This window comes from Nomascus leucogenys, chromosome 9, assembly GCF_006542625.1.
Source record: "Nomascus leucogenys isolate Asia chromosome 9, Asia_NLE_v1, whole genome shotgun sequence".
Classification (NCBI taxonomy): domain Eukaryota; kingdom Metazoa; phylum Chordata; class Mammalia; order Primates; family Hylobatidae; genus Nomascus; species Nomascus leucogenys.
In genome coordinates this window covers 70,835,836-70,980,014 of record NC_044389.1, presented here as the reverse complement: position 1 = coordinate 70,980,014, position 144,179 = coordinate 70,835,836, and the positions used below count along the sequence as shown (strand labels likewise).

The 144,179-nt window shown below is 40.9% G+C and overlaps 1 protein-coding gene and 3 non-coding genes across 7 annotated transcripts; 2 read left to right on the top strand and 2 right to left on the bottom strand.

Moving 5' to 3' along the window:
• Positions 1-14,493: 14,493 nt before the first annotated feature.
• On the bottom strand, positions 14,494-14,597 carry LOC115836768. The gene has a single exon (XR_004031790.1). It is a non-coding gene; the product is annotated as a U6 spliceosomal RNA (small nuclear RNA).
• A 15,611-nt stretch (positions 14,598-30,208) lies between these two features.
• On the top strand, positions 30,209-30,334 carry LOC115836827. The gene has a single exon (XR_004031835.1). It is a non-coding gene; the product is annotated as a U6atac minor spliceosomal RNA (small nuclear RNA).
• Positions 30,335-34,893: 4,559 nt separating this feature from the next.
• Positions 34,894-35,001, bottom strand: LOC115836881. Its single transcript, XR_004031873.1, has one exon. It is a non-coding gene; the product is annotated as a U6 spliceosomal RNA (small nuclear RNA).
• Positions 35,002-50,375: 15,374 nt separating this feature from the next.
• ABCG2 (ATP binding cassette subfamily G member 2 (Junior blood group)) lies at positions 50,376-143,821 on the top strand. Of its 4 annotated transcripts, none has more exons than XM_030819114.1 (16): positions 50,376-50,406; positions 94,911-95,132; positions 102,319-102,378; positions 103,035-103,149; positions 103,734-103,886; positions 113,171-113,328; positions 116,738-116,889; positions 119,638-119,739; positions 121,140-121,390; positions 127,460-127,542; positions 133,436-133,525; positions 135,305-135,429; positions 137,188-137,342; positions 139,183-139,272; positions 140,139-140,221; positions 142,399-143,821. In XM_030819114.1, exons 2-16 carry the CDS (start codon positions 94,930-94,932, stop codon positions 142,544-142,546), a joined length of 1,968 nt encoding a protein of 655 aa, XP_030674974.1. In that variant the 5' UTR covers positions 50,376-50,406; positions 94,911-94,929; the 3' UTR covers positions 142,547-143,821. The 4 variants fall into 4 exon arrangements, with proteins under 4 accessions (XP_030674974.1, XP_012355063.1, XP_003265936.1 ...); XM_012499609.2 differs by lacking the exon at positions 50,376-50,406 and adding an exon at positions 72,215-72,327; XM_003265888.3 differs by lacking the exon at positions 50,376-50,406 and adding an exon at positions 72,624-73,125.
• Positions 143,822-144,179: the final 358 nt, after the last annotated feature.

The following is a 144,179-nucleotide window of genomic DNA, read 5'->3' as shown; positions in this document are numbered from 1 at the left end:
CTTTGAGAAGCTGAGGTGGAAAGATTGCTTGAGCCCAGGAGTTTGGGACCAGCCTGGCCAACATGAGACCCCATCTGTACAAAAAATGTCAAACATTTAAAAAACTAGCCAGGCATGGTGGTGCAAGCCTGTGGTCCCTGCTACTTGGGAGGCTGAGGTGTGCTTGAGCTCAGGAGGTTGAGGCTGCAGCGAGCTGTGATAATGCCACAGCACTTTAGCATGGGCAACAGAGTGAAACCCCATTTTTTAAAAAACAGAAAAAATCGAGAGAGAGGGCAGAGCAATATGGGTGAATAGAAGGCTCCACTGATTGTCCCCAGAGAGGAACACCAAATTTAATACCTACACATAAAAAGCATCTTCCTTCAGGCAAGGCAGTCATGTAAGAAATAATATAAAATAAAGCACCTTCCTAAGAATCAAAAATCAGGTGAGCACTCACAGTGCCTGGTTTTTACTTCCTATTGCTGACAGAGGCACTGAAGAGGGTAAGAAAGACAGTCTTGAATTGCTGATGACACCCCACCCCCTATCCTCTGGCAATGGCTGCAGGTGCAGAGAGAGAATCTGTGCACTTGAGAGAGAGACAGTGCAGTGATTGTGAGATGCATTGAACTCAAAGCTGCCCTGTCACAACAGAAAGCAAAACTGGGCTGAACTCACATGATGCCTGCCCATTGAGGGAGCACTGAGACTAGCCCTAGCCAGAGGGGAATGGCCGATCCCAACAGTCAGAACTTGAGTTCCAGCAAGTCTCATCATTATGGCCTAAAATGCTCTGGGGCCCTAAATAAACTTGAAAGGCAGTTTAGGCAATAAGGACTGCAACTCCTACACAAGTCTTAATGCTGAGCTGGGCGTGTAGCCAGTGGACATGAGGGACATGTGACCTACTGAGACACCAGCCAGGGCAACTACAGGAGTGCTTGCACTACCCCTCCCACAACACCAGGCAGCACAGCCCTCAGCTGCAAAGGAGCTTGAGGAGAGGAGAGGAAAGAGTAAAGAGGAATTTGTCTTGCAACTTGGATACCAACTCAGCCGCAGAAGGATAGGGCACTAGTCAGGGTCATTAGGCCCCCATTACAGGCCCTAGTTCCCAGACAATATTTCTAGACATACCTTAGGCCAGAAGGGAATCCACTGCCTTGAAAAGAAGGACCTATCCTGGGAGGAATCATCACTTGCTGATTAAAGAGACCTTGGGCCCTGAATAATCAGCAGCAGCACCCAGGCAGTACTTGCCATGGCCTTGGGTAAGACTCAGAGATATGCTGGCTTTAGATGTGACCCAGCACAGTCCCAGCTATGGTGGCTATGGTGAGAGACTCCTTTTGCTTGAAAAAAGCTGAGGGAAAAGTAAAGAGGACTTGATCTTTCACCTTAGGTACCAGCTCAGCAACAGTGGGGTAGAGTAACAGTGGGCTCTTGGGGCCCCTAATTAGAGGCCTTGGCCCTTGGATGGAATTTCTGGACCTTCCCTGGGCCAGAAGGTAGACCATTTCCCCAAAGAGTGAGTCCCAGACCTGGCAGCATTCAGCATAAGCTGACTGAAGAGCCCTTGGGCCTTAGTGAACCTCAGTGGTAGCCCGGCAGCACTCCCCTTGGGCCTGTGGAGGTGATGGCCATGGGTGAGGTTCCTCTGCCTGTGGAAAGGTGAGGAAAGAGTAGAAATAACTGTGTCACATAATTTGTTTGCTAGCTCAGCTGCGGTAGAATAGAGCACCAGGTAGATTACTAAGATCTTTGACTCTAGTCCCTGGTTCATGGATGGCATCTCTGGAAAAGAATGGGGTCTAGGGGAACTTGCCGCCCTGAAGAGAAGGACACCAATATGGCTGGCTTTACCACCTGCTGATTGCAGAGCCCTAGGGCTTTGAGTGAACATAAGCAGTAGCCAGGTACTGGTTACAGCTGGCCTTGGGTGAGACTCAGTGCTGTGCCAGCTTCAGGTCTGTCCCAACACAGTCCCAGTGGTGGTGGCCACAGGGGTGCTTGTGTCACCCCACCCCCAGCTCCAGACAGCTCATCACAGAGAGACAGACTCCATTTGCTTGGAAGAAAGTAAGGAAAGAAACAAGAATCTGCCTGGTAATCCGAAGAATTATTCCAAATATTATCCAAGATTATGAAGGCAGTACCTCTATGAGTCTGGAAGAACCATAGTGTTCCTGGGCTTGAGATGCCCCCTAACGTAGATATGTCTTAGATCTCAACACCCAAGTCCTTTTAAATGCCCGGAAAGAGTGCAGAGACTACCATAGATATCTGACTCTTCAATGCCCAAACGCCAACGAACATCCACAAGCATCAAGACCTTCCAGGGAAACATGACCTCACCAAATGAACTAAATAAGGGAACAGGGAACAATCCTGGAGAAGCAGAGATATATGACCTTTCAGACAGATAATTCAAAATAGCTGTTTGGGGGAATGCAAGGAAATTCAAGATAACACAGAAAAGGAATTTAGAATTCTGTCAGATAAGTTTAACAAAGAAATTGAAATAATTAAAAAGAATCTAGCAGAAATTCTGGAGTTCAAAAATGGAATTGACATGGTGAAGAATGCATCAGTCTTTCACCACCAGAATAAATGAAAACAGAAGAAAGCATTAGTGAGCTTGAAGACAGGCTACTTGAAAATATACAGTCAGAGAAGACAAAAGAATAAAAAAATATAAAGTATGCCTAGAAGATCTAAAAATTAGCCTCAAAGGGACAAATCTAAGAGTTATTTGCCTTAAAAAGGAGCTAGAGAAAGAGATAGGGATAGAAAGTTTATCCAAAGGAATAACACAGAACTTCCAAAACCCACAGAAAGTTATTGATAACCAAATATAAGATTATATAACACCAATCAGATTTAACCCAAAGAAGAACATCTCAAGGCATTTAATAATCAAACTCCCAAAGATCAAAAATGAAGGAAAGACTCAAAAAGCAGCAAGAGAAAAGAAACAAGTATCATACAACGGAGTGCCAATAAGTCTGGCAGCAGACTTTTCGGTGGAAACTGTACAGGCCAGGAGAGAGTGGCATAACACATTTGAAGTGCTTATGTAAAAAAACTCTTACTCTAGAATAGTATATCTGGCAAAAATGTCCTTCAAGTATGAAAGAGAAATACTTTTCCAGACAAACAAAAGCTGAGGGATTTCATTAACATTAGACCTGTGCTACAAGAAATGCTAAAGAGAGTACTTCAATCAGAAAGGAAAGAACAGTAATGAGCAAGAAGAAATCATCTGAAGGTACAAAACTTACTGGTAATATTATAGTAACACCACAGAAAAACACAGAATATTGTAACACTGTTAAGTGTAGACTTAACTACTCCAATCTTAAGTAGAAATACTAAAAAGATGAACCAATAAAAAAAAACTACAACAAGCTTTCATGACATAGATGGTACAATGAGATATAAACAGAGACAACAAAAAGTTTAAAAGTTGGCAGATGAAATTAAGGAGTAGACTATTGGTCTTTATTATTCTCTTTGCTTGTTTGTTTAAACAAACAGTGTTGTTATCTGCTTAAAATCGTGGGTTATAAGATAGTATTTGCAAGCTGCACAGTAACCTCAAATCAAAAAACACACAACAGATACATAAAAAATAAAAAGCAACAAATTAAATCATACCACCAGAGAAAATTATCTTGGTTGAAAGGAAGACAGGCAGGAAGGAAAGGAGGAAAAAGCAACCAGAAAGCAAATGACAAAATGGTGGTAGTTAGTCCTTACTCATCAATAATAACACTGAATATACATGAACTAAACCCTCTAATAAAAAAACATGGAGTGGCAGAATGGATGAAAACACAAGATCTCATGATCTGTTGCTTTACAAGAAACACACTTCACTTAAAAAGACACACATAGAATGAAAAGAAAGGGATGGAAAAAGATATTCCATGCCAATGGAAACCAAAAAAGAGTAGACAAAATAGATTTCAAGACAAAAACTCTAAGAAGAGACAAAGAAGTCATTATATAATGATATAGGGGTCAATTCAGCAAGAGTATATAACAATTGAAATATATCTGCACCAACATTAGAGCACCCAGATATATAAAGCAAATATTATTAGAACTAAAGAGATAGAATCCAATACAATAAGAGCTGGAGACTTCAACCCCCCACTTTCATCATTGAATGGATATTCCAGACGGAAAATCAACAAAGAAAGATCAGACTTAATCTCCACTATAGACCAAATGAACCTAATAGATATTTACAGAACATTTCATCCAATGGCCGCAGAATACACATTCTTCTCCTCAACACATGGATCGTTCTCAAGGATAGATTATGTTAGGCCACAAAACAAGTCTTAAAACATTCAAAAAAATGAAATAACATGGACCATCTTCTCTGACCACAATACAATAAAACTAGAAATCAGTAACAAGAGGAATTTTTAGAAACCATACAAAAAACAAGAAAATTTAAAAATATGCTCCTGAGTCAATGAAGAAATTAAAAGAAAATTTAAAACTTCCTTGAAACAAATGATAATGGAAACACAACATACCAAAACCTATGGGATACAGCTAAAGCAGTACTAAAAGGAAAGTTTACAGCAATAAGTGCCTACATCAAAAAAGAAGAAAAACTTCAAATAAACAACCTAAGGATTCATCTTAAAGAATTAGAAAAGCAAGAACAAACCAAACCCAAAATTAGTAGAAGAAAAGAAATAATAAAGATCAGAGCAGAAATAAATGAAATAAAGAAAACAATACAAAAGATCAAAATAAAAAGCCAATTTTTTGAAAATATAAACAAAATTGACAAACCTTTAGCCACATAAATGAAAAAAAAAGAGAGAAGACCCAAATAAACAAAATCAGAGATGAAAAAGGAGACATTTCAGCCAATCCTGCAGAAATTCAAAGGATCATTAATGGTTACTATGAACAGCTATATGCCAATAAATTGGAAAATCTAGAAGAAACGAAAAAATTCCTAGACACATATAACCTACCAAGAATGAACCGTGAAGAAATCCAAAACCTGAACAGACCAATAGCAAGTAATGAAATTAAAGCTGTAATGAAAAATCTCCCACCAAAAAAAACCCTGGGATTCAATGGCTATATTGCTAAATTCTACCAAATACTTGGTAGAAAAACAAATACTATCCTACTCAAACTATTCTGAAAAGGAAAGGAAAAGGAATTATTTCCAAACTCATTCTACAAGGCCAGCATTACATTGATACCAAAATATGTCAAAACATATCAAAAACACAAAGATACCAGCCTGGGAAACATGGTGAAACCCCATCTTTACAAAAAATACAAAAATAAGCCAAGCATGATGGTTCACGCCTATAGTCCCAGCTACTCAGGAGGCTGAGGTGGGAGTATCACTTGAGCCTGGGAAGTCAAGGCTGCAATGAGCTGTGATCATGCAACCACCCTCCAGCCTGGGCATCAAAGTGAGACCCTGTCTCAAAACAAAACAAAACAAAACAACACCAAAAAACAAAAAAACCCCACAAAGACAAGGACATATTTTTTTAAAAAGGGACAGGCTATTATCAGTGATGAATATTGATGCAAAAATCCTCACCAAAATACTAACAAATTGAATACAAAAACAAATTAAAATATCATTCATTATGACCAAGTGAGATTTATCCCAAGGATGCAAGAATGGTTCAACATATGCAAATTAATTAATGTGATAAGTCATATCAACAGAATGAAGGGCAAAAAACATACGATCATTTCAACTGATGCTGAAAGAGCATTTGATAAATGCTCTTAACATTCCTTCATGATAAACTCCCTCAAAAAAATGGGTATAGAAGAAACATATCTCAACATAATAAAGCCATATATGACAGACCCAGAGCTAGCATCATACTGAATGGGAAAAATACTGAAAGCTTTTCCTCTAAGATCTGAAACATGACAAGAGTGTTCAATTTCACCACTGTTATTCAATGAAGTACTGGAAGTCCTAGCTGGAACAATCAGAGAGAAAGAAAGAAAGGGCATCCATATTGGAAAGGAAGGAGTTAAATTATCCTTGTTTGCAGATGATATGATCTTACATTTGGAAAAACTAAAAACTCCAGCAAAAAACTATTAGAACTGATAAACAAATTCAGTAATGTTGCAGGATACAAAATCAACATACAAAAATCATTAGCATGTCTATATGCCAACAGCAAACAACCTAAAAATGAAATTTAAAAAGTATTCCCATTCACAGTAGCTACAGATACAATAAAATATCTAGGAATTAACCAAAGAAATGAAAGATCTCTACAATGAAAACCATAAAATATTGATGCAAGAAATTGAAAAGGATACAAAAAAGGGAAAGATATTCCATGTTCATGGATTCAAAGAATCAGTATTGTTAAAATGTCCAAACTACCCAAAGCAATCTACAGATTCAATGCAATCCCTATCAAAATACCAAGACATTCTTCATAGAAATAGAAAAAAAATGAATCCTAAAATTTATATAGACCCACAAAAGACCCAGAATAGCCAAAGCTATCTTATGCAAAAAGAACAAAACTGGAGGAATCACACTGACTTCAAATTATACTACAGAGCTATAGTAACCAAAACATCATGGTACTGGCATAAACACAGAAAAACAGACACACAGACCAGTGGAACAGAATAGAGAACCCAGAAACAAATCCATACACCTATGGTGTACTCATTTTTGATAAAGGTTCCAAGAAGATACAGAGGGTAAAGGACAGTCTCTTCAATAAATGGTGCGGGGAAAACTGGATATCTGTACGCAGAAGAAGGAAACTAGACCCCTATCTCTTACCATATACAAAAATCAAATCAAAATGGATTAAATACCTCAAACTATGAATCTATCAAAAGAAAACTTTGAGGAAACTCTCCAGGACATTGGACTGGGCAAAGATTTCTTGAATAATACCCCAGAAGCACAGGCAACCAAAGCAAAATGAGATCATATCAAATTTAAAAGCTTCTGTACAGCAAAGGAAACAATCCACAAAGTGAAGAGATAACCCACAGAATGGGCGAAAATATTTGTAAACTATCCATTTGGCATGGAATAAATAACCAGAATATACAAGGAGCTCAAATAACTCTATAGGAAAAAAATCTAATAGCCTAAGTATAAAATGGGTGAAAGATTTGAATAGACATTTCTCAAAAGAAGACATGCAAATGGCAAACAGGTATATGAAAAGGTGCTCAATATAACTGATCATCAGAGAAATGCAAATCAAAACTACAATGAGATATCATCTCACTCCAGTTAAACTGGCTTTTATCTAAAAGACAGTCAATAATAAATGCTGGTGAGGATGTGGAGAAAAGAAAGCCCTCATACACTGTTGGTGGGAACATAAATTAGTACATCCACTATGGACAACAGTTTGGAGGTTCCTCAAAAAACTAAAAGTAGAGATACCATATGATCTAGCAATCCCACTCCTAGGTATAAATCTAAAAGAAAAGAAATCCGTATATTGAAGTGATATCTGCATTGCTATGTTTGTTGCAGCTGTATTCACAATAGCCAATATTTGGAAGCAATCCGAGTATCCATCAATAGACAAATGGATAAAGAAAATGTGGTACATATACACAGTGGAATGCTATTCAGCCATGAAAAAGAATGGGATCTGGCCAGACGCAGTGGCTCATGCCTGTAATTCCAGCGCTTTGGGGGCCAAGGCGGGCGGATCACGAATTCAGGAGATTGAGACCATCCTGGCTAACAGAGTGAAACCCAGTATCTACTAAAAATACCCACGTGGTGGCGGGTGCCTGTAGTCCCAGCTACGTGGGAGGCTGAGGCAGGAGAATGGCATCAACCCGGAAGGCGGAGTTTGCAGTGAGCTGAGCTTGCACCACTGCACTCCAGCCTGGGTGACAGAGCGAGGCTGTCTCAAAAAAAAAAAAAAAAGAAGAAGAAGAAGAATGAGATCCTATCATTTGCAATAATACAGATGGAACTGAAGGTAATTATGTTAAGTGAAACAAGCCAAGCGCAGAGACACAAACGTAACATGTTCTTACTTATTTGTGGGAGCTAAAAATTAAAACAATTGAACTCACAGAGATAAGAGAGTGGAAGAATGGTTACCAGAGGCTGGGAAAAGTATTGGGGAGGTGGGGGGAAGTGGGATGGTTCATGGGTACAAAAAATAATTAGAAAAAATAACTAAGACCTAGTATTTTCTAGCACAACAATGTGACTATAGTCAAAAATAATTTAATTGTCCTTTTAAAAATAACAAAAACACAGTTACACGTGGTGGCACACACCTGTAATCCCAGCTACTTGGGAGGCTGAGGCAGGAAGATTGCTTGAATCCTGGAGGCAGAGGTTACAGTGAGCTGAGATCATACTGCTGCACTCCAGCCTGGGCATTAGAGTGAGATCTCATCTCAAAAAATAAAAATAAAAATAAAATGAAAAAAGTATAATTGGATTGTTTATAATCCAAAGGATAAATGTTTGAGGTGGTGGATACCCCATTTACCCTGATGAGATTACTACACATTGTATGCCTGTATGAAAATATCTCATGTACCCCATAAAATATACACCTACTATGTACCTACAAGAAATAAAAATTTAAAATTAAACAGAAAAAAAAAATCCCTGATGGAGTTATTGCTTAATGATTACAGAGTATCTGTTTGGGGTGACAAAAAAGTCTTGGAAATAGTGACGGAGACACAACATTGTGAATGTAATTAATGCTACTGACTTGAACTCTTAAAATGTTTCAAATGGCTAATTTTATGTTATACATATTTTACCTTATTAAAATAAATTTATAAAAATAGATAAATGGAATTTCTTAACAACTTCAAGATTTTTTAAACGTTCATTTCATTTCAATAAATATTTACAAAATGCCTAATTTGTCCTAGGTACTGCACAACACAGTGAATAATCAGGATAGTGACTTAAATATAAACAGAACTTAACAGCAAGGCAAATTCAGTAATTGGTATTTTGCGAATCTCATGAAGTTTATCATGACAACTCTGTAAGGAAGGTATTATTGTTACCACTATTTTATTGTTGGGGAAGGCTTGGATTAAGAAGCTTTTCAAGGCCAGTAAACAGTGGAATTAGAAGCACTTAGTAAATGTCATATTTTTTCTTTTGACATCTATCATGTTTTCAGAATATGAAATGCCTATTTAACTCCAGCCTGGGTGACAAAGTGAGATCCTGCCTCAGAAAAAAAAAAGCCAGGTTTGGTGGCTCATGCCTGTGATTCTAACACTTTGTGAGGCTGAGGTGGGAAGATTGCTGGAGGCCAGGAGTTTGAGACCACCCTGTCCAACATAACAAGACCCTGTCTCTATTTAAAATACACACACACACACACACACACACACACACACACACACACACACACAGAGAGAGAGAGAGAGAGAGAGAGAGAAATGCCTATTTAGCACAGTCTTGACTTCCTATTTTACTTTTGGTTTAGGAAAGAATAACATGAAAAGTATAGCATGTTCCAAGTATACAGCTTCTCCGTCCTCTTTAGCTCTCTGGTGGGCCTTTGCATTGAAACCTAACTCTGTTTTGGTTTAATTCGCTTCCTTTTCAAATTATGTCATAGTCCTGCTTGGTTGTTTTTTTGTGTGTGCTAGAAGGCAGGGCCTGTGAGAGGAGACCCTCAGTTACATCAGGGTTAAAAAGCACAGGAAGTTTACGTACAGAGGAAAGCCATTTGCTAGAATTGGTTTTTATCCTTCCGTTTCGAAAATAAAGTTGCTGTTTGTGTTGGAGATGCTGTCATCAGAATTCCGCGGCACAAAGAGAAAGATATAAAAATATCTCTCTGACATGTAACTTTCCCCCTTCTTCTAGCCCCTTGCTAGGAATGCCAGAAGAGGATCCCACGCTGACTGGAACCATTAGATCTTTTGTTTGAATCGCAGTGATCGAGAAAGAAATGTGGTTCATAATCAGCTAGTAGTGGAGAAAAAAGGAACCCAAGGAGATAGAGCTGTTAATTTCACTCGGGACGTTTCCTCGAGGCTACTTTACTCGGAAAGCCTCAATGTTCCCTGGTAGCTGCAGGATCTACTTTGGGGGCTGCCAAGTTTCCCCTCTCATTCTTTCTCCTGCCCCAAGAGCAGGCAGGAAGGAAAGTTCCTGGACTAATACTCGTCTGTTTGGTAGGCGTGGGTCCTGGTTGAAGTCTCTCTAGGAAAACTTGCAAGTGTAGAAATCTTCTCCGTATTACCACTGTCTCTGCACTGAGATTTGGGCTGCTTTGCTTCCAACGTCACACATCAAAATTGAGGTGAGTTGTTTGTTTTTGTTTCTTCCAATCTTCATACTTCATAGAAAATCTTGATTCTTTTTTAATATGTGCTTTAACAAATGTGTCACTTAAATCGGTACTTCTCATACATTAACGTGCATATGTATCGCCTGGAGATCTTGCTGAAACGCAGGCTCTGCGGAACTCAGGGGGCCTGGGGTGGGCCTCTGATTCTGCACATCTCAGCTGACCTCTATGGACCACACTTTGAGTAAAAAGGGCTCAAACTCTGTCGGTTTTTTGCATTTTTGGAAGGGGTTGGGCATTGTAGGCAGGATAAGGGTATTTGGCTGAACACATGATTTATGTTGAGCACCTGAGAAGACAATCAGACAACATCCCTTTCCTGGTTGTACCTACTTTGATGGCTACCTCTGTGCTTTGGGGTTTCTGTTAAGCAGATCCTAGGTATGGTAAGCCAGATTACCCCTAAGTGAGAGAGGATGTTGGGCTTCTCCTTAGATTATATAGGCCACTTGGAGCAGAGTCAGAAATCCTTTTGTAATTTTTGTATTAACTGCCTATATCATGCCTCATTTGGTGTGGCTAGTGGTCACTTTGAACATTTCAGCTTAAATTAAAAATACAGCCGGGTGCGGTGACAGTGCGAGACTCCGTCTCAAAAAAAAAAAAAAAAAAAAAAAAAAAAAATATATATATATATATATATATCCAGGTGTGGTGTAATCATGCCTGTAATCCCAGCATTTTGGGAGACTGAGGCGAGTGGATCATCTCAGGTCAGGAGTTCAAGACAAGCCTGGCTAACATGGTGACACCCTGTCTCTACTAAAAATACAACAATTAGCTGGGCGTGGTGTCACAGGCCTGTAATCCCAGCTACTTGGAAGGCTGAGGCAGGAGAATCACTTGAACCCAGGAGGCAGCATTTGCAGTGAGCCAAGACCGTGCCATTGTACTCCAGCCTGGGTGACAAGAGCGAAACTCTGTCTCTAATAATAATAATAATAATAATGCATGCTAGAAAAAATAGCTGATTTCTTTCTCCTATCATTTGGAATTGAAGACTATAAGGCATATGAATCTATTACATTGTTGAAAATCAGTTTGCGTAGAGAATAGAATGTATTTTATCCTCCTGTAACAGGCCTGGTAGTGTTCTTTAAATTCAGTATGTTCCCTGTCCTAAAGAATTTACAGTTATGTGAAAGTTGCCTTTAACCCAAAAGAAACAAGCCAAGAGGAAAAAAGAGAATGGAGAGGAAATATACCTATTGTTGAAGGGAGAAAAAAGCAATGGGAAAAAAGTGGGGAGAAAAGGAGAATGGTGGCCAGGAGTTGACAGGAGACACACCTTCACAAAATGAATAAAAGAAACCCTAGCCTGGAAATAGAATCTTTCCCACACATGCACGGGAGTTCTCCTAGAGTAGAAGCTTGTATCTTTCTTAGTTAGAAAAATGTGACGGAGACAGAGTAGGTAAGTTGTAAATTTTGTTGTTCTATTTTTTTATAGAAACGGGACCTCACTATGTTGCCCAGGCTGGTCTTGAATTTCTGGGCTCGTGCGATCCTCCCATCTCGGCCTCCTAAAGTGCTGGGATTACAGGTGTGAGCCACCATGTCCAGCCAATTTTGTTGTTCTAGTGAAGATGCTGAAGCCATTTGTCATAAATCAAGGAAGGGCTATACAAGTGACAGTCAGAGGAGTATGCAGCTCTGGTGATGCCTGGTATGAATCCATAGAACTATGTCCGGAGTTGGTTCCTTCCGGTGGGTTCTTGGTCTCGCTGACTTCAAGAATGAAGCTGTGAACCTTTGCAGCGAGTGTTATGGCTCATAAAGGTAGTGCAGACCCAAAGAGTGAGCAGCAGCAAGATTTATTATGAAGAGAGAAAGAACAAAGCTTCCACGGTGTGGAAGGGGACCCAAGCCGTTGCCACTGCTGGCTCGGGTGGCCAGCTTTTATTCTCTTATTTGGCCCCCCCATGTCCTGCTGATTGGTCCCTTTTACAGAGTGTTGATTGGTCCATTTTTACAGAATGCTGATTGGTGCGTTTACAATCCCTTAGCTAGACAGAGTGCTGAGTGGTGCAGTTTTACAGAGTGCTGATTTGTGCATTTACAATCCTTTAGCTAGAACAGAGCGCTGATTGGTGCATTTACAATCCTTTAGCTAGACACAGAGTGCTGATTGGTGTGTTTTTACAGAGTGCTGATTGGTGCATTTACAATCCTTTAGCTAGACACAGAGTGCTGATTGGTGTGTTTTTACAGAGTGCTGATTGGTGCATTTACAATCCTTTGGCTAGACACAGAGTGCTGATTGGTGCGTTTACAATCCTCTAGCTAGACAGAAAAGTTCTCCAAGTCCCCACTCGACCCAGTAAGTCCAGCTGGCTTCACCTCTCAGAACCATTTCCAGACAGATGGGAGTCGCTTCTGTTTGAACTAAGTTTCAAATAACATTCCCTTCTATTATGGTCTATAATCAGAGGTTATGAAAAACCGTAACCCTTGTAGCATAAGCACTGACTGATCAGAATACAAGATAGTTGTAATCAGCCCACCCAACAGCAGATGGCGGGTAGGCAGTAAGCATATGTGGGGCTGAGTATCAGCCTAAGCTATCCCAGGTCTGAATTAGACTTTTTGGGGGTAGATTGTAAGGCTGCAGATGACTTTAGAGACATACATTCTGGTTTCGACCATCATCTGCCAACTCTCTGGACCCATTTTCTTGGATGAGGCCATTTCCCTCTCTCTCAAGCCTGGAGTAATCCCTCAGTCCAGCTGTCTACTCCTGCAGCTGATACTGTAGAAAATAGAGTTCCCCTAGGGAACTACAAGACTGATAATCCCATCTGCTTCCTGAACAGGAGAAGGGAAAGTGCATATATTGTTTTGTGAAGTGTTACAGCAGAAAATGAAACCTGATTACCACATTATCCAACTGTACAAAGCACTGTCCCATACATTATCCCCTTGATTTTTCACAACCTTCCTGGAGTATATGGGTCAAGGAGATTGTTATTTCAACCTCTGAATGGAGAAACGAAGGTCCCAGTGAAGCAATTTGCCAAAGGCACACAGCTGGTCTGTGGGTATGCTGGGATTCAAACTCAACGCTGGTTTGCTCCGAGTTCAGGTGCATCCTGTGCTTTTCTGGCCTCGGCATCTTCTCAAGACCTCTGATGACCTCTTGGTTTGTACAAGGGTTTGTTATCCTTTATGTCATAATTTGCAATATTTGCATTAAAAATAATCCTATTTCTACTTTGTTTTGGTCAAAATTACTCATGTGTTTGTCTTAAGCTTTGTCTCCATTAAGGTCTTTACTCCCTAGGAAAAAAATGTTTGAGAGTAATACTTCTCAAACTTTCTCAGGCTTAGATGTCACCTGGGGAGCTTGCTGAAACTCGAATCCTTGGGCTCCAACTCCAGAGATTCTGCTTCCCTAGGTCAGGCCCCAGGCATGGGAACTGGCATTCTAATAAGCTCCCAGGTGATTTTAGTGCCACCACTCAGAGATCACACCTTCAAACAAAAGTCACAGCCCCAGTCAATATTTTAAAAGAATACATTTATGGTTTAGTGAGGGGGGATTAGTGTACTTTTGTATATGTATATTATTTATTTATTTTATTTATTTATTTTGAGACAAGAGTTTCGCTCTTGTTGGCCAGCTGGAGTACAATGGCTCACTGCAGCCTCCATCTGCTGGGTTCAAGCAATTCTCCTGCCTTAGCCTCCCGAGTAGCTGGAATTACAGGTGCCTGCCACGAGGCCTGGCTTATTTTTGTATTTTTAGTAGAGACAGGGTTTCACCATGTTGGCCAGGCTGGTCTCGAACTGCTGACCTCAGGTGATCCACCCGCCTCAGCCTCCCAAAATGCTTGGATTACAGGAGTGATATTTATTTATTTTTTTTAATTTTTTTTAGACAGGGTATTGCTGTGTCACCCAGGCTGGAGTGCAGTGGCATGAACAAGGCTCACTACAGCCTCTACCTCAAGGCTTCCATATCAACCTCCTGAGTAGCTGGGACCACAGGCACGCGCCACCACACACAGCGAATTTTTAAATTTTTTGTGGAGGCTGGGTCTTGGTATGTTGCCCAAGCTGGTCTCAAACTCCTGGGCTCAAATGATTCTCCCACCTCAGTCTCCCAGAGTGCTGGGATTACAGGCTTGAGCCATGGCTTTTCTTTTTAAATATAAAATACTTCAGGAATTTGTGTGTCATCCTTGCCCAGGGGCCAAGGTAATCTACTTTGTATCATTCCAATTTTAGTATATTCGCTGCTAAAAGGAACATGTTAGGGTGCTTAATAATAGATTATCATGTCAGAATTCCTGCGTTTGAATATTAATGCTATCACATGTGCAAGCTATGAGATCCTGGGAAAGTTAGTCTTCTTATGCCTCAGTTGCCTAATCTATAAAATGAGAATAATAATACTACCTACCTCATAGGGTAGTTGTGAGGATTAAATGAGTTAGCAGGGCAGGACACAAAGTATCTCTGTGAGTTTGCTATGATTATCACTAAGTCGTGCTCAATAATTATACTTTACAATAGAAACACCAACGACAAGGTTCACACCAATAGCAAATGTTCTTCTTGGTTGTAGGTGTTGCCCCAGGTTTAATCATGGTCAAACGTGTTCTTATGTGTGTGAATGTGAGGGACTAATTGTCCTGGGCTGTCAGCTAGCCTGGTTATGTAAGGCTTTCCACATCATTCTGACAGATTAGACTTGACTCTGACAGTGATGAAAAGCCATCAACACAGCTTCAGGTTGGGAAGTGCAATCAGAATTGCATTTTAGAAATGTCTCTTGCTGTAGCACAGATGCCAGGTAGGAAGAAGGTGAGGCTGGAGGCAGAAACCTGTTTGAATAGACTGTTGCAATAGTCCCAGAGAGAAATAATAAGACTTAAACTAAGTGATATGGTTTGGCTGTGCCCCCACCCAGATCTCTTCTTGAATTGTAGCTCCCATAATCCCATGTGTTGTGGGAGGGACCCGGTGGGAGATAATTGAATCACAGGGGCAGTTTCCCCCATACTGTTCTCCTGGTAGTGAATAAGTCTCACAAGATCTGATGGTTTTATAAGGGGAAACCCCTTTCACTTGGCTGTCATTTTCTCTCTTCCCTGTCACCATGTAAGATGTGCCTTTTGCCCTCAACCATCATTGTGAAAGGCATGTGGATTCCCTAGCCATGTGGAACTGTGAGTCCATTAAACCTCTTTTTCTTGATATATTACCCAGTCTTGGGTATGTCTTTATCAGCAGTGTGAGAACGGACTAATACACTAAGGCCAGGCACGGTGGCTCAAGCCTGTAATCCCAGCACTTTGGGAGGCCGAGGCAGGCGAATCAAGAGGTCAGGAGATCGAGACCATCCTGGCTAACACGGTGAAACCCCATCTGTACTAAAAACACACAAAAAAACAGGCGCGGTGGTGGGCGCCTGTAGTCCCAGCTGCTGGGGAGGCTGAGACAGGAGAATGGTGTGAACCCGGGAGGCGGAACTTGCAGTGAGTGGAAATCGCCCTCCAGCCTGGGTGACAGAGCAAGACTAGGTCTCAGAAAAAAAAAAAAAGATTTGAATGGTACATTTTTATATTATGAATATTTTACCACAGTAGAAGAAAATAAAACAACTCTACCCTCAGGTATTTGCATGTCTGCCTCCTACTTATTCTTCAGTTTTCTGCTTAAATAGCATGTCCTCAGGGAAGCCTCTCCTATTGCTCTATGTAATTTCCTCGTAGAACATATCACTATCTGAAATTACCTTTTTTATACATGCTATCATCTGTCTTCTCCATTAGAATATAAGCTTTTCGAGCATAAGATCTTCGCGTGATTCAAAGCTGTATCCTAACACTGCGTTTTTGTCACATAGCGGCTCTTCAGTGAATACTTGCGGAATAATGTACGGAGAAAAAAGAAAGGGCTCCACCTGGAGGTTGTATTAGTAAATGTACTCTGTGGGAATTTTAAATGTACAATACTTAAAAGTAAAAATCAAACTGAACATTTAACTTCAAAACAGTATTAGCTGTGATAGTGGAGTGAGAAGGCATGAAGAAAAGTGTGCAAGCATATCTGTGTAAAATATTTCCCTTCGTGCACTTTTCACATCAACTCCCTGCTCAGGTTCCCAATTCTCAGGACCTCAGCAATTCCCTTATTTGCTTTCTATGTATCGCCTGTTCATTTACCTACTGTCAATGACTGCTTTGGTGCTACAATGCCAATGTGGAGTGATTGGAAAAAGACTGCATGGCCCACAAGCCTAAAATATTCACTATCTGGCCTTTTACAGAAAAAGTTTACCAACCAACCCACGACATAGGTAAACATAATAGACTAGAAATATTGTCTACTCTTCTCTGAGAACTTTCATGATAGTCATTCAAGTCAATCAAGAAATGTTTATTGGGATTAGAGACTATTATTCTAAGTAACTCAGGAATGGAAAACCAAACATTGCATGTTCGTACGTTCTCACTCATAAGTAGGGGCTAAGCTGTCAGGATGCAAAGGCATAAGAAAGACAGTGGACTTTGGGGACTTGGGGGAAAGGGTGGGAAGGGGGCGAGGGATAAAAGACTGCAAATTGGGTTCAGTGTGTACTGCTCCGGTGATGGGTACACCAAAACTTCACAAATCACCACCAAAGAACTTACTCATGTAACCAAATACCACTGTTCCCCAAATCTTAGGGAAATAAAAAAATTAATTAAAAAACAAAAGAAATGTTTACTGAGTTCCTACTATGTTTCCAGAACTGCATTAGTCACTGGGGATAGAACAGTGAATGAAATAGAAATCCCTGCTGTTATGCAGCTCACTTTCTAGAGGGAGGAGGACAAATAATAAACAATAAACAAATAAATAATGTATGTTAGACGGGGAGAAGGGTTACAGACAGATGCACAGGAAGAAGTAATCAGGAAGGCAAAGAAAGGTTTTGCAATTTTAAACAGAGTGGTTGGGGTAGGCCTTGTTAAGAGGTTGACATTTGAGCAAATCTTTGAAGAAAGACTGAGAGGGAACGAAGAGACCATCTGGGAGGAAAGTATTTCAGGTAGAGGGAACAGAGGCAGGAACACGTCTAGAGTGCTAGAGAAACACCTGGGAGACCAGTGAGGATAGCAGAAACATTCTACCGGGGTTCTCACACTCATGTGTTCCTTTTTTTTTTTTTTTTTTAATTTTTAGAAACATAGTCTTACTCTGTCAGCCAGTCTGGAGTGCGGTGGCGTGATCATACCTCACTGCAGCCTCAAATACCTGGGCTCAAGCAATCCTTCCACTTCAGTCTCCTAAGTAGTTGGGACTACAGGAACATGCTACTGTGCATTGCTAATATTTTATTTTTAGAGTCTGGGTCTATGTTGCCCAGGGTGGCCTTGAACTCCTGGCTTCAAGAGACCCCACTGCTTCAGCTTCCCAGAGTGCTGGGATTACAGGCGTGAGCCACCATGCTTAGTCCCATGCATCCATGCATTCTTTTTTTTTTTTTTTTAAGGCAGGGTCTCACTCTGTTGCCCAGGCTGGAGTGCTGTGGCGTGATCTTGGCTCACTGCAACCTCCACCTACCGGGTTCAAGCAATTTTCCCACCTGAGCCTCCCGAGTAGCTGGGACTATAGGCATGCACCACCACACTTGGGTAATTTTTGTAATTTTTAGTAGAGACAGGGTTTCACCATGTTGGCCAGGCTGGTCTTGAACACCTGACCTCAAGTGATCTGCTCGCCTCGGCCTCACAAAGTACTGAGATTATAGACATGAGCCACCGTGCCTGGCCTCCATGCATTCTTGTTATGTGCAAATATTGACTGCTGGTTTAAGGTATCTTCCCCTTCCTGTAGGACAACATCCCAACCTTGCAGGGTATCCCCGCTCACACTATAATTAAGCCTTAGGCAGGCCAAGTCACTGTTCTATCAAGCCAGCTGCTCTGTAAGATCTAGGTATATACTGAATTTTGAGAATATGAGACCTCTTTTACCATAATATATGCCCATGATCACAGACGATATTATATGGAATACTAAGGCAACAGATAAGGCATTCTGTAACTTCATAATAGTGGTATTGGTAGAAGCATTGCAGGCAGGGAATAAAATGTAAACAAAAATTTTTTTTTTTTTTTTTTGAGACGGAGTCTTGTTCTGTCACCCAGGCTAGAGTGCAGTGGCATGATCTTGGCTCACTGCAACCTCCACCTCCCGGGTTCAAGTGATTCTCCTGCCTCAGCCGCCCGAGTAGCTGGGATTACAGGTGCGCACCGCCATGCCCAGCTAATTTTTGTATTTTTAGTAGAGAGGGGGGTTTTGTCATGTTGGTCAGGCTGGTCTTGAACTCCTGACCTCAGGTGATCTGCCCTCCTCGGCCTCCCAAAGTGCTGGAATTACAGGCGTGAACCACTGTGCTTGGCCACAGTGCAAAATTTTATCCAGAATATGTAGCTATTCCTGAGAAGATAAAAGGCTGTTCCTTTTATGTTGGGAAGAGTTCACACAATCAGCTACTATTAGGTGGCCATCTGGTCACCCCAGACAATAGTGCCTTATCAGCGGCTTAGTGATGACTTTGGCTGTTGGTCAATGAAAGGGACATTCAGCAGTAGGTATAGTCAGAGCAGCTTTGGTGAGGGAAAACCATGTTATTAGCTCACACGTAGCTTCCTTCCATGCTGGCGCCGTTTGCACACGGAGCCACTGAACAAGCACTGGGATACCTGGAGAAACAGGCTTACTGACATTCACAAAATAGATCATCTTGATCATCTGATTTTTGAGAACCTCCACCATAGTGATACAATCTACTGGATATACACGCGCCACAAAAATATTCCCACCCTCTGTGTCCATTCCAAAAGGTCCATGCATAGTCCATCTAATCACCAATTTTTCAATTAGTTTTTTTCAAGTCTCCAACCAGCCAGCCAATCCAGTAGCCACGGCTCCTAAGTCATTAGAGATCTTTGTGCCTTAAGCCACGAAGTAAATAGCCAGATATATCACTCAAGGTTCTGTCCACTGGGAGGATTTCCCTTCAGCACAATCTTGAACAGACACGCCTAAGTGGGTTTAACAGTCTCGCCTAAGTGTAGGCGTCCCCTTCTTGTCAGTGTCAGCATCATTTTCAGATCCATAATGTGCAAGCTAGCCCCCATAACAAAGAAATACCCTGCCCAAAATGTCAGTGGGGCCAAGGTTGAGAGAAACACTGGTTTGAAGGAAGATTCATGGTATTCATCGGTGGATGGAAGAGCTTTCAGTCTCCGAACTGACATGGGTCTGGGAATCAGGTACAACGCACAATTTGGCAACTTGAGTTAGGTTTCTGCCTAACGGACCTAGATTTTTTTCTGCCTAGATGTCAAGCAGCATCTTAGGAAGCAGTGAATTAATGATTTTTCAGGACCCCATCATCCATTAGCCCTTGCCAGGGGGCACAGCAGATCAAAGCAGTTTGATTACTATTCCATCTCTGCAGTTTACTGTGGTAGTTGCACCATGTTGTCCCTAACAGTGAAGCTACTACTACCTGGCCTTTGACATGCCAGGACCCCGTTATTCCCACTGAAATGAAAGCACACATTTTCACAGGGGCCTCGTCCAGCAATACCTCTGACCTACATGCTTCTTGAGGATGCTAGTCCCTGACTCATTAGTGAATTTCCTCGTGTCTTAGTGAAAGGAGAGTTTTTTTAACCTTCCCAGAAGAGTCAAGTTAGTAAATGGCTGAGAAGATTCAACATAATGGACCGAGTCCTATCTCCTTGAATTTTGTAACTCTTTGTCTATAATAGGGAATTTCTGGCATTTCAACCCCATTAACTCCAGACTATCATTGAGTCCAGGATTTCATTGGCTAACCTTTTCAGACTGTTAGGACCATCCCCAGTACTTCAGCCAACATACTATATTCTAAATTCTGGGGGAGTACACTCAGGTCAATTAATTTGGCTTGAATATTATACTTTATCCGCATTAGTCTAACACCTTATAATTTACACTCTCAGCTCTTCCCCAGTCCTCTTCTGATATCTGGCAAAGTCATGCAACTCTTTCTCTTTTTTTTTTTTTTCCAAATTTTTTTTAAGACTATTTCACTCTGTCACCCAGGCTGGAGTGCAGTGACATAATTATGGCTCACTGAAACCTCAATGTCCTGGGCTCAAGTGATCCTTCTGCCTCAGCCTCCCACATAGCTGGGAATACAGGTGTGCACCACCGTGCATGGCTAATAATTTTTTTAATTTTTGTAGGCCAGACATTGTGGCTCTCACCTGTAATTCCAACACTTTGGGAGGCCAAGGCAGGAGAATCACTTGAGCCCAAGGAGTTGAGACCAGCCTAGGCAACATAGCAAGACTTAATCTCTACAAAAACAAACAAACAAACAAACAAAAACAGATTTGAGTGCGGCGGGATGTACCTCTGGTCCCAGCTACTTGGGAGGCTGAGATGGGAGAATCGTTACAAAAAAACATTTTTTTGTAGAGATGGGATCTTTGTTGCCCAAGCTGGTCTTGAACTCCTGTGCTCAAGTGATCCTCCTGCTTCAGCCTCCCAAAGTGCTGGGATTACAGGCATGAGCCACCACACCTGGCCGAACTCTCTTAGTATATAGAATCTCTCTCCTCCTAGAGAAGACCTGTACTGCTGTCTCTGGCACATTGTTCCAGTTATCTGTCCCTACCTAACAAACCACTGTAAAACTGAAAGGCTTAAAACAATTTGTCATATGTCTCATCGTTCTGATTGGAGTGGATTTGAGAGAGAATGGGGGAAGGATTGGGGAAGTGAGTATCTTTTGAAGAGTTTTGTTGTAAAAGAGAACAAAACGATAGAGCAGTAGTTGGAAGAAGATGTGGAATCAAGAGGAATATTTTTGAGGATGGGGGAAATAGATAACAGTGGGCCAGTGGTGGTAATCCCAGCACTTTGGGAAGCTGAGGTGGGTAGATGGCTTGAGCCCAAGAGTTTGAGACCAGCCTGGGCAGCATAGCAAGACCTCGTCTCTACAAAAAATACAGAAATTAGCCAGGCATGGTGGTGTGCGCCTGTAGTCCCAGTTACTTAGGAGGCTGAGGTGGGAGGACCACTTGAGCCCAGGAGTTCAAGGCTTCAGTAAGCTATGATTGCACCACTGCACTCTAACCTAGGTGACAGAATGAGACTCTGTCTCAAAGAAAAAAAAAAAAAAAAGGAGGCCAGGTGTGGTGGCTCATGGCTGTAATCCCAGCACTTTGGGAGGCTGAGGTGGGCACAGATCACAAGGTCAGAAGATCAAGACCATCTTTGCCAACATGGTGAAACCCTTCTCTACTAAAATACAAAAAATTAGCCAGGCATGGTGGCATGCGCCTATAGTCCCGGCTACTCAGGAGGCTGAGGCAGGGGAATCGCTTGAACCCAGTAGGCAGAGGTTGTAGTGAGCCAAGATCGCACCACTGCACTCCAGCCTGGCGACAGAGCAAGACTCTGTCTCAATAACAAACAAACAAAAAAAAATATAGCATGTTTATACTGTGGGGAAACAAATCAGTGGAGAGGAATATATATATATATATATATATATATATATATATATATGCAACAATATAGAAGAGAAAGGGGAAAAGTGCTGTTATTGAGCTAGGAAAAAGGGGATGAGACTTCATGCAAAATAGAGACATTGCCTTAGGCCTTAATAACATGGACAGTTCCCCTAGGATAGGGTAATAGGAGAGAAGGCAGAGGATGCAGGTGGGTGGGCAGATACGGTGAACAGAATCTGAAGTTCTCTTTTGCTTACTTCAGTTTTCTCAGTCAAGTAGGACATAAGGTTATCATCTGAGAATGACTATGGGAGGGGAAAGATGAAAATGTTTCGGTGTTGAAATGGGAAACAGAAGAGTGAATGGGCTAGGGAAGTACAGTATGAGTTGTCAGGCATTATTGAGGGTCCTGGCATTGAGATTCTTGATCATGAATTTAAAATCAGATAATTACAGGTCTTGGTGGCTCAGGCCAGTAATCCCAACAGTTTGAAAGGCTAAAGCGGGAAGATTGCTTGAGCCCAGGAGTTTGAGACCAGCCTGGGCAATACAGTGAGTCCCCGTCCCTACAAAGAATTTTTAAAAATTAGCTGGGTGCAGTGGCATTCATCAGTAGTCCCAGCTACTCAGGAGGCTGAGGTGGGAAGATCATTTGGGCCCCAGAGTTCAAAGGCTGAAGTGGGCTAAGATCTCGCCACTGCGTTCTCCAGCCTGGGTAACAGGGCAAAACCCTGTCTCAAAAAAATTAAAAATTCAAACACAAAATCAAATAATTTATTATTACTATGTGTTTTTCTCCACCCACGTTCAGCTGCAGGGGTACAGGCACAGAGCAGGGGAGACAGGAATTTAACTAGGGTTTGTGGTTTTACCAAGTGAGTGACAAAGCAAAAGGGGAGCAGAGGAGCTGAGGGCGTTTGCAAGGATGTAATTATAATGATCATGGAATTTCGGCAGGTATGGTGACTAAAGAAAGCAGTGAGGGGTGAGGCACAGTGAAATACTGGCGTAATTAATGGACTGTAGGCCCTGGTGGAGCAAGGTCAAAGGTTTGCCGGAGTTGGGTTACTAGAGGGGTTTAGGTGGAAAGATAGACTATGCTTACAAATTCTATGGCATGACCTGCAAGTACATAGCTAACGCAGGGTGGAGAACAAGATCACTGGAGGAGAGAAGTTCAAGGTAGTCAGAGGCCAGAGTGCTGGGGAGATCGTTTTCGGAGATACTGAATTCACCAAGAATTAAGACAGAAGTAGTGTCACAGAGAATGACAGTACCAGGAGCTACAATTACTGATACATGCGGGAGATGGTTCTGAAATCTGAAGATGGCAGCAACCATGCAAGGGTAGTCAGTTTTAAAGTGTAATGACATGAAATTCAAAGCTGAGATCTTCTGGGGAAAGTTATTAGATGATCCACTTTGGGATGTTCATATTTTTTGGTAGTTTCTCATCTCAGAATAAGCAATATCAGAATGTGAAATTTTAATCCCAAGAGGGCGCCAGAGTCCAGCAAATGATTACTTTTGGTTTTCACCTAAAGCTAGGGCAATCATACTTTTGAGAGAGGAAGAGGCCACTACTAATAATTATTTGGGGGCGATATGTGTAAATTGGGACATCGGCTCACACCTTCTCCTACACTATATAAGCATGGGCAATTTAAGAATGAACTAGCTATGAACCAAAAGCTCTAATTCCCATAAATCACTTGAAATGCTTTTGACTTGCAATTAGCTAAGAGAAAAATGGCCAAATTTGATTTTATCTGGAAGAGAGGATTGAGAAAGACTTTCCCCTCTGGCCCACATCTCTTGTTATATTTATTGCTTATCCCATTTTCCTCTTTAGTGCAGTACCAGTTTGACTGTATCTTCAGGTTAAGAGGATTGCTGTATTCCCCAAAGTATCTTGGTCGTTTGAAAGTAAAGAGTTTTCGGCCGGGAACAGTGGCTTACGCCTGTAATCCCAGCACTATAGGAGGCAAAGGCGGGCGGATCACGTGGTCAGGAGAGCGAGCCCATCCTGGCTAACACAGTGAAACCCCGTCTCTACTTAAAATACAAAAAAATTACCCAGGCGTGGTGGTGTACTCCTGTAGTCCCAGTTACTCGGGTGTCTGAGGCAGAAGAATCGCTTGAACCTAGGAGGCGGAGGTTGCAGTGAGCCGAGATCGCGCCATTGCACTCCAGCCTGGACAACAGAGGGAGACTCCATTTCAAAAAGAAAATTAAAACGAAAACATGATGACGGTCATAAAGGTGGCAATAACAGACACTGGGGTCTCCAAAAGTGGGTGGGGGGCAGGTTGAACAATTACCTATCAGGTACAATGTTCACTATTTGGACATTGGGTACACTAGAAGTTCAATCCCCACCAGTATGTAATCTACTCATGTGACAAACAAGCACATGCAACCCCGAATCTAAAATAAAATAATTTTAAAAATACACAGTGAAAATGGCTTTTGTTAAGTCCCCTGTTTAGCACATTCTCTCCTTAATTAGCCAAACTACTCTCTCTTCTTCTTCTTTTATAATTTTTTTTTTTTTTTTTTTTTTTTTTAGGGACCAGGTCTCTCTGTGTTGCCCAGGCTAGAGTGCAGTAGAGTGCAGTAGCCAATCCCTGGTGCAGTCACAGGGCACTGCAGCTTCGAGCTCCTGGCCCCGAGAAATCCTTTCACCTCATTCTCCTGAGTAGCTGGGAATACAGGGGCAGAACATGGCATCTGCACCTCTTCTTAACAAATGCAAATAAAATCAACTCTGGCTTCTGTTATTCCTTGAAAAAAATGTATGTATGGGTCGGGTGTGGTGGCTTATGCCTGTCATTCCAGCATTTTGGGAAGAAGCTAGGAGTTTGAGACCAGTGTGGGCAACAAAGAAAGACTGTGTCTATAAAATATTAGCCAGTTAATGGTGGCAAGTGCCTATATTCCCAGGTACTCAGGGGCTGAGGTGGGAGAATTCCTTGCACCTAGGTGTTGGAGGCTGCAGTGAGCTATGATTGTACCACTACACTCCAGCCTGGGCAACAGAGCAAGATCCCATCTCTAAAAAAAAAAAAAAAAGAAAGAAAGAAAGAAAGAAAAAAGAAAAAGTATGTATTTATAGCTACCAGCACACTTTTAACCATATGGGGCTTATTTCTACCATTCTTTTTGCTTTAGAACAACATCCTTCATACTCACTGAATGGGATTAATGTAAATAGCACCTCAAGAAAATAAGGGGAAGGTAAGGCTGCTAGGGAGAGCATTTCAAAATAAACTACAAATAGATTTTACAATTTATTTTGCTCCCCTTCAACAAACACAAAAATCTTGCATTACTAGCCAGGCACAGTGGTGCCTGCCTGCAGTCCCAGCCACTGGAGGCTGAGGCAGGAAGGTTGCTTGAGCTCAGGAGTTCCAGTCCAGCTTAGGCAACATAGACAGGCACTGTTTTAAACATATATATGTATACGTGTGTGTTTGTGTGTGTGTGTGTAGGATTACTTACATTACTTACACCTTTAACCGAATTATATCTAATTCAATCAAAACATACTTTATTACCAACTTATATGTGCATTAGCATTCTACACCTGTAGGAATACCCACAAGGTAATAGTCTTATACAGGATGCTTAGGGTGTTTTGTTTTGTTTTATAAGACGCATCTTTAAGGTGCATTCAAAGAGTGATCTACCACTAGGGTACAAAAGCAAAAAACATATTCAGTCAAAAATAACTGACAACTGGGGAAAATGGTGAATAGCAGAGAGGATTCTGTTTATTAGTTTTATCTTTAGGTTATCTTTGGCAAAGGAAAAGCACAGTATATCGCTACTACCATGTAGCTTGAATCTAAAATTTATCATTACTTATTATTTTATATAACATCGCCACCACCAACACAACCCCTGCTAATCAAACTGAAAAAAAATTTTCTTTCGCTTAAAATTTTTATTTTTTACTTATAGAAAGAGGTATGAACTTTGTTTTTTGTTTTTGTTTTGTTTTTTGTTTTTTTTGAGACGGAGTCTTGCTCTCACCCAGCCAGGCTGGAGTGCAGTGGCATGACATCAGCTCACTACAACCTCCGGCTCCCAGATTCAAGCGATTCTTCTGCCTCCTGAGTAGCTGGGATTACAGGCGCTCACCACCATGCCCGGATAATTTTTGTATTTTAGTAGAGACGGGATTTCACCATGTTGGCCAGGCTGGTCTCAAACTCCTGACCTCAGGTGATCCACCTGCCTCAGCCTCTGAAAGTGCTGGGATTACAGGCGTGAGTCACTGCACCCAGCCTGAATTTTGTTTTTATTTTTTTTTTTTTTGTCTTTTTTTTTTGTGTTTTTTGTTTTTTTTTTGGGGTTTTTTTTTGAGATGGAGGCTCGCTCTGTTGCCCAGGCTGGAGCGCAGTGGTGCAATCTCTGCTCACTGCAACCTCTGCCTCCCAGGTTCAAGTGATTCTTGTGCCTCAGTCACCCGAGTAGCTAGAATTGTAGGTGTGTGCCACCACACTCGGATAATTTTTGTATTTTTAGTAAAGACAGGGTTTCCCCATGTCGGCCAGGCTGGTACTGAACTGACCTCAAGTGATCCAACTGCCTCAGCCTCCCAAAGTGCTGAGATTATAGGCTTAAACCACTGCACCCGGCCAAGGTATGAACTGTTTTGTTTTGTTTTTTTGAGACAGTCTCGCTCTGTCACCCAGGCTGGAGTGCAGTGGTGTGATCTCGCCTCACTGTAACCTCCGCCTCCCAGGTTAATTGGTTAAGACCAATTTTGTCAGTCCAATTTCAAATGTCATAATTAAATAAGTAATTTAGGCTTTTGATTTAAAGTTGCAATACTACAAGTTTGGAAAAAATAGTGGGACACTTGAAATAAGTAAGGTTGGCCATATTTATGGTTTCGATTTATTTGCTTTGTCTGGGTTGCTTGAGCACTTGGGAAAGTTCCGTTTTTTAAAGTAAAAAATGGAAGTACCTTGGTATGCAGAAAAAAGTTAACAGAGCAGATCTGTTTGAGGCTGCTATCCTTAGAAAGGCCTATTTTTGAGCTTGATTCTTAGGGAGCATCTGGAAGTTGCTTCACAGTGTCCCCAGTTATCAGTTAACTGATAAGGGTGGGTCACACACTTGCTTTCTTTCCTTCTGAGACTCTGTAATTTTGGTTTCAGAGTGTATCTACCTGACCAGCCCTCCTAAAAACCTTGGGCCCTAAGTCTCTAGTAGAGTTGCCTGGGCCAAAGTATTGCACACACGTTGCATTTTCATTGCTGGGGGAAGTGTGTGCTCTGTGTGACCCTTCATGGGAAGGCGAGAGCTTGAGGAAGCTTGCCCATGGATTTCTCCAGACTCTCCCTATAGCTTTCCCTTATCATCTAGCTATGTATCCTTGCAACATTGTTGTAATAGTAATAAATCTTAGCTATTAGTAGAATGATTATATATACTGAATTATGTAAATTGTTTCAGTGAATCTCCGAACATGGAGGTGGTCTAGGGCAATCCCAATGACACTCTAAGGAACTGGATGTTTTAAACTTCCAAGTACAGTTTAAAGTATTTGGAAATGTTTAATGAACTAAGATTATAAATTAGACCAAACCATTATTGAGAGATTCCTTGGAAGTGAATACTGAAATTTGCTATACCTACTGATAGAGCAACAGTATTTGTAAACTGAATTTACAGCCCTAAGAAAAAGTAGAGTCTTAAATTTACAACTTTAGTTATCGAATATTGATTTCTAAAATTCGCATGAACATTTGAATAGACTTTTCAGCCAACAAAAATATCCTTCATTGTGCCCTGACAGGGATATTGAAAAAAACAAAATGAGGTTGGGTGCAGTGGCTATGCCTGTAATTCCAGCACTTTGGGAGGCTCGGGTGGGAGGACTGTTTGAGCTCAGGAGTTCAAGACTAGCCTGCATAACATACTGAGACCTCATCTCTACTAAAAATAAAAAATTAGCAAGGTATTCTGGGGCATGCCTATAGTCTCACCTACTAGGGAGGCTGAGGCAGGAGGACTGCTTGAACCCAGGAGTTCGAGGCTGCAGTGAGCTGAGATTATGCCACTGCACTCCAGCTCTGGGTGACACAGCAAGACTCTGTCTCAAGAGAAGAAAAAGAAAAATATCCCTCGAGGAGATCAAAAAAGCTCAAATTTAATATATCTCATCACCCAATAGCAGATTTGTCCTCGAACAGAAAGACTTTTTTTCCAGTTGTCCACAGTTTCATATCACTAAGATTTCAGTTAAAAAGAAGGAGACTAGGATGTAGACTTGTTTATGCCACGTCACAGGAAACCATATTATACCACTTTACAGAGTCTGCCTCTGATGATAATGTTAAAATGTGATTTAAAAAAAATCAGCAAGTAGGAAGTCCAATTGAACTCATGTAATAGCTGGTAACTCTGTAGTGTTAAAAGCCCAGAAAAAGTTAATAAAGCTCGTCTTTCTAGTTTTTTAATATTCTTTAATGTTCTAGAGATTTCTCCATTGGATTATGAAGAGTGTGGCAGGGGTCTCAAGTAAAGCAGTAAATACTTGTTATGCATAAAAATGCACTGCTTTGAGACTGGGCGCAGTGGCTCACGCTTGTAATCCTAGCACTTTGGGAGGCCGAGGCGGGTGGATCACCTGAGGTCAGGAGTTGGAAAGCAGCCTGGCCAACATGGCAAAACCCATCTCTACTGAAAATATACAAATTACCTGGGCTGTGGTGGTGAGAGATGAAGCTGGCTGGGCTTCTGGGTCCGGTGGGGACTTGGGGAACTTTTCTGTTAGCTAAAGGATTGTAAACGCACCAATCAGCGCTCTGTGTCTAGCTAAAGGTTTGTAAATGCACCAATCAGCACCCTGTAAAAACGGACCAATCAGCACTCTGTAAAATGGACCAATCAGCAGAATGTGGGTGGGGCCAAAGAAGGGACTAAAGCTGGCCACCCAAGCCAGCAGCGGCAACCCGTTGGGGTCCCCTTACACAGTGTGGAATCTTTGTTTTTTGGCTCTTTGCAATAAATCTTGCTGCTGCTCACTCTTTGGGTCCGCACTACCTTTAAGAGCTATAAAACTCACTGCAAAGGTCTGCGTGGCTTCACTCCTGAAGTCAAGCGAGACCACGAACCCACCAGAAGGAATAAACTCTGGACACATCTGAACATTGGAAGGAACAAACTCCGGGCACACCATCTTTAAGAACTGTAACACTCACCATGAGGGTCCGCAGCTTCATTCTTGAAGTCAGCGAGACCAAGAACCCACTGGAAGGAACCAATTCTGGACACAGTGGTGCATGCCTGTAGTTCCAGCTATTTGGGAGGCTGAGGCAGGAGAATCACTTGAGCCCAGGAGGCAGAGGTTGCAGTGAGCTGGAATCATGCCACTGCACTCCAGCCTGGGTGACAGAGTGTGACTCTATCTCAAACAACAACAACAAAACACTGCTTTGCAAACTGCAGTTTAATGAGAAAACAAGGACTTTCTCCTATACGTACCATTGTACCTGGCACTCAGTAAATCCAGTGTATATTTGTTCAACGAATGAAAGAGATCATGATGTATAATGAGAGAATAAGATGTAAACATTTCTAAAATGAAATGGTTTCGGAGATAGGAAAGAGTCATTAAATGATAAGCTGCTAAATGAATAGAAGTGAGAATGTTACCGAAACACCAGGGGTTTGGTCTAGGTCCTGCTGCTCACCACACAGAAAGCCAATCACTGAGACAAGTATTGCAAAGGAAGAAGGCTTTAATTGGGTGCTGCAGCTGAGGAGATACAAGCTCAGTCTCAAATCCTTCTCCCTAACCAACTAAAATTAGGGGTTTATATAGTAGGGAAGAAATGCAACAATGTGTAGGAAAATAGGAACTGGGGAGGCCTAAGGAAGCAGTCCTGATGAATAAGGGGCCTGGTGTCTCATTGTCTGGATGTGATGATCTGGTGAGTTTCAATTCTTTGATACTTTTTGAGAGGCCTGGGAGTTCTTTTCTGAGGAAGAAACTCAGATAAAACAAATGTAAGTCTTAAACTTTAAGACCAGAAGGGTCAATTTCTATGTTTATGCAAAAAAACCTATCTATGGGACTATTGGGTTTGTTGTTTCAAGAATAAATGTTAAGAGCTCAAAGGAAGATGAGACCACTGTGGGCTAGAGTGGTAGTGAAGAAAGACTTCATGGAGAAGGTGGGCCTGGATCTAGGTATTAAAATTAATACATTGGATTTAAAAATATGACAACGGGAACGGTATGAGTAGCAAGAATGTGAACGAAGGATGGAAGTGAGAAAATAAGAGGCATGATTATGAGATGCCTAGCTGTCGTAGAAAAGAAGAGTGGGGAGTGTTGTATGAAAGGAGAGAAGGTTAACACTTCTCTTGACAAGGATGGAAGAGGCCTTCGGACCTGACAACAAGCATACAGTTAAGGCATTGCCACCTACTTCTTGGCATCCAGCTATCATTTTTATTTTATGTTTTTCAATGAAACAATTACAAAAAAATTAAAAAAAGAAGAAGAAGAAGAGTGGAAAAAGGCTGTGTAGTATCAGGATGTGGTGGCCGTGCTTCCAAGGGTCAGGAGTTTGGACTTGATTCATTTATTTTTTTAAGACAGGGTCTTTCTGTATTGCCCAGGCTGGTGTTGAACTCCTGGCTTCAAGCAAAGCTCCTACCTTGGCCTCCCAAAATGCTGGGATTACAGGACACCGCGCCTGACCAGGACTTGATTCTTTCAATTGGGAGAAGAACTAGCAGATTTTCAGCAGGCAACAATATGAAGAAAGAGTTTGATAGTTCTAGAATAAAGATTATACTGGAGACAGGGTACAGGACAGTTTAGATTGGATTAGAGAACGAAGTATTGTTGGTAGAGACTAGCTTGGAAGACAGCCCAGATATAAAATGATAAACTGTGGCTGGGCGTGGTGGCTCACGCCTGTAATTCCAGCACTTTGGGAGGCCGAGGCAGGCGGGTCATGAGGTCAAGAGATCGAGACCATCCTGGCCAACATGGGGAAACCTCATCTCTACTAAAAATACAAAAATTAGCCGGGCATGGTGGCGTGCACCTGTAGTCCCAGCTACTCTGGGGGCTGACGCAGGAGAATTGCTTGAGCCCGGGAGGCAGAGGTTGCAGTGAGCCAAGATCGCGCCACTGCACTCCAGCCTCGGCGACAGAGCAAGACTCCGTCTCAAAAAAAAAAACTAAATAAAAGATAAAATGATAAAGCGCTAAGATAAAGTAAGGTTAGAGGTTATTGAGAGAGACAGATTCCTCAAACATTGTAAAGGAAGAACTGATGGGACTGGCGACCACATGCAAAGGATGAGAGTAACTTTATGAAAGTGGAACAGAATGGTAAGTTTTCAGAATAAAGTGTACATCTATGGGTCATTTATATTATAGTTTTTATTGTTAATGCCAAGATAGTTGGAGTCTGTGTGTATATAGAAAGGTAGTGTGAAAAGAAAAGTTTAGATCCCTACTTTTTCAGAGAAAACAACTTTGAAAACATAATTCAAAACATAATTGGAACACATATTTTAGGGGTTTAATGCTGTGCATTTTAAGATTAAGATTAAGATTGTCCTGAGACTTGGAAGAGCAATCTGCTGGTATGTTTGGAAGACTTTTCAATGATTTTGTGGGGAAAAGCCCAAGTACTAACATCTTTAGTGATTTCACCACACTGTGAAGTTCTCTGCCAGTGGAAGTTGAAGGAAATAAAACTACAGGAATTCATTAGACATTTCCTAGTGTGCCCCTGTTGGTAGACGTGCTTCAGGAAAAGGTGAACAGCTCCTAGCCAAAGAGGAAGCAGCTTTCAGAAAACAAAGCCAAGAATAAGAATTGGCAGTACTCTCAAGACACTGAGCAACATTGTTCAAGATAGTCTGGTCTTCCTGTTTTGTGGGATTTGCAAACATATTTTGCACTTAAATGGCAAATCTTTTGACAGCATAGGACTTTAGTTTCAAGTATATTTTTATACAGCACCCACCTACTCTAATAATGAAATTCAAATATTCCCATCCTAATCCCCACTGCCTCCAAAACAATACAATTAATCCTTCTCTGATGGAGAGAATGACAAATTCCCTTCTGCCAAAAGCAACCAGTCTTCTTATTCCTTTAAAACACTGTCAACTATCCCCCTTTATTTTAAGGCAAAAGAACAAATAAAATAAAATGAAGCTTTCTTGCACTACCAAGTAAGGCTAACTGATATAGGATCTAAAATATACTGAAGATGTGCAAAACTTGTGCATATACTTGGAATTATTGGCAACTGTGAGTGAGTATTTTATGCCTATGCTCTTGGTTATATTGAATGTCTATAGCAAAGTTATTCTCCATGTCCAAATGGGACCCTAAACATATATCATCAATATTATATGTTCTGCAGCAGACAACTGCCTGGCTTGAATTCTTTTTTTTGCTTGTTTGAGATGGAGTCTTGCTCTGTCACCAGGCTGGAGTGCAGTGGCACGATCTCGGCTTACTGCAACCTGCACCTCCCAGGTTCAAGCGACTCTCCTGCCTCAGCCTCCCGAGTAGCTGGGACTACAGGCACCTGTCACCACGCCCGGCTAATTTTTTGTATTTTTAGTAGAGACGGGGTTTCACCATGTTGGTCGGTATATTCTCGATCTCTTGACCCCGTGATCCGCCCGCCTCGGCTTCCCAAAGAGCTGGGATTACAGGCATGAGCCACTAACCCCGGCCGGCTTGAATTCTTTACAGCTGAGGTGTGTTAGGTCTTTGCGAAGCAAACAAAATCATTTCCTACTTGAAGAAAAGAAAACTAGAGAAACGGAAGAGGAAAGAGAAAATTTGCAAAGTGATTAAAAAGGAATAATTCTATTTAAAGAGTTACTTTTTCTTTTAAAGTTTGGAGCTGGCATACCTTTGGTCCAGCTGTGGCTTTAAGATTTTCTGGTACAAAAGTAGAGAGTAAGTATTTCAGGGTAATCTATGAAAAAAAAAAATCTTGTGCCACTGGAATAATTTTATTCCGATAATATCAGAAAAATTTAGTTGCCCTTTTGCCTTCTCATGTTTAAGGAAAGTCTTAAACATGAGTTTAAGTTTTTTTTGTTTTTTTTTTTAAACTGAGTTTTGCTCTTGTCACCCAGGCTGGAGTGCAATGGGACGATCTCAGCTCACTGCAACCTCTGCCTCCTGGGTTCAAGCGATTCTCCTGCCTCAGCCTCCCAAGTAGCTGGGATTAGAGGCACCCGCCACCACGCCCAGCTAATTTTTATATTTTTAGTACAGACAGGATTTCACCATGTTGGCCAGGCTAGTCTTGAACTCGTGGCCTCAGGTGACCCAAAGTGCGGGGATTACAGGCATGAGCCACCGCGCCTGGCCTGAGTTTAAGTTTCTTAGGCAAAGCTCTCAAGTTATATTTAAGCTCCAATATTCGAACATTCTAATTAAACCTCTTTGAAGAAATAGTTCTACATGTTGTTAACTATGGAAACCAGCCATGACAGTCAGTTTGCTGGGGCCCTGGATCATTGAATTCAGCTACTAGAATCCACTTGTCATTAACAGTTTACAAAACCAAAGAGAACAGGGGAGTATTCCTTTCTCTGGTCTTTCCCTCAGTTCTTTCATCTTTTGGCCTCATCCTCAATTCCATCTCCCACTCTCTTCTCACCTCTCCAGTTCTTAGTAATTTGCAATACAATGTTTTGAATTACCCTCAATGTTTTATTGGTTTTACGTTGGAACCCCATTAAACTGGCATTGTGCTGAACACTAGTCTCATTAAATTAAAGTATAATTTGTGGCTTAATAGCAGGCTAATAAAACATTTTTAATTAATTTACATCTATTTAAATGGAAACCTACCCGGTTAGTGTAAAGAATTCGGGTGGAAGGGAAAGAGAAAAGGTAAAGTACAGAAAATTCTGTGCTACTAAACTATTGAAACAAATATTTCTAAAAATATAATCTCTCAAATTTATTTTATTATTTATTTACTATTTTTAGAGACAGGGTCCCTGTTGACCCGGCTGGAGTGCAGTGGTACGATCAAGGCTCACTGTAATCTCCAACTCCTGGGTTCTAGTGATCCTCCTGCTTTAGCCTCCTGAGTAGCTAGGATTACAGGTGTGTACTACTGAGACAGCCAAGTATAAAGGGGTCCCTGGAGAACCTCTGACCAGCCTGTACACTGGGAGAATGGGGTGGAGCCATGGGAAGTTTGAGCCCTTTGCAGTGGGGAGGAGCCTGGACGCTCCTGTTTCAGGGTGGTAACCTGTGATTCAATCTGTGAGGCGAGAGACCAGCTAGCAGAACTCTCACTTTACTTAGAGTCCCTGTTTCCCCCTTCTCCTTTTCACCCAACAAATTCCGTTTTTCTCACCCTTCAAAGTGTCTGCAAGCCTAATCTTTTCTGGTTGTGTGACAAGGACCCTAAGGAGAAAGTCCTACAACACTACCATGCCCAACTAATTAAAATATATATATATATAATTGTAGAGATGGGGTCCTTCTATGTTGCACTGGTTGGTCTTGAGCTCCTGGCCTCAAGCAGTCCCCCTGCCTTGACCTCCCAAGGTGATGGGATTACAGATGTGAGTCATCACATAACTCCTAGACTCTCAAATTTCTTGGCCGAAAGTTGACATGGGGCATTATGGGACTTTATCCATTAGTAGCAGGTTGGATGGCAGCCCATGGAATAGTGCCATTGACAAGGCCCTTTGAGGTAAGCAAAATGATACTTCACCGATACTCATTCTGTGATCTTGGCTTCTAAGACCTCTCTTTAGATATTGCTGAATTTTAAATTGCCTGGGGAGCTTTTAAAAATCCCAAAGCCCTGCCACACTCATACCAATTAAATCAGAATTTCTTCCAGGAGACTCCAGTATGCAGATAGGTTGGGGAGCAGTGCTTCTTAACACATAATGTACATATGAATGACTTGTGGATCTTGATGAACTTGCAGGTTTTGAGTGTAGGCCTATGCTGAGGCACAAGATTCTGCATTTTTAAAAAATGTGTTTTTATTAAATATGGAACACTTCACAAATTTGTGTATTATCTTTGTGTAGGGGGCCATGCTAATCTTCTCTGAATTGTTCCAATTTTAGTATATGTGCTTTCAAAGCAAGCACAGATACTGCATTTCTAACCAGCTCCCAGGTGAAGCCCAGAATAGTCCTCCCTGGTCCTTAAGTAGCTAGGGAGTTAGGAAGTATTCCCTCTATTTCTGTCTCCTAAAAGAGATTATAAAGAACTGTACAGCTGCTTCTTTCAATGTTTGATATAATTTGCTAGTGAATCTATCTGGGGCCAGGGACTTTCTGTTTTGGAAGTTTATTAATTATTGATTCAATTTTTAAAATAATCCTGGGTCTTTACAGATTGTCTAATTTGTGTGTGTGAATTTTGGCAGATTGCATCTTTCAAGGAATTGGTCCATTTCATCTAAGTTATCAAATTTGTGAGAATAGTTTTGTTATTATCCTTTTAATGTCTGTGGGGTCTTTAAGTGATGTCCACTCTTTTTTTAAAAAAACTTTTACTGACAGGGCCAACCAGGTAATGTCTACTTTTTTATTTCTGATATTAGTAATTATGTCCTCTCTTTTTTTTTTTTTTTGCAGTTAGTGTAACTGGAGACTTATAAATTTTATTGATCTTTTCAAATAACCGGCTTTTGGTTTTTTGTTAATTTTCTCTGTTGATTTTCAGTTTCATTTTTTTTCTGATTTTTATTATTTCTTTTCTTCTGCTTGATTTGTCTTTAATTTGCTCTTCTATTTCTAGTTTTCCAAGGTGGTAGTAGAGATTATTGATTTTGGATTTGTCTTTTTTTTCTAATATATGTTTCCAATGACATAAATTTCCCTTTTATTGCAATTGCTGCATCCCACAAATTTTGTTAATTATATTTTCATTTTTATTTAGTTTAAAATTTCTACGTATACAATTGAGTATATTGTTGCTATTATTATTTTAACCAGTTATCTGTTAGATCAATTAAGAATAAGAAAAATAGGCTGGGCACAGTGGCTCACACCTGTAATCCTAGCACTTTTGGAGGCTGAGGTGGGCGGATCACCAGGTCAGGAGATTGAGACCATCCTGGCTAACATGGTGAAACCCCGTCTACTAAAAACACAAAAAATTAGCCAGGCGTGGTGACAGGCGCCTGTAGTCCCAGCTACTTGGGAGGCTGAGGCACAGGAATGGCATGAACCCAGAAGGCGGACCTTGCAGTGAGCTGAGATCCCGCCACTGCACACTAATGTTCTCCTTTCTTTATGTAGATTTCATTTTCTGACCTTTATTGATTTTCTGACCTTTATCAATCTTCTCTTTGAAGAACATCTTTTGGCCACACATGGTGGCCAATGCCTGTAATCCAAGCACCTTGGGAGGCTGAGGTGGGAGGATCACTTGAGGCCAGCAGTTCCAAACCAGGCTGGCCAACATAGTGAGACCCTGTCTCCAGTGTTTTTTGTTTGTTTGTTTTTGTTTTTGAGACAGGGCCTCAGTCCGTTGCCCAGGCTGGAGTGCACAGGCATGATCAGGGCTCACTGCAGACTTGACCTCCCAGGCTCAAGTGATCCTCCCATCTCAGTCCCCCAGGTAGCTGGGACTACCAGTGTGTGCGTCACCACACCTGGCTAATTTTTTGTATTTTTAGTAGAGATGGGGTTTTGCCATGTTACCCAGGCTGGTTTTGAACTCCTGAGCTCAAGTGATCCGCGCACTTCAGCCTCCCAAATTGCTGGGATTACAGGCATGAGCCACCATGCCAGGCCTTCTATTTAAAAAATAAAATAAAGTGAAATAACTTTTTTTTTTTTTTTTGAGACGGAGTCTCGCTCTGTCGCCCAGGCTGGAGTGCAGTGGCACCATCTCGGCTCACTGCAAGCTGCACCTCCCGGGTTCACGCCATTCTCCCGCCTCAGCCTTCCCGGAGTAGTTGGGACCACAGGCGCCCACCACCACACCTGGCTAATCTTTTTTGTATTTTTAGTAGAGATGGGGTTTCACCATGTTAGCTAGGATAGTCTCGATTTCCTGACCTTGTGATCCGCCTGCCTCAGCCTCCCAAATTGCTGGGACCACAGGCGTAAGCCACTGTGCCTGGCCTAAATAAAGCAAAATAACTTTTAAAAAACACTTCTGCAAGACAGGTGTACTGACAACAAATTCCTCTGATGTTTATTTGTCTGAGAAAGTCTATTTCTTCTTTAAATCTGAAGGGAAATTTCACAGTATACAGAATTCTAAGTTGGTGGTATTTTTCTACCAACATGTTAAATATACAGCATTCTCTTCCTGCTTGCATGGTTTCTAATAAGTCAGATACAATTCTTATCTTTGTTTCTCTATAGTTAAGAATATTTTTCCCCTCTGACTTCATTGAAGATTTTTTCTTTATCTTTGATATTCTGTAGTTTGAATATGATATACCTATGTGTAATTTACTTAGGATTTATTCTTCCTGGTATTCTTTGAGTTTCCTGAATCTGTAGTTTAGTATCTAACATTAATTTGGGAGAAACTGTCAGTTCATAATTGCTTCAAATATTGTTTTTGGCCAGGCGTAGTGGCTCATGCCTGTAATTCCAGCACTTTGGGAGGCCGAGGTGGGTGGATCACCTGAGGTCGGGAGTTTGAGACCTGCCTGGCCAACACGGTGAAAATGCAAAAATTAGTTGGGTGTGGTGGCAGGAGCCTGTAATTCCAGCTACTAGGGTGGCTGAGGCAGGAGAATCACTTGAATCCAGGAGGCAGAGCTTGCAGTGAGCTGAGATTGCGCCACTGCACTCCAGCCTGGGCAACAGAGTGAGATTCTGTCTCAAAAATATATATATATCTACACACACACATATATACACATATACATATATAGTTTTTGCTTCTTTCTCTCTTTCTGTATTTTTTGTAATTGTCCCGCAGTTTTTGAATATTTTGCTCCCCCTTTTTTGGGTCTTTTTCTCTTTGCTTTTCAGTTTCTACTGGACATCCTCAAGCTCAGAGTATCTTTCCTCAGCTGTGTTTAGTCAACTCGTAAGCTCATGAATGGCAATCTTCATAGTGTTTTTAATCTCTAGCATTTTTTTGACTCTTTCTCAGAATTTCCATCTGTCTTATTACATGCCATCTACCTTATCCATTGGAGCTTTCATTTATTTATTTTTCTTTTTTAGAGGCATAGTCTCCTTTGTCACCCAGGCTGGAATGCAGTGACATGATCATAGCTCACTGCAGCCTCAAACTCCTGGGCTCAAGTGATCCTCCTGCCTCAGCTTTCTGAGCACCTGGGACTACAGACATGCACCACTGTGTCTGGGTATTTTTTGTAGTTTCTTTAGTGACTGGATCTCGCTATGTTCTGCAGGGTGGTCTTGAACTCCCAGCTTCAACTGATTTTCCTGCCTGGGCCTCCCAAAGTGCTGGGATTATAGGTGTGAGCCATCATGCCCAGCTTATTTATTTTTATTTTTGGAGATGGAGTCTTGCTCTGTCACCCAGGCTGAAGTGTAGTGGCACAATCTCAACTCACTGCAACCTCTGCCTCCTGGGTTCAAGCTATTCTCCTGTCTCAGCCTCCCGAGTAGCTGGGATTACAGGCACGTGCCACCATGCCCAGCTAGTTTTTTGTATTTTTAGTAGAGATGGGGTTTCACCATGTTGGCCAGGTTGGTCTTGAACTCCTAACCTCAGGTTATCCACCCACCTCGGCCTCCCAAAGTGCTGGGTTTACAGGCATGAGCCACCATGCCCAGCTGGAAACAAATGATTTTTTTTTTTTTTTTTTTTTTTGAGACAGTCTTGCTCTGTCACTCAGGCTGGAGTGCAGTGGTGCAATTTCAGCTCACTGCAACCTGTGCCTCCCATGTTTAAGCAATTCTCATGCCTTAAGTAGCTGGGATTATAGGCATATGCCACTGCACCAGGCTAATTTTTGTATTCTTAGTAGAGACGGTTTCACCATGTCGGCCAGGCTGGTCTTGAACTCGTGGCCTCTTATTTATTTTTTGAGACAGGGTCTCACTGTATCACCCAGGCTGGAGTGCAGTAATGTAATTATAGCTCACTAGCCTCAAACCCCAGGTCCCGACTGATCCACCTGCCTCAGTCTCCCAAGTAGCTAGGACTACAGCCACAAGCCAGCCCACCCAGCTCATTTAAAATTTTTTTTTAGTTTTTAATTTAATTTAATTTTGAGACAGGGTCTTACTTTGTTGCTCAGGCTAGAGTGCAGTTGCGTGATCACTGCTCACTGCAGCCTTGACTTCTCCAGGCTCAGGGGATCCTCCTACCTCAGCCTCCTGAGTAGCTAGCACTACAGGTATATGCCACCATGCCCAGGTAATTTATGTATTTTTTGTAGAGACAGGGTTTTGCCATGTTGCCCAGGCTGGTCTTGAACTCCTGCACTCAAGCAGTCCTTCTACCTCACCCTCCCAATATGGTGGGATTATAAGTGTGCGCTACTATGCCTGGCCTCATTAGAGCTTTTATCATATTAATCATAGTTGTTTTTAATTCCCACGCTGATAATTCTACCCTTCCTAAAATATCTGTGTCTGTTTCTAATGCTTTGTCCGTTCAAACTATTTTTTGCCTTTTATATGCCTTGTATTTTTTTTTTGTTGAAAGCCAGACATGATATGCTGGGTAAAAAGAACTCTAGTAGGTAGGCCTTTCCTGATGTGGTGGTGAGGTGGGGTGGTGGGGTAGGCGGTAATATTCTTCAGTTCTATGATTAGGTCTTGGTTTTTTTAGTAAGCCTGTGCCCCTAGGCTGTGAATTTCACAGTGCCTCTCAGTCTCCCCAACCTTTCACCTTAAATAGGACAGGATGGCTGGAGGGGTTTGGAATTGGGTATTTCCCTTCACCAAGGTCATTTAAGTGCCCATAAAACCTCAATAGGTTAGCCTCTGATAAGATAGTTTCTCTTAAAGGCAGGTCTTGTTAAGAAGAACAGAATGTTCTGGTGTATTTAAAAATGGTTAAATTTCCCCTGCTCAGTCCGATGCTAAAGGGGATTTTTTTTTTTTAATCTTCAGTGTAAGAGCATCATAAAGTTCCAGGAGGTAAAACATGGGCCCAGAAATGATCTTTTCGGTATGCTAGTGCTGGTGAGGTTCATAGTTGCTGCTTCATAATAATTTATGAATCAGAAGAAATTGAAGTATGAATCAGAATGGTAATTAATTGGTTTTCTTATGGGCATTCCTGTGACTGAGATACTCAAGTTTCTTCCACAAGCAAACTTATCAGATTTAAAAAAAAAGGAGATGCACTTGAGAGCTTTTGCATCGAAGTATGGAAAATCCTTGTGTGAAGCTGTCTCCACTCATAACAGAAAAACTTCCTTATGCCTGCAAATTTTATATTGCCCTGATTCAGTGTTAAAAGTGTAGTTGAGTATTCTCAGATCCTGGTAATTGTGATTAAAAGTAATTAGGACACCACTTATGGGATGATTATTCTGTGCTAGGAATAATGAACAATGCTAAGCACTTAATCCTCACAAAATCTTTGCAGGTAAAGATGACCCTCCAAGTTAGTAAAACCCAGAGGCAAGTTCCAATGCAGAGCTCTCTAGTCTGTTACAGTAGTTAGACATGTGCGGGGCAGGAGAGTCCCCGACCCCCAACCCAGGAATGTCAGGCCACCATCAGGTGATGGTCAGGCAGTTGTTACACTGGCTTTGCAAAATAGTAATTGGTTGCAGCTGGTGCCAGGGAAAGGCAGTCCCCCCAATAGATAGAAACACCTGAAACTAGTGATCAGCAACTTCCTGATAAGATCTCAGGAGCTGGGCGAATGGGCTCAATCAAGCACATGCACTAAGAGGCAAAATGCCAGAGTTTAACTGGTATCTGGCCTCCTGAGAACATTTGACTAGTAAGAGAAAAACACCTCAGTTGAGCATGCATACAACTTCAGTAAACTCACTGTGCATGTGGCCCCACCCAAGTGCTGACAGGCCACTGTGCATGCAGACAGCCCACCCCAAGGGAAGAATCAGGGGAGAAGGGACATAAGACCCCAGAAGTATGCCAGTGTATAAAACCACAAGTCAAAGGTCAAACTGTGCATGGGATTTCTCAAGTTGTCCCCTTGACCCTCTTCCAAGTGTGCTTTATTTCCTTTCATTACTGCCCTAAAGCTTTTTGATAAACTTTTACTCCTGCTCTAAAAGTTGTCTTGCCCTCTCACTCTGCCTTACGCTCCTCTGTCGAATTCTTTCTTCTGAGGAGGCAAGAACTGAGGTTGCTGCAGACCTGTATGGATTGGCCGCTACTAACATATTTTGGTGCCACGTGACTAGGATACGTTCTGCTGCTAACAAGCTGACCACACATTATATGGACCCTATCTCTTTTCTGGATAGCCCAGAACAAACCCTTCTAAGTTAACACATTCTTTTTTTTTTTTTTTTTTTTGAGACGGAGTCTCGCTCTGTCGCCCAGGCTGGAGTGCAGTGGCGCAATCTCGGCTCACTGCAAGCTCCGCTTCCCGGGTTCACGCCATTCTCCTGCCTCAGCCTCTCCGAGTAGCTGGGACTACAGGCGCCCGCCACCACACCCGGCTAATTTTTTGTATTTTTAGTAGAGACGGGGTTTCACCGTGGTCTCCATCTCCTGACCTCGGGATCCACCCGCCTCGGCCTCCCAAAGTGCTGGGATTACAAACGTGAGCCACAGCGCCCGGCCAAGTTAACACATTCTTTATTCTGATATGTTACAGTAAAATTAGTTATAAATGATACAGTTTTAGCTTTGGCCAGTTAATAAATGTGACTGTGATCAGTTTTCCATGAAATTTTATAATCTGGAATATTTTATTTTTTATTTTTAGAGACAGGGTCTCACTCTGTTTCCCAGGCTGGAGTGCAGTGGTGCCATCGTAGCTCACTGCAGCCTTGAACTCCTGGCCTCAAGTGATCCTCCCACCTTAGCCTCCCAAGGCACTGGGATTATAGGTGTGAGCCCCCAGGCCTGGCAGTAGAATATTTTAAATGTGTAAAAGAAGTATAGAGAATATTGTAATAAATACTCATTTTACTCATATGATGACTTCTAAGCATTGGCATGAGTCTATTCTCCACAAAGAGATTCCTTTAAAACATAGACCAGTTGGGTCATTTGTCTTCTCAAAATTCTCTGATGACTTCCCACATCTAAATTAAAGCTCAAAGTCCCAGTGAGCCACCAGGCCTTACACCATCGGACTCCCCATTAACTCCCGCCCTGTCTCCTACCATTTTCCCTCCCATTACTGGTACTCCAGCTACATTTACCTTGCTATCTTTTCAAGATGCCAAGCGCTTTCCTATGTCAGCCTTCATGCCTACAGCTCTTTCTGTCTGAACCACTCCTATCTCAGGATCAAGTTTAGCTGTAAGACAGTGGAAAAAAAAATAGACATTAATTTATTTCATGTTCAAGAAATATAGAAGCAGTCACTCCAAAGACAGTATAGCAATTTCATGGTTTCAAGCACCCACACTCCTTTTTTTTGAAACGGAGTCTGCCTCTGTTGCCCAGGCTGGAGTGCAGTGGCCAGATTTCGGCTCACTGCAAGCTCCGCCTACCAGGTTCATGCCATTCTCTAGCCTCAGCCTCCCGAGTAGCTGGGATTACAGGCGCCCACCACCATGCCCAGCTAATTTTTTGTATTTTTAGTAGAGATGGGGTTTCACTGTGTTAGCCAGGATGGTCTCGATCTCCTGACCTCGTGATCCGCCCGCCTCAGCCTCGCAAAGTGTTGAGATTACAGGCGTGAGCCACAGCGCCCAGCTGCACCCACACTCCTTCTGTCTTGTTGCTTTGCCATATGCGACTTCCATTCTCAAAGTAAGTCATTTCACAGTCCAGGGTAGCTACAGAACTCCAGTCCCTGGGCTTGAATTCCAGCCAACAGGAAAGAGGAAAAGGCAAAGAGCACTCTGTTTCTATGAAATGTCAGGTGAAAAAGGAAATGGAACATCTGATTTCTTGAAAATGTTTTTTAAAAATTCAAACCTTTGGCCAGGCATGGTGGCTTATGCTTGTAATCCCATTAGGTTGGGAGGCCGAGGCGGGCAGATCATGTGAGGTCAGGAGTTCAAGGCCAGTCTGGCCAACATGGTGAAACCCCATCTCTATTAAAAATACAAAAATTAGCCAGGTGTGGTGGCACACGCCTGTAGTCCCAGCTACTTGGGAGGCTGAGGTATGAGAATCGCTTGAACCCAGGAAGCGGAGGTTGCAGTGAGCCAAGATCACGCCATGGCACTCCAGCCTGGGCGACAGAGCAAGACTCTATCTCAAAATAAAATAAAATAAAATAAAAAATTCAAACCTTTGCTATATGAAGTAAAATCCCATTTACCTTCATGGCAGCCTTACAGCATATTAAGGTATTCTTTTCAACTAAATTTGTTTCTAATCAGCCTACTAGCAAAAATGTAGTTGAGCTTGATATCATTGTATTGCCTATGATCCAGGATAATTCAGATACTTTTTGTTTTAGCAACAGAAACCTTTTAAAAATTAATTTCATAACCATAATATATAAGAATAATAATATATTTATTGATACAAGTACTTTAGGTGCTAAAATTATAACATTTGCTTATCAGGAAATTATACAGTGAAAACAGTATTTTTAGCACAAAAACCTTGTGAGAAAGGTTCACCGATTTCAGCTGTACTAAGCCTGTATTTATTTCTGTATTTGTTTTGATTGTACAATATTGAGAAAAAATCTCACTCATGGACTAGCAGTCACAAATGATTTTAGGTTTTTGTGTTGTGTTGTTTTGTTCATCTTATAATTTTACAGTTCTGATTAAACAGACATGGCAAGGGAAGACTTATTCTGAGATACCAATAAAAATAGCACAAGTTAACATATATGTTCCCAATATGTTAAACTTCAGTATATAGTATGTGAGAAGGCATGGTAAATATGTTTTTATACAAATTCTTAAATGTTTTAAATAAATAATTATATATTTTTAATATATTTTGAAAGGGCACATTGTCACTTATTGGCTTTTAAAAAAATAGCTTTGGCCGGGCATGGTGGCTCATGCCTGTAATCCCAGCACTTTGGGAGGCTGAGGCGGGTGGATCACCTGAGGTCAGGAGTTTGAGACCAGCCTGGCCAACATGGCAAAACCCCATCTCTACTAGAAATACAAAGAATTAGCTGGGTAAGGTGGCAGGTGCTTGTAATCCCAGCTACTTGGGAGGCTGAGACAGGAGAATCACTTGAACCCAGGAGGCAGAGGTTGCAGTGAGCCAAGATTGCACCACTGCACTCCAACCTGAGCAACAGAGCAAGACTCTGTTTAAAAAAAAGAAAAAGGCCAGGCATAGTGGCTCACGCCTGTAATCCCAGCACACTGGGAGACAGAGGCAGGTGGATCACTTGAGGTCAGGAGTTTGAGACCAGGCTAGCCAACCTGGTAAACCCCATCTCTTCTAAAAATACAAAAATTAGCCGGGCATGGTGGTGGGCGCCTGTAATCCCAGCTACTCGGGAGGCTGAGGCAGGAGAATCACTTGAACCTGGAAGGCGGAGCTTGTAGTGAGCCGAGATTGCGCCACTGCACTCCAGCCTGGGCCTGGGTGATGGAGCGAGACTCCGTCTCAAAAAAAGGAAAAGAAAGGGAAAGGGAAAGGAAAAGAAAGGGAAAGGGAAAGGGAAAGGGAAGGGAAAATAGCTTCATTGAAATTAGGTCTCAAAATTTTCACCTCTTGTAAGTATACAATCCAGTGAATTTAAATAAATGTATAGAATAATATAGTCATCACCAATCCAATTTAAGGACATTTCTATCACCCCCCAAAGATTCCTCAGGCCCATTTGTAGTCATTTTTCTTTCCCATCCAAACCCCAGACAACTTTCTTTTTTTTTTTTCTTGAGACAGAGTTTTGCTCTGTCGCCCAGGCTGGAGTTGGAGTGCAGTGACACAATCTTGGCTCACTGCAACCTCCGCCTCCCAAGTTCAAGTGATTCTCATGTCTCAGCCTCCTTGGCTTCCTGAGTAGCTGGGACTACAGGCATGTGCCACCATGCCCAGCTAATTTTTTTTTGTATTTTTAATAGAGATGGGATTTTGCCATGTTGCCCAGGCTGGTCTCGAATGCCTGAGCTCAGGTAATCTGCCTACCTCGGCCTCCCAAAGCCCCAGACAACTTTCTAGCTATAAAGATTTGCCTTTCTGCATGTTTCATTAAATGGAATCCTATAATTGCTTTGTACTTTTATTATACTTAGCATGTTTTTGAGGTTTATCCATCTTGTAGCATGAATTAGTACTTCATTAATTTTGATTGCTGAACGATTTTTTATTGTGTAAGTATACCATATTTTGTTTATTCACTTATCAGTTGATGGGTATATTCAGGTTTCCAGTTTTTAGCTGCTATGGATAATGCTACTGTAAAACATTTGCTTACAGCCCTTTGTGTAAACATAGGTTGTCATTTCTCTTGGACAGATTCTGAGAAATGAATTTGCTGATTCATATGTTAAACATATGTTTAGCTTTTAAAGAAACTGCCAAACGGTTTTCCAAAGTGATTTTATCATTTTTAAATTCCTACCAGCAATGTATGAGGATTCCAATTTCTCCACATCATCTCGCCAACACCTGTTATTGTAGGTCTTTTTGCTTATAGCTATTTTAATGGGTATGAAGTGGTATCTCATTATGGTTTGAATTTGTATTTACCTAATGGCTAATGATGCCAAGCATCTTTTCATGTACTTGTTGGCCATTCACATATCTTAGGTGAAATGTCTTTGTAAATTGTTGCCCTTTTTTTTTTTTGAGACAGAGTCTCACTCTGTTGCCCAGACTGGAGTGCACTGGCACGATCTTGGAGCACTGCAAGCTCCGCCTCCTGGGTTCACACCATTCTCCTGCCTCAGCCTCCAGAATAGCTGGGACTACAGGCACCCTCCACAATGCCTGGCTAATTTGTGTGTGTGTGTGTATTTTTAGTACAGATGGGGTTTCACTGTGTTAGCCAGGATGGTCTCGATCTCCTGACCTAGTGATTCGCCCGCCTCAGCCTCCCAAAGTGCTGGGATTACAGGTGTGAGCCACCGCGCCCAGCCAATTTTTGCCCTTTTTTAAACTGAGTTATTTGTTTTGGTATTGAGTTGTAATGGTTCTTTATATAATCTGGATAAAAATTCTTCCTCTATCTTGAACGTTTAGAAACGGGCACATACAATATTTGTATTTTAAATTTAGTTTACAGATGGAACTAAAAATGTATACATGTTGTATATATTTTTACTTGTGGGAAAAAAGTCTATACTATGGATATAAGTTACCTGATATTTGATTTGTAAATATTTTCTGTCAGTCTGTGGCTTGTCTTTTCATTTTCTTAGTGGTTAAAATATATTTTAGAAACGATATTTCCACAAAAGTCTTGGAGTTCCTAAATCCTCTACTTAGTAAACTCGGCTTATCAGAACACAGTTTGAAATCTACTGCAAGTGTTTCAGCAACCTTTAAATTCAGCAAGCTGAGTAACTCATCTTCAAGGGAATCATGCACTGGTGGAATTGGAAGGGACTTTACAATTAACCAGATGCCCTCCTAATTTTGTAAATAGACTCCTGGATAGTTGAATGACTTAATTACAATTCCTGTACAACAGGTTTTATAGAGCATTTCTGAAGGCCCACGGCTTGGATTTGAGGTCAGAGATTAGGGACTGATGAGTTCAGATAGGACAGGGGTGTAAAGTGAGAAAATCAGTATTTCCTGATAGCACTGGAGATTTATTTGCTGGCTGAAGATAAAGGAGATTAGGCATCAAAGAGAAGGAAGGAAGAACCCTGAACTCTATAAAAACAGGCTTTAATAATAGAAATCTACCTCAAAGACTGTTTTAAAAAGAAAAAAGAAACCCAACAAACAAGAACTCTTGCAGTTAAAGGAATTGTGTTCAGTATATAAGGGGTGACTTTGCATATTTACCTCAAATCACCCCATGCCTTCTTTGCATTTATGACTCATGTACATTTCTTTCTGTATATTCCTTTAAACTAACCTCATTCATTCATACACCTTTAAACTAACTTCATTCATTCATTCATTAACAATGTACTGTTCTTTTTAATGATAAAAACCCTAAATAGGAATAGAAGGAAACGTCTTCAGCATGATAAAGATCATATATGAAAAACCCACAGCTAACTTCATATCAATGGTACCATCAAACTGAAAGTTTTTCGCTTAAGATTATTAACAAGTGCCTGATTTTGCCACTCACATTCAACATGGTATTAGCAATTGTAGCCAGAGAAATTAGGCAACAAAAAGAAAGGCATTTAAATTGGAAAGAAGAAAGTAAAATTATCTCTGTTCACAGATGTTGTAATCTTCTATGTTGAAAACCTTAAAGATTCCACACACGAAAATTAGAGCCACTAAATAAATTCAGCAAAATAGAGGCATACAAAATCAACACAGAAAAATCAGTTGCATTTTATTTCTTATTTATTTATATATTTAGATGCAGGGTCTCACTCTGTTGCCCAGGCTAGAGTACAGTGGCATGATCATAACTCACTGCAGCCTTGAACTCCTTGGCTCAAGTGATTCTCCTCCCTCAGCCTCCCGAGTGGCTGGGAATACAAGCATGTGCCACCAGGCCCAGCTCATTTTTAAATTTTTTGTAGAGACAGTGTGTTACTATATTGCCCAGACTGGTCTCAAGCTCCTGATCCTCCCTTCTTGGCCTGGGCATGAGTCATTGCACCTGGCCTGGTTGCATTTTATACTCTAGCAATGAATAATCAATCCAAAAAGGAAACTAAGAGAACAACTCAAGTCATAATGTCATCAAAAACAGTAAAATACTTATAAATAAATTTAACCAAGGAGCCGCAAGATTTGTGTACTGCAAACTTCAAAACATTGCGGAAAGAGATTGAAGAAAATGTAAATGAATATGATGACATCCTGTGTTCATGAACTAGAAGATCTAATATTGTGTTTTTGTTGTTGTTGTTTAGACAGGGTCTTGCTTCTGTCACCCAGGCTGGAGTCCAGTGGCACAATCTTGGCTCGTTGCAGCCTCTGCTTCCCAGGTTCAGGTGATTCTCCTACCTCAGCCTCCTGAGTAGCTGGGATTGCAGGCGTGCACCACCAAGACCAGCTAATTTTTGCATATTTTGTAGAGACTGGTTTTACCATGTTGCCCAGGCCAGTCTTGAACTCCCGAGCTCAACTAATCTGCCTGCCTTGGCCTCCCAAAGTGCTGGAATTACAGGCATGAGCCACTGCGCAGCCTGAAAGATCTAAAATTGTTAGGATGACAATACTACCCAATACAGCCTACAGATTCAACACAATTCTATCTAGCTCCTAAGGCCGTTTTTTGTAGAAATAGAAAAACCCATTCTAAAATTCAAATGAATTGTAAGGGACTCTGAATAGCCAAAATCATCTTGAAAAAGAAGAACAAAGTTGGAAGTCTCACACTTCCTGATTTTATTACGAAGTTATGGCTGCGTATGGTGGCTCATGCTTCTAATCTCAGCACTTTAGGAGGCCAAAGTGGAAGGATCAGGAGCTTGTAACCAGTCTGGGCAACATAGTGAGACCTCATCTCTATTAAATTTAAAAAAAAAAAAAAGTTAATTGTAATTAAAATAGTGTCGTATGGGCATAAGGACAGATGTTTAGACCAATGCAGTAGAATAAAGAGACCAGAAATAAACCTTTGCATATGTGGGCAATTGATTTTCAACAAAGGTGCCAAGACTAATTCAGTCGGGAAAGGATAGGTGTTTCAACATATGAGGCTGGGAAAACTGGATAGCCAGAATAAAGTTGGACCCTTACCTTATATAGTACTATATACAAAAATGATCAAAAACCTAAATCTAAGAGTTAAACTTATGAAACTCTTACAAGAAAACATAAGAGAAAATCATTATGACATTGGATTTAGCAATGCTTTTTAGGCTATGACACTGTTGCTTATTCTACAGGATGCTTTCCCTCCCCAACCCATGACCACACATGCCAATGGCAATCCCAGATACTATGATGACTAAAAATGCTACTGGACATTTCCAAACATCCTGCCTGTAGTTGAAACCACTATAAGATACAAACGATATTTGTGTGTGTTGTTAATAGCATATTTTCAGAGATTGGTAAGAAACTGTCCCCATTTGGTAGGGTGTCTTCTCCATTCACTCTTCTTAGTACAAATTGTTAAATTAGCTCATCCCTTTAATATAATTTTTAATGTTTGTGGGTACATTGTAGGTGTATATATTTATGGGGTACATGAGATATTTTGACACAGTCATACAATATGTAATAATCAGATCAGGATAAATGAGATATCCATCACCTCAAGCATTTATCCTTTATTTATTTATTTATTTTTTGCGAGGGAGTCTTGCTCTGTTGCCCAGGCTGGAGTGCAATGGCATGATCTTGGCTCACTGCAACCTCTGCCTCCTGGGTTCAAGCCATTCTCCTGCCTCAGCCTCCTGAGTAGCTGGGATTAGAGGCACCCACCACCACGCCCGGCTAATTTTTGTATTTTTAGTAGAGATGGGGTTTCACCATGTTGGCCAGGCTAGTCTTGAACTCCTGACCTCAAGAGATCCGCCCACCTCGGCCTCCCAAAGTGCTGGGATTACAGGCATGAGCCACCGCGCCTGGTCAACATTTATCCTTTCTTTGTGTCACAGACAACCCAATTATATTTTTTTAGTTATTTTAAAATGTACAATAAATTACTGTTGCCTGTAATCACCCAGTTGTGCTATCAAATACTAGATCTTATTCATTCCATCTAACTATATTTTTGTACCCATTAACCAGCCCCACTTCTCCCCTGCCACACTACCTTCCCAGTCTCTGGTAACCACCTTTTATTTTTTTGAGACGGAATCTCGCTCTGTCTCCCAGGCTGGAGTGCAGTGGTGCAGTCTCAGTTCATTGCAACCTCTGCCTCCTGGGTTCAAGCAATTCTCCCTGTCTCAGCATCCCGAGGAGCTGGGATTACAGGCACCCCCCACCATGCCTGGCTAAATTTTTGTATTTTTAGTAGAGACAGGATTTCACCATGTTAGCCAGGCTTGTCTCAAACTCCTGACCTCAAGTGATCTGCCTGCCTCAGCTTCCCAAATTGCTGGCATTACAGGCATGAGCCACCAACAGTGCTTATAACCACCATTTAAAAAAATGTAATAGAGATGGGGTCTCACTATGTTGCCCAGGCTGGTCTCAAACAGACTAAAGAGATTCTCCCACATCAACCTCCCAAAGTGTTGGGGTTACAGGCATAAGCCACTGCGCCTGGCCCCTAACCACCATTCTACTCTGTCTCCATGAGTTTACTTGTTTTGATTTTTTAGCTCATGCAAACAAGTGAGAACATGGGAAGTTTGTCTTTCTATGCCTGGCTTATTTCACTTGACATAATGACCTTCAATTCCATTTATATTGTTGCAGATGCCAGGATCTAAATTTTTGGGGCTGAAAAGTATTCTGTTGTGTGTAAGTACCACATTTTCTTTATCCATTCATCTGCTGATGGACACTTAGGCTGTTTCTAAATCTTGGTTATTCTGAATAGTGCTGTAATATAAACATGGGAGTGCAGATATCTCTGGGTCATACTTATTTCCTTTTTTGGGGGTATATACCAAGCAGTGGGATTCCTGGATCATATGTAAGTTCTATTTTTAGTTTTTTGAGAAACCTCCAAACTATTCTCCATAGTGGTTGGACTAATATATATTCCCACCAACAGTGCACAAGGGTTCCCTTTTCTCCCTCCACATTCTTGACAGCATTTGTTATTACCTGTCTTTTGGATAAAGACTGTTTTAACTGGGATGAGATGATATCTCATGATAGTTTTGATTTGCATTTCTCTGATTAATGATAATGAGTATCTTTTCATTTACTTGTTTGCCATTCGTGTGTCTTCTTTTGAGAAATGTCTGTTCAGATATTTTGGCCATTTATAAATTGGATTATTAGTTTTTTATAGAGTTTTTTTCAGTTCCTTATACATTCTGGTTATTAATCCCTTGTCAGATGGGTAGTTTACAAATATTTTCTCCCATTAATATGGTTCTGTGGTTTGTCTCCTCACTTTGTTGATTATTTTCTTAGCTGTGCAGAAGTTTTTAACTTGATGTGATCCCATTTATCCATTTTTGCTTTAGTTGCCTGTGCTCATGGGGTATTACTCAAAAAAAAACTGTCGTCCAGTTCAATATCCTGGAGATCTTCCTCAATGTGTTCTATTAGTAGATTCATAGTTTGAGTTTTGTTCTGTTTTGACAGAGTTTCACTCTTGTTGCCCAGGCTGGAGTGCAGTGGCACGATCTCAGCTCACTGCAGCCTCTGCCTCCTGAGTTCAAGCAATTCTCCTCCCTCAGCCTCACGAGTAGCTGGGATTACAGGTGCCCACAACCACACCCAGCTAATGTTTTGTATTTTTAGCAGAGATAGGGTTTCATCATGTTGGCCAGGCTGGTATCAAACTCCTGACCTCAGGTGATCCGCCCGCCTTGACCTCCCAAAGTGTAGGGATTACAGGCGTGAGCCACCACTCCCATCCATGAGGTCTTATATTTAAATTTTTAATCCATTTTGATTTGATATTTGTATATGGTAAGAGATAGGGGTCTAGATTCATTCTTCTGAATATAGATACCCAGTTTTCCCAGCATCACTTATTGAAGAAATATTCTTTTCTCAGTGTATGTTCTTGGGACCTTTGTCAAAAATGAATTCACTGTGGATGTATGGAATTGTTTCTGGTTTCTCTATTCTGTTCCATTGGTCTATGTGTTTTTATGTCACTACCTTGCCATTTTGGTTATTATAGCTTTGTACTATAATTTGATGTCAGGTAATGTGTTTTTTCTAGTTTTATTCTTTTTGCTCAGGATGGCTTTGCCTATTGCAGGTATTTTGAGGTTCCATATAAAGTTTAGAATTTGTTTTTCTATTCTTATGACGAATGCCATTGGTATTTTGATGGGGATTGCATTGAATCTGTAGATTTCTTTGGCTAATGTGACATTTTAACAACAATGATTCTTCCAATCTATGAACATGGAATATCTTTCCATTTTTGGTGTCCTCTTCAATTTCTTTCATTGCTATTTTGTCACTTTCATTGTAAAGATATTTTACTCCTTTGATTAAGTTAATTCCTAGGTGTTTTATTTTATTTGTTGCTATTGTAAATGGGATTACTTTCTTGATTTTTTAGATTGTTTGCTACTGACATATAGAAATGTTACTGATTTTTTGTATGTTGATTTTGTATCCTGCAACTTTACTGAATTTGTCAGTTCTAATAGTTTTTTGCTGGAGTCTTTAGTTTTTCCAAATGTGAGATCATATCATCTGCCAACAAAGATAATTTGACTTCCTCCTTTTCAGTTTGGATGCCCTTTATTTTTTTCTCTTATCTGATTGCTCTAAATAGGACTTCCAGTACTATGTTGAATAACAGTGGTGAAAGTGGGCATCCTTGTTTTGTTCTAGATCTTACAGAAAAGGCTTCCAATTTCTCCCCACTCAGTATGATACTAGCTGTGGGTCTGTTGTATATGGCTTTTATTATGTTGAGGAATATTCTTTCTATACCCAGTGTTTTGGAGGTTTTTATCATGAAGGGATGTTGAATGTTAGCAAATGCTTTTTCAGCGTCAGTTGTAATAATCATGTCTTTGTCCTTCATTCTGTTGATATTGATGTATGACATTGATGGATTTGTATATGTTGAACTATCTTTGCATCACTGGGATAAACCCTATTTGGTCATGATAAATGATGTTTTCAATGTATTGTTGAATTTGATTTGCTAGTATTTTGTTAAGGATTTTTTCATCAATATTCATCAAGGATACTGACTTGTAGTTTTTTGTTTGTTTGTTTGTTTGTTTTTGATGTGTCTTTGTCTGGTTTTGGCATCAAGGTAACACTGGCCTCATAGGATGAGTTTGGAATTATTCCCCCTTCCTCTATTTTTTGGAATAGTTTTGGTAGAATTGGCATTTTTCCCTTAAATGTTTGCTAGAATTCAGCAGTGAAGTCATTGGGTTCTGAGCTTTTCTTTGCTAGGAGACTTTTTATTGTGGCTTCAGTCTTGTTACTTGTTATTATTCTGTTCACATTTTGGATTTCATTATGGTTCATTCTTAGTTGGTGTGTGTATCCAGGAATTTATTTCTTCTAGGTTCTCCAATTTATTCTCATATGGTTGCTTATAGTGACTCTAACGATCTTTTGAATTTCTGCAGTATCAGTTGTTGTGTCTCCTTTCTCATCTCTGATTTTATTTATTTGTTTCTTTTTTTTTCTTCATTAATCTGGCTAAAGGTTTGTCAATTTTGTTTAACTTTTCAAAAACCAACTTTCGGTTTCATTGATTGTTTTCTTTGTTTCAGTTTCATTTATTTCACTCTGATCTTCATAATTTCTCTTCTTCTGCCAGTTTTGGGTTTGGTTTGCCCTTCCTCTCCTAATTCTTTAAGATGCATAGTTTGGTTGTTTATTTGAAGTTTTTCTACTTTTTTTTTTTTTTTTGAGATGGAGTCTCACTCTGTCACCCAGGCTGGAGTGCAATGGTGCGATCTTGGAGCACTGCAACCTCCGCCTCCTGGGTTCAAGTGATTCTCCTACCTCAGCCTCTTGAGTAGCTGGGACTACAGGTGCCCGCCGCCATGCCCAGCTAATTTTTTGTATTTTTAGTAGAGACAGGGCTTCACTGTGTTAGCCAGGATGATCTCAATCTCCTGACCTCATGATCTGCCGCTTCGGCCTCCCAAAGTGCTAGGATTACAGGCGTGAGCCACCACACCTGGCTGTTTTCCTACCTTTTTGTGTAGGTGCATATATAAACTTCCCTCTTAGTACTCCTTTTGCTGTATCCCATAGGTTTTGCTATGCTGTATTTCCATTATCATTTGTTTCAAGAAAATTTTTAATTTTCTTATTAGTTTCTTCATTGACCCGCTAGTCATTCAGGAGCATGTTGTTTAATTTCCATGTATTTGTATAGTTTCCAAAATTCCTCTTGTTGTTGATTTCTAGTTTTATTCCATTTTGGTCAGAGAAGATACTTGAGGTAATTGTGATTTTTTTTTTTTTTTGAATTTTTAAAGACTTGCTTTGTGGCCTAACATATGGTTTATCCTTGAGAAAGATCCATGGCTGAGGAGAAGAATGTGTATTCTGTAGCTGTTGGATAAATGTTCTGTAAATATCTATTAGTTTCATTTGGCTTATTGTGCAGATTAAGTTCAATTTTTCTTTGTTGATTTCTGTCTGGAAGATCTGCCCAATGCTGAGAGTGGGGTGTTGAAGTCTCCAGCTATTATCATATTGGAGTGTATTTCTCTCTTTAGCTTTAATAATATCTGTTTTATATATTTGGGTGCTGCAGTGTTGGGTACATACATGTTTACAATTGTTATATCTTCTTGCTGAATTGACCCCTTTATCATTATATAATGGTCTTTTCGAATTTTTTGTCTTACATATATATAGCTATATCTTCTCTTTTTAGGTTTTTATTGGTATGGAGTGTCTTTTTCCATTTCTTTATTTTCAGTTTATGTTTGTCTTTATAGGTGAAGTGTTTCTTGCAGTCAACAGATCATTGAGTTTTGTTTTTTTAATCCATTTGATGACTCTATATCTTTTTATTGGAGAATTTGGTCCATTTACATTCAATGTTATTATTGATAAGTAAGGACTTAGTCCTGCCATTTTGTTATTTGTTTTATGGTGGTTGTTGTTTTTTTCTTATCTTTCTTCCTTTCTTTAGTGAAAGTGATTTTCTCTGGCAGTATGTTTTAATTTCTTTTTAGTTTTTGTGTATCTGTTGTATCTTTTTTGATTTGAGGTTACTATGAGGCTTGCAAATAATATATACATTTTGACACAGGGTCTCACTCTGTCACCCAGGCTGTAGTGCAGTGGTGTAATCACAGCTACCTGCAACTCCAACCTCTTACCTCAGCCTTCTGATTAGCTGGGAGCACAGATGTGCACCAGCACACCAGGCTATTTCTTTTATTTTTTGTAGGTATGGGGTCTCCCTCTGTTGCTTAGGCTGATCTTGAACTCCTGGGCTCAAGCAATCCTTCTGCCTCAGCCTCCCAAAGTGCTGGAATTACATACATGAGTCACCATGCCCAGCTTCAAATAATATCTTATAGCCCATTCTTTTAAACTCATGACAACACTGATTGCATAAACAAACTAACAAGCAAAGAGAAAACTAATAAAAATGCTACACTTAACTTTATCCCCTCACTTTTTAGCTTTTTGTTTTTTTCTATTTATATCTTATTGCACTTTTTATGTCTTGAAAAGTTGTTGTAGTTATTTTCATTGTTTTATCTTTTAGTCATTCTACTCAAAATATGAGTAGTTTACACTTTGCAATTATGGTGTTATAATATTCTATGGTTTTCTGTGTACTTATTATTACTAGTAAGTTTTGTACTTTCAGGTGATTCCTTATTGCTCATTAACATTCTTTTCTTTTTTTCCTTTTTATTATACTTTTTATTTTGAGACAGGGTCTCACTCTGTTAGCTAGGTTAGGGTGCAGTGGCATGATCTCGGCTCACTGCAACCTATACCTTCTGGGCTAAAGTGAGCCCCCCACCTCAGCCTCCTGAGTAACTAGCTGCTACTACAGGTGCACACCACCATTTCCATAAAAAAATTTTAAAATTTAAAAATTTTTTTTGTAGAGGCAAGGTCTCATTATATTTTCCAGGCTGGTCTTGAACTCCTGGGCCCACACAATTCTCCTACCTTGGCCTCCCATGTGCTGGGATTATAGGCATGAGCCACTGCACCTGGCCAACCTTTTTTTCTTTCAGATTGCAGTACTCCCTTTATCTTTTCCTGTAGGATAGGCCTGGTGTTGATAAAATTCCTCAGCTTTTGTTTATCTGGGGAAGTCTTTATTTTTCCATGTTTGAAGGGTATTTTCTCCAGACATACCATCCTAGGATCCAAGTTTTTTTCCTTTAGCACTTTAAAATGTCATGTCACTCTCTCCTGGCCTGTAGATTTCCACTGAAAAGTCTGCTGCCAGGAATATTAGAGCTCCATTATATGTTACTTATTTCCTTTCTCTTGCTGCTTTTAGGATCCTTTATCTTTGGGAGTTTGATTATTAAATATCCACAAGGGTAATATTCTTCTTTTTTTGTTTGTTTGAGATGGAGTCTCGCTCTGTCACCCAGGCTGGAGTGCAGTGGCGCAATCTCGGCTCACTACAAGCTCCGCCTCCCGGGTTTACACCATTCTCCTTCCTCAGCCTCCCGAGTAGCTGGGACTACAGGCGCCTGCAACCATGCCAGCTAATTTTTTTTGTATTTTTAGTAGAGACAGGGTTTCACCATGTTAGCCAGAATGGTCTCTATCTCCTGACCTCGTGATCCGCCCACCTCGGCCTCCCAAAGTGCTGGGATTACAGGCGTGAACCACTGAGCCCGGCCATTCATTTTTTTTTTTTTTTTTTTTTTTTGAGACGGAGTCTCGCTCTGTCACCCAGGCTGGAGTGCAGTGGCGCAATCTCGGCTCACTGCAAGCTCCGCCTCCCGGGTTCACGCCATTCTCCTGCGTCAGCCTCTCCGAGTAGCTGGGACTACAGGCGCCTGCCACCACGCCCTGCTAATTTTTTGTATTTTTAGTAGAGACGGGGTTTCACCATGGTCTCGATCTCCTGACCTCGTGATCCGCCCACCTCGGCCTCCCAAAGTGCTGGGATTACAAGCGTGAGCCACCGCGCCCGGCCCATTTCTTAAGTAAATCAATTGTGTAATAGTTTGCTTTCTGAAATTTGTTTCAAAATAATCTGTGGGAAAGAGGGAAAAAAGGCAGGTATCAGTGAAACAAAGATTGGCCACTAGTTGATGATTGATACATAGGGGTTTGTCATACTATACTTTCTACTTTGGAAATGTTTCAAAATTTCCATAATAACAAGAAAAAGTGAGTATGATGACCTCCATTTTTAGCAATATTGCAGTGTTAGAAATCCTGAAACTACTTGACCTACATAATAATGAAAAACACTTGATCATGTGCTAAAAACTGCTTTTCAATGTTTAGATGAGTCCGCTAAGATCAGTAATGGAACAAGAGCAGAGACCAGGCAATTAAGCTACCCTTCGAAGTCCCTGTGTGCCTTGAGCCCTACATAGTGCTATTTATGACCTAAAAAGTTCGCTACACAGAGAAGACAGGGGACAAAGCCCTGAATCCACACAGAATGAAAGCTTATCTTCATGCATACTGTCTGGAGCTCAGAATGGGCAAGCCAGAAAAAAAACCCATCCTGCAAAATAGAGAAAACACCCATCTTGGGCTGAGCTATGAATGGAAGTTTAAAAAAAGAAGAAATAAAGCCTCCTGTAAGAATTTGTAGCCACTGGCCAGATCTTAAGTTGTTTGGGATCTGAAGCTACATTTTTTGCATGATTGAAAAACCACAAGTCTATACTTTACTTATTAATTAAATTAATTAATTAATTTTTTTTTTTCCCTGAGACAGAATCTTGCTCTGTCTCCTAGGCTAGAGTGCAGTGGCATGACTCGGCTCACTGCAACCTTTGCCTCCTTGGTTCAAGCGATTCTCCTTCTTCAGCCTCCTGAGTAAGCTGGGATTACAAGCGGGTGCCACTGTGCCTAGTTCATTTTTGTATTTTTAGTAGAGACGGAGTTTCAACAGGTTGGCCAGGCTGGTCTCAGATGATCCACCTGCCTCCACCTCCCAAAGTGCTAGGATTATAGGCATGAGCCACCACTCCCAGCAATTTTTTTTTTTTTTTTTAGATGGAGCTTTGCTCTTGTTGCCCAGGCTGGAGTGCAGTGGTGTGATCTTGGCTCACTGCAACCTCCGCCTCCTGGGTTCAAGGATTCTCCTGTCTCAGCCTCCCGAGTAGCTGGGATTACAGGCGCCTGCTACCATGCCCAGCTAATTTTTGTATTTTTAGTAGACACGGAGTTTCACCGTGTTGGCCAGGCTGGTCTCAAACTCCTGATCTCAGGTGATCCACCTGCCTTGGCCTCCCAAGTGCTGGGATTACAGGCATGAGCCACCGCGCCCAGCCTTATTTATTTAATTTTAGAGATGGGGTCCTGCCATGTTGCCCAGGCTGGAGTGCAGAATCTACTTGCAGGCACAATCATAGCACACTGTGGCCTGGAACTCCTTTGGCCTCAAGTGATCCTCCTGCTTCAACCTTCTGAGTAGCTGGGATTACAGGCACGTGCCATCATGCTGGGCCCCACATGTTTGTAATTCAAAGGCTGTCAGGATGGGTAATATTCCCAGGTGTCCGAAAGCAAACATAAACTTTCCCAGATAAGTGTATCCTCCTCAATCCTCAAAGAATTCCTACAGAGAAGCAGCCAACAAAAAATTCATAATAAAAAAAAAGAGATCAAGCAAGCCACAGATAATAGAACCAGAAACACAAAGACTTTGGATATTATAATTATCAGAATTAAAGTAAGTAACTCTGCTTGAAATGTTTTAAAATGTGAAGACGGCATTGAAAACATGAGGAAGAACAGGAGACAATCAAATAATTAGCCAATTTGAAAAAGAACGAAATAGTACTTTTAGAAATAAAAACCCTAGCCAGGTGTGGTGGTGTGTGCCTATAGTCCCAGCTGCTCTGGAGGCTGAGGCAGGAGGATGGCTTGAGGCCAGGAGTCTGAGAACAGCCTGGGCAATGTGTGGTGAGACTCTGTCCCCAAAAAAGTTGTAAAAAAAAAAAATTAGCAGGGCACGTTGGCACGCGCTTGTAGTCCCAGCTGCTCTGGAGTCTGAGATAGGAGGCTTCCCTGAATCCAGGAGTTTGAAGCTGCAGTGAGCAATGAATTGTGCCACTGCACTTCAGCCTGGCAAGAGAGTGACCCCATCTCTAAAATTAAAAATAAAAATAATAGAAATTAAAACTCTGATAATTGACATTAAGAATTCAAATGGATAGAAGATTAAACAGGAGGTTAATACAACTGTATAAAGAATTAGTGACCTGGAAGGTATATCCCACTCATTTGTGGGATCTAAAAATCTTATCAGCTTAAAATAATGGGTTATAAGATAGTATTTGCAAGCCTCATAGTAACCCCAAACCCTAAAACATACAACAAATACAAGAAAAATAAAGCAACAAATTAAATCATATCACCAGAGAAAATCACCTTCACTAGAAGGAAGGCAGTAAGGAAAGAAAGAAGACCACACACACACAAAAAAGAAAATAAATAAAAGGGCAGGACTAAGTCCTTACTTAGCAAAATAACATTGCATGTAAATGGACCAAATTCTCCAATCAAAAACATAGAATGGCTGAATGGATTAAAAAAAAAAAAAAAGCAAACCTGGCCAGGCATGGTGGCTGACACCTGTAATCCCAGCACTTTGGGAGGCCGAGGTGGGTGAATCACCTGAGGTCGAGAGTTCGAGACCACCCTGGCCAACATGATGAAACCCCATCTCTATTAAAAATACAAAAATTAGCCACACTTGTAATCCTAGCTACTCGGGAGGCTGAGGCAGGAGAATTGCTTGAACCTGGGAGGTGGAGGTTGCAGTGAGCTGAGATCACGCCATTGCACTCCAGCCTGGTCAACAAGAGTGAAACTCTGTCTCAAAAAAACAAAAAAAAACAACAAAAAAGGAAGACCCAATGATCTTGGGGGTATTGCAGTCTCCAGCTATTATTGTACTGGGGCCTAGCTCTTTAGCTCTAATAATATTTGCTTTATGTATCTGGGTGCACTAGACTCCACTAAAGAAAAGCCCAGACCCGATGACTTCATTGCTGAATTCTATGGAACATTTAAAGAAGAACTAATACCAATCCTACTCAAATTATTTCAAAAAATAGGGAATACTTCCAAACTCATTCTGTGAGGCCAGTGTTACCCTGACACCAAAATCAAAGACACATCAAAAAAATGAAACTACAGGGAAATATCTCTGATAAATATTGATGCAAAATCCTCAACAAAATATTAGCAAGCTGAATTCACAATACATTAAAAAAGATCATTCATTATCACCAAGTGGAATTTATTCTACGGACGCAAGGATGGTTCAACATATGCAAATCAATCATTGTGATATATCATGTTAACAGAATGAAGGACAAAAACCATATGACTATTTCAATTGATGCTAGAAAAACATTTGATCACTTTCAACATCCCTTCATGACAAAAACCTTTTTAGAAAACTGGGTGTAGAAGGAACATACCTCAATATAATGAAAGTCATTTATGACAGACCCGCAGCTAGTAACATGCTGAATGGGGAGAAATGGAAAGCCTTTTCTCTAAGATCTGGAACACAACAAAGATGTCCACTTTCACCACTGTTATTCAACATAGTACTGGAAGGCCTAGCTAGAGCAATCAGTCAAGACAAGAAATAAAGGTCATCCAAATTGGAAAGAAGTCAAATTATCCTTGTTTGCAGATGTGATGATCTTATATTTGGAAAAACCTAAGGACTCCACAAAATAATTATTAGAACTGGTAAATTCAATAAAGTTGCAGGATACAAAATCAACATACAAAAATCAGTAGTACGTCTATGTACCAACAGTGAACAATCTGAAAATGAAATCCCACTTACAGTAGTGACAAATAAATTAAATACCTAGGAATTAAAGAAGTAAAAGATCTTTACAATGAAAACTATATAACCCTGATGAAAGAAATTGAAGAGGACACCAAAAAATGGAAAGATATTTCATGTTCATGGATTGGAAAAATCAATATTATTAAAGTGTTCATAGTACCCCAAATAATCTACATATTCAATTCAATCTCTATCAAAATATCAATGACATTCTTCATTAGAATAGAAAAAACAATCCTAAAATTTATATGGAACCACAAAAGACCGAGAATAGCCAAAGCTGTCCTCAGCAAAAAGAACAAAACTGGAGGACATAACATTACCTGACTTCTGATTTTACCACAGAGATGTAGTAACCAATAGAATTATACTGGCATAAAAATAGACATAGACAAATGGAACAGAATAGAGAACCCAGAAGCAAATCCACACCCCTACAGTGAACTCACTTTTGACAAAGGTGCCAAGAACATACACTGGGGAAAAGACCACCTCTTCAACAAATGGCGCTGGGAAAACTGGATATCCATATGCAGAAAAATGAAACTAGATCCCTATCTCTTGCCATGTACAAAATTCAAATCAAAACAGATTAAAGAGTTAAATCTAAGACCTCAAACTATGAAAGTACTCTAAGAAAACACTGGGGAAACTCTCTATGAGATTGGACTCAGCAAAAATTTCCTGAGTGATACCCCATGAGCACTGGCAACCAAAGCAAAAATGGACAAATGGGGTCATATGAAGTAAAAAAGCTTCTGCACAGCAAACAAAACAACAGTGTGAGGAGACAACCCACAGAGAGGGAGAAAATATTTGCAAACTACCTAGCTAACAAGGGATTAATATCCAGAGTATATACGGAGCTCAAACAACTCTATAGGAAAAAAAATCTGATGATCTGATTTTAAAATGGACCAAAGATTTGAATAGCCATTTCTCAAAAGACAACACACAAATGGCAAACAGGCATATGAAGAGGTGCTCAACATTACTGATTATGAGAGAAGTGCAAATCAAAACTACAATGAGATATCCTCTCACCTCAGTTAAAATGGCTTTTATCCAAAAGACAGATAATAACAAATGCTGGCAAGGATGTGGCGAAAAGTGAACCCTTGTACACTGTTGGTGAGGATGTAAATTAGTACAATCACTATGGAGAACATTTTGGAGGCTCCTCAACAAACCAAAAATAGAGGTACCATATGATCCAGCAATCCCGCTGCTTGGTGTATACCCCAAAGAAAGGAAATCATTATATCAAACAGATATCTGCACTCCCATTTTGTTGCAGCACTGTTCACAATAGCCAAAATTAGGAAGCAACCTAAGTGTTTGTCAAGAGATGAAGGGATAAATAAAATGTGGTACATATACATAATGGAGTACTATGTAGCCATATAAAAGAATGAGATCCTGTTATTCGCAACAACATAGATGGAACTGGAAGTCATGATGCTATGTGAAATAAGCCAAGCACAGAAAGGCAAACATTGCATATTCTCACTCATTTGTGGGATCTAAAAATCAAAACAATTGAAATGGAGATAGGGAGTAGGAGGATGGTTATCAGAGACTGGGAAGGATATTAGAGGATGAGAAGGAGATGGGGATGGTTAACAGGTACAAAAAAATAAAATGAATAAGATCTAGTATTTGATAGCACAATAGGGTTACTATAGTCAATAATAATAATTTTTTTTGTGGGAGACAGAGAGTCTCCCTCTATCCCGCAGGCTGGAGTGCAGTGGCACCATCTTGGTTCACTACAACCTCCACCTTCCAGGTTCAAGCAATTCTCATGCCTCAGTTTCCTGAGTAGCTGAGATTACAGGCATCTGCCACCACGCCCGGCTAATTGTTTGTATTTTTAGCAGAGACAGGGTTTTACCATGTTGGCCAGGCTGGTCTTGCACTCCTGACCTCAGGTGATCCACCAGTCTTGGCCTCTCAAACTGCTGGGATTACAGGCGTGAGCCACCACACCCAGCCAATAATAATTTAATTGTACATTTTATAATAATGAGATGAGTATAACTGGATTGCTTGTCACACAAAAGATAAAATCTTGAGGAGATGGATACCCCATTTACCTGATGTGATTATTATACATTGCATGCCTGTATCAAAACATCTCATGTATACATAAATATATGCACCTACTACGTACCCACAAAAATTAAAATTAAGAATTAAAGAAAATAGATTGACTGATGGCTTTGTCACACACAGTATAATGTTTCTTGGTCTAATATTATGATGACAGAGGGAAGACTAAAATGTAGTTTTAGGAGAGATGTTGACATCATATATTAAGTATGCCAACCAGATGTGAAAAAATTCCAAGTCACTGTATAATGAATCATAAGTTTATTTAATGCTGATTGTGCTTTAATTTTAATTGCTCCCATAAATAAAATCTTATCTCTATAGGCAATAAAATGTTTATAGTAGTCAGAAATGGATCATATGAAAGGTCAGTCTTTCATGAAACTCTTCTCCATTTTCACAGCAAGGCAGATTCAGGTGAGGGTAGATAGGTTACTGAATTACATAAGATAAGCTCACTTTTATTATTCAGACAACAAATATTTACTGAGTATTCCTTGGGTTCAAGGCACTGAACTAGGCAATATATGGAAATATCCTGAGATGTAAGACACGCTTTCCTATACCTCGTAATTTCCATTTGTGAAACCCCAAGATTTTCAGACCTTGAAGTCATCTCTCGCTTCTTTGTCTTTCACCTTCAATGTTCTATCAGTCACCAGCTTCTGTAAATTCTTCATTTACAATGTTTCTTTGATGCCTCTTTTCTCAGTTTAAGCCATCTCTTTAGTTCAATCATTTTTTTTTTTTAATTTCCAGACTGATCTCTGCCTTCCCACATCCCCCTATCCGTTCTATACACGAACAGAATAACCTTCTTTTTTTTTTTTAACTTTTACTTTAGGTTCAGGGGTATATGTGAAGGTTTGTTGTATAGGTAAACTCGTGTCATGAGGGTTTGTGGTGCAGGTTATTTCATCAACCAGGTATTAAGCCTAATACCCAAGTTATTTTTTCTGCATCTCTCCCTCCTCCCCACCTCCACCCTCAAGTAGACCCCAGTGTCTGTTTTTTCCTTCTTTGTGTTCATGAGTTCTCATCCTTTAGCTCCCATTTATAAGTGAGAACCTGTGATATTTGGTTTTCTGTTCCTGCATTAGTTTATTAAGGATAATGGTCTCCGGCTCCATCCATGTTCCTGTGAGACATGATCTCATTCTTTTGTATGGCTGCATAGTACTTCATGGTGTACATGTCTTACACCCTCATGGTATATGCATGTATACCAGTGCATTTTCTTTATCCCATCTGCTAATTATGGGCATTTGGGTTGATAAGATTAACCTTTCTAAAACATTATGTTTATAACTGAAAGAGGAGCCGGTTGCTCGCTGCCTGTGGAATGAAGACAAAATAACAAGAGTGAGGTATGATAAAGAGTGAATTTTATTATCCATTGCCAGCAAGAAGGAAAGTGGTCAGAATACTTTACAAAAATTTCCACTTTCCAATTTCTGGAGAGAGGGCAGGGGTTTCAGAAGAGGGGCTTTGAATGCCGGAGAGGCAAGGGGGCTAGTAGGTGCCAGGTGGCGTGGGCTTGCCCCAGTAGCTTATCTTGAATTATTGTTCCATCTGGTGAAGGGGCCAGCGCCTTCGTGGGCTCATGCAAGTTACAAATCAATCCCAGTCAGTCTTGCAGTCAATATCTAGCTAGGAGTGAACTCTGGCCTAGAAGTAATCTCTGGCTGGAAAGAGAATCCCAGAAATGCCTGTTTTTTGTGTCAGGATTAGGCCCCTGAAGCTTCTAAACAAATGTGTGACCAGATAAGTGAGTATGATGTGAGCTTAACAAGCATCCAGGTAAATAAATGTGCATAAGGCATGAGAGCATAAGGTGGGAAAGGGAAGGGAACAGAGTGTTAAAACACATTCAAAGGCATATTTCAAGACAACAGAAAACACATCTGTGGTTTGTCTCAAAGCTGTGTCTTGAGACTGGCGAAAAAGGAGGAAAGAAAAAAAGTTTAAAAATGCAGCTTTTTTTTTTGAGACGGAGTCTCACTCTGCTACTCAGGCTGGAGTGCAATGGCACAATCTTGGCTCACTGCAACCTCTGCCTCCCAGGTTCAAGCAATTCTCCTGCCTCAGTCTCCCAAGTAGCTGGGATTACAGGCGCATGCCACCATGCCTGGCTAATTTTTGTATTTTTAGTAGAGACGGGGTTTCACCATGTTGGCCAGGCTGGTCTCAAACTCCTGACCTCAGGTGATCCACCCACCTCGGCCTCTCAAAGTGCTGGGAATACAGGCGTGAGCCACTGTGCCTGGACCTGTGTCTTGTTTCTCTTCTTTAATGGCAAACATGGGACCTAATGTAAGGGAGCCCTCAAAAAAACATTGCTTAATGAGGGGTTAGATGGCATCTGCTTGAGGGAGAAATGGAATCATTGTTTACTTACTTTCTTCTACAATATTGATCTTCTTGCTATTTTTCTGTTTTGTTTATGCCGTTTGGAGCATAATCAAAGGGAGAAAATAGTTTCACATTTTGGGCCTCCATTTAGCCATACTAGTGGATGATGGGTTTAACTGACCATTAGAACTCTTTTCTAATCTAACACTTTAGGGTGTGTTGCCAAACTGGAAAGGACCCAAAGGCCCATCAAGAGTAGATAAATAAATTACATTGTACTCATACAGTGGAATCCTCATAAAGATAAGAATGAATAAGCCTTTATGACCTGCAAAATATATTAATTTCATGCAGATAATATTCAACAAAAGAAGCCAGTCTCAAAATGGTAACTACTTGCTTGGTTGGGCATGATGGCTCATGCCTGTAATGCCAGCACTTTGGGAAGCTGAGATGGGTGAATCACGAGGAGTTCCAGACCAGCCTGGCCAGCATGGTGAAACCCCATCTCTACTAAAAATACAAAAATTAGCCAGGCATGGTGGTGCACGCCTGTAATCCCAGCTACTCAGGAGGCTGAGGCAGGAGAATCGCTTGAACCCAGGAGGCCATGGCTGCATGCATGATTATTGCTATCTTGATAACTTCTGTATTTATTTTGATGATCATCCCACCACCCTAGCTTCTGTGCTCTCTAATCTCAACTCCATCTCCAGGATAGGCAGAATTCTAAAGATCTCCCTCTCCCCTAACCCCTACAATTCCAGTTCATTCCCTGGTTATTTCATCAAACACTAATCTAGGTACTGATCTGAAGGATTTTGAAGTTATAACCTGAGAATGTGCCACTGCACTCTAGCCTGCATGACAGAGTGAGACCCTGTCTCCAAAAAAAAAAAAAAAAAAAGATAACTACTTCATTTATATACAGTTTTAAACAGACACAACTAATATATAATGATAGAAGTCAGAATGGATGGGATGACCTTTGGGATGGATGACCTTTAATGGTAATAGATGTTACCTCTGGAAGGGATGGAGCTTGAGGGAGGCTTCTGTGGCATTGCTAGTACACTTTTTTTTTTTTAATCTGAGTGACAGGTATACAGGTGTGTTCACTTTGTAAATATATATCAAGCTGTCCACTTAGATTTCCTGTACTTTTTTGGTATGTTGTACTTCCCTACAAAATTTAGTTAAACAAAAGACTTATGTACGTTATACTTCCCTACAAAATTTAGTTAAACAAATGACTTTTATAGGTACTGAAACGTAGTTTGGTGAATTCTTAACATTTAACCTTTTAGCTTAATCTGCAGAGACAAATGTTCTATACTCTACTGTACTATCTGACTCTGCAGGTTAATTATCAATACGTAGTTTTTTTTTTTCATTGCAATCTAATTTTTAGAAGTGAACTTTATAACCAAATAAACTTTATAACCAAATGAACTTTTTTTTTTTTGAGAGGAAGCCTAGCTCTGTCACCAGGGTGGAGTGCAGTGGCGAGATCCCAGCTCACTGCAACCTCTGCCTCCTGGGTTCAAGCGATTCTCCTGCCTCAGCCTCCCGAGTAGCTGGGACTACAGGTGCATGCCACCACGCTCAGCTAATTTTTGTATTTTTAGTAGAGATGGGGTTTCACCATGTTGGCCAGGATGGTCTCAATCTCCTGACCTCGTGATCCACCTGCCTCGGCCTCCCAAAGTGCTGGGATTATAGGTGTGAACCACTGCACCTGGCCCTAAATAAACTTTATAACCAAATGAATTACTTCTTAATTGGTCTCTTGTCTGCTGTGTAAAGCAAATTATATGAACTAAGGTGTTCTGGCTCCAGCATCTGGGCTCTTACTACCCCCACAATCCCCTGCCCCCTCCCCGATGCTGTCTCTCTCTGTGTAAAACCCACCTTCTGTTCACTTGCCATGTCTAAAAGACTTTGACACCTGCTTTTTTACATTTCTCATCTCTCCAAGATTATTGCTATCTTGGTAACTTCTGCGTTTATTTTGATGATCATCCCATCACCCTAGCTTCTGTGCTCTCTGATCTCAACTCCATCTCCAGGATAGGCAGAATTCTAAAGATCTCCCTCTCCCCTAACCCCTACAATTCCAGTCCATTCCCTGGTTATTTCATCAAACACTAATCTAGGTACTGATCTGAAGGATTTTGAAGTTATAACTAAAGTCCTAAGTCAGATGACTCTAAAATACCAAGATTGTAAAGGTGGGCCTGATTTAATCACATAAGCCCTTTAAAACGCAGAAAGAGCCTGGGCGCGGTGGCTCACGCCTATAATCCCAGCACATTTGGGAGGCCAAGGTGGGTGGATCACCTGAGGTCAGGATTTCGAAACCAGCCTGGCCAATAGGGTGAAACCCCTGTCTCTACTAAAAATAACAAAAATGAGCTGGGCATGGTGACATATGCCTGTAGTCCCAGCTACTTGGGAGGCTGAGGCAAGATAATTGCTTGAGCCTGGGAGGCGAAGGTTGCAGTGAGCCGAGATTGTGCCACTGCACTCCAGCCTGGGCAACAGAGTGAGACTCTGTCTCAAAAACAAAAAACAACAACAAAAAATCCACTTACCTCCATGAGAATACATCCAACTTCCTTCCCTTTTGTTACAGTGTTTTAAAAAGTTTCTGTATTAGTCTGTTCTCACGCTGCTAATAAAGACATACCTGAGACTGGGTAATTTATAAAGGAAAGAGGTTAATTGACTCACAGTTCAGCCTGGCTAGGGAGGCCTCAGGAAACTTACAATCATGGCAGAGGGGGAAGCAAACACGTCCTTCTTCACATGGCGGCAGGAAGGAGAAGTGCTCAGCAAAAGGGGAAAAGCCTCTTATGAAACCATCAGAGCTCGTGAGAACTCACTATCAGAACAGCAGCATAGGAGTAATCACCCCTGTGATTCAATTACCTCCCACCAGGTCCCTCCTGCAACACGTGGGGATTATGGGAACTACAATTCAAGATGAGCTGGGAGCCGTGGCTCATGCCTGTAATCCTAGTACTTTGGGAGGCCGAGGTGGTGGATCACCTGAGGTCAAGAGTTCGAGACCAGCCTGGCCAACATGGCAAAACCCTGTCTCTACTAAAAATACAAAAATTAACTGGGCATGATGGCACATGCTTGTAATCTCAGCTACTCAGGAGGCTGAGGCAGTAGAATCGCTTGAACCCGCAAGGCAGAGGTTGCAGTGAGCTGAGATCACACCACTGCACTCTAGTCTGGGTGACAGAGCAAGACTCCGTCTCAAAAAAAAAAAGATGAGATTTGGGTAGGGACACAGCAAAACCATATCAATTTCCTTTTTTTAAATATATATATATAAAGGCAATTTTGTAACTTATTTGATGTATTTGATGCTCAGTGGTTAGTTCTCATCCACACTGACTATCTGTAGATTTTTGAAAATGGTAACAAGTATATAGGTAACCAGGTATGTACCAAATTATAGAGCTTGTTTGGTGAATCTTTACCCTCATTACATTTTCTGAACAACTGCACACAGATGCGGTATGGAACATTCCTTATTCCTTTGGCTCAGACAGCTTTGTTGAACCTGGTATTAACACACGCATCTGGAGTTCCCATCTCTTTCACGGCAAATTTCCGGATCTCTCTGAGTGCCCCAGGGGCAGGCTTCTTGAAGCCCACTCTATGAATGCGCTTGTGAATGCCGATGGCTTATTCTTGGGTCACTACCTCGTTTATGGCAGAATAGCCCTCTTCTTCTCGCCACTTTTCTTTGCAGGAGCCATTCTGCCTGGCCCAATTTGGAAAAGAAGATCGTGAGGGATTCTTAAGTTTCCTTTTCTTTTCTAATTCTAATTCCTCTGGATCCCATTTCCATTATGCTTCCTAAGGGACCTGATACTACTAATAACCCTTTCTTTCTTTATGGCTTGTCCTCTTGGCATGCACACGTTCTAGTCTGTCTAATTCAAACCAAATTAATATTTTCTCTGAACCCTAAGATAGCCTCTAGCTATATTCCTTTCTCTCACCTTCCTTTTATACTGAAATCTTTAGGAATAGTTTTAAACTGTTTCCATTATTTTATTTACAATAACTGTTTGCACCATTATAGACTGAACTTTCTCTTGCCAAATTAGTCAAAGGCCCTGATAGCTGTGAGCTGGGCTGTGGAGAAATACTGTGCACATAGCCTCTCTTCCACTGTTATTTTCTTAACTTGGAGCAGTAATGAAAATAGATATACTCGGACTGAATACATCTGTTATTTATGTAACCCAAATGTCCCCAGGCCCATGGTGAATCCTGTCTGAAACCTGACCTTGCCAGGGGAAAATTGACAATTCTGGAGTTCACCTTTGGAGTAAGCACTAAGAAATGTAGCATACTGGGGCCTTACCAGCTCTTTGCAACTGGTGCACAGGCATTCAGCAGGAGTCTCAATATGGGGCTTTATAAATACTGGGCAGTGACTCTTGTCTGGTAAAATAAAAGAAAGGTCCTGTGGTGGAGGGCAGAGGGCAATGGCTTGGAAGGCTGTGAGTCACCTAACCTTTAACCTTGTGCAAATCAGTCTCCTTTGCACTGGTGACTTATCTGTAAAATGAGGAAAGTCATCTAACATCTGACCTAATGAGGAAGGTTTTTTTTCTCTAAAATTCTATGGCTAGCTCCAAAAACAATGCTAACTTACAAGTTAAAATGACTCATTTCTATACAATGCAATACATTAATAAAATGCTGGCTTTAATCTGAACTTATCAAATAGAACTTGATAAAATATTAGGATGAGGTTAGGAACTAATAAAACTTTATTTTGAATTTTTATTTAATTTACCACTGCCTCCCAATATAACTTTAGTTAGCAAATAAACCAACCTATAAATATGCAACATCACAATCTAAAATATTTTTAAAATTAGACTAAAATTAAGGAAAAATTTTTTATTTTTATTTATTTTTTTAATTTTTTATTTTATTATTATACTTTAGGTTTTAGGGTACATGTGCACAATGTGCAGGTTTGTTACATATGTATCCATGTGCCATGTTGGTTTGCTGAACCCATTAACTCGTCATTTAGCATTAGGTATATCTCCTAATGCTGTCCCTCCCCACTCCCGGAAAAATTTTTTAGTTATAGTCCTATTTCAAGTGAGGACTCTAAGTATTGTCATGTGTCTTTATATGTATATTTTATCAGTTTATTTTACTTTTAAACAAAATCTGTTTTTCATTATAAAATTTATAATTTTTTAAATTTGTTACATAAAATTTAGAAAATTACACTAAAATACAAGATAAAAGACATTCCATGTTACTACCCAGAACAAATGAACACTTTCCTGCTATTTTTCTTTCTTTCTTTTTTTTTTTAGAGTGGGGTCTCACTCTGATCATGGCTCACTGCAGCCTTGAACCCCTGGGCTCAAGCAATCCTTCCACCTCAGCCCCCCAAATAGCTAGGTCCACAGGCATGTGCCATCACATCCAGCTAATTTTTAAAAAATTGTTTGCAGAGACAGGGGCTCCCTGTGTTGCCTAGGCTTGTCTCGAATTCCTGGGCTCAAGCAATCCTCTGGCCTCCTCCCAAAGTGCTGGGATTACAGGAGTGAGCTGTCACTCCTTGACCAGCAATTTTCTATGTATAGGTTTTTTTTTTTTTTTTTTTGAGATGGAGTCTCACGTTGTCACCCAGGCTAGAGTGCAGTGGCATGATCTTGGCTCACTGCAGCCTCTGCCTCCCTGGCTCCAGCGATTCTCCTGCCTCAGCCTCCTGGGTAGCTGGGATTACAGGCATGAGCCACCATGCCCGGCTAATTTTTGTATTTTGAGTAGAGAAGGGTTTCACCATGTTGGCCAGGCTGCTCTCCAACTCCTGACATCAGGTGATCCACCCGCCTTGGCCTCCCAAAGTGCTAGGATTACAGGCGTGAGCCACTGTGACTGGCCTCTATGTATAGGGTTTTGATTTGTTTTTACTTTGCATAATTACAGAATGCTATATTCAACTAAGTATCCATTTTAAAACATGTGCTTCATATCAGTTTCATGTGTGTTTTCTCCATTTTTGTTCAGTCTCCTCCTGTAGTGCCTTCAGATCTTGCTGGAAATGCTTTCATTTTTTCTGGTATCATAAGATTTTATTCTTTTCACTTACCTGGGTGAGCTAAAAAGAAAATTAAAATAAAATTTATTTTTCGGAGGTTTTTCAGTTTTTGCAAACAGTCATTAACGGCCAGGTCTGAAAACTTTATCTTAATTTTTTTTTTTTTCTTGAGACAGAGTCTCACTCTGTGGCCCAGGCTGTAGTGCAGTGGTGGGATCTCGGGTCATTGCAACCTCTGCCTCCTGTGTTCAAGCACTTCTCGTTCCTTAGCCTCGCGAGTAGCTGGGATTACAGCCTCGCCACCACACCCAGCTAACTTTTGTATTTTTAGTAGAGGCAGGGTTTCACCATGTTGGCCAGGCTGGTCTCGAACTCCTGGCCTCAAGTGATCCGCCTGCGTCAGCCTCCCAAAGTGCTGGGATTACAGGCATGAGCCACCGTGCTTGCCTTAATTTTGTCTTAAAATGAACTATGACTAATATGTATTTCTATATGGGCCTTTAAGGGTTTTGAAACTGACAGAAATTAATTCAAAAGAATAATTTTACCCAAATGTTTGGGCGCATCATGAATATACACCTTAAAGTTCTTTTGAAAAGCATGCGGTATGGTATTTTTAAAATTCTTTAAAAAAATTACGTATAGTCAATTTTCTTATCTAGGCTTCCTAGCTAAAACTTTCCTAAATTGGGTGAACCATTAATAGTTATTCCTAGTCTTGATTTAAACAACTTAAAAATGATGATTTCTGTTTGTAAATGCAAACCAGAAAATATCCGCCTGCAGGTACTAATTTCCTAGGGTAGACGCACCAGGTAGATGTTGGGATGGCTACACTCACAAAGCGTGATGGCCCGTTTCCTGAACATGCGCAATCACTTTCTAGCCTTTCCACACCATCAGAATATTGCACAGAAGTATGTCAGTCACAGGAGTGTAAAGAATAACATTTAAACTATGGTAATATTTTCATTCAGGAAGTTTCTCCCCTTTCCCTCCTTGGGTTAGATTCAGTCCCTGATTTTTTTAGGCCCTGGGGCGCAAGCATCCACTTTCTCAGAATGCCATTCACCAGAAACCACCCATTTAACTTGCTCTGGGGGCGAGCAGCGCTTGTGACTGAGCAACCTGCACGTCAGCGTCCGCGGTGCTTCGGCGCTCCGGCCAGTGGCGACGACCAAACCCAGCTAGGTCAGACGAGGTATTGATCAGCCCAATGAGCGCCTGGTGATTCTCGTAGTTAATCACACCGGTTCATTTCGTTCGATCCCGGAGGCGGGAGTGTTTGGCTTGTCCCTGCGTGTCACGGCTGGGTGACCCTAGCCCCGAGGGAGGGCGGTGGTACTAGTCCTGCTGGCGGCTCAGCGCCGCGGGACACGTGTGCGCTTTCAGCCGGGTCGCAGGGCACTTATCGCGGCCCGGCAGTCGGGGCCACGCCTCACCCCCGCCCGCGAACCCCGACCTGGGGAAACCCGGGGCGCTGGGGAGGGGCCACTGCGTTCAGCTCTGGCCGTCCACAGTCCGAGGCGCGGGTTAGGAAGTTCGTGTCAGCGCTGCCTGAGCTCGTCCCCTGGAAGTCCGGGTCTCCCCAGGCCTCCACCCGCCGGTTCCCATCGTGACCTCGAGCCGCAGCGCGAGGGGAGCGCTCGGACGCGCCGGGTGTGGTTCGGGAAAGGGGTTGTGCCGCACGCGGGCTGCGTGCTGTGCCCACACAAAAGGTTCCGGGCGCGCAGGAGGGAAGAGGCAGTGCCCGCCACTCCCACTGAGATTGAGAGACGCGGCAAGGAGGCAGCCTGTGGAGGAGCTGGGGAGGATTTAGGAACGCACCGTGCACATGCTTGGTGGCCTTGTTAAGTGGAAACTGCTGCTTTAGGGTTTGTTTGGAAGGTCCGGGTGACTCATCCCAACATTTACATCATTAATTGTTAAAGCTCTGCCTCCCAGCGCGCGCATCCTGAGATCCTGAGCCTTTGGTTAAGACCGAGCTCTATTAAGCTGAGTGAGTAAATGGTAAAAGCCAGTTTCGCTGAGTGTGTGTCTGGAAAGTTTGGTGGGCGTTGTGTATATATTTGTTAGAAAATAGATAACCGTTGAAACGAGATGACTGAGTTTTTTAGCCTCTTACAGTTTCATTTGAAAGTGGGTATGCAGTTTAAAACTGACAGTTCAAAGTGGTTGTTCAGAAAATGATGTTCTGGTGCAAACTGATTCCGGGTCCCATAGTGTGTTAAGTGTGGGCTGGTAAAAACTCTTGGCCTTTCTCCAAATGTATGAAATTAAAGTTGATATTGGAAGGATAAAAACCCAATGAGCACGGAAGTTACTATAGGTGGAGGAAACATTTGTTGATGTTAATATTTTGAAGGGGTTGACCAATATATTGTCATTTACCTATCCCCTTTATGTTCTGGGAATAGGTAAATGACAAATTATTGGTCAATCCCTTTAAAGCTTTGGATAGTTTGCTAAAGAATTATTGAACTCCCTTTTGTAATTTTCTGTGGATAGTTGAGTGCTCTTACTCCCCTCTCAGTGCTAGAGATATCCCCTAAAGCTTGATTTTTAGGAGGATCTTACAGCTCTCTTATCATTTGAATTTCAGCTAGTCATAAATAAATATGCCAGAGTAGTAAGGAAGAGATGTTTTTTATTGATACTCTTTACAAAACAGTGTTTTCAGAGTACAGCTTTGACTGGATTGTATAGATCTTGATGAGAAAGGTTTCAACGACAAAGATGGCATGTTAAGTCTAACATTACCTTTCCATTATAAATATTGAAAGATGTTGGTTATTTTATTATTTTATAATAACTTTTAATTGTGAAATAATTTGAGAGTTACTGAAAATTTGCAAAAAATAGTACAGAGACTTCCCATAATATCATGCATAACAAGGGCCAAAACTAATAACATGGGCATGCTACTATAATACAATGAACTAAACTACAGACTTTATTTGGATTTCACTTGTCTTTCCACTGTCCTTTTTCTGCCCAGGATCCAATCGATGATCTCACTTTGCATTTAACTGCTAAATATCCTTAATTTTCTCTGATCTGTGACAGTTCCTCAGCCTTTCACTGTTTTTTCATGGACCTTGACACTAGTGAAGAAGACCTGGTCAGTTAATTTGTAGAATGCCCCTCAATTTGTGTTTTCTTGATGTTTAGTGTCATGATTAGATGAATGTTCTACATTTTGGGGAAAAATGTCACAGAAGTAAAGTTTCCATCTCAGCATATCATATTGGGTACATGATGTCGATACTTTTTTTTTTTTTTTTTTGAGACTGAGTCTTGCTTTATTGCCCAGACTGGAGTGCAGTGGCAGGATCTCAGCTCACTGCAACCTTTGCTTCCCAGGTTCTAGCGGTTCTCCTGCCTCAGCCTCCTGAGTAGCTGGGATTACAGGTGCCTGCCACCACGCCCGGCTAATTTTTTGTATTTTTCATAGAGACAGGTTTCATGTTGGCCAGGCTGGTCTCGAACTCCTGACCTCTAGTGATCCTCCTGCCTTGGCCTCCCGAAGTGCTGGGATTACAGGCGTGAGCCACTGTACCCTAGCCGATACTTCTTATTACGTATGATGTTAATCCGTTTGCCAGATTCCCTTTGTATTTGAGATCTTGGGAGAGAAACCTGGACTACCATTTCTCCTTAAACTTGTATTCATTAATTTAAGCATCCATTTGTGGAACATGTTTAGTGGGTTTTTTTTTTTCTAATGGATAAACAAACCCCCATTTTCTTCCTTCTACATTTTTTAATTAAAATTCCCTTCTGTAGGGAAGAGTTGACCCTTCTCTCCTGTTCATTGATTCAGTTATTTGTATCAGTACGGGCTCATGGATATTTGTTTTGTTATATGGGTTATAATCCAATATTATCAGTATTTAATTTGCTGCTCAAATTGTTCTGGCTTTCACCACTGGGACCTTTTTCAGGTTGGCACCTGTGCCACTTTGACATACACTTGCTTTATCTTTTTCCTTCTTTTTTTTTTGAGACGGAGTCTTGTCGCCCAGGCTGGAGTACAGTGGCACGATCTCCGCTCACTGCACCCACCGCCTCCCAGGCTCAAGCGATTCTTGTGCTTCAGCCTACCAAGTAGCTGGGATTACAGGTATGTAGCACCACACCTGGCTACTTTTTGTATTTTTTAGTAGAGACGGGGTTTTCCATGTTGGCCAGGCTGGTCTCAAATTCCTGGCCTCAAGTGATCTGCCCACCTCAGCCTCCCAAAGTGCTGGGATTACAGGTGTGAGCCATCGTGCCCAGACTGTTTTTCTTTTTTAATGCATTTCTTGATTTCTGGCATCAGAGAATGCTCAGGCTTATTTTGTATTTTCCATGTCCCAACCTTGGAATGATCCATTTCTCCAAGGCACTGTGGTTATTTTGCTTTAGAATGGTATTAGAAGCTAAGATCTGGACACTGGATGTTCTATTAAGAGTTACCTTTTTTTTTTTTTTTTTGAGATGGAGTCTTGCTCCAGGCCAGAGTGCAGTGGTGGGATCTTGGCTGACTGCAACCTCCGCTTCCTGGGTTCAAGCAATTCTCCTGCCTCAGCCTCCTGAGTAGCAGGGATTACAGGCATGTGCCACCACGCCCAGCTAATTTTTAATGTTTTTAGTAGAGACGGGGTTTTCCATGTTGGCCAGGCTGGTCTCGAACTCCTGACTTTGGGTGATCCACCCGCCTCGCCCTCCCCAAGTGCTGGGAATACAGGCGTGAGCCACGGCACCTGGCCTAAAGTTACTTTTGAACTTTTTATGTTTAATAAAAAGTTTGTGACTTAGCAAATGCTAAGTCTGAAAAGATTGGTGTCAGGCCTCTGAGCCCAAGCTAAGCCATCATATCCCCTGTGACCTGCACTTACACATCCAGATGGCCGGTTCCTGCCTTAACTGATGACATTACCTTGTGAAATTCCTCCTCCTGGCTCATCCTGGCTCTGTACTGCCTCAAGGCTTCACAGACAGCCCCCATTACTTCAGTCAAACCCAAATTTCTTCCTCATCTGTTACCTATCTTGGCATAATTCTTCATAAAAACACACGTACTCTCCCTGCCAATCGTGTCTGACTGATCTCTCAAACCCCAACACCTTCTACAAAAGAACAACTCCTTTCCTTCCTAGGCATGGTTGGATACTTTCGACTTTGGATACCTGGTTTCGCCATCCTAACAAAGTCATTATATAAACTCACAAAAGGAAACCTAGCTGACTCCATAGATCCTAAATCCTTTCCCCACTCCTCTTTCCATTCCTTGAAGACAGCTTTAGAGACTGCCCCCGACCCTAGCTCTCCCTGACTCATCCCAACCCTTTTCATTACACACAGCCGAAGTGCAGGGCTGTGCAGTCAGAATTCTTACACAAGGACCAGGATCACGTCCTGTAGCCTTTTTGTCCAAACAACTTGACCTTACTGTTTTAGCCTAGCCATCATGTCTCCGTGCAGCAGCTGCCACCGCCCTAATACTTTTAGAGGCCCTCAAAATCACAAACTATGCTCAACTCACTCTCTACAGCTCTCATAACTTCCAAAATCTATTTTCTTCCTCACACCTGATGCATATGCTTTCTGCTCCCCGGCTCCTCCAGCTATACTCACTCTTTGTTGAGTCTCCCACAGTTACCATTGTTCCTGGCCCAGACTTCATTCCGGCCTCCCACATTATTCCTGATACCACACCTGACCCCCATGACTGTATCTCTCTGATCCACGGGGCATTCACACCATTTCCACGTGTTTCCTTCTTTCCTGTTCCTCACCCTGAACACACTTGGTTTATTGATGGCAGTTCCACCAGGTCTAATTGCCACTCACCAGCAAAGGCAGGCTATGCTATAGTATCTCCCACATCTATCATTGAGGCTACCGCTCTGCCCCGCTCCACTACCTCTCAGCAAGTCAAACTCATTGCCTTAAGTCAAGCCCTCACTCTTGCAAAGGGACTACAAGTCAGTATTTATACTGACTGTAAATATGCGTTCCATATCCTGCACCACCAAGCAAGAGGTTTCCTCACTACACAAGGGTCCTCTATCATTAATGCCTCTTTAATAAAAACGCTTCTCAAAGCTGCTTTACTTCCAAAGGAAGCTGGAGTCATTCACTGCAAGGGCCATCAAAAAGGTATCGTATCCCATCGCTCAGGAAAATGCTTACGCTGATAAGTTAGCTAAAAAAGCAGCTAGCGTTCCAACTTCTGCCCTTCACGGTCAGTTTTTCTCCTTCACATTGGTCACTCCCACCTACTCCCCCACTGAAACTTCCACCTATCAATCTCTTCCCACACAAGGCAAATGGTTCTTAGACCAAGGAAAATATCTCCTTCCAGCCTCACAGGCCCATTCTATTCTGTCATCATTTCATAACCTCTCCCATGTAGGTTACAAGCTGCTAGCTTTCCTCTTAGAACCTCTCATTTCCTTTCCATTGTGGAAATCTGTCCTCAAGGTAATCACTTCTCAGTGTTCCATCTGCCATTCTATTACTCCTCAGGAATTTCTTAGGCCCCCTCCCTTCCCTACACATCAAGCTCGGGGTTTTGCCCCCGCCCAGGACTGGCAAATTGACCTTACTCACATGCCCTGAGTCAGGAAACTAAAATACCTCTTGGTCTGGATAGACACTTTCACTGGATAGGTAGAGGCCTTTCCCACAGGGTCTGAGAAGGCCACCATGGTCATTTCTTCCCTTCTGTCAGACAGAATTCCTCGGTTTGGCCTTCCCACCTCTATACGGTTCGATAGCGGACCGGCCTTTATTAGTCAAATCACCCAAGCAGTTTTTCAGGCTTTTGGTATTCAGTGAAACCTTTATACCCCTTACTGTCCTCAACCTTCAGGAAAGGTAGAACAGACTAATGGTCTTTTAGAAACACTCCTCACCAAGCTCAGCCACCAACTTAAAAAGGACTGGACAATACTTTTACCACTTGTCTTTCTCAGAATTCGGGCCTGTCCTCGGATTGCTATAGGGTACAGCCCATTTGAGCTCCTGTATGGACGCTCCTTTTTATTAGACCCCAGTCTCATTCCAGGCACCAGACCAACTTGGACTGCGCCCCCCAAAACTTGTCATCCCTACTATCTTCTGTCTAGTCATACTCCTATTCACCGTTCCCAACTACTCATAAATGCCCTGCTCTTGTTTACACTGCCAGTTTACACTGTCTCTCCAAGCCACCACAGCTGATATCTCCTGGTGCTATCCCCAAACCGCCACTCTCAACTCTTAAAGTAAATAAATCATCTTTGCTGGCAGGTCTGTGCTGAACCTCCTTAGGCACTCTCTAATTGGATGTCCTGGGTCCTTCCAATTCTTAGTCCTTTAATATCTGTTTTTCTCCTTCTCTTACTCCGTTTAGTTTTTCAGTTCATACAAAACCATATCCAGGTCATCACCAATAATTATATACGACAATTGTTTCTTCTAACAACCCCACGATATCACCCCTTACCACAAAATCTTCCTTTAGCTTAATCTCTCCCACTCTAGGTTCCGAGGCCTCGCCTAATTCTGCTCAAAGCAGCCCTGAGAAACATCGCCCATTATCTCTCCATACCACCCCCAAAAATTTTCACCACCCCAACACTTTACCACTATTTTGTTTTATTTTCCTTATTAATATAAGAAGACAGGAATGTCAGGCCTCTGAGCCCAAGCTAAGCCATCATATCCCCTGTGACCTGCACATATACATCCAGATGGCTGGTTCCTGCCTTAACTGATGACATTCCACCACAAAAGAAGTGAAAATGGCCTGTTCCTGCCTTAACTGATGACATTACCTTGTGAAATTCCTTCTTCTGGCTCATTCTGGCTCAAAAGCTTCCCCGCTGAGCACCTTGCGACCCCCAACCCCTGCCCACCAGAGAACAACCCCCCTTTTTCCTTTACCTACCCAAATCTTATAAAACGGCCCCAGCCCTATCTCCCTTTGCTGACTTTCTTTTCGGACTCAGCCCACCTGCACCCAGGTGATTAAAAAGCTTTATTGCTCACACAAAGTCTGTTTGATGGTCTCTTCTCATGGACGCGAGTGAAAATTCGTACTGCCTTAAAAGTTTAAACACTGTGGAGGACTTGACTGTATTTGCCAACTTGGATTCAGTCTCTTATGGGAAAGAAGTAAAATTGGTAGTATTTAGGAATTTTTAAAAGCTCCCATTTTTTTCTCAGATGAAACCCTGCCAGTGCTTCCAAAACAAATAATGCATATGTGAGCTTCTATTTCTTAGGCTCTGGTAAGAAACCAGGATCATTTCATTAGCTGAGTAGCTTAAACTACATCCTAATATTATAATTTTGGTATCTGTTGATTGAATTCACAGTGAGAAAAGGATTTGAGACCCATATTTATGTTAGTCATACTAGCAATGAAGAAATACTGTGTTTATAATGAGACATTATTTGGTCTGAGATGGTAACTGTACCCATGGATTAGAGAGAGGATCCCTTGCAATAATTAATGAGCGCTTCTATGATTTTGTAGTACACACGCATTACACGCTCCTTCTTTTGTATCTTTGTATACTGGATCATGATGTTTTTTACTGTAGGTCTCAGAATTTTGAGAAGTACTGCTGCTGCTCACATTTAATTTTCTGTTAATATTTTTTTTTTTTTTTTTTTTTGAGATGGAGTCTCGCTCTGTCCCCCAGGCTGGAGTGTGGTGGGGGACAGTGAGCCATCTCGGCTCACTGTAAGCTCCACCTCCTGGGTTCACGCCATTTTCCTGCCTCACCCTCCCCAGCAGCTGGGACTACAGGCGCCCACCACCACACCTGGCTACTTTTTTGTATTTTTAGTAGAGACGGGGTTTCACTGTGTTAGCCAGGATGGTCTCGATCTCCTGACCTCGTGATCCACCTGCCTCGGCCTCCCAAAGTGCTGGGATTACAGGCATGAGCCACTGCGCCCGGCCTCTGTTCATAATTTTTATTGCGATTCCGATGATTGAATTATAAACTGGAAGGGAGCAGGGATATTGATCTTCATGTAGTTGACATGTACTAGACTCACGGAGAACAAGGACTGGGTTGTAGGCACAGTGCTGTGTGGTTTTGGGTAAATCTAACTCACACTCAATTTGACTTTGTTTCCCCCTGGGGGCTTAGGATTCCAAAATTTTCTAATGACCCACCTCACTGCTGCTAATCTTCCCACAGTGCCATTTGGGTGGAGTCAACCTTGCAAAGGGAGAAGAGAAAGGGTGATGACTTTCCCAGAGCTTCTGCCACTGTCCTATGTCTTCTAGCCCCAGTCACTACTCCTTTTATTTAAATTCATAGGGGCTTCTCAGCCAGTCCCGTCTTAAATGTAAATGAGTTATTCAGTTCCTGTGGGCCTGAAGCTAAACCACTGTCATTTATTTTTGGCCCTGTTTTACCAGTTTGGGCAGTGTAAGAGGAGGTCAGGAAATGGAATTGTTTGGGGCAGGCGATTTTGCAGAACATGCACAGATAAATAGGTTTCAGGGAGCTCTCATAGGCTATGGAGGGAAGGGTGCGGGACAGTGTCCTCATCTTGGCTCTTGATATTATTACGGTGGACTCTTATGTGGTCTCCCTGCCTTGTCCCTACCCATGACCAAAGTCAGAGTGATCCTTTAAACCAAGCTTGTCCAACCTGCATGTGGCCCAGGACGGCTTTGAATGCAGCCCAACACAAATTAGTAAACTTTCTTAAAACATTTTGTGATTTTTTTTTTTTTAGCTCATCAGCTATTGTTAGTGTTAGCGTGTTTTATATGTGGCCAAGACAATTCTTCTTCCAGTGTGGCCCAGGGAAGCCAAAAGATTGGACACCCCTGCTTTAAATATAGATATCATTTCTTCACTCAGAACTTTCCTGTGCCTTCCAGTGTCATTCAGATCAAAGCCAAAGTCCTTCCTGTGGTCAGTGGTAGATACAACCTGAGTTCCTGCTCTCTTATCCTCCCTCACTCTGCTTCAGCCTCACTGGCCTCTTTGCTGTTCCTTAGACCAGCACTTGGACATATACTGCTCCTCCAGAAGGCTACCCTCAGAGCTCTGCTCGAGGGCCTCACTGGAAAGGCCTTCCGTGACCACCTCTGTTGCCCAGGTTGGAGTACATTGGTGTGACCTTGGCTCACTGCAATCTCTGCCTCCCGGGTTCAAGCAATTCTTGTGCCTCAGTCTCCCAAGTAGCAGGAATTACAGGTATGCGCCACCACACCCGGATAATTTTTGTATGTTTAATAGAGATAGGGTTTCACCATATTGTCCAGGCTGATCTCCAAATTCCGGGCCTCAAGCAATCCACCCACCTTGGCCTCCCAAAGTGCTGGGATTACAGGCGTGAGCAACCATTTCTGGCCCACCCTTCCTCTTTTGCTTTAATTTTTTTTTCTCCATGGCACTGTTGACTGATATTTTTCATATGTAACCTCACTGAGGGCAGGGATGTTTATCTGTGGTTTTGTTTTGTTCACTCCTGTAAGTCCAGTGCCTGCCAGATAATAGAAGTCTAGTAAATATTGAATTATTATTATTATTATTTTTTGAGACAGAGTTTCACTCTTGTTGCCCAGAATGGAGTGCAATGGTGCAATCTCGGCTCACTGCAACCTGTGCCTCCCAGGTTGCAGGAGAATTCAAGCAATTCTCCTGCCTCAGCCTCCCGAGTGGCTGGGGTTACAGGCATGGCTACCATGCCCAACTAATTTTGTATTTTTAGTAGAGACAGGGTTTCTCCAAGTTGGTCAGGCTGGTCTCGAACTCCCGACCTCAGGTGATCCGCCTGCCTCGGCCTCCCAAAGTTCTGGGATTACAGGCATGAACCACCGTGCCCGGCCAGAATTAATTTTATAGATGAGAAATAGGCTTGGAGAGGCTTAGCACTTTCTCCAGGGTTATGTGGCTAGGAAGTTTAAGGGGAGAAGGAGCTGAAACCCCACACATTCTGTGATGAATTGGATAGTATTTTATGGGCAGCCTTAGGATTTGAACATCTCCGTTCCCTCTGGGAAACTGCTGGCCAAATTGCAGATTAGATTAAGAAAATTTGGGATGTAACACTCATGTAAATTGCACTTGGTCTATGATTTATGATTTGACGATTTTCTAGACTGAAGTTTTGGCTTTCTAATCACAGATTAAAACCAATTTGGACAGAATTCTTTTATTTATTTATTTATTTATTTATTTATTTATTTTTATATTTTAGAGAAAGGATCTTGCTGTCACCCAGACTGGAGTATAGTGGCCTGATCTTGACTCACTGCAGCCTGGGACTCCCTGGGCTCAAGGGATCCCTCTGCCTCAGCCTCATAAGTAGCTAGGTCTGCAGGCACGTGCCACCACACCCGGCTAATTTTTCAATTTTATTTTTTGCACAGACGAGCAGAATTCCTGCAGATTCTGGTGGGAATGTAAATGAAAAAACAGTAGCCTTGTAGGGTCTTATGTTCATTTGTTTCTATTCAAAGAGAGGATTTAGATTAAGCTGAAAAATTAAGGGGACAGAAAACTGATTAGTGGTTGTCAGGGGCTGTGGTAAGGAGAGGGGATTTCTTTGGGGTAACATAAATGATCTGTCTTGATTGTAGTGGTTACAGGACTGTGTACACTTTACCATGTCAGAAAACTGTGCTGTTAAAAAGGATGAATTTTACTGTTTACAATACTTTTTCACGTTGACGGGTTTCCAATAAATATGATAAAAAAAAAACCAAAGATTAGGCAGAACTGTGAGTAGAGTTGGCATAGGATCCCTTCCAAAACAGCTTTTCCTTGGTAATAAGTATTAATTTCTGTAAGTTATTAATTTCCTATAGATACCTTGCTGGCTTTAATGAAAATCTTGTAGGATCAGGATATATAGGAGTGAGGGGAGGGTGGAGCTGGGACCTTGCAGTCAGGGACCCTCCAGAGTTCCAGGGTCAAGTCTTAGCTCCTAATCAGGCATGCAGCACCCTTTTGATGGTCTTTGCTTACCTTTTTAGCCTCATTTTGTTACTGCCCCCCTCTGAAAACTAAACTCCAGCCTCATGAATGGTATACACATCCCAACATATCTCTTTCGATGAAGGATTTTGCATTCCTTTACTAGAACAGCTTTTTCTCTTCTCCTTTCTTCTTTTCCCATCTACAGTGGTCCCTTGGGATACAGTGGTCCCTTTGGGTGCATATACCCAAATCCCTGCATACTCAAGTCCCACAAGCAGCCCTGTGGAACCAGTGTATAGGCAGTCAGCCCTCTGTATACATGGGTTTGGCATTCTTCTATCTGCGTATAAGTGGACCATGTGGTTCAAACCTGTGCTGTTGAAGATTCAGCTGTACTTGATCTGTCTTCTCTAGGAAATTGCTTCTAGACCCTCCCACCTCGCAGGTCTTGTGCTCCTTCAGGGATGGAACTGTCTTAATCTCTCAGTTATCAAAGGAATGTGAGGTTGTAGAAATTCAGGTGGGGAAGGACATTCCTGGCTGGAAGTATGTCCTGCATTGAAACAGGATAATTGTAGTTTTTGTGAACTACAGCTGTGTTAATCATATCGAGTTCTTAGGTAGGTTTGCTTCGAATTTGTCCTTACCTTTCACAAATTTCATGCTCAGTCTATTCTGTATGTGTGTTTTTGCTCTCTAAATTTTATAGGCAGTTCAGTAGTCTTACCAGAATCTAACTTCTGTAGAAGAGTTGTCAAAATCTACTCCTTAACATGGTTAGTGACTTCATCTTGCTAGTGCTTACACCTTTATTAAGCTACCTTGCAACAGTGTGACACATTGATTTAATCTTTCACTTAATAGGAATAATTGAGAACAGGATCTGAGGAACTCTGCAGGAAACTAAAATAGTAGATATCAGGTCCCTGCTTTTATGATAGCCAGCCTCTGTAGAGAAATTCAATTTTCAAATCCAAATATGACTTTTAGAAACTGCAGATTTGCAAGGAATTCTAAAGGAAATACTTTCATAAATATCATTTTTCTGTGTACTTAGTGTAGGATAGACACAAGGGCAAAGAGCATGAAGAAGAAGAAAGTTCATGCTCTGTGACCCAAGCTTGCAGAACGTTTTAATGCTGAATTGTTAAAGCTGTTATCTAAATACTGGTATATATTGCTAGAGAATTTAGGGACTTTTTTTTGAGACAGGGTCTTGTCATGTTGCCCAAGCTGATCTCCTGTGCTCAAGAGATCCTCCCCGCTCAGCCTCACAGCTGGAATTTCAGGCACAATAGTGCCAGGCTCTTTGGTACTTTTATAGGGAAGCCTGCGAGGGTGCCTGGAAGGGTTCAATGGATTCTTTTAGTTTTCTTTTTTACTTTCTTTCCTTCCTTTTCTCTCTTCTCTTTTTTCTTTCTTTCTTTCTTTTTCTTTCTTTCTTTTCTTTCTCTTTCTTTCTTTCTTTCTTTCTTTCTTTCTTTCTTTCTTTCTTTCTCTCTCTCTCTTTCTTTCCTTCCTTCCTTTTTTCTTTTTTCTTTCTTTCTTCCTCTTTCCTTCCTTTCTTCCCTTCCCTTCCTCCCTCCCTCCCTCCTTCCTTCCTTCCTTCTCCTTTTTCTTTGCTTTTCTTTCTTTTTGACAGGGTTACTCTGTTGTCTAGGCTGGATTCCAGTGGCACAATCACAATTCACTGCAGCCTCCATCTCATGGACCCTCAAGGGATCCTCCCACCTCAGCCTCCCCAATAGGTGAGATCACAGGTGTGGACCACCACGCCTGGCTAAATTTGTTATAAAAATTAACGGGTTTTGGCCAAGCATGGTGGCTCACGCCTGTAATCCCAGCACTGTGGGAGGCTGAGGCAGGTGGATCACAGGTTGGGAGTTCAAGACCAGCCTGGCCAACATGGAGAAACTCCATCTTACTAAAAATACAAAATGAGCCGGGTGTGGTGGTGCATGCCTGTAATTCCGGCTACTTGGGAGGCTGAGGCAGGAGAATTGCTTGAACCCCGGAGGCGGAGGTTGCAGTGAGCCAAGATCGTGCCATTGCACTCCAGCCTGGGCAACAAGAGTGAAACTCCATCAAAAAACAAACAAACACTGTTGTGGAGTTGGGGCAGGGGGGAGGGATAGCATTAGGAGATATACCTAATGCTAAATGACGAATTAATGGGTGCAGCACACCAACATGGCACATGTATACATATGTAACAAACCTGCACATTGTGCACATGTACCCTAAAACTTAAAGTATAATAATAATAAAATTTAAAAAAAACAAAAACAAAACAAAAAAAAACAGGTTTTAATTTTTTTTGTAAAAAAACAACTCCAACATGACAGGATTTCACCACATTGCCCAGGCTGATCTCAAACTCCTGGGCTCAAGTGATCTGCCCACCTCCTGGATCGCTTGAGCCCAGGAGTGAGTAACATTTAATTGCACCTCCCAAAATGTGGTGATTACAGGCTAAGCCACTGCGCCTGGCCAGTTTTTCTGTTCATTGACCTCCCATTGGTATTTGAAATTCTGAGTAAAACTATGAAACTTACTTAAGGAATGGGAACGTTATATTTGATGAAAAAATGTTGTTTTGATGAATGTGAATTCTATTTAGAGATCAGTTTTTTAGTTCTTTGGGATTCTCTTCATTTGTTTTGCTTGAGGAAAGGGGTTGAGTTCAGTTTAGCAATTGTTTAGAAGACAGTTCTAAAAAATTAAGCATTTTCTTTTCAGGTATTGCCACACTTGCTCATCTTATAGATTTGTTATTCTCAACCTGAAGTATAGAGCACTTATTTTTGAAAGAAATATAATAGTACTACCAGAGTTTTATGCTATTTTGAAACTCAGAATGAGTTTGTCTGATAGAAGATACAGCAACTGTGTGTATCTTTTTTGGGGTTATAAACTTGATTTATAAAGTAACCCAAGGGCAAGAAATGTATTTTAAAAGAATAAACACTGGATTTGCATTGTCCAGTATGGTAGCCACCAGCCCAACTGGTATTTAAATTTAAGTGAATTGAAATTAAGTAACATTGAAAATGGAGTTTCTCAGTCACATGAGCCACATTTCAAGTGCTGAGTAGTAACTATATATATCTAGTGGTTACCTCTTTATTTCTCCCTTATTTCTCTTGCCTGTTGCTAAAGAAAGTGGAAAGCAGCATAGATACTTTTCAGTGTCTGACCCAATTATGTTGAACTGCAATACATAATAAAATCACTTTTTTGGACTCTATTTATAGATTTTTTACATACCAGGAACCAGATTATTGTCTGTAAGTGGCTTGTGTTATTTGTGGGAATGAAGGAAGTTGCTAATTTTTAACTTTGTCAAATTACACATCTCTTAATGGTGCTTCCTAATCTCTATTATTTTAAACAAAGTTTCAGACAACTTATTTGTCTACAGTGTAGGGGAAGAAAATCTTTACCCTCTTAAGTTTAGTGTCTGGGGCATGCCAATTAAACTGACAACAGGTTCAAAAGAAAATGTGACTCAAAGAGGCTGTTAGAATTCGGGATTTATATGCTATCACAAATAGGAGAGAAGGGCTCTTATAGGGAAACAAATTACTTTTAGGAAAGATACATGGGCCCTTTGGAGAGGAAATGGGAGATGTGATAATTTTGTGACAATGTCTGCGATAAGAGTTCATTTTCCCTAGTTGTTCCCAGAAAGGGGATTTATGACAGTTAAGTTCTTTTTGAATTCTTTTGGGAGACTCTGCTTTTAGGCAGATAAGGGATTTCATGAGTTCAAATGCCTTGAGCTCAAAAGTTTTATGCCACAGTAGCATATTCTGGGTCCTTTCAGCAGTTACTCCCTTCCTCATCCCGTCCATCTGAGGACCGTAACATCATCTGTGGTGTCTGCAGGATCTCTCATGTGAATTCTAGACCATCTAACTGATTGTCTAAAAAGCATCTCATGGGAACAGAGAGTCTGTGTTAACAAGAGCCTCTGATAACTGGAGGGAGCAAGCTGAAAAGATGGGAGTGAGGAGAGAGTGTCTTTATTCATAGTGACAAGGTGGGAGAATGCCTGGCTGATGTAGCAGGGAGGTCAAGATCATTAAAGGAGAGATCAAGGGACAGGGAGGTCAAGGGGAAAGATCTTTATGGATTTTGAAACTACAGCCGCCAAGATATTAAACTTTAAAACTGTATATGATATTTTATGTCCATTGATGCCACTCTGAAAACAGCTGACACTTGGATGCTCAAGTGAATGTGGGTCTCTAGTGAAGGGTACTGGAAAATGCCACCCCAAAATATGCCTGAACTTAAATTCTGTGTTGTACAACCAGCTATCACCAGGCTCTGTAAGCTTTTCACCTTTACCCCTGGGTCTTCTCACTATTTTGCTACATAGATGAGTATGTTCTTTTAACTGTCTTTGGGTAACTTGTCTGGTTTTGGGATTTTTAGCTAAAGTTCTCTTCGTAAAGTCTATTCCAGTTAATAAATTATGCAAAAGGTACAAGGGTTTATCTTTGCTTCTTTGCGCTTGAAATAATTCTTTCCTGTACTTGGCATTTGGATTATTTTGAGCTAAAGGCCGTTGAGAACCACCGGATCCTTGAAAAGTTCTACCTCACCCTAACTGCCAAAAAAGTGTAAATTTATTGTATTATAAAAGAAATGTACATTTATAAAGAAAATTTCCATTTGTAAAGGTGTTTCTCCAAGATAGCTCTTTTCACCTGAGAGGGACTTAGCTGCATACCAAGATAGCCCTTATTTACCATACCTTTCCTCCCCATCTCTTCCCTTCCCTTGCCATGACTCGTCCCCAGAAGCCTTAAACCCTTTTTTCTTTAGCGTGAAATTTGTATGTAAGTCTTAATTGCCGAGCGCGGTGACTCACGCCTGTAATCCCAGCACTTTGGGAGGCCGAGGTGGGTGAATCACCTCAGGTCAGGAGTTTAAGACCAGCCTGGCCAATATGGTGAAACCCCGTCTCTACTAAAAATACAAAAATTAGCCCAGTGTGGTGGTGGGCGCCTGTAGTCCCAGCTACTCGGGAGGCTGAGGCAGGAGAATTGCTTGAACCTGGGAGGCAGAGGTTGCAGTGAGCCAAGATCGCACCACTGCACTACATCCTGGGCAACAGAGTGAGACTCTGTCTCAAAAAAAAAAAGCCTCAATCATCTGGATTTGTCCTAGAGTCTGATTTATTTATGAAACTCCTACACTTACTTATGTAAGGAAACTTTTTTTTTTTTGTCATATTAACCTGTCTATTGCCAGTTTAATTTCTAGGAACCCAGCTAGGGAACCCACAGGGGAGATGGAAAAGGATTTTTTCTTCTCTAAAGTAACATTTAAGAAAACCTAACAGCGATACATTGTTGCAAACTGAAAACCCAAGGAGGGTGGGCAGGTTTGTCATCCATGAGTCTTAGTTGGTTCTGATTTAACAAAAGTTTATGCCTCTCAAAGCCTTAACCTTTGATGTCCCCACTGTCATTGCCTCTCTTATACAAGCATGGCTCCCCTGGGTTTTTGCAGTTACCTCCCCGCTAGTCCTTGCTTCCACACTTGCCTCTCCCTCCTCCTGTTGTTCTCCACACAGCAGAGTGTTCCTTTATTTATTTATTTATTGAGACAGGGTCTTGCTCTGTTGCCCAGGCTGGAGTGCAGCAGCGTGATCTTGGCACACTGCAATCTCTGCCTCCTGAACTCAAGCCATTCTCCTGCCCCAGCCTCCCGAGTAGCTGGGATCACAAACGCACACCACCACGCCTGGCTAATTTTTGTATTTTTAGTAGAGACGGGGTTTCACCATGTTGGCCGGGGTGGTCTCGAGCTCCTGACCTCAAGTAATCTGCTCACCTCAGCCATCCAAAGTGCTGAGATTACAGGCGAGAGCCACCACACCTGGCTCGGCCCAGTGTTCCTTTATAAACATCATTAGTGTCATGAGCCTTTCCTGATTAAAAGGCCTCAGTGGCTTCTCGCTGACCATACAGCCTTTCTGTGATGGGGTCTCTTCCTGTCTGTCGGGAATCAGGCCACGTTCTCCAGATCACTGTGCTGCCATGATGTGGGGTCCTAGAGCAACTAGCCAGTTTAACTCTGAAACCACCATGCAAGTGTGCTTTGGACCTGAATATAATCAACACTGGACCTCTCAAGACAAATCTGTCAAATCGGGTATAACATGAAAGCCCATGGATCAACCTTTTAAAGGCAACAAAATACCATGATACCTTTTAAAGACAAGGGAAAATTTATGTAAGTTAAACTTCAGATTTTGTGTTCCTTTTCCTTTCCACTGCTAAGTTTGTAGCAATCGCCTGACAGTGATTTGATTGCTCAGGATTGTTATCTTTTGAGATTAACCTCAGTAAACAGTTTAAAGAGGTATGTAACTTATGCAGCATGCCCTATGGCTATGAGGTAGAGTGCAACTCCATATACTAGTGTCATCCTAGGAAAAAAAAAGGAAGAGTAGAGTCTGGAATTCTCAACTTGAGGCTATCTTGGCTTCTACCAATAAATGCAGTAGTTCCAGCTGGGCAGGTGGCAGGCTGAAGACTTTAGGCTCTACCTGTGTACTTTTTTTTTTTTTTTCCTATTCTCAGTTTTCGTTGTATGAAAATGCTGTTTTGAGTTGCACAATTTGAGCTTTCCAATTGTAAAGAGTGGTCTATACAATTAAGAGTTTGATAAAAGAGTAAAAAAAAATTGAGAAATATGGTATCTGTAATGCAGATTATCATTTTTATGATAGAGTACCAGCATATATTGAAGACAAATGGTTAAACTTCTCAAAAAAGTAAAAATGCGCTGGGCGCGGTGGCTCACACCTGTAATCTCAGCACTTTGGGAGGCCGAGGCGGGCAGATCACCTGAGGTCAGAAGTTTGAAACTAGCCTTGACCACCATGGTGAAATTCCGTCTCTACTAAAAATACAAAAATTAGCTGGGTGTCGTGGCATCCGCCTGTAATCCCAGCTACTAGGGAGACTGAGGCAGGAGAATCACTTGAACCTGGGAGGTGGAGGTTGCAGTGAGCTGAGATCATGCCATTGCACTCCAGCCTGGGCAACAAGAGTGAAACTCCACCTCAAAAAAAAAAAAAAAAGTGAAAATGTGGCCTTGCTAGTTAGGAAGCAACAAGAAAGGCGAGGTATTAATGATATAGGTAGACCAGCAGGAAAGGGACAGCAGAGCTGGGGAAAGAATCTCCATATGCAAATCCCTTCTGTCTTGTTTGAAAGGGCTTTTCGAGTTGGCTAAGATACATAATCAGGCCAAATAACATGAATCGGCTGGGATCAGGTAAGGGGTAAAGCCATTTGGAGGCTTCCTTAAGGCTTTGCAGGGGGTCTAGGACACAGAAAGATAAAAAAAAAAACGGATTAGCATTAGCAGGTACTCTGCAAATAAGGAAACAGCAACAGGTGGGAGGTTGATTTTTGTTGTAAGGACTTCTCATTGTGTGATGGGTATTTTCCTTGATATAAAAAAGATGATGCTAATCCAATGAGACCAGCAAACATGTCCAGAAAGCTTCTGACCATGGGGAAAGACTGGTGTTTGCTTAAAGGTAGTTGTTACTTTTAGAGAGTTCCCTAAACCCAGAATACTATATTCATTAGAGATTGGGCACTTTGAGATGAGTCTGGTGCTGAGTTGGTGTATTTTATTTATTTAATCCTTACTGTATTTTTTTTTTCTTAGAGTAAGTGTATTGCTTCATATTGGTGTTAGAATTAAAGTTTGGTTTTTTCCCTTTCTTTTTGATGTAACGTGCTTCAGCTTGATGGTGTGCCTTGGTTATACCTGTCTAATCACTCGGTTTGTGACTCATGAATGACTAAGGCCCTGTATCTCCCCAAGGAAGATTGTTAGAATCCTAGCCAGGAATGAAACAGCTTCTGTGTAATGTGAATTACACATTTAATCCTATCACAAGGCCTGGCGCCGTGGCTCACGCTTGTAATCCCAGCACTTTGGGAGGCCGAGGCGGGCGGATCACGAGGTCAGGAGATCGAGACCACGGTGAAACCCCATCTCTACTAAAAATACAAAAAATTAGCCGGGCGCGGTGGCAGGCGCCTGTAGTCCCAGCTACTCGGAGAGGCTGAGGCAGGAGAATGGCGTGAACCTGGGAGGCGGAGCTTGCAGTGAGCCGAGATCGCGCCACTGCACTCCAGCCTGGGTGACAAAACGAGACTCCGTCTCAAAAAAAAAAAAAAAAATACTATCACAAGAAAGGCAAACCCTTTCTCTGCACGCACTTCTAAGATTGTGGTTGTATTTATAAGTGTTACCCTCTGTCTTGTATGCGCATGGGTGATCACTCTTTCTTGGGTACTTTAGCTCTAGTTGTTGCCTTTTATTTGTGGAAGCCTCACAAAAGTGTCTATAAAATTTCCATCTTGAGTCAGTGAGCTATTTAAATTCAAACAATAAGTTATTTGATACTCTGAAGAAGTCTTTAGAGAAGGTTAGAAAATGTCCTCAGTGGCTGAATGAACATCAAATGGGGATGGCAGTAGAAGTGATTGCTAGTGTTGGAATTGGTGTATTTTGGTTTCTGAATACATGGGGAGATGGTTTAAAACCTTTCTAAAGTAAAGGTGTGAAGTCCATACATTACAGTTATCTCTAGAGATCCCTGGGGAATTGGTTCCAAGACTCCCCTCGGACACCCAAATCCACATATGCTCAAGTTCCTGATATAAAATGGTAAAGTATTTGCATATAATGTACACGCATTGTTCCATATACTTTAAAGCATCTCTAGATTACTTATAATACCTAATACAATGTAAATGTTATGGTAATAGTTGTGATACTGTATTGTATAGGAAATAATGATAAAAAAATTCTATATATGTTATGTACACACACAGCCATCCATTTATATTTATTTTTAAATATTAATTTTTTTTGAAATGGGGTGTTACTCTGTCACCCAGGCTGGAGTGCAGTGGCACGATCTCGGCTCACTGCAATCTCCTCCTCCTGGGCTCAAGTGATCCTCCTGCCTCAGCTTCCCGAGTAGCTGAAACCATGGGTGTGTACCACCATACCCGGCTACTTTTTTATACTTTTGATAGAGATGGGGTTTCACCATGTTGTGCAGGCTGGTCTCAAACTCCTGAGTTCAAGTGATCTGCCCGCCTTGACCTCCCAAAGTGCTGGGATCACAGGTGTGAACAACCACACCTGGCCTATTTTTTAATGTTTTCAATTTGCGATTGGTTGGATCTTCAGATGCAGAACTCAAGGACAGGGCTACTGACTGTACTTGTGCCTTCTCTTTCACTGCTTCAAGAGAACAGAATTTTGGCTAATTATTACCATTCATTGTGTTCACAGATTAAAACCCAGCCATGTACCTTGAATTTGCTGGGTGTCAGTCTTTAAATGGTTCCTACTTTTCCAGGCTCCAAATGAATAGACTTGTAAATATGATTATGTTTCTGGATTACAGAAACAGTTATTAGGAAATAACTTTGATTTTTGGCAGTTTTATTATGATATGCCTAGATTTTTTTTTTTTTTTTTGTAGTCATCCTCTTTGGTGTTCCTAGAGTTTCTTCAATCTGTGGCTTGATACCTTTGTCCGTTTTGGAAAATACTGGCCAGTATTTCTTCAAATACTGATTCTGTCTAAGTACGCATTTTGCTGCATTTTCCCTCCTCTCTCAGGTCTCCGATTATGCGTATGACAGACCTTTTTCATCTTATCCCATATATTTGTTATGCTCTTTTATGTAGTTCTCATTCTTTTTAATTAGGAGATTTTTCCCCCTTTCATGGTAATAATTTTCATCATTCATAATTTTCATCCTGCATGTTTTCTGTATACTAGTCTTCCAGTTCACTAAATTCTCTTTCCTAATTTGTGTCTAAATTAGGAAAGCTGCTGTTAAACTCATCTACTGAATTCTTAATTTTCGTTTGTTTTTGTATATCTTGGTTCCTTGGTGAGTGTCTGTCTTTTAATTTTCTTAAACACATCAATCTTTTGTTTTAATGTCAATGTCTGTTAACTCCAGTCTAGATTACTTGTGGGTCTGTTTCCATTTTCTCATTGCTGGAACATCAGGTTCTGTTTTTTGGCATGCCTGGCAATTTTTAAAAATTTTTTCATTATTTTTAAACTTATGATTCGTGAATCAGGCAGCCCTCAGAATCACAGCAGATTCAGAGAGATTCCCGATGCCTGGCAATTTTTTATTGAAAATTTGGGTGATATCTTCTTAGAGAGTGGAATTACCCTTCTTCTAGCAGTCTGAGCAGATCGCCATGATTGAGTAGAGGCTGGTTTTTTGGTTTGTCCACATTCCCAGAGCATAATGCTTTTGGGATCTCTTTCCAGGGCTCCTCCTCTGCTAGGCACTCAACTCCAGCAAAATTTTGTCTCCCTAGTGCTGACAGACTGCTGAAATATCTGCTCAGAAATAGTAGAGGCTTCAGTAAGCCGACTCATTTCTTCTAGCAGCTTCTTCCTGCTTGGTTTGTCTGAGCTGTGCCCCAGGTGTGTACAATTTCTGTGTGCAAATACCCACCTCAAGAAGAAAGGGCACGCAGAATGCAGAGTTTGTTTCAGTGCTTCAGTCCCTCCATTCCGTGATTTTGGTTCCTCATGTCCGGGCCGCTTTGGTTGCTTTTATCAGACAGAACTCTTCAACAGTTTCTTCTTACTGTTTTTGGTCTACTTTTGTTGTTGTGCTTAGGAGGACTGTTTGTTTGGGAACAGCAACTCCGTCATAGGCAGAGAGAAAGTTCGTCATGGATTACTTTGACTTTTAAAAATTAAAACTACATTTATTAAAGTTAACATTTCAAACCTGTTTCACAAGTTGTTAAGCTCATCTTAAGGTCTTACTCGAATAAATCTTTTTTGAGGCCTTTTGTAATTTGTTTAATGAAATATTTCACATTTTATTGATACATTTAATATTCTTTTTTGTTTTAAATTTTTGCTTAACTTTTGGTTTGATTTACTTAATGATTTTCGTACCTAACTTTAAATCTCCCTAGAATTTAAATATATTTGCTAATTAAGGAAATGATTATGTAATTGCAAACAGTTTTGGAGTTTACCTTCTTTGCTGATTGAAGGTGCATAACAACTTCCGACATAAAGTCTGGAGCTATAAATTCAGAGAAATGTCTCCTGTTCCTGACTGCTTGGCTAAGCCCCTTTTGATAATAATGATGCTGTAAACTCCGCAATTAAAAACATAGAGGTTCCTTTTTTTCCCTTTGTTTTGAGATGGAGTCTCGCTCTGTCGCTCAGGCTGGAGTACAGTGGTATGATCTCTGCTCACTGCAGCCTCTGCCTCCGTGATTCAAGCCATTCTCCTGCCTCAGCCTCCCGAGTAGCTGGGATTACAGGCACATGCCACCACACCTGGCTAACTTTTGTATTATTATTAGAGACAGAGTTTCACCACGTTGGCCAGGCTGGTCTTGAAAAAAAATACAGAGATTCTGATGATGATCATGTAGTCTGTCCCTGCACTTGACTTATATCATAATATGGTTTCAAGCCAGACAAGTCTAACCCTCATCCATCCTTTTCCTGCTTTATCAGTTTTTTGTAATTTTCATACTCTTCCTATTTACTTATTAGGACCCATTTACTTATTAGGGATGTATTTGACATCTAATTGGAGCTTATGCATTCCAAGTTGTGCCTGTCTTCCCATTTAGGATTTTAGGATGTTCTTATCACAATGGTATGGGCTGTTCATTGGAAATGAAGCTACTCATTGCTGCGCATTTAAAAATGGACTTGTTTTAAATGTATTGTCACCTAGTGTTTGCAATCTCATTTATCTGGACCATCAACTTACTATTGCTTTTCTATCTACAGAAAGATAAAAACTCTCCAGATGTCTTCCAGTAATGTCGAAGTTTTTATCCCAATGTCACAAGGAAACACCAATGGCTTCCCCGCGACAACTTCCAATGACCTGAAGGCATTTACTGAAGGAGCTGTGTTAAGTTTTCATAACATCTGCTATCGAGTAAAAGTGAAGAGTGGCTTTCTACCTTGTCGAAAACCAGTTGAGAAAGAAATATTATCAAATATCAAGTATGTACATGAACTTGTAAAAAGACAGCTTTTTAATTTACCTACAGTGAACCTCACAGGTTTTGCCTATTTCCAAGAAACTGGCTATGAACATTTTTGTACAAGTCTTTGCGCAGATATACAGACACATGCTTTCACTTGTTTTAGCTAAACTAGGAGTGAAATAATTGGGTCACATTTTAGGTATACGTTTAACTCTCAAAGTAACTGCCAGACTTTTTAAAAAAATGTACTGCATGTGGCCGGGTATGGTGGCTCATGCCTGTAATCCCAGCACTTTGGGAGGCCGAGGCAGGCGGATCATGAAGTCAAGAGATCAAGAACATCCTGGCCAACATAGTGAAACTCCGTCTCTACTGAAAATACAAAAAATTAGCTGGGCGTGGTGGCGTGTGCCTGTGATCCCAGCTACTCGGGAGGCTAAGGCAGGAGTATGGCTTGAATCTGGGAGATCAACACTGCAGTGGGTGATGACTGTCCCACTGTACAAATGGGTGGCAAAGTGAGAGCCGTCTTGAAAAAAAAAAAAGCATACTTTGTGAGGGTACATTTATTTTGCTTATCTTATCTTTTAAAGCTAGTAGATTAGTAACTTGATGCACTTGAAGTCTCGTCTGCTCAAGGCTTCACACTTTTTTTTTTTTGAGATGGAGTCTCGCTCTGTCACCCAGGCTGGAGTGCAGCAGCACAATCTTGGCTCACTGCAACCTCCACCTCCGGGATTCAAGTGATTCTCCTGCCTCAGCCTCCCGAGTAGCTGGGATTACAGGTGTGTGCCACCATGCCTGGCTAATTTTTGTATTTTTAGTTGAGACGGGGTTTCACCATGTTGGCCAGGCTGGTCTTGAACTCTTGACCTCATGATCCACCCACCTCAGCCTCCCAAAGCACTGGGGTGTGAGCTGCTGCGCCTGGCCACTCATTTTTTTTATGGTCAAATGGCATGCATTTCAGCAATAGATGAGTTCATCTTTACTGCGTGAATAGAACTGTGTTCCTTACTAGGCTCATAAAAATGCAGTCAGATCTTGCAATTCTTTCACATTTTAGTGGAAAGGTCATCAGGGGTTGGTGTTTTTGCTGCTGGCATTTCCTGTTTAAGTATCCATGAGAAAGGCCATACCTTTTTTGGCTGTAGTATTTCCAGTCTTTCTCCTATCTGCTGGCTTTAACTCTAAATACAGTTTCTGGGGGTAGAGGAAGGGCTGCTGTCACTTATCTTACTTTTGATTTGTGTTTGATAGCAGCATCACCATTCAGATAGTCATCTACATTCCAAAAAAGCGGATGAGAATTTTGATTTTGTTTTTCCTCTGGACATTTTGTAATTTCACTCTAGAACTAAGTCACTATAACCTGATTTCCTCTGCAGGGGGAAGAAGATAAAACAGTCTGACCATGAGAATTTAAAAAGTTGTGATTCTTGTGACTTAGGACAAATCTTTCTCTTATGCTTGTTTGTCTCCATACCCAGCATTTGAGCTTTCCCTCACCAACGCTGAAGATCTTATGGAAAAAAAAATTCATTCCCATAGATATGTGGATGTCCTGTTATTTTAAGAGAAATTCATTATACTCTTGGAAAATTTTTAATTAATAACTTATTTTGAAATGATTTCAAATTTATTTATTTATTTTTTAGAGATGGGGTCTTGCTGTGTCACCTAAGCTGGAGTGTGGTGCTGCAATCATAGCTCACTATAAGCTCAAACTCCTGGGCTCAAGTGATTCTCCCGCCTCACCCTCTGGAGTAGCTAGATGCCACAATGCCTGGCTAATTAAAAATTTTTTGTGTGTGGAGATGGGGTCTTCCTACGTTGCCCAGGCTGGTCTTGAACTCCTGGGCTTAAGTGATCCTCCCACCTTGGCCTCCCAAAGCACTGGGGTTATAAGCATGAGCCACTGCACCTGGCCTGATGTTAAATTTAAACCTTGCAGGAACATAACCCCTTTCATTCAGGTTCTCAGCCAACATTTCACTGCATTTGTTCACATCACTTTGTCTCTTCATGTTCCCATGGTCATTACTGCTTTTTCTGAACCGTGTGAGTGCAGGCTGTCCACATAGTGCTTCCTTCTCCTTAACTCCTTTGTGTATGTTCCTGAAAAAACTACCCTCTCCTATATAACCACTCAGACATTGTACAGGAGCAGCCAAGGGGAAATGTAGCCTTGCAATGAAGGTCGTGGTAGGTCCTCAGAGCCTTGGGTCAACCATGCCCCTCACATATTTGACTGCCACCATATCCTGTCTCTTCAGTCTCATTCAACGTGGTGTTTTCTTATCTCATCCCACCCCTGGTGATGTTAAAATTGATCACCTGGTCATGTTGATGTCTGCCAAACTTGGCTATAATGTCACCCTTTCCCCTTGGCAATTGATTAATGTTATGAGGAGAGATAAGCTGACATTATTCCAGAACTCCATTCTACATTAAACTTTACCAACTTCAGTCCCCACTGGATGACTCCTGCCTGAGTCAGCCACCGCTATCATAGTTGCCAAACAGTGATTTTCTATTTTCATTATCTCTTAGTTTGTTTTACTAAAAGGAAAAACCTTCATCTATCACCAGTATAGAGTCAGGGATTTGTATTTTATTCAATTAATGCATTATTATGTTTTACCTTCATACTCTTATTGTTCCTGATTTGGTCAGTGGGAGATCTTTCAAGGTGGGTTCTTCCCTCTCTCCGTCTCTCATTCTTTGGATATATCTCCTCATTCTTATTTTATTTTATTTTATTTTATTTTATTTTATTTTATCGAGATGGAGTTTTGCTCTTGTTGCCCAGGCTAGAGTGCAGTGGCATGATCTTGGCTCACTGCAAATTCCGGCTCCCGGGTTCAAGCGATTCTCCTTCCTCAGCCCCCTAAGTAGCTGGGATTACAGGTGCCCACCACCATGCCCAGCTAATTTTTTGTATTTTAGTAAAGACAGGGTTTTATCATATTGGCCAGGCTGGTCTCAAACTCCTGACCTCAGGTGATCCACCCGCCTTGGCCTCCCAAAAAGTAGGGATTACAGGTGTGAGCCACCACACCCAGCCTGTAATTAAACAAATTTTGTAATTAAACAAATTTTATTAGAGACAAGGTCTTACTTTGTTGCCCAGGCTGGAGTGCAGTGGCATGATCATAGCTCACTGCAGCCTCAATCTCTTGGGCTCAAGTGATCCTATCACCTCAGCCTCCTGAGTAGCTGGAACCACCGGCACGTGCCACCACTTCCAGCTAACTTTTAAGTTTTTTGTAGAGATAGGGTTTCACTGTGTTTCCCAGGCACATCTCAAGCTCCTGGGCTCAAGTGTTCCTCCCACTTTGCCTCATTCTTTGAATATTTACTTGGCACAGCAAGTGGTTCCAGACTCACTGTGTACTTACCCTGCCTCAGACCTAGAATTAGCTGTTGATTTTTATGGAGGAGATATTTACAAAACCAAAATCTGGGTGTTTAAAATGCTCATTGCTATTGGGATGTCATTGTTTCTAGGCTTTCTCAGTGGAGTGAGACCTAGAGAATATATGTATGCGTATATGTCTACACACATATGCATACACATACATGCATAACTTTTTAAAAAACTACCTCCCATGTGCAGGTGCATACAGATCTGGCCAAAGCGGGCAGGAGAGGAGCTGGGGGGAGCAGTGGTGACCATTCCCGCAGCACCCTGGGAGTTTCCATCTTTATCTTTCTATAGCTGTCCTTGTATATGGATTAAAATCTATGGCTTCTCATTAATTTCTCCAATTCTGATCTGAACCCTCAAGATTCTGTCTATATTTCCATGTTTGTAAAATTTCAAAAAGTGAAAAATCTAGCTCTAATTGGCTAGAGAGGGTGGGAGATTGTTTATATTAAGGAATAAGAAAATCAGCAAGTACATTAAGGATGTACGTTACGGATTTACTTCCTGATTTTCCTATTCCATAATATAAACAATCTCCCCACCCTCCAGCTATCTCTTCTCAACTTTTTTTAAAAGGTGAAAACATTTTTCTTTGTCTTTTTAGAAGTAATCCCATTTATAAAAATGCAGAAATTTATTTATTCAACAAATGTTGAATGCCTGCTACTGCAGGACGTTGTGCAAGATGCTAGTGACACAGGTAAGTCTTCAGTTCAGGGAAGCCTTAAAGCCTAGTAGGGGATTCAGAGCACACTTCCACTCTGATAAAAGGATTGATTAGAAGACCCAATGGGAGCCCCAACCCTAAATTGGAGAAATTGGTGATTGAGAAAGTGAAGATTTTGTGTGTGTAAGGATGGAAGGGTGGGAGGGAGGTGAACATTGACCTCTGTTGTCCATAAACAAAACAAGACCAAGGGATTAATCATCCACTAAAACGTAATAGAGGTGACAGGAAATTTTGGGGTAAATTTTATTCCCTGTGTTCCAGGTTCATGTTCAGTGGTCTACACAGCTGTGCTGTATGTCATGGGCAGGAGGGTGTGAGAGGTGGTAGCAATGTGGCATGCTGTTCTTGTTGACAGACTTTTACTCTATATTGACGGACACTGACCTGCATGCAAATGCTGTAAAGCAATAAATAAGGGTGGGGAATGCAGTTTCAGGGATGATAGAAGGGTGGAGGGTGGGGTGGGCAGGCCAGTGAGTTGTAGACCATAGACTAGAACAGAGGTCAGCAGGCTCTTTCCATAAAGGGCAGATAGTATTAATAAACATTTTCAGCTTTGTAGGCCGTGCATCTGTGTTGCAGCTACTCAACTGTGGCATAGCATGAAAGCAGCCCTAGGTAATACGTAAGGGAATGAGCTCGGCCCTGTTCCAACAATGCTTTGTCTAAGAAAACTGCTGATCCCTGGACTAGAATGTAAACTCCACAAGGGCTCAGACTTTGTTTTTTGTTTGTTTGTTTGTTTTGTTCTCAACTCTCCCATGCCCTAGAAGAATATCTTGTATGTACATAGTAAATACTTGATCATTGTGTTGAGTGGATGGAGCTGGAATTAGCCACTGCTCCAAATGGAAACTCTTGACATTTATGACTGGACATTGTTGTTGTTTTCTGTAATGCCAGGGTGTCATCCCAAAGTAGTTAAGCCAAGCTCTTTGTCTTAGAACATTCATGTTGAGGTTTGGATTAATCATTCAAGATTGCTTGGTCTTTATTTGGGTAGGTATTTTAGAAACCTGGAAAGCTTTTCTGACAGTGGAGCCTTAGTGAATAACAAGCTTATGGTGATTTTAAAGGCAGTTATTAGGGAGCTGTTTATAAAGAAGATGCATCAAGAGCTATAGATAAATGCACCTAGAAAATTTGCCCAATCATTAGTATGTTGTTTTACACATTTAGAGGGAAAAGTCCACCGAAAGAATAAGAGATTTTTCTGTTAGATCTTGCTCCTGGTTTACCTAACTCCCATTGTCTTTGTGCAGTGTTTCAGTGAGAGATACCCCAGTTAATGAGCAAAGAGAAAGCTACATTTCACCCTGGTACCCACCAACCATTGTACAATTGTGACAGTTCAAGTACAACAGGCAGTAAATGCTCAGGGAGTCTTGGGTTTAGGCACTGTGGTGCAGTTGCTTATCACCCATAATTGTATAGGATCATAGGATTGGCCTCTGTGCTAATCATTATTTGAGAATGAAATAGTCTTTGGCTTTGACCTTCCCTTTGGAATAGATATTACTTTCTCTGTGGAATATATTGTAACTGACTTACCAATTCTAAGGAGAGAATGGGCATAGACACCTGTGTTTTGAAAGGAACAAGCCAGGCCCCACCCTGAATTCTCCTTTCTTTTTCTTCTTCTTCTTCTTCTTCTTTTTGTTTTTTTTTTTTTTTGAGATGGAGTCTTGCTCTGTTGCCCAGGCTGGAGTACAATGACATGATCTCGGCTCACTGCAACCTCCACCTCCTGGGTTCAGGTGATTCTCTTGCCTCACCCTCCTGAGTAGCTGGGATTACAGGCACCTGCCACCGTGCCTGGCTAATTTTCATATTTTTAGTAGAGACAGGGTTTTGCCATGTTGGCCAGGCTGGTCTAGAACTCCTGACCTCAAGTGATCCACCGGCCTTGGCCTCCCAAAGTGCTGGGATTACAGGCATGAGCCACCACACCCGGCCGAATTCTCCTTTCTCCAGTTCCTTCACTTATCATTCTACTTGCTATCTTTAGGATAAAATCAAACTATTTGCCATCTTCTTGGGTCTCAGCACAGTCAACACTGCCATAATTTTTTCCACCTTCCTTCTGTATCTGAATATTCACTATCCTCAGACATCCACTTTGTTCGAAACGTGCTTATGTATGTACCACGTCTTCATATTCTTAAAGGATGACCCTACCAAAGTGATGTCTTCTGCTTCTAAACTTGGAATTTTCCAGTGTATTTATCTGACTCTTAACAAGAAAGAAAATGATATATCTTGAGGATATATCTTTTACTTTTCTAAATGGATTAAGGCTTTTTTTTTTCTTTCAGTCATGTTTTCTTTTTATCCTGAAGTGCTTTATCCTAGCCTCGATTTCTACTTAGATGTTTCTTGGACTGATTAGATTTTAGCAGTGAGAATACTTCTACCGGTATTCCACAAATTAGCGACTTATTAATTGTGTAGAATTTGACTAGGTAGCAAATGAGACCACTTGAAGATACAGTACTGATCATCAAACAGTACTCAGAACACGCCATGTATTTCATTCCACACTGTGTTAAGAGCAGTAAGTGTAACAGAGATGTTTCACAAGAATCTGTTAGTTATTTCAAGGAACGTTAAATGTTGAATGTCATTTTCCAGAAAATATAAACGGGTTAGAGAATAAATGAAAGGAATTTAGAGGAATCTATGCCATTTTTCTTGTAGGACTTGATAGTGATTAACATCCATTATATATTACACATCAAATCAACAATCTTTTTTTTTTTTCTTTAAGTAGAGACAGTGTCTCCCTATGTTGCCCAGGCTGGTCTCAAATGCCTGGCCTCAGGCAATCCTTCCGCTTTGGTCTCCCAGAGTGCTGGGATTACAGGCCTGAGCCACATGCATGGCCTGTTTTGTTTGTTTGTTTGTTTTCTTTAAGAGTTGGTTTGTGCTTGTTTTTTATTTGTAATTTCATCAACATTCATTGAGTATATTCAGTGCATACCCTAAATTAATAGAACCTGACTTAAAATGGAATAGTAAATCAGTCTGTTTTTGTGTTTACAGTGGGATCATGAAACCTGGTCTCAACGCCATCCTGGGACCCACAGGTGGAGGCAAATCTTCGTGAGTATAAGAGAGTATAAGTAAGCGTTTTCTGTGCACTTTTAATGTGCTTTTAAAATCCACTTTTTTTGTGTGTGAGCAGGTATTTACTGAGCATTTGCAGTGCATGTCAGGTCTGGTTCTAGGTGCTGTGGATAACTGTAGTTGTGTGTTTTTTTCCCAAAGACCAGGTAGTCTTATTAGGTTAGCTTTACTAATAGGACTTGATAAGGTGATTGACATGTAGCTGTTGACCATGTTATCAGCTAATAGGGAGGAAAAAGAATGGGAGAATATTAAAAGTAGGGAAAGGGAGCAGAAGATGTAAGTAAAGGCATGAGTCTTAGATGAAAGACCACATTGCCTGTATTAGTACCTCCAAGGTCAGACAGCTGGAAGGGCCATTTGGGAGATCTGTACTTGATCAGCCAGTGGTGTCTTGCTTTATGTTTTGGGGCTTTATTTTAATGTACAATGAAAAGAGAAATATGAGAATTTTTAAAAGCATAATTTTAGTTAAACCGTAGAATTTCTGGACCAGTTAATTTTCTAACTAAAGCAGAATTTGGATTCAAAGTAGCCATGAGATATATAGCGTGCGTTGGAGGGAAAAAAACCCACAACATATATATTCTCTTATAGGTTATTAGACCCACAACATATATGTCCTCTTATAGGTTATTAGATGTCTTAGCTGCAAGGAAAGATCCAAGTGGATTATCTGGAGATGTTCTGATAAATGGAGCACCGCGACCTGCCAATTTCAAATGTAATTCAGGTTACGTGGTACAAGTAAGTATTAGTGGGTTTGCATTTTCTGTTTCCTCTGTTTCTATATGGGTAAGCACTTTGGCTGATAGTTCAATGTGCTTCCAATTGATTATGTGACATGGTCCTAGAACTGACGTTCTTTACAGCAGCTTTTCTTAATTTCTCGTAGACGCTTATGTGAAAAAGCAGGGAGAATCTGGAATATGACCCTTATAAGGACAGTGATACCAATTCTAGTTTTTGTATCATTTCTAAAAGATACTACTGTTATCCTTTTTTGCCTTTCCTTCACCTTTCTTTTTCCTTAGCTTAGAAAGATATTTTGGCAAATCCTTGTATGAAGCAGTTTGGAAATGTCTGCTGGTAGTTAACATAATTACTTGCATTCTATTTGGGTGTACAGATAGGGGGTGAAAAATGATTATAGCAGGCTTTGCAGACATCTATGGAGTTAACTGTCATTTGCAGAACTGCAGGTTCATCATTAGCTAGAACTTTACCTTAGTTATGTTATTTTTGTGGATTATGTTATGTATACTAAATAGTCATGGTCTTGGAAAAGACTCATTATCATTATGTCTCATTAAAATGCTATTTGCCTTAAGGATGATGTTGTGATGGGCACTCTGACGGTGAGAGAAAACTTACAGTTCTCAGCAGCTCTTCGGCTTCCAACAACTATGACGAATCATGAAAAAAACGAACGGATTAACAGGGTCATTCAAGAGTTAGGTCTGGATAAAGTGGCAGACTCCAAGGTAATGTGGAAAAACTGAAAGCATCATGATCAGCATAAGTAGGACTTCCCCTGTGTGGATAAAATGACTCTGATTCAGAAGTTTCCTGTAATGTGTATGGTCAAAAATGGTTGCTTTCCGTAACGATGAGAAAAGTGGCTTGTTACATAATATGAATGTGGAAATTAACCTGGAAAAAAATCTTCATGTTGGTTGAATTCTGCACCTGAAGTGAGGCAATGTGGTGTTGTATGTGAAGGTGTTCATCACCTGGCCTTGCCTTATGCTTCTCCCCCACCTCATGGTTTAAGTCATGTCTCATTCCGTGTCTGCACTAACTTTTCTTCTTCCTCTTTTTTTCTTCCTCCTTTTAGTCACTCTTCCTCCAAGGGACTTTGTTCCATTGCTATTGAGGTATATTTCTGGGATTGATAAGTGATGAGAGTCCAAGGATTCTTGCTCTGTATCAGCAGTCCCCAACTTTTGGCACCAGGGACCAGTTTTGTGGAAGACAGTTTTTCTATGGACCAGGGTAGGGGGGATGGTTTTGGGATAATTCAAGTGCATTACATTTATTGTACACTTTATTTCTATTATTATTTCATTGTAATATATAATGAAATAATTATACAGCACATCATAATATAGAATCAGTGGGACCCCTAAGCTTGTTTTCCTGCAACTAGATGGTCCCATTTGGGGGTGATGGGAAACAGTGACACATCATCAGGCATTAGATTCTCATAAGGAACACACAATTTAGATCCCTTGTATGTGCAGTTCACAATAGGGTTCATGCTCCTATGAGAATCTAATGCTGCCACTGACCTGACAGGTGGAGCTCAGGAGGTAATGCAAGCATTGGGGAGCGGCTGTAAATACCGATGAAGCTTTGCTCACTTGCCTGCTGTGCATCCTGGTTCCCCAGGAGTTGGGGACCCCTGTTCTATATGTTTCAGTTTCCTATAATTTGGCTTCCAAAATTATATTTGGTCAAATTAGGATTTATTTCTCATTTGTGTAGTGTCTGGTTTTTTTATAGCCTTTCTTTTGATAGTTTTGTCTCATTCCCTCCCTTCTTCTCTGCCTCTTTTTCTTCTGCCAAATGTTTACAGACTTTTGTATGCTAAGCTGTCTTTTAGGTTCTAGAGATACAATTGTGGGCAAGAGAGACAAAGTAACTCCTCCTCCTGTGGGTTGGAGAGGATCGTGAAGAAAAAAATGACATGAATGAATGAACTTTACAATTGATTAATAGGTATGGAAGATTTGCTGAGAAGATATTTGAAGCCTTGGGTGAAAATGAGCTTTTTGCTTGTAATGGCTATAGTGTAATCCCCTGTGATATCCCTTACTTAGAAGCAATGAAGAATGAGATGTTCTAATGGTCTATACTTCATATTATGCTTTCTGACAGTCCTTTCTGTTCAGGGTGTTTTACTGTATTTTGTTTGGGAGAGTAACTCTGAGATGCCACCATTAACTACTTATTTCCGCTTTATGAGTGATTGGGTTTTATTTGCTTTGGTTCTGTTTGATTTTATCTTTCCAGTAAGGTGGTTTGTTCCACTCTGTTCTTTACCTTCAGGCAGCCATTGCCCTATTTTGCTTGTTAGGATTTCTAGGGAAAATAGACTGTGAAGGCACAGCTATTGACTTCCTAGTTTATTTATCTAAATGACTAAAGCAATACATTTAAAATATTCTGCTTTTTGTGAAATTTTAAACATAACAGAAATGTACAGTGAATTGTCTGATTACTATAGTAATTATATGGTTATAGTATAATTAATATAATAATGAGACAATATCATTTACATAGATTTCCCAGTTATTAACCTTAGGTATATATGGGGTCAATTTGGGGAGCCTCGTGGTAATTGAAAAGGTGTTAATATCGTATGAGAGAAAGTGAACTTTCCTAGCTGAGGAGCCCATGCTCTTACTGTAAGTCCACCTGGAGGCTGGGAGGGGAGAGAGTGTTAGAAGGCTAATAATTATAGTTGCATTCACATTTTCTTCTCCTGACTTTATCTCCCTTTTTAGACTGTGATTTCACCATGTCACCTATCTTTTAGCATTCTGAACTTCAAACTGAATATTTGACTTGGTGAAGAACAAACTGTTAAAAGCAGGTGCTTTTTAAAAAAAATTTTATCTTTCATTAAAGTTCTAGGATACATGTGCAGAACGTGCAGGTTTGTTACATAGGTATACATGTGCTATGGTGGTTTGCTGCACCCTTAAACCCGTCATCTACATTAGGTATTTCTCCTAATGCTATCCCATCCCTAGCCCCCAACACCCTGACAGGCCCCAGTGTGTGATGTTCCGCTCCCTGTGTCCATGTGTTCTCATTGTTCAACTCCCATTTATGAGTGAGAACACGCAGTGTTTCGTTTTCTGTTCCTGTGTTAGTTTGCTGAGAATGATGGTTTCCAGCTTCATCCATGTCCCTGCAAAGGACATGAACTCATTCTTTTTTGTGGCTGCATAGTATTCCGTGGTGTATATATGCCACATTTTCTTTATCCAGTCTATCATTGTGGGCATTTGGATTGGTTCCAAGTCTTTGCTATTGTGAATAGTGCTGCAATAAATACATGTGTGCATGTGTCTTTATAGTAGAATGATTTATAATCCTTTGGGTATATACCCAGTAATGGGATTGCTGGGTCAAATGGCATTTCTGGTTCTAGATCCTTGAGGAATTGCCACACTGTCTTGCACAATGGTTGAACTAATTTACACTCCCATCAACAGTGTAAAAGCATTCTTATTTCTCCACATCCTCTCCAGCATCTGTTGTTTCCTGACTTTTTAATGATCGCTATTCTAACTGGCATGAGATGGTGTCTCACTGTGGTTTTGATTCACATTTCTCTAATGACCAGTGATGATGAAGTTTTTTTCATATGTTTGTTGGCTACATAAATGTCTTCTTTTGAGAAGTGTCTGTTCATATCCTTTGCCCAATTTTTGATGGGGTTGTGTTTTTCTCATAAATTTGTTTAAGGTCTTTGTAGTTTCTGGATATTAGCCCTTTGTCAGATGGATAGATTGCAAAAATTTTCTCCCGTTCTGTAGGTTGCCTGTTCACTCTGAAGATAGTTTTTTTTTTTTTTTTTTTTTTTTTTTTTTTTTTTTTTTTTTTTTTTTTTTTTTTTTTGCTGTGCAGAAGCTCTTTAGTTTAATTAGATCCCATTTGTCAATTTTGGCTTTTGTTGCAATTGCCTTCAGTGTTTTAGTGATGAAGCCTTTGCCCATGCCTATGTCCTGAAGGGTATTGCCTAGGTTTTCTTCTGGGATTTTTACAGTTTTAGGTCTTACCTTTAAGTCTTTAATCCATCTTCAGTTGAGGTGTAAGGAAGGAGTCCAGTTTCAGTTTTCTGCATATGGCTAGCCAGTTTTCCCAGCACCATTTATTAAATATGGAATCCTTTCCCCGTTGCTTGTTTTTGTCAGGTATGTCAAAGATCAGATGGTTGTAGATGTGTGGAGTTATTTCTGAGGCCTCTGTTCTGTTCCATTGGTCTATATATCTGTTTTGGTACCAGTACCATGCTATTTTGGCTACTGTAGCCTTGTAGTGTAGTTTAAAGTCAGGTCACGTGATGCCTCCAGCTTTGTTCTTTTTGCGTAGGATTGTCTTGGCTGTACAGGCTTTTTTTTTTGGTTCCGTATGAAATTTAGAGTAATTTTTTCTAATTCTGTGAAGAAAGTCAGTGGTAGCTTGATGGGGATAGCATTGAATCTCTACATTACTTTGGGCAGTATGGCCATTCTCATGATATTGATTCTTCCTATCCATGAGCATGAAATATTTTTCCATTTGTTTGTGTCCTCTCTTATTTCCTTTGTGGTTTGTAGTTCTCCTTGAGGAGGTTTTTCACGTCTTTTGTAAGTTGTATTCCTAGATATTTTATTCTCTTTGTACCAATTGTGAATGGAAGTTCATGATTTGGCTCTCTGTTTGTCTATTATTGGTGTATAGGAATGCTTGTGATTTTTGCACATTGATTTTGTATCCTGAGACTTTGCTGAAGTTGCTTATCAGCTTAAGGAGATTTTGGGCTGAGACAAGGGGCTTATCTAAATATACAATCATGTCATCTGCAAACAGAGATAATTTGACTTCCTCTCTTCCTATTTGAATACGCTTTATTTCTTTCTCTTGTCTGATTGCCCTGGCCAGAACTTCCAATATTATGTTGGATAGGAGTGGTGAGAGAGGGCGTCCTTGTCTTGTGCCGGTTTTCAAAGGGAATGCTTCCAGCTTTTGCCCATTCAGTATGATATTGGCTGTGGGTTTGTCATAAATAGCTGTTATTATTTTGAGATGCATTCCATCAATACCTAGTTTATTGAGAGTTTTTAGCATGAATGGGTGTTGAATTTTATCGAAGGCCTTACTGCATCTATTGAGATAATCATGTGGTTTTCGTCATTTATTCTATTTATGTGATGGATTACGTTTATTGATTTCTATATGTTGAAGCAGACTTGCATCCCAGGGATGAAGCTGACTTGATCATGGTGGATAAGGTTTTTGAGGTGCTGCTGGATTCAGTTTGCCAGTAGTTTATTGAGGATATTCACGTTGATATTGATCAGGGATATTGGCCTGAAATTTTCTTTTTTTGTTGTGCCTCTGCCAGGTTTTGGTATTAGAATGATGCTGGCCTCATAAAATGAGTTAGGGAGAAGTTCCTCTTTTTCTATTGTTTGGAATAGTTTCAGAAGGAATGGTACCAGCTCCTCTTTGTACCTCTGGTAGAATTCGGCTGTGAATCTGTCTGGTCCTGGACCTTTTTTGTTGGTAGGCTATTAATTATTGCCTCAATTTCAGAACTTGCTATTGGTCTACTCAGTGATTTGACTTCTTTCTGGGTTAGTCTTAGGAGGGTGTATGTGTCCAGGAAAATCCATTTATTCTAGATTTTCTAGTTTATTTGCATAGAAGTGTTTATAGTATTCTCTGATGGTAGTTTGTATTTCTGTGGGATCAGTGATTATATCCCCTTTATCATTATTTATTGTGTCTATTTGATTCTTCTCTCTTTATTAGTCTAGCTTGTGGGCTATGTATTCTGTTAAACTTTTCAAAAAACCAGCCCTGGATTCATTGATTTGTTTGAAGGGTTTTTTCCTGTCTCTATCTCCTTTAGTTCTGCTCTGATCTTAGTTATTTCTTGTCTTCTGCTAGCTTTTGAACTTGTTTGCTATTGCTTCTCTGGTTCTTTTAATTGTGATGTTAGGGTGTCAATTTTACATCTTTCCCACTTTCTCCTGTGGGCATTTAGTGCTATAAATTTCCCTCTAAACATTACTTTAGTTATGTCCCAGAGATTCTATTACATTGTGTCTTTGTTCTCATTGGTTTCAAGGAATTTATTTATTTCTGCCTTCATTTCGTTATTTACCCAGTAGTCATTCAAGAGCAGGTTGTTCAGTTTCCATGTAGTTCTACAGTTTTTTGTTTTTTGTTTTTTGTTTTTTTTTTGAGACAGAGTCTCGTTCTATTGCCCAGGATGGAGTGCAGTGGCGCAATCTCAGCTCACTGCAAGCTCCGCCTCCTGGGTTCATGCCATTCTCCTGCCTCAGCCTCATGAGTAGCTGGGACTACAGGCTCCCGCCACTCCGCCCAGCTAATTTTTTGTATTTTTAGTAGAGATTGCATTTCACTGCATTAGCCAGGATGGTCTTGATCTCCTGACCTCATGATCCACCCGCCTCAGCCTCCCGAAGTGCTGGGATTACAGGCATGAGCCACCTTGCCCAGCCATAGTTGTGCAGTTTTGAGTGAGTTTTTTAATTGAGACAGAGTCTCGCTCTGTCGCCCAGGCTTGAATACAGTGGTGCGATCTTGGCTCACTGCAAGTTCAGCCTCCCAGGTTCATGCCATTCTCCTGCCTCAGTTTCCCGAGTAGCTGGGACTACAGGTGCACGCCACCACGCCCAGCTAATTTTTTGTATTTTTAGTAGAGACGGGGTTTCACTGTGTTAGCCAGGATGGTCTTGATCTTCTGACTTTAAGATCCACCCACCTCAGCCTTCCGAAGTGGTGGGATTACAGGCATGAGCCACCGCACCCGGCCTTGAGTGAGTTTCTTAATCCTGAGTTCTAATTTGATTGCACTGTGGTCTGACAGACTGTTGGTTATGATTTCCATTCTTCTGCATGTGATGAGGAGTGTTTTACTTCCAATTATGTGATTAATTTTAGAATAAATGCTATGTGGTGCTGAGAAGAATGTATATTCTATTGCTTTGGGGTGGAGAGTTCTGTAGGTGTCTATTAGGTTCACTTGGCCCAGAGCTGAGTTCAAGTCCCGAATATCCTTGTTAATTTTCTATCTTCATGATCTGTCTAATATTGACAGTGGGGTGTTAAATTTTCCCACTATTATTGTGTGGGAGTCTTAAGTCTCCTTGTAGGTCTCTAAGGACTTGCTTTATGAATCTGCGTGCTCCTGTATTAGGTGCATTTAGATTTTAGATAGTTAGCTCTTCTTGTTGCATTGATCTCTTTACCATTATGTAATGCTCTTCTTTGTCTTTTTTGATCTTTGTTGGTTTAAAGTCTGTTTTATCAGAGACTGGGATTGCAACCCCTGCTATTTTTTGCTTTCCATTTGCTTGGTAGATCTTCCTCCATCTCTTTATTTTGAGCCTATGTGTATCTTTCATGTGAGATGGGTCTCCTGAATACAGCACACCGATGGGTCTTGACTCTTTATCCAATTTGCTAGTCTGTGTCTTTTAACTGGGGCATTTAGCCTGTTTACATTTCAGGTTAATATTGTTATGTGTGAATTTGATCCTGTCATTATGATGTTAGCTGGCTATTTTGCCCATTAATTGATGTAGTTTCTTCATAGTGTTGATGGTCTTTACAATTTGGTATGTTTTTGCAGTCACTGGTACCAGTTTTTCCTTTCTATATTAGTGCTTCCTTGAGGAGCTCTTGAAAGGCAGGCCTGGTGGTGACAGAATCCCTCAGCACTTGCTTGTCTGTAAAGGAATTTATTTCTCCTTCACTTATGAAGCTTAGTTTGGCTGGATATGAAATTCTGGGTGAAAAATTCATTTCTTTAAGAATTTTGAATATTGGTCCCCACTCTCTTCTGACTTATAGGGTTTCTGCAGAGAGATCTACTGTTAGTCTGATGGGCTTCCCTTTGTTGGTAACACAATGTTTCTCTCTGGCTGCCCTTAACATTTTTTCCTTCATTTCAACCTTCATGAATCTGATGATTATGTGTCTTGGGGTTGCTCTTCTTGAGGAGTATCTTTGTGGTGTTCTCTGTATTTCCTGAATTAGAATGTTGGCCGTCTTGCTAGGTTGGGGAAGTTCTTCTGGATAATATCCTGAAGAGTGTTTTCCAACTTGGTTCCATTCTCCCTGTCACTTTCAGGTACACCAATAAAACGTATGTTTTGTCCTTTCACATAGTCCCATATTTCTTGGAGGCTTTGTTTGTTCCTTTTCATTCTTTTTTCTCTAATCTTGTCTTCATGCTTTATTTCATTAAGTTGATCTTCAGTCTCTTATATCTTTTCTTCCGCTTGATTGATTCGGCTATTGATACTTGTGTTTGCTTCACGAAGTTCTCGTGCTGTGTTTTTCAGCTTCATCAGGTCATTTATGTTCTTCTCTAAACTGGTTTTTCTAGTTAGCAATTCCTCTCTCCTTTTTTCAATGTTCTCAGCTTCCTTGCATTGGGTTAGAATATGCACCTTTAGGTCAGAGGAGTGTGTTATTACCCACCTTCTGAAGCCTACTTCTGTGTATTCATCAAACTCATTCTCCATCCAGTTTTGTTCCCTTGCTGGCGAGGAGTTGTGATCCTTTGGAGGAGAAGAGGCATTCTGCCTTTTTGCACAGGTTTTTCCTCATCTTCATGGATTTATCTACCTTTGGTCTTTGATGCTGGTGACCTTTGGATGGGGTTTTGGTGTGGATGTCCTTTTTGTTGATGTTGATGCTATTCCTTTCTGTTTGTTAGTTTTCCTTCTAACAGTCAGGCCTCTCTGCTGCAGGTCTGCTGGAGTTTGCTGCAGGTCCACTCCAGACCCTGTTTGCCTGGGTATCACTAGCAGAGGCTGTAGAACAGCAAAGATACCCCAAAGGTTGCTGCCTATTTTTTTCCTCTGGAAGCTTTGTTCCCAGAGGAGCACCCACCAGATGCCAGCTGGAACTCTCCTGTATGAAGTGTCTGTCGACCCCTGCTGGGATGTGTCTCCCAATCAGGAGGCACAGGGGTCAAGGACCCACTTGAGGAGGCAATTCATCCCTTAGCAGAGCTCTAGCGCTGTGCTGGGAGATTCACTGCTCTCTTCAGAGCTGGCAGGCAGGAACGTTAAAGTCTGCTGAAGTGTGCCCACAGCCTCCCCTTACCTCAGCTGCTCTGTCCCAGGGAGGTGGGAGTTTTATCTATACACCCCTGACTGGGTCTGCTGCCTTTCTTTCAGAGATGCCCTGCATAGAGAGAAGGAATCTAGAGAGGCAGTCTGGCTACAGTGGCTTTGCCAAGCTGTGGTCGGCTCCACCCAGTTTGAATTTCCCAGCAGCTTTGTTTACACTGTGAGGGCCTACGCAAGCCTCAGTAATGGTGGACTCCCCTACCCCCACCAAGCTCAAGCTTCCCAGGTTGACTTTAGATTGCTGTGCTGGCAGTAAGAATTTCAAGCCAGTGGATCTTAGCTTGCTGGGCTCTGTGGGGCTGGGATCTGCTGAGCTAGGCTAGACCACTTGGCTCCCTGGCTTCAGCCCCTTTTCCAGGGGGGTGAAAAGTTTTGTCTTGCTGGCATTCCAGGCACCACTGGGGTATGAAAAAAACTCCTGCAGCTATCTTGGTGTCTGCCCAAATGGCCACCCAGTTTTGCGCTTGAAACCCAGGGCCCTGGTGGTGTAGGCACCCATGGGAATCTCCTGGTTTGCGGGTTGTGAATACCATAGGAAAAGCGCAGTATGTGGGCTAGAATACACCATCCCTCGTGGCACAGTCCCTCATGACTTCCCTTGGCTAGGGAAGGGACTTCCCCCAACCCTTGTGCTACGCCTCACCCAAGGAGGTGCTTTGTATCAGGCTTAGTTACTGACCAGCTGTGACCTGAACCTAAGTTTACTCATCTGATAAAAGAGATACCTGCTTTTTCTACCAGGTATCCACTTATTTGCTGTTCAGAATAAATGAACTTAATGAGATAAAGTGTCTCTTACAGGACTGGCACATGTTAGGAGCTCACCAAACGATAATGACTGGTTGTTATCATTGACAATTATATTATTTGTGATTTAGGTTGGAACTCAGTTTATCCGTGGTGTGTCTGGAGGAGAAAGAAAAAGGACTAGTATAGGAATGGAGCTTATCACTGATCCTTCCATCTTGTTCTTGGATGAGCCTACAACTGGCTTAGACTCAAGCACAGCAAATGCTGTCCTTTTGCTCCTGAAAAGGTAAATGCTATGGGAACATTATTCTTTAGTTAATATCTTATCACTACTGTGTCCCAGATATTCTTGGGGCAGGGGGTTCAGAAATGATCAAAATAATTTCTTCCTCTTCTGTTGGAGGGAAAGTCAGTTAACAAATGAAAAGCATTATCAAGAAAAACCAAGCAGGTAAGAATGTAGGGAAGGATGGCTGTGATGAGGGTGTAGGGGGGTTGGGCCTGTTTTGCTGCTGTCTCTTTAGCTTCTTTATTCAATACCAACAGACACACACATACACATTTTCTCTCTCTCTCTCTGCTCTATAACACTGAACATTTTGTAGTTTTCTAAGTAAACCTTTTTATTTCACACCTTTTTCATCTTATTCTTCCACCTTCAGTACTTTTTCTTTTTCTTCTTAGCTTCCTCCTGTTGGGCCTTTTTACTCTACTTATATCATCTTCAGACTGGGTTGTGAGTCTCCCATTTTGCTTATGAGGAATCCTTAGCTTCTTCTATTTCATATTGTACTGAAATTGTTGACCTACTGGCCTGATCCTCTTTGAGGCAGAATGTCTTTGTATACACTGCTAGCATACAGTAGGTTCTTAGAAAATGTTAAAATTGAAGTGACTCTTCACATAAAATATTTTGAATAGTAACAGTTTTGAACAGTGATTTTGGCCCTTCTTCTACCTGTGTATTGTTATTGTAATTATTACAAATATTATTACAATTCAAGGTGAGATTTGGGTGGGGACACATATCATTCTGCCCTTGGCCCCTCCCTCCCAAATCTCATGTCCTCACATTTTAAATTCAATCATGTCTCCCCAACAGTCTCCCAAAGTCTTAACTCATTTCATCATTAACTCAAAAGTTCACATTCTAAAGTCTCATCTGAGACAGGGCAAGTTCCATCCACCTATGAGCCTGTAAAATCAAAAGCAAGTTAGTAACTTCCTAGATACAATAGAAGTACAGGCATTGGGTAAATACACCTGTTCCAAATGGGAGAAATTGGCCAAAATGAAGGGGCTACAGGTCCCACGCAAGTCCAAAATCCAAAGGGACAGTCAAATCTTAAAGCCTGAAATTATCTTCTTTGATTCCATATCTCACGTCCAAGTCAAACTGATGCAAGAGGTGGGCTCCCAGGGCCTTGGGAGGCTCTGGCCTTGTGGATTTGCAGGGTACAGCCCCTCTTGTGGCTGCTTTCACAGGCTGGTATTGAGTGTCTGTGGCTTTTCCAGATGCACAGTTCAAGCTGTTGGTGGATCTACCATTCTGGGGTCTTAAGGATGATGGCCCTCTTCTCACTACTCCACTAAGCAGTGCCCCAGTGGGGGCCCTGTGTAGGGGCTCCCACCCCACATTTCCCATCTGCACTGCCCTAGCAGAGGTTCTCCATGAGGGCTCCACCTCTGAAGTTGACTTTTTCCTGGACATCCATGTATTTCCATACATCCTCTGAAATCTAGGCGAAGGGCAGGCCTAACACCATATGGAAGCCGCCAAGGCTTGGGGCTTGCATCCTGTGAAATAACAGCCTGAATTCTCTGTTTGTCCCATTTAACCATGGCTGGAACATAGGGTACCAAGTCTCGAGACTGCACGAAGCAGCAAGGCTCTGGGCCTGGCCTGGGAAACCATTTTTTCCTCCTAGGCCTCTGGGCCTGTGATGGGAGGAGCTGCTGTAAAGACCTCTGACATTCCCTGGAGACATTTTCCCCATTGTCTTGGTGATTAACATTTGGCTCCCTATTACTTATGCAAATTTCTGTAGCAGGCTTGAATTTCTCCTCAGAAAATGGGTTTTTCTTTTTTATCACATCATTAGCCTGCAAATTTTCTGAGCTTGTATGCTCTGCTTCCCTTTTAAACATAAGTTCCAATTTCAAACCATATCTTTGTGAATGAATAAAACTGAATGCTTTTAACAGCACCTGAGTCACCTCTTGAATGCTTTGTTTCTTAGAAATTTCTTCCAACAGATGCTGTAAATCATCTCTCTCAAATTCATAGTTCCACAAATCTCTAGGGCAGGAGCAAAATGCCACCAGTCTCTTTGCTAAAACATAGCAAGAGTCACTTTTATTCCAGTTCCCAACAAGTTCCTCATCTCCATCTTAGACCACCTCAACCTGGACTTCATTGTCCATATCACTATCAGCATTTTGGACAAATCCATTCAAGAAGTCTCTAGGAGGTTCCAAACTTTCCCACATCTTCCTGTCTTCTTAGCCCTCCAAACTGTTCCAACCTCTGCCTGTTACCCAGTTCCAAAGTGGCTTCCAGATGTTTGGGTATCTTACAGCAGCATCCTGCTCTACCAGTACCAATTTATTGTATTAGTTTGTTCTCACACTGCTAATAAAGACATACCTGACACTGGGTAATTTATAAGGAAAGAAGTTTCATGGACTTACAGTTGCACATGGCTGGGGAGATCTCACAATTTTCACGGAAGGCAAGGAAGAAGAAAAGGCATGTTGTACATGGCAGCAGGCAAGAGAGCTTGTACAGGGGAACTCCCATTTATAAAAGCATCAGATCTTGTGTGACTTTTTCAGTACCACGAGAACAGTATGGGGGAACTGACCCCCTGATTCAATTATCTCCACCTCGCCCCACCCTTGATATGTGGGGATTGTTACAATTGAAGGTGAGATTGGGGTGGGCACACAGCCAAACCTTATCAACCTGTAAGTCATAACTCCTGTGAAAAGGTACTTTAGCACTATTTTGGTCATGGACTTAGACCAGAGATTAAATCCCAGCCTTGCCTCTTACTAACTATGATCCCTTGGCCAGTTGCTTGATCCTTTAAAGCATATTTATAAAATGAGGGTAATAATAATAATATTGGAACTGCCTCATAACAATATTGTGAAAATTGAAATGAAGTTATCTCTAAAGTATTTAGCAAAGACACAGTAAGTACTCAGCTATGTTAATTGCATTATTAGGGCAGAAGAGTAAAAACCAATTTCTAAAGAGCCAGAAGACCTAAATGATAAGTCAGAATGAGATATATGGCCATTGGTTTAATATGTAGTCCACAGTTTGTTCTCAAACTTGTAAATACTTGCAGATTACCTGGGTTGCTTCTTAAAATATGGATTCCCTAGACCTACTCCCAGAGATTCTAATTCAATGTCTGGGAAGACTGTCCTAGAATCTGCATTTTTAATAACTATTCTAGTTGATTCTAGATTGTCAATACAACACACTGAAAATTCCTATTCTGTTTTAATAAAAGCATTGAATTTAGGTTTCCTAACTATAGCTAAATAATATGAGATGAAAAGTTAATAAGACAAAGTCAAGTTGAACTAGAAGCAAACAATCTAAAGGCAAGAATAGAGTATTTTACCGAGAAATACAAGTTTCAGATATTTAATGACTCATTATTGTCTCACTTTTAACTTAGGATGTCTAAGCAGGGACGAACAATCATCTTCTCCATTCATCAGCCTCGATATTCCATCTTCAAGTTGTTTGATAGCCTCACCTTATTGGCCTCAGGAAGACTTATGTTCCATGGGCCTGCTCAGGAGGCCTTGGGATACTTTGAATCAGCTGGTATGGTTGACTTTTTTATGCTGTAAAACCCTTCATTAATAGAATCCTGAAGGAGAGCAAAGGGGTTCTGCAGGAGTGCTGTTTGGTCTTTGGGTAGACATACCATGAGAATCTATCACTTCAAAATGTGTTTGTACCATTTGGTGCTAGTATTTTTCTTCATTTTTGTAGCACCAGCTTGTTATTTAGGTATCTTTCTTGTCTTATTTGAATGTGCATGCATGTGTGTATTTCTACTGGGCCTATATTCTGCTTCCTAGTTATAGTGACCATTTCTTAAAAGCTCAGTAATTAATATGTTGGCCTTATAGCCATTTATTCTGTCACTTGAACATTTTTGGAAAGGCCTAATATGATTATCTTCTTGACCATATAACAGATGAGGCCTTATAATTTTTTCCCCTTGCACATGATGTTGATCTGCCTTGATGAGCACTCATGGAGATGCTACTTAATTTTATTTGTTTTTATTTTTATTTTTGAGATGGAATCTTGCTCTGTCACCCAGGCTGGAGTGCAGTGACATGATCTTGGCTCACTGCAAGCTCCACCTCTCAGGTTCACGCCATTCTCCTGCCTCAGCCTCCTGAGTAGCTGGGACTGCAGGCGCCCACCACCACGCCTGGCTAATTTTTTTGTATTTTTTTTAGTAGAGACAGGGTTTCACCATGTTAGCCAGGATGGTCTTGATCTCCTGACCTTGTGATCTGCTGCCTTGGCCTCCCAACGTGCTGGGATTATAGGTGTGAGCCACTGCGCCCAGCGAATTTTATTTAAGGTTTTTTTTTTTTTTTCTTTTGAGATAGGATCTCACTCCGTCACCCAGGCTGGAGTGCAGTGGCACAATCTTGACTCATTGCAGCCTCAACCCCCTGGGCTCAAGCCATCCTCCCACCTCACCCAAGCAGCTGGGACTATAGACACATGCCACCATGGCTAGCTAATTTTTGTATTTTTTGTAGAGTCGGGGTCTTGCCATGTTGCCCAGGATGGTCTCAAACTCCTGAGCTAAAGCCATCTGCCGCGGCCTCCCAAAGTGTTGGGATTACAGGTGTGAGCCACTGCCCCCGGCAGACACTACTTAATTTTCTGGTAACTGTAGATGGCAGCTTTAGCCCTTGAGTGGGTATCGGTCAATAGAGTGGTTAGTCCTAAACCTGACTTAGATGGGCCAAAATTTCTAACAATCTTGGACAGCATGGTTCTTTTTATTTCAAATTGAAATGTGTGATTTTTAAAATTTTAGATAGAAACGTGCGCTTTTTTTTTAATGGCTTGTGCAGTCTGCCTCATTTTAGAGATATTTGGATATGATTATAAATGATTCCCTATGATCCTAAATATAATTTTAGATATTCATTGGCCATGTTTCTTAATTAGGTTTTAATAAAGGGGATGAACTAAGAGTCAGACTTCAGGCCACGCTGAGTTCAGACGATCTCATCATCCAAAGCTGAATGGTTCAGGTGTGCTGTGCTGGCCATGTTCTATCGAGAATACTGCTCAGGGGATTTGTTCTCCATTTGGAATTATAGCAGCACAGCAGTTGATTTGGATTTCTGAATTAATTAATTAATTAATTTACCTTTGAGACAGGGTCTCACTCTGTCGCCCAGGCTGGAGTGCAGTGGTGCTTTCAGAGCTCACTGCAACCTCCGCCTCCCAGGTTCAAGCGATTCTTGTGCCTCAGCCTCCTTAGTAGCTGGGATTATAGTGATAAGCCAATGCACCTGGCTAATTTTTGTGTTTTTAGTAGAGATGGGGTTTTGCCATGTTGGCTAGGTTGGTCTCGAAGTCCTGGGCTCAAGTGGTTTGCTGGTCTCGGCCTCCCAAAGTGCTAGGATTACAGATATGAGCCACTGCACCCAGCCCTGGACCTCTGAATTTAGTATGTGGGAAGCAGTCATTGCTAATGTGGGTTCTATCATTCTTGCATTCTGTTGGTGAACTCAGAGAGCAGAACACACCTGGGCTTTTGGTATTTTTTTCTTGGGTCTATATTTAGATTTTTGAGGAAGTACTATTAAGCACCAGAGCGTACTGATAGCTATTTCAGGTCTCATGAATTATGATAGGTAAGGACCAAGCACTAATGCAAAATGCCCTGCAAATCCAAGGTTGGCTTGGAGTGTTTTCTTTTCTTTTCTTTTCTTTTTTTTTGGCCCAGAGACAAAGAATTGCTGAAATATTGTGTGATAGGCTGGGCACAGTGGCTCATGCTTGTAATGCCAGCACTTTGGGAGGCCAAGGCGGGTGGATCACTTGAGGCCAGGAGTTCGAGACCAGCCTGGCCAACATGGCAAAACTGTGTCTCTACTGAAAATACAAAAATTAGCTGGATGTGGTTATGCACGCTTCTAATCCCAGCTACTTGGGAGGCTGAGGCAGGAGAATCACTTGAACTCGGGAGGCAGAGGTTTCAGTGAACCAAATTGCCCCACCACATTCCAGCCTGGGTGACAGAGAGAGACCCTGTCTCAAAAAAAAAAAAATTTCTTTATATATATAATATATATATAGAGACCATATATTATATAAAATATATATATATATAGAGAGAGAGAGGGAGTGTGTGATTGAATATATAAAAAGCAAGGGTAAAAATATGTGGGAAGAAGAGAGAAAGTTAAGGAGAAGTCATTAGATTCTGTCTTCTCTAGCCTCACCTCCCTCACCCTCTGAAAGTGAGTTCTGTTTATTTTCCAAGACCATCAAGGATTTGTGTTTTTGGGCTGCCTTCTTTCATAGGTTATCACTGTGAGGCCTATAATAACCCTGCAGACTTCTTCTTGGACATCATTAATGGAGATTCCACTGCTGTGGCATTAAACAGAGAAGAAGACTTTAAAGGTATATGAATCTGTTACAGTCCCAGATTTTTGCCTAATTGAATTGGCTGAAGTTTAGCAATGTGGTGGCTAATTAAAATGTGGCTTTGTGAATTTCTGTTAATGCAGTCTTCTGATACCAGTCAACACAAATATTTTGTTGTCTGTGAGTGCTGTTGGTGTTTTTGATTTAATTTATAAATGAGAATTTATATGGTGGTGTCAGTTCCAAGAGGAGTTAACATTTTAAAAAATGCTCACTGTTTATATAGTGTTTTTAAAATAAGAAACTTGGCAATGTATGCATTTGCATATAGTAGGAAGCAACAACCAGATTTTTTTTTTTTTTTTTTTTCGAGACGCCATCTAGCTCTTGTCACCCAGGCTGGAGTGCAATGGCACTATCTCAGCTCACTGAACCCTCCGCCTCCCAGGTTCAAGCCATTCTCCTGCCTCAGCTTCCTGAGCAACTAGAATTACAGGCCTGTGCCACCACGCCCGGCTAATTTTTGTATATTTAGTAAAGACGGAGTTTCACTATGTTGGCCAGGCTGGTTTCAAACTGCTGAACTCAAGTGATCCTCCCGCCTTGGCCTCCCAAGGTGTTGGGATTACAGGTGTGAGCCACCGCCCCTGGCCACGACCAGAATTTTATATTAAGAATTAGAACTATATGGTAAGAAGTCTATTTTAAAAGAATTAAGGTCAAATAGGAAAACGTCAGTTTGTTTGCTATACTCATAAGACTATGGCAATAGACAGGCTATTTCTCTATACTTTTCTTTTTCTCTTTTTAAATATATATTTTAATTTATTACTTACTTTATTTATTTTTATAGAGACAGGGTCTCGTTTCATTGCTCAGGCTGGTCTTGAATTCCTGGCCTCGCATGATCCTCCTGCCTCTGCCCTGCAAAATACTGGGATTACAGGAGTGAGCCACTGTGCCTGGCCTATTATACTTTTCTAATGACAGAGCTAATAATTTTTTATTTCTATTTTTTCTTTTTTGAGATGGAGTCTTGCTCTCTTGCACAGGCTGGAGTGCAGTGGTGTGATCTCAGCTCACTGCAACCTCCACCTTCCTGGTTCAAGAGATTCTCTTGCCTCAGTTTCCTGAGTGGCTGGGATTACAGGCGCGCACCACCACGCCAGGCTAATTTTTTTTTGTATTTTTAGTAGAGACAGGGTTTCACCATGTTGGTCAGGCTGGTCTCGAACTCCTGACCTCGTAATCCACCTGTCTCAGCCTCCCAAAGTGCTGGGATTACAGGCATGAGCCACCGTGCCTGGCCTATTTTTTCTTTCTAAAGCTTTAGAATGAAGGTGTTAGGGAAGCATCCAAGAAAGGGGCCACAAAAAAAATGGGCTAAATTTGTTGTTATCTTGTTCATGTTTCCTTTTTATCCACTGATTGCAAAGCCACGGAGATCATAGAGCCTTCCAAGCAGGATAAGCCACTCATAGAAAAATTAGCGGAGATTTACATCAACTCCTCCTTCTACAAAGAGACAAAAGCTGAATTACATCAACTTTACGGGAGTGAGAAGAAGAAGAAGATCACAGTCTTCAAGGAGATCAGCTACACCACCTCCTTCTGTCATCAACTCAGATGGGTTTCCAAGCGTTCATTCAAAAACTTGCTGGGTAATCCCCAGGCCTCTATAGCTCAGGTAACCAGCAGATTCTTTTGAAATACTCAAATGGGAACAATGTGGTTCTGTTGTCATCTGCTTCAGGATATGTTTATCTTCTACCCACCCTTCCAGTTATTTGTTATCTTCACTCCACCTGGGATGTAGAACCAGTCAGCAGAACAAATAAAGGACAATTAAGTTTTACTTTTGGAAAGCTTCCCTTTTTTTGAGACAGAGTCTCACTCTGTTGCCCAGGCTAGAGTGTAGTGGCATGGATTCAGCTCACTGCAGCCCTGACCTCCCTGGGCTCAAGTGATCCTCACACCTCAGCCTCTTGAATAGCTGAGACTACAGGCGTGTCCCACCATGTCCAGCTAATTTTTGTGTTTTGTGTAGAGACGGGGTTTCGCTGTGTTGCCCAGGCTGGTCTTGAACTCGTGGGTTCAAGCGATTCTCCTGTCTCAGTCTCCCAAAGTGCTAGGATTACAGGTGTGAGCCACCACATCTGGCCAGCTTCTTTTTTTTAGTGGTTTCTTAGACTACCTAACTCAGAATTTTTGTTGATTTAGACAAGCTGTAATGAATAATCTGAGTAGAAAAATGTTTTTTTTTTGGAAATTGTGAAAGAAATGTCAGCCAATTTTGGAGTTTTCTGGTAGCTGTTCACTTTTGTTCACTGATTCATTCATCATGTTCTTGTAGGGACTGTGCTGTGCTTTAGGGATGTAAATTCAGTAGTGAACAAAATGGGCAAAAATAAAACTCTGCTCATGGAGCTAATTTTCTGAGGAAGACAGGTATGATAAATAATAAAGAAATTAAATAGATAACATGTTAGATGGTAGAAGAAACTATGGGGAAAGTTTAAGCAGAGAAGAGGTGGAGAAAGGGGAGGAAGAGAGAGAAGTAGGGAGAAGAAGGTTGATTTGCAGTTGGAATCAGGTGATCAGGGAAAACCTCACCTGCTGTCACTGAATACACCTGAAGGGAGTATGTGCTGTCCACTCCAAGGGAAGAGCCTGTGTGCAAAGTGCTGTTCCTTATCATTTACCTTCTTTAGACAGTTTACAGATGATACAAACGTAGTAAGCAAATTTGAGTTCACAGAACAAGGCTATTCATTGTTAGATTAACTTTCTGTTAATCAAAATGAGATAATGTTTCTTTATTCCTTGGTTGGCTCTGTGATAGTTGGTGATTATTACTCCTTATGGTTTTTGTTATTCTTTTCTTTAAACATTTTTTTTTTAGAGACTGGGTCTCACTCTGTCACTCATGCTGGAGTGCAGTGGTGCAATCATAGCTCACTGCAACCCCAAACTCTTGGCTCAAGCGATCCTCACACTTCAGCTTCCCGAGTAGCTGTGACTACAGGCATGCACCACAACACCTGGCTGATTTTTTAATTTTTTGCAGAAACAGGGTCTCACTATGTTGTCCTGGTCTGGATCTCCTGGGCTCAAGCGATCCTCCTGCCTTGGCCTACCAAAGTGCTGGGATCACAGGTGTGAGCCACCATGCCTGGCCTTTTCTGTTATTCTTAACCCCTCTGTCACCCAAAACATTAGTACTGCCAATTCATTGGTCCATTCTTCAAAGAAGTCAATTTAGCTGGTTATTTTGGGGCTCTTATTTTTATTAACAATATTGAGTTTCTGTTGAGTACTAAAAGATGGCACATTGTTGGCTCTAGTAAAATATTACTGACGTTTAAACTTGTGCATGATAATTTCCATACTTAAGTATATATAAAAATATATGTAAGAGCTTGTATTCCTAGTTGAGCCATACTGCTAATTATGTATATATATGTATATATGTATAGCCACATATATGTATGTATAGCCATACTGCTAATTAAGTATATATATAAATATATCTAAGCACCTGTATCCCTAGTCGAGCCATACTAATTGCTCCAAATGTTTTTGGTACTTATAATTTGGTGTTTCTGTCAGAACATTGGCACTTTTGTATACTATCAATTAAGGGTAAAATTTTATTCTTTGAGCATAGATTTGATGTCATTTGGAAATCAGTCTGGTAGGATCAACCTGGGTTACTTATTGTCAACAGTGAAATGATGTAATGAATTGCTCTTTTAGTGTGATGTATGCATTAGATTTTTTTTACTTGGAAAATAACTTAAATTATCTTGCTTCAAAAAATGGTTTATAAATGTCTTGTCCAAATCACCTATGTGGTAATACTGGAGAGGGCATAATTAGAACATACAGCTGTTTTTCACACACTGAGATTCTGCATGTTTTGATACTGGGCTTCCTTCCAATGCTAACACCTGGCCTAGTGCCTCTAGGTTTAGCTTCCCTGCCTCATCGTGAACTCACTTTCACAAAAGGAATTCCAGCCATGTTCAGAGCAGTGGCAGTCTCTTAGATTAAGAATAGAACCTTGCATCTCCCTGAGCATCTGCTTAGCAGGACAAGTTTTGTTTAGATTTGTGAAAAACTGGAATATTAGCTTAGGGCAGGAGTAGGCAATTATTTTTTTTCTTGTAAAGGATCAGGTAGTAAATATTTTAGGCTTTGCAGACCAAGTGGTCTTTGTCTCAGGTAGTCAGCTCTGCTGTTTTAGTGTGAAAGCAGCCAAGCTAATAACATGAATAAATGAACATGGCAGTATTCCAATAATAAATGAAAGGCCGGCTAGGTGCAGTGGTTCATGCCTATAATCCCAGCACTTTGGGAGACCAAGGCAGAAGGATGCTTGAGGCCAAGAGTGTGAGAACAGCTTGGGCAATAAAGCAAGACTCTATCTTTTTTTTTTTTTTTTTTTTTTTTGAGACAGCGTCATGCTCTGTCGCCCAGGCTGGAGTGCAGTGGTGCAGTGTCGGCTCACTGTAACCTCCGCCTCCCGGGTTCGAGCAATTCTCCTGCCTCAGCATCCTGAGTAGCTGGGACTACAGGCGCCCACCACCATGCCCAGCTAATTTTTGTATTTTTAGTAGAGACAGGGTCCCACTGTGTTGGCCAGGCTGGCTTTGAACTCCTGACTTCAGGTGGGTCCACCCGCTTCAGCCCCCCACAGTGCTGGGATTACAGACGTGAGCCACCGTGCCCGGCCAAGACCCTATCTTAAAAAAAAAGGTAACTTTCATTTTATTCCAATAAAACATTATACATGGGCACTGAAATTTGAATTTTATATAAATTATATATATATAAATATAAATATATATTTATATATATAATATGAGAAATATTATTATTCTTGACTTTTTATTCAATGATTAATAAAATGAGCTAAGTGTGGTGGTGCATGTCGGTAGTCCTAGCTACTCAAAAGGCTGAGGTGGGAGGATTGCTTGAGACCAGAAGTTTGAGGCTGCAGTGAGCCATGATTACACCACTGCACTCCAGCCTGAGTGACAAAGTGAGACTTTGTCTCTAAAAAATAATAAAAAATAAAGTAAAAAGCCATTCTTAGCTCATAGGTGAATAAAGATAGGTGGCTGGCCCTATTTGACCTGTGGGCTATAGCTTAATGATTCCTGGTTCAGGGTTTATGATTGTGTATGTTGTTTTAATTCTGAGTTCTTGAAAATTGAGTTGTTAAAATGTTTTGTGACTCTCTACTGATAAATCTTGTATCTGTTGCTTTATAGCTGCACTTTGGCTTGAACTAGTTATTTCTTTACATGATTCAAACTTGGCCTCTGATAATGCATCTTCCAAAAGTTGTATTTGGAAAATCTTAGAATGAATGGATTATCTGTATGAGAAGATTGCATGTTCATTTAAGGTGCCAAGGGTTTTCTGAACAGCTCACCTTGGAAGCAGATGGGGTCTGTGCACTCCATCGTGCATTGTTTAGTTTGCCTGTTTGTTTTCCTTTCTTTAATGCCAGAAAGAATAACACAGACACACCTTATAAAAGCGTGCCAAGGTTACGGGATTGATTATTTTGTCAATATGTTTGAAAGCTGACTTTGAAAACATTTTTAGAACTTTGAAACTTTTAGGAAACATCTTAATCATAATACTCAGTGTTAGTATAAGATAACAAGTTTGAATGAAAACTTGACAAAGCATGTGGAATGTTTAGTTTGAACAGTCTGGGCCGGGCATGGTGGCTCATGCATGTAATCCCAGCGCTTTGGGAGGCCAAGGCGGGCGGATCACGAGGTCAGGAGTTCGAGGCCAGCCTGGCCAACATAGTGAAACCCCGTGTCTACTGAAAGTACAAAAAATTAGCCAGGCTTGGTGGCGGGCACATGTAATACCAGTTGCTTGGGAGGCTGAGGCAGGACAGTCGCTTGAACCTGGGAGCTGGAGGTTGCAGTGAGCTGAGATCGCGCCATTGCACTCCAGCCAGGGCAACAGTACAAGACTCCGTCTCAAAAAAAAAAAAGAAAATCCTGAATTGAATATTCTTAAAAGTTTTACTACGTGAAAACATAGACTCTTGTGTGCACGTGCATGCATGCATGCATGTTGATACAGTCATCTGCATTTATTTTGGAAGCTTGGTCTGTTGAATTATATTCTGAGGGTAATGAAAATATGCCAGCATAATGGATTTCCCCCCAAAATTTCTAAGTGAATTTTAAAAGACAACTCATAAGTAGAAACATTGGAATAATGTTCTTTCCAGACTAGATTCTTCACAAACAAGTTATCACAGATCATGGTACTGTTTTTGCAGTTTGGTTTGCTTCATGCCAAAAGTGTCCTTGATCAGTTACTTTAAATCTTGATACCACTCGACTGTTGCAGTATTGAGATTTTGTTTTTTGAATTTTGGTGATTCCAAGATATGGTAGGATATTTTGTCTTCTTTAGATTACCATTTCTTATTTTTTATTCTTATTTATTTATCAATTTATTTTTTGAGACAGTATGGTTCTGTCGCCCAGGCTGGAATGCAGTGGTACGATCTTGGCTTGCTGCAACCTCCACCTCTAGGGTTCAAGTGATTCTTGTGCCTCAGCCTCCTGAGTAGCTGGGACTACAGGCGTACACCACCATGCCTGGCTAATTTTTGTGTGTGTGTGTTTTTTAGTAGAGACGGAGTCTCACCATGTTGCCCAGGCTGGTCTCAAACTCCTGAGTTCAGGCCATCTGCCCCCTCGGCCTCCCAAATTGCTGGGATTACAGGCATGAGCCACCACGCCCAGCCCATTTCTTGTTTTTTAATATTTAACTCATGAGTAAATATAAGTAGGATTTTCTCAGTTAAATTATATCATAACATAACCCTTAACCCTTTGCTTATTGAAGTGTCCTTAAGAGACTCTTTATCCTAGAAACAAGAGTGGTGTTTGTCCAATCTCCTTAGGAGCTATAGAAATCAATTGAGTGGTGAAGATAGGTGAGAACAGCAAATAATTGGCAGCTTAGGTCTGCAGCATTGGCTATAGGCCGCATTGGCTGAAGCGATGAGGAAGCAGTGACAGGAGATGGGTAGTGGAAGCACGCAGAGTGTGCACAGAGAAAGCTGGCTGAATGCTTTGGTGACAGTGACAATGCACTTTTCCAGTGCAGGCATGGAATCCCTAGAGGGTGGATAGGTGGGCTCCATCTCACCCCTATTTCCTCACTGTGCAAAATTCCATTGTTAGAGTTTTTTTAATGTGTGCTTTAAAATTTTTATTTATTTTTAATGTTAAGAATAAAGATATCCTGTTTTCACTTTAACCTCTTGAAATATAAAATGACTCATGTTCATTGGCACAAAGGTTGAGAGTTCAGTTCAGGGTCAAAGCTCTTAGGCACTTGGACTTTGCTTTGCTACATACTTGCATTGCTCTGCTACCCTGTGTGGTATTCACAAGCTCAGTAACCTGAAGCAGACCCTGAACTGACTGCTGGGTGGTGCAATGGGAGGAAGTCCAGCTTTTTCAGTAGTGTGCTCTGTGTCCTACCACTCTCCCCAAACCACAGATAACTTAATTTTTAACTTAGGAAGCAGTCTAAATAATGTATGCTGTTTTATTTTCTCCCAGGGACGTTGGCCAAGCCATTGTTTATCTTAATGGAGAGATCTGATTATGTAACCATATATTATACCAATAAATGGTGTGTATAAGTTTTTATCTCTAATTAAAACTCTTTCCCTTTTTTTTGCATTTTTCTTTTTGAAAAGATCATTGTCACAGTCATACTGGGACTGGTTATAGGTGCCATTTACTTTGGGCTAAAAAATGATTCTACTGGAATCCAGAACAGGTAAGTAAATTTGGATCTTGATTTTAAGAAAATGCTGTTACTTTCTTCAAGCTTATGAAAATCCATTAACAATTTGAATTTAAGACAAGTATAGTGTAAATGTCATTCTTTTATTGAGGGTAGGATGAGTCAGTTTATTTTTGAGACAGAGTCATGCTCTGTTGCCCAGGCTGGAGTGCAGTGGCACGATCTCAGCTCACTGCAATCTCTGCCTCCTGGGTTCAAGCAATTCTCCTGCCTCAGCCTCCCAAGTAGCTGGGACTACAGGCATCCGCCACCACGCCCAGCTAATTTTTGTATTTTTAGTAGAGACAGGGTCACACCTTGTTGGCCAGACTGGCTTTGAACTCCTGACCTCAGGTGGGTCCACCCACCTTGGCCTCCCAAAGTGCTAGGATTACAGGCGTGAGCCACTCCACCTGGCCCAATTATTTTTAAATGTACAGTTGAGTGGCATTAAGTACATTTACATTGTTATGCAACTGTCACCACCATCCAACTCTAGAATTCTTTTTATCTTCTCAAATGGAATATCTATACCCATTAAGCAATAACTTCTCATCTCGTATCTGCCTCTCCTAACTCCTGGCAGCAATCATTCTACTTTCTGTCTCTGAACTTGACTACTCTAAGACCCTCATATAAGTGGAATCATACAGTAGATATTCTTTGGTAACTGACTTATTTCCTTTAGCATGTTGTCTTTATGGCTTATTCATGTAGCATGTGTCAGATTTCTTTCCTTTGTAAGGTTGAATAATATTCCATTGTATGTACATACCACATTTTGTTTTTCCATTCATCTGTTGATGGAAACTTGGGTTGCTTTCACCTTTTGGCTGTTGTAAACAGCGCTCCCTAGGTGTACAAATATCTCTTTCAGCCAGATGTGGTGGCATGTGTCTGTAGTCCCAGCTACTTGGGAGGCTGAGGTAGGAGGATTGCTTGAGCCCAGGAGTTCTAGGTTGCAGTGAGCTATGATTGCAATACTGCAGTCCAGCCTGGGTGACAGAGTTCGACCCTGTCTCTTAAAAAAACAAACAAACAAAAAAAACTATTTTAGTTCCTGCTTTCAATTCTTCAGCTATATACCCAGAATTAGAATTTCTGGGTCATATGGTAATTCCGTTAATTTTTTTGAGGAACTACTATACCGTCTTCCACAGTGGCCGCACCATTTTACATTCTTACCAGCAGTGCACAAGGGTTCCAGTTTCTCCATATCTTTACCAACACTTTTCTTTTTCTCTCTTTTAAATAGTAGAGATCCGTTGGATCTTTGGAGAATGTCTATGAAGTCCTTTGACCATTTTAAAATTGAATTGTTTGTTTTTTTGTTGTCGAGTTGTAGGAGTGCTTTATATTTTTGAGGATATATTAATCCCTTATCAGATACATGATTTGCAAATATTTTTCCCCACTCTGTGGGTTGTCTTTTCAGTATTGATAGTGTCCTTTGATGCATAAACATTTTTAACTTTGATGTAGTCCAATTGATCCATTTCTTCTTCTGTTGCCTGTGAGCTAATTTCTGTCACTTTTTAAATATATAGGTTTGACTTAGGGGTGTGATGGGGGTGGGACTCAGCTTTTCCTGTTGTATGGTTAGCACTTTTGTTAGTGTTGTGATCCTTACCTAGTTTCAGTCACAGTGGGCCCTTAAAAACCTCATTTTATGAGGGGACTTTTTATCGACTGTATTGTGTTCTGAACGTAAGCACTCAGGAATTTCACAGCCCTCAGAGTTCTGGTTATTTCATGTATGGAGAACACTTGTGGCAGATACTGTGCTCCGTGGCGCTTGCTGTCCATAGTCTCAGGTGACCACCCCGTGATTTAGAGCGGGTAGATGGTAGTATCCCCAGTTTACTATTGAGGAAAGTTGAAGACGCTTATGTTCAGCCTATTTTGATGTCTGGAAAAGGCTGATTATTTTTTAAAGAATAAGCATAAAAGTTGATTCCTCACTCGAGTAAAATAAATTCTTGTGTATGGAATCAGATATGTTACTCTACAATGAGAGTATTATCACACAACAGTTTACCAGAGTGATGTCATTGTTCATGTTTTTACTTTCCCTGAGGGCTGAGGTATCTGGATTATTTCCAGACTTGCTAGTAATTGATGGTTTGTGTGCCGTGTAGATGCCATTGCTTAACCCAGCACAGAATATATCACAGGATCTAAAGGCTGTGGGCCTTTTATATTGTGCAGCAGGAAGCATTTGGAAAGGACATGCAGTACATGGAGTAACCTGGTCCTCAACTGGAACTTTGAAGAGGACCGGAAATCTGGCCATTAAAGCTCTTGGTAGAAAAATCCAGAGAAATACAGAAGAACTTTAGGTGTTTCTTCAGATGTTTTCTGGAGAAATAGGGCATTAATCTTGTTTTAATTTGTTTGTTTTTGAAACAGAATCTCACAATATTGCCCAGGCTGGTGTGCAGTGGTGCAGTCATAGCTCACTGCAGCTTTGAACTCCTGGGCTCATAATTTGTATTTTTGACTTAAGCTTGCTATCTTTTTTTTTTTTTTTTTCCCAAAGCTCTAGGGTACATGTGCAGGATGTGCAGGTTTGCTACATAGTTAAACGTGTGCCATGGTGGTTTGCTACACCTATCAATCCATCACTTTGGTGTTAAGCCCAGTATGCATTAGCTATTTTTCCTGATGTTCTTCCTCCCACTGCCTCCCATTGACCCCACTATCATTTTTTAAATAAGCATTTGGATTATGTTAAAGTGGCCTGTGTATATGATTTAATCCCTCCTGGGATGATTAGTGATTTATTGATTAGGAAAAAACGTTTCAGCATCATCTCTGGAAACAGGTTCTCAAAGTTTTGTTCAGTGGTGAATATTAGTACTTCATAATTTAAAACTGCTCGAGGCCAGTGGTTTAGTTCTCTTCTTTGGGGATGAATTCTCTGAGAGAGGAAAGCAGTCTCTGCTCTTTCTCTAACCTGTTTAACTGAGAAACTGGGTTTTAATCATATGTAGAGTATAAGCATCTTTGAATTAATAGCTACCTCTGGAATAACTGCTTTACAGAGTTGTGGTGATAGCTAAACAAATTAGTGTATATTAAGGGAAAAGGTATACTTTAAAAATAGTATTCAGATCCAGTCATCTCACTTCTAGATATTTACCCCAAAGATGTGAAATCAGTTTGTTGAAGAAATTTCTGCACCCTCATATTTATCGCAGCATTGTTCACAATAGTCAAGATACGGAATCACCCTAAGGGTCTGATTTGATAAAGAAAATGTGGTATATATACACAATGGAAAAACAAAAGAAATTTTGTCATTTGCAATAACATGGATGGAATTGGAGAATATTATGCCAAGTGAAATAAGCCAAACGCAGAAAGCTAAGCGCTGAAATGTCACATAATCTCACTTAATGTGGAATCTGAAACAATGGAACTGAAAGAGACAGTAGAATGGTGGTTACCAGAGGCTAGAGGGGTGTGGGGAATGGAGAGATGATGGTCAAAGGGTACAAAACCTCAGTTACACAGGAGGAATAAGGATTTTTCTTTGGAGATACATTGCACAATGTGGTGAACACAGTAAATAATAACATAAATTTCAGAATTGCTAAAATTTAAGATTCTTTTACCACAAAAAATAAATGTTTGAGGCGATGGATGTGTTAATTAGCTTGATTTAATTATTTCACACTTATGATTCATGAATCATATAACTTGGTACCCCACAAATACATACAACCATAATATGCCAATTTATTATTTAAAAAATCAAAATAAAAAATATTCAGACCAATAAGTAGATATAACAGATGTGGATTACCACCTTGAAAGAATTAGAATGAATTAACTTCCTTAATAAGAAAGAACTGTGTTTAAAATAAATCATCTTAGTATTTAGAAGGAACGTTTCCATTGTCTACTTTTTCAGAGTCATGAACATTACTGTACTGATAGATTTAAGACAACAAATTGAATTGAATCTTTGCTATGTTCCATGTTCTGAAATTAGCTTTTTACTTGATGTTAGGTTTATTTGTGTACAGAAAGTGAGATAACTGCATGTCTACCAGGCCTGGCTATTTTTCATTCATTTTAATTATACGTACATACTTTTAAAACTGTTCTGGCTGGGCACCGTGGCTTACACTTGTAACTGCAGCACTTTGGGAGGCCAAGCTGGGAGGATTGCTTGAGGCCAGGAGTTCAACTCAGTTGCAGTGAGTTTATGATCATGCCACTATACTCTAGCCTGGGTGACCAAGGGCAACTCTGTCTCTAAAAATAAAATAAAACAAAAAAGACCCTAGCCTGTTCCCTTAGATCTTTGTTCTTTAGGTATCTATGGACTCTTTTTTTTCTTTTAATGTAATTGTGTTGTTCACTTGGGTTTGCATTTTTTAAAATGTTCTCTTGTTTTTATGCCATTTAAATGATGTGTCACTTACCTCTTTTTCATTTTCAACTCACACCCTCACTGTCAATTATGTTTTGTTATGGTGTTTCAGGAATGTTGGCATGCTTTCATAAAATTCATATTTGTATCAAAGTGTAGATTAACTTAGCATTTTCCTTTTTATTTATTTTTTAATTTTTTTTTTTTGAGACAGTGTCCCACTCTGTCGCCCAGGCTGGAGTGCAGTGGCGCGATCTCAGCTCACTGCAACCTCCACGTCCAAGGTTCAAGCGATTCTCCTGCCTCAGCCTCCTGAGTAGCTGGGACTACAGGCATCCGCCACCACGCCCAGCTAATTTTTGTATTTTTAGTAGAGACGGGGTTTCACCATGTTGGTTAGGCTGGTCTTGAACTCCTGACCTCGTGATCCTCCCGACCCGGCCTCCCATAGTGCCAAGATTACAGGCATGAGCCACTGCACCCGGCCAACATTTTCCTTTTTAAATCTCAGTTACTTCACTGAGAAACAAGCACTAATAGTGTTCCTTTTCATTACAATACACAAATTAGATTTTTCTTTGTCAGTAAGTGTTACTTGGTTTCCTCTGAGCACTCTGGAAACCTCCTAGAGGGCTGGCTGTCTTAGCGTGGTCAAGGATAATGTCACGGCCCTGCTGATGGTGGTGTGGTGCATGTAGGTTATGCATATAATAAGGGGTTGATCGAAGGTTGCCTTCACTGTCTTTCATTTTGCTTCCACATGACTTACATTCTTTGTTCAACTTTAAAATCAAAGTGGCTAATTGAATTTCTTAATCTTTGCAGACTTCATTTAGCTTACCACTTTTCTGTTCGTACGTTAGGAATGATTCTTGGCATTTTTGTTAGTTAAAATTATGTGTTGGCCTGACTGCCATACCAAAATACCATAGAGCAAGTGGCTTAAACAACAGAAATTCGTTTTCTCTTAGTTCTAGTCTGAAAGTCTGAGATCAGAATACCAGCATTGCTGGGTTCTGGTAAGGGCCCTCTTCCTGGCTTGCCGACTTGCCTCCTTGCTGTTCCTTGTGTGGCAGAGCAAGAGCTCTGGTGTCTCTTCCTATTAGGACACTCTTCCCATTACACTCTCCCCACCTCCCTATCCTGTAACCTCATCTGAACCTAATTACCTTCCAAAGGACCCATCTTCAAATACCATCACATTGGGGGTTGGGGCTTCAACATATGAATTTTGGTGGGGGGAGACGCTATTCATTCCACAACAATCCAAGACTGTGAATTTCAAAATGAGCTATAATATGTAGTCCCAGGGGTACCACTGTGGAGACATAAGAGATGGGGAGAGGCTTGATGGGGTTCATGCTTCCCTGTTTCAACCAGAACAGTTTCCCTGTTTTTCCTGCCTAACTTTATACACTGTCATTTGTGGAAAGAGTTTTGTGGGTAGAAAATCTGTCTAAGAATGCTGAGTTGACTGCGGTGATTTGGTTCCCCTTTTCATGGCAGAGCCGGGGTTCTCTTCTTCCTGACGACCAACCAGTGTTTCAGCAGCGTGTCGGCCGTGGAACTCTTTGTGGTAGAGAAGAAGCTCTTCATGTGAGTAGGTCTTTGTTCTGGGAACAGGGCTGTCCAGCGGCAGGGGCTATTGGTTAGACTGATTACATCTGGGGTTGGGGCCAAGGATGGGATCCTGAGGATTACCAGTATTTTTTAAAATTTATTTTTAAATTGATGAATAAAAATTGTATATATTGATCATGTACAACATGATGTTTTGAAAATATGTATAGGGGTTACCAATATTCATTGAGAAAAAGCAGCCAGAGGTAGGGAAGAAAATCCTGAGCCTTTGGGACCTGATATCCAGAGAAAAGAGTTTTTCTAGATATGAGTACAGTCAGAAAATCCAAATGTTGGAGAGAGCAAGCAATAAAGGGACTGAAAAGTATCTTTTGTTTTTAGTAAATACTGATGACCTTCACAAGAAAAGTTTGAGGGGCTTGGTAGAGATTAAGCAGCAACTTGGAAGTGGGGAGATTAAGTCGACAAAGAATGTGACCATGCTTAGCCCTCAGTGGACCAGGGAAGTGGCACGAGCCAGAAGGCATTCTTACAGTAAAGAGCAGCCTGGTTTAATTTCTTGTATTTTCCTTTTTTTTTTTTTTTTTTTTTTTTTTTGAGACAGGTCTTGCTTTGTCGCCCAGGCTGGAGTCCAGAGACATGATCATGGCTCATTGCTGCCTTGACCTGTGGGGCTTACACAGTCCTCCCACCCTCAGCCTCCTGAGTAACTGGCATACCTAGCTATTTTTTTTTTTTTTTTTTTTGAGATAGAGTCTCACTGTGTCTCCCAGGCTAGAGTGCAATGGTGCGATCTTGGCTCACTGCAACCTCCACCTCCCAGGTTCAAGGATTCTCCTGCTTCAGCCTCCCAAGTAGCTGGGATTACAGGCGCCTGCCACCACACCCAGCTAATTTTTTTGGTATTTTTAGTAGAGACGGGGTTTTGCCACGTTGGCCAGGCTGGTCTCAAACTCCTGACCTCAGGTGATCCACCCCCTTTGGCCTCCCAAAGCGCAGGGATTACAGGTGTGAGCCACTGCACCAGGCCGCCTGGCTATTTTTTTCTTTTTTTAAATTTTTTGTAGACAGAAGGTCTCACTATGTTTCCCAGGCTGGGTATTTTTCAAGGATGGATCACATTTGCCCAAATGTACATGTCACATATAGGAATTATTAGAAAGGGAAATAATGAAGGAAGTGGAAGAGTTTGGAATTGTGGGAGAAAGATGTCAGGAAGAGGAAAGATTACAATTTGGTAGTTGACAGGGATGTATGGCTGGAAGACATGATCATTGAAAGAAGTCTTTTTCTTTTTTTAACTTGAGAGTAGAAGAAGTAAGAAGAGCTTAGTCTCCTGAAGCTGCACTGGGGGGCTTGGAGAATAACAGGCCACCTTCTTCATCAGAAATAGGGAAAAAGAAAAGCTTCTATTCCTGTCAAAATAGGCTACTGAAGTGCTATTCTTCAAGGAAAGCCAGCATCAAAGAAGGAAAAGAAGCATTCTTTGAAGAGAGGGAGGATGTGTGGAATCTGTTTCCCTGGACACAGAGTTCAGGAGCTAGAAAGAGCAGCAATAGGAGGGAACTGTGTCATGAGAAGAGGGGCTGTGCACAGAGCTTCATGGGATGCTGTCCCAGGGAGGCTGGCACCCAAGGTATTCATGGGCATGCATAGTGGGTCTAGCCCTGAGGATGTGGGAAGCTGGCTTGTTCGACCCCTGCTGTCAGCAGAGGTCTGTAACAGACATGTCTAGCCTGCCCTGTGGCTTCTTAAACTAATCTGGGATGTATGATACGTATTTTTGTTCCGTAGACATGAATACATCAGCGGATACTACAGAGTGTCATCTTATTTCCTTGGAAAACTGTTATCTGATTTATTACCCATGAGGATGTTACCAAGTATTATATTTACCTGTATAGTGTACTTCATGTTAGGTAAGTATGTAACAAAACAAAAAAGGACATGTCTCCAGTCTTGCCTGTGGGTGAAGTCAGTTGCACCTTGCAAGCATATTTTTGGTTCTCAAAACTATAAACCAAACCATGAGATAAGGAAACACCTGTCCATTTTGCACTCTCTGAAATAGTTGTTCACTGTCAGCTATTTTTGTCAAGACTGTTTCCCAACTGAACTTTTTTGTTTGTTTGCTTTGTTTTGTTTTTTTTGAGACAGGGTCTTGCTCTGTCACCCAGGCTGGAGTGCAGTGGTGATCATATCTCACTGCAGCCTCAACCTCGCGGGCTCCAGTGATCCTCCTACCTCAGCCTCTGAGTAGCTAGGACTACCGGCACACATAAAGATGGAGTTTTTGGTAAAGATTGGGTCTCACTGTGTTGCCCAGGCTGGTCTTATACTCCTGGCCTCAAGTAGTCCTCCTACCTCAACCTCCCAAAGTGCTGGGATTATAGGAATGAGCAGATGTGCCCAGCCTGAACTTTTAAAACCACTTATAAAACTACACTTTACTGAGAGATGCTTGTGTTATACACAAACATGGAAAGAATTTATAAAACTTTGAGACTATGCTGGAGAAGCTGGGATATTTATAGCCTATCTGTGTTTTCTATCTGTCTGTCTGTCTGTCTGTCTATCTATCATCTATCTATCTATCTATCTATCTATCTATCTCTCGCTCTCTCTATATATATACACACACACACATACACACACTTAGAGATATATAGAATGATTAAATATATTTAATCTCTTAGAGATACATAGAATGATTAAATATATATATATGTATTTATTTAATGTATATTCCCCATCTCTACTTCTTTAATGAGAGAAAGACGGTGACTTTTGGGGCTTGTTAATTAAAAGAAAATACTTGTTTGGTAGATGTGGAGACTCATTTGTGCATTATGCTCAGGCTTCACTCCAGGTTCCTTGCATCTGATTTCCATATATTTCACTGATACACACATGCACACACACAAAACTCCCAGGAATATCTATTTTGACACTACAAGATAAGAACTACTGACTGAGCTTAAACCTTCCATTTGACAAATAATAGGTGTGTCCTAAACAATCAGGGTTAGGATCTAGATCTCCAGACTCCTGATTGTTGTTCTTGTGGCTGTTTCAAATCTTCAGATTATATTACCTGTAGTATTAGCTCACTACAGTTTAGAAAGCAGTTTATGAAACATAATTTAGTCCCATTTCAATCCAGAGTGATGTGGTGATCTGTCTAGGGAGGGTTGGGTTATGGAGGCCCCCTCCCCCTCCCCCAGATACTACAACCACTTCGAGGTCATGGCATCTCGATTGTCCCAGTCCCTTCACTCACAAAGTTACAGCACACAATGAGTAATATGGGGATGTATGGGCAAATGAATGTGCTATTGATGAGTTTCCTATGAAAAGAGAAGGCAGTTGAATTTTGGCTAGTTGTACTGCCTGTAGCTCTGCATCTCAGGAACTCAGAAATTGTTCATAATTATACATAATGGCACATAAGTGTTATAAGGACCAGTGCTTATGAAGTTGGTATAAAATATGAGAACTTTATGCAGTTACGTGGACAGACACAACATTGGAGACCCAGGGTGGTTGGAGAGTGGATGACTTTTTTCATTCTAATATTAGTTTCGCAAAATATTAGTATTAAATTTGCACAATAAACAATCCCAAACATACGGTGACCTAGGCAGTTGGGTTAACTACTTCTTCTCTTTCTGACTAAGGATTGAAGCCAAAGGCAGATGCCTTCTTCCTTATGATGTTTACCCTTATGATGGTGGCTTATTCGGCCAGTTCCATGGCACTGGCCATAGCAGCAGGTCAGAGTGTGGTTTCTGTAGCAACACTTCTCATGACCATCTGTTTTGTGTTTATGATGGTGAGTCTGAACTGTGTTTCCTCTGATAAGGAGTTGTTTTTTCCTTCATTTCTTCCTGCACATTCACCTGTCATGTAAAACCTGTTTTAAGGATTCTGTAAATGGGACTCTGCTTTACTTAAGGCCATCTACTGAAATAGATTATGTTAGAGAATATACTAACTTTCCTCTTTGCCCTTATCCAACCTTTTTTGCTACTATTCTAATGTAGTTCCAATAATTTTAGTTAATATTGTTACTAATGAGCTTTTAAAAGGCGTTTCTTGGTGACATATTATGAAACCTTAATAAATTGGAATTTCAGAAACCAGAAGACATTTGATCGGCAGATTCTCTTGAGAATGACAGATTATTTGCCCGACTTTCATGCTGGCATTAGAGAACTGCTAGCTTATTTTTTTTTTTACATTTTTAATTTCTGTTTTAAAGTTCCCACATACAGCATTGAACTGCTAGCTTGTTTACCTACCAGCAGAGATGGTTTGGTTGGATTTATAATACTGTTTTCCAAGACGCACGTTAAGCCTCATAAGAAGCAGAACAGAGTATGGTTTAGTAGTCTATTTTGGCTCCCTCTCGTATTTTGATAAAGAGTGTTTTAAAAATATTGGAAAATTGCAGAGTTCACACACTACTAAGTACCTCCTTTCTGGGTTTCGTTCCTGACATTCAATATGTTTCTGCTTATCTTTTTTTTTTAATGGTTACTTAATCCTAATCTTACATGCCCCTAAATTTTGTACATAGAGGAATCAACAGGTGAATGAAACCAGTTACATTTTTTTTCCCCCTCAACATCATACTTGACAGGAACATGTTCTGTCTGCTAGAGTAGGAGTAGATGTCTTTAAATAAAAATAATTAGCACAAACTCTCGCCATAGTTTAATTCTTCCATTTCTGGATTTGAAAACTACCAATGCAAACATTAATGAGGAAGTGATAGGCTTGTTTATATTTCCCATACTGTCATCCAGCAAATACAAATGTTTTGATTTATTATTATTTAAAGATTTCTACACAGGACATTAAAAACTAGTCCTAAAACTGTGTTTTACTCAGAGATGCCGTGTTATATGCTAAGCACTTGGTCAGGTCAAGTCTGAATATGTATTGTCATACCAGCAACATCATCATTGTTATGCATATACCAGTATGCTTGTGGTGGCAATTAGTTCTCTTGTCAATCTTAAGCAGGTCTTCCTGGCATCTCCATTGCGCTACTGCTTTTTGGCAGCTTTAAATGATAGCACTGATCCTGTTTATACTGTACCTCTCACCACATTATACTCTGTGTCAGTTCTAGACTTTGGGTTATGTTAAGCCTGCATTCAGAACCCCATATCCTTGCTAAAGTCATATGGGTATAGACTGCAAACCTTTGTAAATAAGAAATCTTATCGTATGAGGTGCAGTGGGCGTGTGATGCTCAGGATTGATCTGGTATAGGTTCTTCCAATGCCAGGTGTATTGGTGAGCACACATAGTGGTTGTGTCATTAAAATAGTCAGTGCTTCTTGACCTTCCCTTGTGTGCAGTTACAAATAAAGTTGAGTACATAGTCTTGACAGTTGAGGATCTTCCAATTAAATGGAATATCTAATATGTATTAGATATTTTGTTCTTCCTTTAAAACCATAAATGACTTCAGCTATATAGAGATGTGCACATGCAGAGGAAAAGAGTTTAGTGAGTGTCTAGAGTAAGTGGAAAGAACTTCAAGAAAGAGTTGGTTTTAAAACAAATACTTACAAAGTGGTAGAGACTTGAAGAGGGTATTCTCTGGAATTCTGCATGAAATTACTGAAGCAGGCCTGACTCTTAGTATTTGCTTTTTGTAGATTTTTTCAGGCCTGTTGGTCAATCTCACAACCATTGCATCTTGGCTCTCATGGCTTCAGTACTTCAGCATTCCACGATATGGATTTACGGTATGTCTTCCTTGTCTGTCATTGTGACTGCATTCCCAAGCTAGGAACAATGGAAATCAAGTGTCCTTATCTCATTTCCCTGACCTTGAGCTGTGAAAGTCTCCCATCCAGAAACTCCCTTTTAGGAGCAAGGAATGAGAATTTCCTGTTAGCCTTGGTTAACACAAGGCCGGCGAGTCATTTGCTATTTTCCTCAGTCATCCTTTAAAGGGTTGAAGAGTGGGGAGATACCTCCTAGTAAAGGAGAAAGATTGGCTAATTGATGAAAAACATCTTGTTGCATTTCAGTTCAATAAGGAAATAAATGAGAGGCTGGGAGACTAGAATACGTATGTTTATAATGAAAGGAAAATTAGAAGAACAAAGACCATATAATAAGCATAGTCATATTGGCTTTTGCAAGCTCATTAACTCTAAAGTAAACTATCTGTGTCTTAATATAGTATAACCAAGCTTCTAACTTCCAAGAATTACAACTGGTTCTAATGAAAACAAACAAGAACAAAAGATTGTCACTGTAAATTGACAATACTCATTGAGCACCACTCTATCATTTTAATTAGAATGTTTATGGGGTTACAAAATTGGGGAGAGAAGGAGGAAGGAGCTATGGTGTAATACAGCCAGAGGTCTCCCGCTTTGGCCAAATACTTTCCTTCTTTTGTATTGGAAGCCAAAATCCCAACCCTAGGCTTCTTGATTGCCAGGGAAAATAACATTAGTTGGTTTGGTGAGACAAAGACTGTGAATATGTTTTTAGAAATAACAATAAAGATTAAACTCAGAGGGCATGATTGTGATAACTCTTTGGAAACTTCTTGAAATTTAAAACTGTTTACCTTGCCCTGCTCCAACTTGTGTTATAGGCTTTGCAGTATAATGAATTTTTGGGACAAAACTTCTGCCCAGGACTCAATGCAACAGTAAACGATACTTGTAACTATGCAACGTAAGTTTGTGTTCAATGTCAAAATGGGTTTTGTTACTACCATGGTGTGATGTGTAAAGGCCACTGGGCTTAGATCTGAGTCCTTCCAGGAGCACTGAATTTTTCCGAGCCTACGTTTTCTCATCCGTAAAGTGAGTTGTTGTGCGCAAATGCACGTGAACATGCGGCACAACCCCTCAGTATTCTGCTGCAGTAAAGGTTGTCTTTAACGTGCAGCAATGTTTCTTATGTTTGTTTCTTATTGTTTGTTTTGGGCCTTTTAAAAGATCCTTTTGATATTTTTATTGTGGGTTTGAATTCTTGGTTTTCAGAGCATTTGAGATTGAAGTGAGGTGCTTTGATGTTTTATCAAGGGCTTATGGTCCCTGAACTGTATGGATTATATGAAATCTATGGGTCCATGAACTCATGGATACTTCTGAGCCCAACCCATGGACAGTAGTTAAGAATGAAATAGGCAGCAATAGCACAAAGAATGTGAACATTTCCCTGCCAAGATCCTGGCACTTCCACTACCTCATGCATTTGGAAGACATCAAGAAATCAAAGCCCGCATAGTCATGTGTTGTTGTTTTTAAATTAACTTGGAATACTCCCTATCAATCGATTTATCCTTCAAAACAACAAGAAAACACTTGAGTAAGTTGAGAAAAAAACCTGTTTTCACATAATGTTAAAACAGATTCTAATAACACTAGATAATATTGTTTTAAGAATTTAGTAACACGTTCCTTTTCTATGATTGCTAGTGGTTTGATTTTGATACATAAACTAATGAGAGAAAAGAGTATGTTGATATTATCCTCAATCTCCTGAAAGTTCAAGTAGAATATAAATAATTCTGAATAACAGGACAAATTACTCTTTTGAATTATTCACAGGAAATCCTCTATACAGAGAGGTTTTCTTTATTCTGTCACTCTCTTTTGGCTTGATCAGGGTGGTCAGGAGGAAGTGGATGGGAAAAATGGGACCAGATAAGGAGGAACTACCATGGGCTTCATGGTAGCGGAAGATGAGGCTTCATCCTCAGAAGACAAAGGAGGAAGATATTCCTTTTTTTTTGAAATGGAATCTCGCTCTGTCACTGAGGCTGGAGTGCAGTGGCACGATGTCCACTCACTGCAAGCTCCACCTCCAGGGTTCACGCCATTCTCCTGCCTCAGCCTCCCGAGTAGTTGGGATTACAGGTGCCCACCACCACACCCGGCTAATTTTTTGTAGTTTTAGTAGAGACGGGGTTTTACAGGATGGTCTCGATCTCCTGACCTCGTGATCCACCCGCCTCGGCCTCCCAAAGTGCTGGGATTACAGGCGTGAGCCACCGTGCCCGGCCAGGAGGAAGCTATTCTTATAGTAAAAGAGAGGCTATGTATGTTTTTCGAATTGCTGAATTCCCAAGAGTTGCACAAAAATGGTATCAGGCAGTAACTCTGGCTGTCCAAGGTCTTTTTAGTAGAAGATGATTTCCTAACCTGTGGCAAGGAGTTCATCCTACTCTACTCTAGCTGTCATTTAAGGCTTGAACCTAATAGCTGAGTCTGCTGGGAATGTCTTGTACCTGAGTATCTGTGATGCTCATCACAGTCTTGGTGTAAGAGCTGACAGAACGTGACTTTGGCAGGAAACCCATGCACACCTCTTTTCCTGGTTTTGGAATTCTTAGTCTGTGTTGTTTTTTATGGCTATTTGTAAGGGTAAAGAGTACTGTAAGAGCTTTGATCATCTTAGTAAGGGTCACAGGTGTCATCTGTTTAAGCGGATGTTTTCTTTATCAGGGATAAGGGAACTATTACTTGATAAATATTTCTGCCCTTTGGAGAGAGCAGCATTACAGATTTGGAAACCAATAAATTTGAGTAGGCTAAAAACTCGGTGATTCAAGTATGACTCTGTAAACCTGGTCAAGTTCCTTAAACCTTAGTCCCCTCATCTTTTAAGTGTGTACAATGTCTATCGCATTGGATCGTTTTAGGAATTAACTAAGTTAGGTTCATGTTGCTTGTTAGTGTCTAGCAAAATTGTAAGCACACAATGACTGTTAGCTATGACATCTGAAGGGGTAATCATTAAAGGCTTGGTTAAATTTTAGGCGCTTTTAAGGAACAGTGGATATACTGAGTAACATTTGACAGATGCTAGGAATGAAGTTATATTCTCTTTCTGTTGAATTTCAGATGTACTGGCGAAGAATATTTGGCAAACCAGGGCATCGATCTCTCACCCTGGGGCTTGTGGAAGAATCACGTGGCCTTGGCTTGTATGATTGTTATTTTCCTCACAATTGCCTACCTGAAATTGTTATTTCTTAAAAAATATTCTTAAATTTCCCCTTAATTCAGTATGATTTATCCTCACATAAAAAAGAAGCACTTTGTTTGAAGTATTCAGTCAAGTTTTTTGTTGTTTTCTGTTCCCTTGCCATCACACTGTTGCACAACAGCAATTGTTTTAAAGAGATACATTTTTAGAAATCACAACAAACTGAATTAAACATGAAAGAACCCAAGATATCATGTATCGCATATTAGTTTATCTCCTCAGACAGTAACCATGGGGAAGAAATCTGGTCTAACTTATTAATCTAAAAAAGGAGAATTGAATTCTGGAAACTCCTGACAAGTTATTACTGTCTCTGGCATTTGTTTCCTCATCTTTAAAATGAATAGGTAGGTTAGTAGCCCTTCAGTCTTAATACTTTATGATGCTATGGTTTGCCATTATTTAATAAATGACAAATGTATTAATGCTATACTGGAAATGTAAAATTGAAAATATGTTGGAAAAACGATCCTGTCTTATAGGGTAAAAAAAGCCACCGTGATAGAAAAAAAATCTTTTTGATAAGCACATTAAAGTTAATAGAACTTACTGATATTTCTCTCTAGTGGTATAATATCTCAGGAATCTTGGCTGAGGGTTTGGAACTGTAGGTAGAGTAGGGGGCTGGGAGTCCAGTAATAGAATTCTTGCACCATTTCTGGAACATTCTAGCTCTGGAAGGTCACGTAACCTTCTTGGGGTAGTTCAGTGGTTTATAATCCAGGTGTGTGTCAGAATCATCTGAGGAACTTTGCTAAAATACAAAAGTCTGGCCTAAGTATCTCCAGCTCTACCTTCATAAAGGAATCTGACCACTCCTGGATTTGGTAATTTCCAAGCTCTGAAAATTTTACTTGGGATTTAATAACTATTACATCTGTCCCTGCGTAGGTTTTCTTTCCTACTTATATACCTTATTTCTATATGTTTTCTTCATTCTAACCTTCATCAGTAATAGGGAAATGTTTTAATTTTTTTTTTTTAGTTGAAGGGTAATGTACCAAAAAATATAGTTCAGTGAATTAAAATGAATACACATGTGCAACCACCAATGCAGGTCAAGAAATAGACGATTGTAGCCCACAAAAGCCCACTCAGCCACTCTCCCAGTCACTACTTCCTTCCTTACCCCTGGGTTATTTTTGAAATGACACTTGATGTATTCCCCTCTGTCGCTGTTATGAGATCATTGCTACAGCCAAGTGTTGTGTTTCTGTGTGCATAGGTTGATACTTAATTATCTCCCCACTTTTTAATAAACTTGTAATTTGGAAATAATTTTAGATTGACAGAAAAGTTGCAAAGATAGTGAGGAAAATTCCTGTCTACTCTGCTCAGCTTCCCTTAATGTTAACATTTTATATAGCAAGGTGCATTTGTCAAAGCTAAGAAGTTAACACTGGTACAATCACTGTTAATTAAACTGGACACAATATTCAGATTTCACCACTTTTCCACTAATATTCTTTCATTGTTCTAGGATTCAATTCAGGAGACCACATTGCATCTAGCCCTCTGTTTTAAAAGTAAATACTTTTCAACACTTACAGGAATTAACTGAGCTGGGGCATCACTGGTGTGTAGACGCCCTGAGACTGGTCATCTTGGAATTCATTTAGTTTGTCACTGGGTGCCC

Bases quoted from the DNA above. Each gene is read 5' to 3' on its own strand.
- ABCG2 (XM_030819114.1), top strand. From the start codon at position 94,930: ATGTCTTCCAGTAATGTCGAAGTTTTTATCCCAATGTCACAAGGAAAC. The intron at 113,329-116,737 runs GTAAATGCTATG...CTTTTAACTTAG, and splicing joins GTCCTTTTGCTCCTGAAAAG to GATGTCTAAGCAGGGACGAA. The intron at 121,391-127,459 runs GTAACCAGCAGA...CTTTTTGAAAAG, and splicing joins CCCAGGCCTCTATAGCTCAG to ATCATTGTCACAGTCATACT.